The 104,430-nt window shown below is 47.1% G+C and overlaps 5 protein-coding genes and 1 pseudogene across 8 annotated transcripts; 2 read left to right on the top strand and 4 right to left on the bottom strand.

The window, feature by feature from the left end:
- Positions 1–3,335: 3,335 nt before the first annotated feature.
- Positions 3,336–23,966, bottom strand: LOC122692614 (zinc finger protein 264-like). 4 transcript variants are annotated; one of them, XM_043900371.1, is made up of 8 exons: positions 23,578–23,966; positions 22,187–22,564; positions 21,745–21,871; positions 21,118–21,208; positions 16,037–16,176; positions 14,737–14,832; positions 9,747–9,884; positions 3,336–9,081 (listed from the first exon to the last, which is right to left on the bottom strand). In XM_043900371.1, the coding sequence occupies exons 2-8, from the start codon at positions 22,220–22,222 to the stop codon at positions 7,454–7,456; spliced, it is 2,256 nt and encodes a 751-aa protein (XP_043756306.1). In that variant the 5' UTR covers positions 22,223–22,564; positions 23,578–23,966; the 3' UTR covers positions 3,336–7,453. The 4 variants fall into 4 exon arrangements, with proteins under 4 accessions (XP_043756306.1, XP_043756307.1, XP_043756308.1 ...); XM_043900372.1 differs by lacking the exon at positions 22,187–22,564; XM_043900373.1 differs by lacking the exon at positions 23,578–23,966 and having other exon boundaries at positions 22,334–23,556.
- Positions 23,603–41,093, top strand: LOC122692890 (double homeobox protein A-like). The gene is made up of 5 exons (XM_043900705.1): positions 23,603–23,732; positions 36,481–36,638; positions 39,276–39,385; positions 39,967–40,105; positions 40,985–41,093. Exons 1-5 carry the CDS (start codon positions 23,603–23,605, stop codon positions 41,081–41,083), a joined length of 636 nt encoding a protein of 211 aa, XP_043756640.1. The 3' UTR covers positions 41,084–41,093.
- A 13,708-nt stretch (positions 41,094–54,801) lies between these two features.
- On the top strand, positions 54,802–61,441 carry ZIM3 (zinc finger imprinted 3). The gene is made up of 6 exons (XM_043900704.1): positions 54,802–54,822; positions 55,844–55,900; positions 57,870–58,014; positions 58,566–58,667; positions 60,192–60,361; positions 60,422–61,441. The coding sequence occupies exons 1-6, from the start codon at positions 54,802–54,804 to the stop codon at positions 61,439–61,441; spliced, it is 1,515 nt and encodes a 504-aa protein (XP_043756639.1).
- Positions 61,442–66,409: 4,968 nt separating this feature from the next.
- Positions 66,410–71,207, bottom strand: USP29 (ubiquitin specific peptidase 29). Its single transcript, XM_043900702.1, is given in 7 exon segments — positions 66,410–66,421; positions 67,119–67,351; positions 67,354–67,667; positions 69,142–69,211; positions 69,214–69,981; positions 69,984–70,308; positions 70,311–71,207. Coding segments are annotated over 7 exon segments (2,619 nt in total).
- On the bottom strand, positions 67,850–69,137 carry LOC122692626 (annotated as a pseudogene).
- Positions 71,208–83,547: 12,340 nt separating the features above from the next.
- On the bottom strand, positions 83,548–96,492 carry LOC122692887 (classical arabinogalactan protein 9-like). Its single transcript, XM_043900701.1, has 4 exons — positions 96,488–96,492; positions 95,231–95,504; positions 93,379–93,596; positions 83,548–83,680 (listed from the first exon to the last, which is right to left on the bottom strand). The coding sequence occupies exons 1-4, from the start codon at positions 96,490–96,492 to the stop codon at positions 83,548–83,550; spliced, it is 630 nt and encodes a 209-aa protein (XP_043756636.1).
- Positions 96,493–104,430: the final 7,938 nt, after the last annotated feature.

Genomic DNA, 104,430 nt, shown 5'->3' with positions numbered 1-104,430 from the left:
CTTCACATCCCAGAAACTTGGAGAAATGATACACGGAGACGAAGTTGTCATTAATGAGTTTGTGGGCCCCAGGTAGTCTTGCTTCGTCATTGTCTGATGTGTGGGGCTGTGTGGGCATCTGAAACCATCTTGCTAGAATACAAACACCAGAGGAGACTGAGTGTGGTCTTACTACGGAACATCTCGGCCCCTTGGATACCTGCTTTCTGCCTGGTCACCTGGACAGCCCCTGGTTGGCTGTCCTTGCCTGTGGCTCTCCACATCCGTCCAACTCAAAGACCGCACGCAGCTGGGCGCACCAGCGCCCTCACTTCTCGAAGTGGCGGGTCTGCCTTGTTAAATTCTCAGTATTCATCATCTCATTACTACTTTCGGGCATTGTCTTAAAGTGTAGGATCTGCCATCCTGATACGAGGCCTTTGAAGAGTCACTTATGGCTCCAGTTAAGACGAGGGCCTGCCGTGCTCCATGGGGCCACGTCGGGCAACCCCCGAGGACAGTCAGAGGCAAAGAGATGGAGGGGAAGGGTAGACTGCAGATACAGTGATCTTCACTGGGAGAAGTGGGCCTGGTGACACAGGCAGGCCAAGCAGGGTCAGGATTTGCTCGTTTGGTTCATGCCGGCACAGCTCAGGGGGCAAGGGCTGCCCTCAAGTGCCTGGTTATCTGGGAAAGGGTCTTGAAGCATGGGACCCTGATAAAGTCAGTAGTTGAGGGCTCTGGCTCTGGAACGGCTGGTTTGTCTACGGAGGGCACACTCCATGGGGAAAGTCATCCGGAGATTAGCTAGTTCTAGAAGGAGACGTCTCCACAGGGTCAGCGGGATCCCAAATGTTACAATTTCAGAATAACACATGCTTCAACGTAATATCCAAAATAAGGGGGAGGAGGAGAGTGGCCAGGAAGGTTTTAAAGTCTTCCAGCAGGTAAGCCAGAGGTCACAAGCATGACAGGAGGGCCCATGGCCCTGACACTGCGGCTCTGAGGGAGGCCTGGTAGGTTGCCTGTTTATACTTACTTCAGACCGTTAAAAAAGTGAGCTGCATAACACATCTGTGAGCAGAGATGACAAGTCTTCAACCCTCAAGCCTCAAGCACAACACCACTGGGCATCCCAGAGGCTGCCGGGCATCCCAGGACCAAGAAGGAAAGGGGGTCTGTGGGTCAGAGCCTGAGCGCCCGGGGAGCGGAGGTGCTCCCGGAGACCGGGTTCCTGCCGGCCTCCAGCACCGCGTCTTTGGCGAAGTGGTCCCTGCAGGAACCACCTGCTCCCCCTCGCTCCAGGTCAAACTCCCCCACAGATGGTGAAGGTGACCAAGCCTGACACAAGGTGGTCTTTGATTTCAAGTGAGGTGTGCTGGATGATGCAAACATTCCTTATTTCTCTTTGCTAAAGACAGAGGCACAGAGTATCAACAGTGGCAACAGAGAGATGAGCAACTGTTGACTTATGTGCCTCAGAAACCCAGCACTGATCTGGCATTTACATCTTTATAAAGGTAAACAGCTGGTATATTTGCAAGTCAGGCCACTTGAAGCCATTCATCTATAAAGATACATTACATATGTACTAGGTATCTACACATTTATGTACATATATATGGCCTCAAGTGGTGTATACACATACACACATATATAACTATCAGGAAGAGGCAAGGTCCTTATCACCGGACTTCCTCTCTACGTTGTCATCACTAAATTACATCCTGGCTAGTTTGTTCAGTTCTACTTTGGCTTAGTGATACTTAAAATTTTTTTGTTTATAATGATTTCACCTCAAAATTATGACTCTTTTAGGAAACTCTGCTTAACATTACAGAAGTCTGAATTTATTAATCGGCATCTTAGTTCCATTTAAGTTGCTATAAAGACATAACAGATCAGGCCCAATACCATTATTCTCTTGAGCTAGCAGGTTTACTCCGGGCTGTGGTTTGAGACAGATTTTGGAGGATTTCCCACTATTCCCACAAATGAGTGGCTCCATGTGCTCTAGCTTTCTGTGTACCGGTGTGGTTTATGCCAAACATCTGCTGTCCTTCTGCAGGTCTAGAATTTGGCATATATGTTACAGTTCCCAAGAAACCCTGAGTCTCTAGCTAGCTTCCTCAGTAGAAGTTTCACTCGATGGCTGTCCCTCCTTGACAGAGCTTAAATTGAGCACATCCCCTCTCACTCCCCTGAGCCAGGACAGTTGCAGATTGCCCCTGGTCCCTGTGCTTTTTCTCTTGGCTGAGTTTGCTTTGATCGTTTTGGTGGAATAAGCATGGCTGTTGAGTGTTAACAAAACATGAGTTCTGGGAGCCTTCCTAGCAAATTGATGAACTAAGTGTGGTCTTGATCACATGATACAATCATTCATCCCAATTTCCATCTGGCCATAAAAGCTTGTGGAGCTTTCCTTCAAGGTCAGTGTATGTTCTCTGTGGCGGCAATCACACACAGAGCTTTGTGTAAACACTGTGAGGGAGCCCAGCATCATGACAAACATCCCTGCTGCGTGCAGCCATTCACTAAAACACACATCTACTGGGTGTCTACTGGGGGAAAAACCAAAACAGAATGGGGGTGGTTGGACTGTGGTTGTGGTTGGATGTTGGATGCGGGGATGATGAAAAAATGGCTGCAAGGTGTCCATCTGGCCTGGGCAACAAGGCAGACGGCAGTGGGATTCACAGGGAATCCGGGCACTGAAAACCTCAGCCCTTTTCTATCTTCCTGCCACCACAGATCAACTATATCTTCTGCAGTTAAAACGGACTATGCAGCCACTAAAGAGGGAGTTTGGTGTATCTCACTCATCCTGAAGGGATGGTCAACATTAATGTCAAATAAGAAAAGTAATTTGCAGACAAATGATCAAGGTTTGGTCTACTCTGAAGTGGTGCATTCACCCATCCTGTGAAAGACAACACAGGTTAAATGTCAAGGGCACGGATTCTGCAGTCAGCTAACTCCAATCCCAATTCCTACACTTTCTAATCACCAAACCCTGGACAAATTCCTCAACTTGTCTATGCCTTTACTTTCCCATCTGTAAAATGGGGATAACACTACCCACTATATAGTCACTGCAAAGGTTAAAAGAGTTGATACATATAAAACAATGTTTGCTCGCTGTTCTAACGATAGGTTTATCTCCAGGCCATGGTCACATGACACATGCACACAGTATATATGAACAGTGGGTGTAGAAGGATGGCCAGCGAGAAACATTCAACCTGAAGACACAGACTGGGGGAACTCTGTAGATCATTGTGGATAAAATGTCTTGAGAGGGAATTAACTCACTCATGGAACACATCACAAGTGAGAAAACAAAGGCCACACGTGGATCCTGGGAAGTGGAATTATTTAATAGACGGAAAACACAGACCCTATGAAGGAGAAGGGCAGAAAGGCTCAGAAGCCAGCCAAGGACTCTTGAGAAAGAGGGTGGGCAGCACAAAGGTCCAATAATGAGGGGTACAAATGGGAACTCTGTGAGGACTGCGCAAGCCCGGTGACGTGGAGGAGGTCACTCTTTAGTTGCCATGGAGCATGCCACAAGGAGGTGAGGACAGACAGTGGACAGAACGGTCCCACTGGGTGTGTCTCTGAGAGCAAGGAGAAGGGCGGAGCTCAGTGGGCATGTGGGGCAGAAAGTGCCCGGGGTGAGACTAGAGACTGAACACACCTGACAGCTGAGGCAAAAACGGCAACCACATCCAATACGGCGCTCGCTGCACAGATTATGAGGCTAGCAGGGCACCAAGAGGGAGAAGGGGAAGACCACAAGTACAGAGGACGTACAGCACACAGACAGAGATCCTGAACAAGCTGGGGGGTGGAGGGGGGAATGCATTCAGTCACGAGGAGGACGAGTGACCCTGGAGGGGGAGTGGCCGTGCTCCTTTGCGGCTGTAACAAGCCTTAGAGAAACCGGAAATTCTACACACAAAGATAGAGAAGTAACGCGGTGACATACAGGTTTCGCATATGAAACCATGGTGCACAGAAGATGGAACGTAGAAAAACAGACATCTTTTCTTTTGTCCTAAAAGAACTGTGGTTCCCACATCCTATGTCCCACAAAAATATCTTTCAAGAATGAAGGGGAAAAGACATTTTTAAATGAAGAAGAAAAAAACATTCATTAACAGCAGACATACTTTAGAAAGAACAGATATAGGAAACTTGCCAAACAGAAGGGAAATGTTAATAGAAGACTTGGGACTTCAAGAACGTAGAAAGAACAATGAAATGGTAAAATTAGAGATACACAGACTTCACTTCTCATGAACTTTGTTTAAAAAAAAAAAATCTTAAGACAGTTGAGGCAAAAATTACAATATCCAATATGGTGCTCAGTATACAATGAGAAACTATTTAGAACAACTATATTAAGAACAGGGAATGTAAAAGAACCCTAATGAAATCAAGGTTTCTATATGTCAAAGTGCTGAAATACTGATAACAGTCTGGGATTAAGTTATGTATACGTAATACACTATATACAGTAAAAAAAAAAAAAAAATTAAGATATATACTCAAAAGCATTACAGATATATCAAGTGGAATTCCAAAAAATATTAAAGTAACCCACAGGAAGGACGGGAAAGCTAAATAACAAGAGCTAGAAAACAAGAGTAACACTATAAAGGGAATACAACAAAAAAACAGTTAAAATGGTACACTTATGCTCTAATGTATCATTAACTATTTTAAATTTACAAATTAAAAGTGGCAAAATGGATTAAAAAAATATGATCCCAACTACTGCTGTTACAAGAAACTTAAAAAATACAAACTGCAAACACTACAATTTCTTAATTGTACTTCAAGACTTCATCATTCCTCTCTGTGCAATTGACAAGAACTACTACACAGAAAGTCAGCAAGGATATAGAAAATCTGAAAAAACATCCCCAACAAAGAAAATTGTGCAGACATTTATAGAAACTTCAGCCAATGACAGCAGAACACACATTCTTTACAAGAAGTCTTACAGAAAGAACATTCAACAAGACAAACCACACCCAAGGGCAATAAACAAACTTCAACAAATTTAAACAGTCAAACCAAATGTGAAACAAACAAGAAATCAACAACAGAAAATGGTTCAAACAGTAGAAAATGAACTAAAAAACTTCTAAATAATCCACAGGTGACAGAAGAAGTCTCTAAAGCAATCAAGGGGTATTCAGAACTGAATAAACTGTAATAAAAACTTGAACAGTGCTGTGGTAGAACTTTATAATACTTAATGTTTCATAAGAAAATAAAAAGTGTCCAATCAATAATCTCAGCATCCCTCAAAAATTAAAAAGTGCAAAATGCAACCAGAGCAAAGCAGAAGACAGGCTATAATAATGACTGGAACAGAAATCAGTGGAAGTAAAAACAGAAAGGAACAGAAAAAAAAGTCAGTAAAGTGCTGGTTCTTCAAAACAATCAGTAAGGTTGGTAAATGTCTAAGACGACTGACGATGATTAAAAGGAGTTAAAATGGGATAGAAGTACATACCTTGCTGCTGTTAAAAAAAATAATGAGGGAATACTTCCAACAAGTCTAAACTTGAGATGAAATGAAACACTTCTTTGAAGAGGACCAGCTATCCAATTTATCCAATATGAAAAGACACTCGGAATAGTTCCATATTTATCAACTAGTATCCAGAAAATCTCCAGGCCCAAATGGTTCACTGGACTATTATATAACATTACAACAACAATTAAAGACAATTACACACTGTCTTCCTAAAAAACAGAACTTGAGAGGCCACTATCACCTTGACACCAAAATCAGACAATGATAGTAGCTAAAAACAAAGAATGGCAACTATGCACCATCAATCGAGAGATTAGAGGAAAACTTCTTCAAAAAAATACAATCAAATTGAATGCTTTTATATTTTAAAACGTACACTCCATAACCAAGTGGGGTTTATTCCAAGGATGCAAGGCTGGTTCAATATGCAAAACTCAATGTAATACATCATATCAATTGGCTATCAAAGAAAAATCAGATGATCACATCAAGTGATGGGAGGAAAAGCATCCAACAAAACCCAACACTCAAGCCTGACAAAAATCTCACCAGATTAAGAACTGAGGGAAACTTTCTAGACGTGACAGGAAGTCTATGGAAAAAAACAAGCTTGTAACATTGTACTTGATGAGAAAACTGAAAGTGTTCCCCCTAATGTCAGAAACCAGCCAAGGATGTCCTCTCTTCCTACTCCTACTCAACATCATACTGGAAGTCCTAGCAAGCGCATTAAGAAAAGGAAATAAAAAGAACACAGATAGGAAGAAAGAAAAGTATTTGCAGTTGACATTTCTAGGCACAAAATACCAAGGATTCTATCTAAAGAAACGACTAGAAGTAATAACTGAGTTCAGCCAAGGCTACAAGACACCAAAATCCCACCCTCAGAACAATTATCTTTCTATATACTACTAAAGGAAATGAGGAAATGAAAGTTTAAGAATCAGTGTCAACAGAGAATACCCTGGCAGTCCACCGCCCCAGTGGTTAGAACTCTCAGCTGGCCTGGATTGGATCCCTGGTTGGGGAACTAATATCCTACAAGACACAAGGAAAAAAAAAATCAATGCATTTATATATCACTTTTAAGAGTTTACAGGGCCTGAATTATTGAAGATTACAAAATGGTAATGAAATACCAAGAATGCTTAATGACATGTCATATCATGCACTGTGTTCATAGTGTCACTTCTGAACAAACTGCTCTATAGGTTTGAATCAATCTCTATAAATGCTGAAGCAAGATTTTTTTGCATGCTAAGATTTATATGGGAAATCCAAGGAACTAGGAAAGCTAAGTCAATTTAAATAATAATAGAGACGATTCATTTATCCAATTTTAAGATTTATGGCAGAGCTAAAAGTAAGTAAACAACAGACTGAATCAATAAAAAAGTCTGAATGTTTGCTGTTTAAAACCACCAAAAGAAGTTTGTTTTTTAAAAAAACTAAAGACCGAAGGTCTTAACTGGTGCAATAAAATGTGCCTGTATACCATGTGTGTATCTTTATCTACTTAAATACCTGCCCTCAACTATCTAACTCTCCCGACACTGGATAACAGTGAGTGTGTATACAAAGACCCACGAAGAGTCAAGGCCCTTTGCCAGTGAAATAATGTTCCGCTCACCCCAAGTAAACTAAGGAACCCATCTCAAAGTGCCATAAGCTTGACAGAGAAGTCTCAAAGGAACTGTGTTTGCATTTCATTTGCTTATCTAAGTTTCCATCTTCTTTTTACAAAAATTCCTGAGATAACACTACAGTGTAAACTAAGGAGAAAAACACAGCTAGTTTTCCTTAGTGCACAATAAACACTAGTCTCTCCCTTACGGATGAATTCTCAGATGCAAAATAAGGCTCCACGCTGGGTCAATTTCAAAATAGGTCTTTACACAACAATGGATGATCTGACAAGTTTTCTCAAAGCGAAGATACTTGAGGAGTTTCTCTTTGGTATGTACGATCAGATGTCACGGTAGATACTTTCTCTTGCAAAAGATTTTCCTCTGTGGTTACATTCAAAAAGTCTTTCCCCAATAGGAGTTCTCGGAGGGTGACAGAGGTTTGCCCACTTGTGAAGGGTCTTCCCACATTTGTCACACTGACAGACTTTCTCCCAGTATGGATCCTTTGATGCTGAGTGAGGGAGGAACTGCGACTGAAGGCCTTTCCACACTCACTGCACTTATAGGGCTTCTCTCCAGTGTGGATGATGGCATGTCGAATGAGGTTTGTGCTCCAGCAGAAGGACTTCCCGCACTCCATGCATTCATAGGGCTTCTCTCCACTGTGAATCCGCTGGTGTCTGGTGAGGCCAGACCTGCGGTTGAAGGCCTTCCCACACTCCGTGCACTCATACGGCTTCTCTCCAGTGTGGATGCTGAAGTGCCGAATGAGGTCTTTCCTAGTGCTAAAGGCTTTCCCACATTCTTTGCACTCAAAAGGTTTCTCGCCAGTGTGGGCTCTTTTATGCAAGATGAAAGTGGAGCAGTGGGTGAAGGCCCTTCCACACTCAGCGCACACAAAAGGCTTCTCCCCAGTGTGGATCCGCTGGTGCCTCTTGAGGTACGACCTGTGGTTGAAGGCCTTGCCACACTCGAGGCACTCGAAGGGCTTCTCCCCGGTGTGGATGACATAGTGGTGAATGAGGGCCGCGCTCTCACAGAAGGCTTTCCCACATTCGCTGCACTCGTACGGCTTCTCCCCAGTGTGGGTCTGCTGGTGCCACATGAGGTAGGACTTGTGTTTAAAGACCTTGCCACACTCGAAGCACTCATATGGATTCTCACCACTGTGGATGATGTGATGTCGAAGGAATCCTGGCCTGTGTCGGAAGACCTGTCCACATTCTTTGCACACGAAGGATTTTTCCCCAGTGTGTCTCCTCTTATGTAAGACAAAATTGGAGCGGTGAGTGAAGGCCTTTCCACACTCACTGCACTTGTAGGGCTTCTCCCCACTGTGAATCCGCTGGTGCTGGGTCAGGTAGGACTTGCGGTTGAAGGCCTTGCCGCACTCCATGCACTCGTAGGGCCTCTCCCCGGTGTGGATCATGTGGTGCTGCAGGAGGTGTGTGCTCTTAATGAAGGTTTTCCCACACTCAGTACATTCATAGGGCTTCACTCCAGAGTGAATCTTTTCATGCCCTGCAAGAAGGTGTTTCTTGTTAAAAACTTTCCCACATTCATTGCATTTGAAGAGACTTTCCTCTTCCTGAATCATGGGATCTTTACTTGATCCACAGGAGTCACGGTCATGGACAGCACCCCCTACAGGGCCTGGCTCCTCTTCGACCCTTGAACACACACCACCAGCTGTCCCTAAGCTGCCCTGTTCAGGACTTATTTTTTCATGAAGCTTCTCCCTCTGAGGGTTGATCCCTGGTACAAAGTGGTCTTCCTGCATTTCCAGCGGCCCATCCCGATCCTTCTTTTGTCCCAACTGGGAGTCCCCTGGGCCTCCTTGTGTCAGTTCCTGGAGAGAGGCTCCTTCAAACAGCGTTGGTTCACAACTGGTAGGTTCTGCGGTCTTGGGTTTTCCTTTGTCAACTGAAAGAAATACAATAAACAGGGCCTGTTAGTAACCCAACACAGAAGAAATGAAATCAGCATTTCAGTGAGAAAAAAATAAAGATGAAAGGAGTGTTCTGGGTCTGTTATGCTTTGCTACCACTGACTCTCAGGATTGTTCATTTCCTTCTTCCTTGGTCATTAGACTGCTGACTCCTTCAGAGAGAGTTTATGTGAGGAGACAAAGGGTATGGAGTGGACACACCACCACAACTTTACAGACGTGGCTGGACAGAGTAGTAACACCTCTGTGCGCTTTCGGTTTCTATAAGCAAGTACGCCCCAACTGTTGTAAGAACACCAGGAAGAGGGGAATTCCCTGGAGGTCCAGTGGTTAGGACTCGGTGCATTCACTGCCAGGCCTCGGTTAAATCCCTGGTCAGGGACGTACTTTATATTCTATGAGCTATCTGTAGCTCGTAGATGGGATAGCTCATTATGGGAACCTAGATAGACTATGCTAAAGTGATAACATGACGTGTGACCACAGCAGAAAGACCACATGTGTAATCAGAATCTTGGGGTTTTGAACCACGAGTTATCAGCGGGCGCTCTGGAAAGGGAAAGAAGGCTGGATACCGAGTCCCATGTTCAACGACTCAGTCAGTCATGCTTCTGTAACGAAGGTCAATAAATCTACATACCCGGGCCCTGGGGAGGTTCATGGGCTGCCAACGCTCTGTGCACATACTGCCAAACATCAATTCCTGGAGGTCGAGAGTCGCTGAAGACACGGAAGCTTCGTGACTGGAATACCTCCAGCCCTTCTTCTGATCTGTATCCTGTACCAAACATACTCTGTGAGCATAACAGGTTCAAGGGGAGTTTCTCTGAGTCTAGCAAATCAATGAACCCAAGGGTGGACTGGGAAGTCTCTCGACTTTCAGTTGGTTCAGCAGGCCCGGCAGTGCTGGATTCTATGATCCGGGGTTTGGCTAACTGTGTGCAGGAGGAGGCCAGGGGAGCTGCACACCGCAGGAGCCCCGCACCAACTCCAGACACCCAGGCACTGCCATGGAGACAGTGGGAGGGAGGCGACAGCCCACGGAGACAACGTACAAAAGCCCCCTGGCCACGAGGGTGCTGCTGATGAGAACACAGGGGGGCCGACCTGGGTTACTGTGAAAACGCCCAGGACACAGCTCACAAGGCAGGATGGGAGGCAGGACGGAACAGACACACTGGGTCTGTTATGTCTCAACAGTACGGTGAGAAGACTAGCAACATACACACGGTCTAGATAAAGAAAATGTTAATACTTTACTTGAAGACATTAAAGAGGAGCTAAACCAATGAAGAATTTAATGTGGGAGATGGTGAAATTGGAGAGAGACGGTCAAAAGGTGCAAACTTCCCGTTTTAAGATTAAGTAACCGAGGGATGTAATGTACAACTCGATGACTGTAGTTGGCACTGCTGTGTGATATAAAGCATTGTTAAGAGAATATTCCTTAGAGTCCTCATCACAATGAGGAAACTTCTTCCCTTTTATCTTTTCAATGTATTTAATATCTTTTCAATGTATTGTCACCATGCTTATATTCAGAGTACATCATGCGAAACGCCAGGCTGGATGAAGCACAAGCTGGATTCAAGACTGCTGGGAGAAATATCAATAACCTCAGATACGTAGGTGACACCACCCTTATGGCGGAAAGCGAAGAGGAACTGAAGAGTCTTTTGATGAAGGAGAAAGAGGAGACTAAAAAAGCTGACATAAAACTCAACATTCAAAGAACAAAGATCATGGTATCGGGTCCCATCACTGCACAGCAGATAGATGGGGAAATGATGGAAACAGTGACAGACTTTATTTTCTTGGGCTCCAAAATCACTGCAGACGGTGAGTGCAGCCATGCAATTAAAAGACGCTTGCTCCTTGGAAGAAAAGCTATGAACAACCTAGATAACATATTAAGCAGAGACATGACATTACTGACAAAGGCCCGACTACTTAAAGCTATGGTCTCTCCAGCAGTCATGTATGGATGTGAGAGTTGGACTATAAAGAAAGCTGAGCGCCGAAGATCGGATGCTTTTGAACTGTGATGTTGGAGAAGACTCTTGAGAGTCCCTTGGACTTCAAGGAGATCAAACCAGTCAGTCCTAAAGGAAATCAGTCCTGAATATATATTGGAAGGACTGATGCTTGAGCTGAAACTCCAATACGTTGGCCACCTGATATGAAGAACTGACTCATTGGAAAAGACCCTGATGTTGGGAAAGATTGAAGACAGGAGGAGAAGGGGACGACAGAGGATGAGATGGTTGGATGGCATCACCGAATTGATAGATATGAGTCTGAGCAAGCTCTGGGAGTTGGTGGTGGACAGGGAGGCCAGGGGTGCTGCAGTCCATGGGGTCGCAAAGTCGGACTTGACTGAGCGACTGAACTGATCTGATACAGGAAGATGCATGTTAGCTTAACCAACTGGTAATCACTTCATAATATATGTAAATCAAACAAGCATGCTCTATGCCTTAAAACTTATACAGTGATGTACATCAATCGTTTCTCAGTAAAACTGGAAAAAAAATGAATCATATGAAGCTTACAATTCTATCCCAATGAATTTGTATATTCAATACAATTTCCAATAAAATACCAATTGGGTTATTGTGCAACTCAGTAGTTTTACCATGGGATTTGCATGAAAAATCAAAGATGCAAGAATAATGAGAATTAAGAAAAAGATACCTACCTTAGCAGGTAACCTAGGATTCTAGACTGTAAGATACTGTGGTCCTGGTACAGAGAGAAGACAAACAGGCAATGGAAAAAGAACAGAGAGCACAGCAAACACCCACACATGGAGCTCTGGGGAATGGAAGAGAAGGGAGAGCAGCTCACAGTAAAAGCAAAGAATATAAAGTAAATGGAGCTAGAAAAATGCGTGACACGCTGGGAATGAGAACACTGTATTTCTGTCTCACACTATCCTCAAATTCTACGTCACACCAGAAAGAGTTAAATGCCAGGCGCCAAGCTTAGAACATCTTATAACGAGAACATCTTTTTGATATTAGGGACGGAGCAGCACCTATAACTGACAGAAGTATCAGTAATGTAAAAAAAATCCCTAAAAACAAAAGTCAAACAAGTTAATAGAACACCTGGCATTTTCGATGAACTGACATTTCAAAGAAGAAAATACAGCTGTTCTTCAGTATCCACAGGGGAATAACTGGTATCAGACACTTCCTGCTCAATACCCAAATCCAAAGATGCTCAAGTCCTTTACATAAAATGCCCGTTTCTGCACATAACCTACACACATCCTCCCGTGTACTTTACATCATCTCTAGAGTGCCTGTAATATCTAGTACAATGTAAATGCTATGTACATAGTAGCCAGCACAAGGCAACCTCAAGTTTTGCTTTTTCGAGCTTTCAGGGATTTTCTTTTCCCGTAGTGTCTTCAATCTGTGCTTGATGAATCTGCAGTCAGAACCTGCAGATGAGGAGGACAATTGTACAAATGGGCTGATAATTACATGATAAGAAGCTAAAGCTTGTGAACAATTACGGAAATGCAAGGGAAGCTCACCTAAGACACAATTTTGTCAATTTGTCAAGCAAAAATCAATGTGCCTAAGAGCATCAAGGAAAGAACAGGACATAGTGGAATCTAGAGAATTATAGATAGGCAGATCTCTTTGAGAAAACCACCGCAATTGTCACCTAAACTTGAAAGTTTGCACAGGCTATAATCCAACAATTTTACTCCTAGAAATAAGACAGGCCTAATCGTGTGCAAGATGACCAATACATACGGATATTCAAGGTAGCACCGTTTGTGAGAGTGACAAAATGTGAAAAATCAAATGCCCTAGAGAGTGGATGAATATGAAACAGGACTATTTTTTATTTATTTGCTTCAAGTGGAAGAAACTTGAGCACATTTTTATGTTGAGTAGACAAAGGATAAAGTTACTAAGGGGCTTCCCTGGTGGCTCAGAAGGTAAAGCATCTGCCTGCAATGTGGGAGACCTGGGTTTGATCCCTGGACCAGGAAGATCCCCTGGAGAAGGAAATGGCTACCCACTCCAGTATTCTTGCCTGGAAAATCCCATGGACAGAAGAGCCTGGCGGGCTACAGTCCACAGGGTCGAAAAGAGTCGGACACAACTGAGTGACTTCACTTTCAAAGTTACTAAACAAGCAGTGAATAAGAAATATTTCCCTAAAAGGTGTAACCTAGACTCTGGTTCAAGAACTGGCCATGAAGTGTGCCAAGATCTCTTACACCAGGTGAAAGGAAAAGTAGAGCCTGGGAACCTGAGTGCGGAAGGGCTGAGGACCAAGCAAGAATTTACTGTGGAGGCTTGCTGACACCCCAGGGTCACACGCTGATACATCTGCGCTGGGGAGGCAGTCACTGTCGGGATGGCCGGATGCAGGGCAGCTGGAGGTGGGGGCGAGGGTCTGGGGCGGCAACCCGTCTCCAACCTGCATGGACGGCAGGACCATGTGCTTGAGCATGGGAGTGAGCACCGGGATGGGTTCTCTGCCAGGCGTGCTCACCTGAGATCCTCAGGCGGAGGTGTGTGGAGAGCAGGGGGCAGAGGCTGGGAGGCCCCTCTGAGGGGCCGCCGATGGCCACACACAGACGCCCAAAGGCCGGCTGGGCCACTGAGTGACTAGGAGTGGGAAGAGCACGCCTCTGCAGCAGCCCCAGCACCACGCACAACAGCTGCAGCACCCTCAGCCGCCCAGACGTGGACACACAGGACCCAGCAGGAGGGGGCGGGTGACAGGGGGCACGGGAGGGGGGGCTCCTGAGTGTCTGAAAGGACAGGGCGAGGAGGGGAAGCAGAGGAGGGCTGGAGAGGCGCTGGGAGGGGAAGACAGAGCCACACTGTTCACCATGACCAACGGGACACGGCGGTACCAGCAGCTCCCTTCCCCCGAGACGACGACTACGGCGCAGACCCTGTGCTGAGCAGTTTTACGCTTTAAGTGTCCTGTGATCACACACCCCCAGCAGCTCCAGGACAGAGCGACTATCGAGACTGGCGCCTTCAGGAGCAGCCCCCCTCGCCAACCTCCTGCTCCTCTCCTGGGACGGAGGGCTCAGGCACAGCTCCCCGCCCACTGCCCCAGTGCGGCCAAGTGCCCAGTGCCTTCCAGTGGAGGGATCAGAGGGCTGGTGTTTGTGGGGGTCAGAGGGGCGTCACCCCCGGCTTCTCTGCTAGCTGCAGGGGGTCAGGACCACCTGAAGTCACATACTGACGACAGAACGAACCCGGGGCCCCGAACGGCCTTGTGCTGCAGAGCCCCCCGGGACCCACAGGGACGGGGCATGAGTCACAAACAGCGGCTCCACTGCTTGAGCACCGAGAGGAAAGGCCAGAGTCCCCCTGACACTGCAGCCAGGCTGTAACTCAGCCGCACTTACGTGCAGACACAAGGACATCCCGAACTTCACCGGGGTCACGGAGTTGGTGGGCGGCACCCAGGCCTGAAGCCCAGGACACATCTGAGCGCGTACACAGCTGTCCTCGGGAAGGACAGGGGGACCTGGGGTCAAAGGGCTCTGTGGCTTCCAGACCACCAGAGGCCCGAACAAGACGCTTCCCGGGGAACCAGGGCCAGCGGCCTCTGTGGGTCTCTGCCCACAGCGTGGCTCCTACCTGGACAGGTGCTTCCGGAGAGGTCTCTCTTCACCGTCCACAGCTCCTGCCCGTGCTCCAGCTGGTAGATCAGCTCAGGTCTGGGGACAGGACACCCTGGGCATGGAGAAAGGAGGAAGACACGGGGGCTTCTGTGAAAACTGGGAAGACCGCTCAGTCTCGTGTGGGACTTCAGGCTGTGGACCTCAGAATGAAGCTGCTCCCATACACAGAAATCCAGACCTGTGACCTGGAAAGCAAGGTCAGAAGCAGCACTGCTGGAACCCAGACTTCAGACAGCAGTGAGAGTTGTGTAGACAGCTCCTGTTCCCTTTGACCTCCTTCACGCAGAGCTCCAAGAGACTTGTTCAGTTGTAGCCAAGAGACCCAGAGAATACAACCCCCTCCTTCCAGAGGCTGTTTCCTAATTATTCCAAGTGAGTCTCAGTCACGTGAGCATCAAAACCTTCCGGGATGTCTGGTTCATATCCAACTGAAAGCTAATCTCTGCAGACAGGGCCTGGGCAGCAATAGATTAAAACCACCCCAGACGCTGGCCTCAAGAAGGGCCAAAAACTCAGATCTCCACCAACTGGCAGGTGACCCACACCAGGCCCTCTGGAGGAGAGCGCCCCGGTCCAGGATGGCTGACTGAGGGGACTTGCTGGTGCCATGCCCTGCAGTAGCCTGGGTCGCCCATCAGGTCGCCTGCCTGTCAGGAAAGCTGCCCGGGACCCTAGACCAGGAAGAGGCAAAGAAGCAGACAATTGGGTTGCAAGTCACCAACCCGGGAGCCAGTTCCAGCCCTGCGCTTCTGACTGGTGAGTTAATAAAAAACTTCCTCCAGAGTGAAGACTGAGCTGGTCTGCCACATGCAGCCACACACAGATGCAGGGGCAAGACACGTGGGTTCCACAGGAAGTGGGTGGCAGAGGCACCAGGACTTGCAGATGATCCCCTCTGGCAGATCCAGGGTTCATCACTCATCACTAAGCAACTGTTCTGCCCTGTCTGCTCCAATGCCAGCACAGGGCTCAGCCACCAGGAGTCACCCTCCCGACAGCCTCAGGGCCTTTGCACGTGCTGACCCCCCTCCCCGGGTCTCTGCTCAAATGCTGCCCCTGAGGAGACTCTGCTGAGCCTTGGCTGGGCCCAGGTGCTTAACCAGCCCACCATATCACTATCAACCTTTAATCTTAATTATAAGTGAAAATTAACTTGTACAGGGTATAACCATATCACAGGGATTGTGCCAAGCAATTTAAATGCATTACATTATTTTAAATGGCAATAAACTGATCGAATAATTGAAAGAACTCACATATTTGAAACATCGACTCTTCAGTCAAAATAAGCTTTGATGACCTCATTGATATGTCTTTTTCAGATCCCAAGCAAAGTTCTGAAGTCTGAAGCTGTGACTGGCCAAGTCTGCAAGGGCTGTGAGTCCCTAGCTGCCACCTGATCTGAGAAGAGACTAATCTTATTAGTTGGTCTCTTTGTGGTCAACATACCAAGTTTCTAGGTTGGTGACCCAGGGGCAACCAGGTAACTGGTACTGCACCAGGCCCAGGTCCCCTCAAAGATGCAACTGCATCAACTGAGCCGACATCACTGAAGTCTGGGGGCAGGTGGGAGAGGCACTCAACCCAGCTTACTCCAGACTGTCCAGGCCCTGCCGTGGGTCTGGGCGCTCCTGTGGAACAGACGCCCAAAGGTCACACCTCTGCTGTCTAGAGGCACGAGCCCCAGCCCCTCCCTAGAAAGGGAGGCCGCTGCTCACAGACTCACCACTTGGGACTGCTAGGAGCCTACCAGGACAACACCCAAGTAAAAGAAAAATGGTCGGGGATAGAAAGGTGGCCAAAAAAAATTATTTTTGTTTGGAAGGTAAAAAAGGAGTGGGGAGGAAGAGGATGGGATTAATTATTATGCCATGCACCAGGGCCATGCCAGGGAGAGGCTGAGCTTAGAGGCCCAAGCCCCTCCCCAATAGGAGATAGACTAAAACTAAAAACCAGGGCTTTAAAAGAATAGAAGCCCAAAAGAGAAAAAGGGAGGGAATGGTGGCACAGACTTTAAACCTTACATACCAAGCAAATGCCAGGTCTAGCAGACACAATACTGGTTCTAGACTGGTACTGATTCAAACATAGTAACAACAAAAACCAAAGCAAAAGCCCTAGATAACAAGGAGAGAGTAAAACATTTAACAAAATAATATACAATACACAACTAAATTAGAACACAGTTTATAGTTGGACCCAACTGGAAATCTAAAATTTTTATACTAAAATTTACATAGTAAATTATTATATATAAGTAACATAACAAAACATATTTAAAAAGTTTGTATTACTGAAACATAACAAGGCACAGATTGGTTTGTCTGGCCCTACAACACAAGTTTTTGAATTATCTTCAGAATTTGCTAAAATGTACCAACAGACAAAACCTCATGAACTTAATACTGTGGCTCAAATCATAGTTATAACCGGGAATCCCCCTAAACTGAAACACTGCACTCTGCCATCCTAAAAAGTAACTAAATCCTAAAGAGGAAAAAAGGGCATGTCTCACTTTAACTCTATAGCTTTGCCTGAACTTCCTATAGGCCAATATCCACTGTTCTTAAAAGTACCCTGCATTGGGCATTGATGCTCTGACATAATACATAATTAAAATGAATTTCTGGCACTTATAAATTAATTGACTTGATGAAATGGGACCCCACACACCCAAGTGAAAATAATTATTCAGCCCAATGTTAAGTTGAAAAGTAAATTTCAGGGAGCAAACCTTATGTGTAAGACCTAATTCATCAAGGGGTGATGATCCCCACTGTTACTCCATTTGACAGCCCAACTGTGCCTGTTCCTAAACCTGAAAAGACCCAGGGCCCCTCACTGTGGGTTACTGAAACCTTCATTCTGCAGTCCCACCCAGCTTCAGCGTTCTTATCATGGATTGAATTGTGTTCCCCTAAGCTGAATGTGTTACCCCCTAATCCCCAATGTGATCTGACTTGGACTTAGGGCCTTTAAGGAGGTAATGAAGATGAAAAGAGGTCATGGGGTAGGGCCCTGATCTGGTAGGACTGGTACCCTTTGAAGAGGAAGAGAAAGTCCCTCCAAGCCAGAGCAAAGGTCAGCTAAGGACTCCCAAGCAGGCGGTCAGCAAGAGATCCTTATCAGGAACTGAATTGGGACGTCCAACGTCCAGAAACTGTGAAAATAAAGCTGTTTAACCACACAGTAGAGGCAGTCTGAGCTGACGAACAAGATCCACACACCCCAAACCCAACATTATTTTAGAAGCCAGTAATACTTGCCCTGACAGACTGGGCTGAGGTGCTCTGTTTGGTGTCAGTTTTGACAGGCTCACAGCCTTGGTCTGCCTTCACTCTGAAGGGAAACAGGACTCCCCTCCCATCTCCCAGGCTGCCAACACCCATACCCTCGGCAGCTGAGACCTCAGCTGCGCCCCTTCTCTGCAGGAGCGCAGGAGACATTACATCGACCACAGCCTTTCTTTTTTCTTTCTTCTTTTTTTTTGACCACAGCCTTTCTAAGGAGATGCTATCTGACACAGGACAGACAGTAGACCAACATCTGCTAAGCCTCTGGGGCGAGTTTTAGATGGCACTCCCATTTAGTATGACTTTGGTGGCCATGTGCTCGCTGGTAGATTTTACTTCAACTCCCTGATGCAGATACTTATAAATCAGCCCACCCTGAACGGGGCTCCCTCCAACAAAGGCGCTCAAATCTGCTCCCAGTACTGCTGGAAAGCCAGTCCCACTAGAGCCCTGAGACTCCTTCACTAAAAAGGCTTTGCCGACCTCTTCGCACACCTCCTGGAGTTCCTGACGCATGGACCAGGGCCATGAGATGCCCAGACTGTGCCCTCAGCCTGCTGCGGCATGCTGTCCAGGCCACCACGAGCCACACACAAGGCTCTCCTGACAACAAAGGCCCTCTCAGATCTGGAGCCTCTGACCGCCACATCCAGCTGCCCATCATGTTCTGGGTCATGAAAACAGCACAGACCAAGCTCAGCACAGCTACTGGGGACTCAGGACAGGATGGCACAGACCCTAGGCCCTCCGACACATTCTGATGGGAGGAGGTGGTGGCTTCTCCTGTCCTCAGCTCCTTGCCAAATGCCGTGGTGCTGGGGGGGTCACCCTCCCAGGCTACCCGGGGAGCTCCTCGGGACTGAGTGAGTGAACCGCTGTCAGGTCCCTGACTGCTGTCCATCACACGTGATGCTGCTCCGTAGAATGCTGCTGCTTTCTGCCCTGTGGCCAGCATGACCCAGTGAAAAGTGGGACCTAAGGAACACTGTGTGGCCTACTCAGGGGGCCATCTTAGTACCAGAGGCCCTAATCAGCAAACGGCTTCACATTCATTATCAACTGCTGGGCCATCGCTTCAAAACTGCCTCCTTCAGGCTAAAGAACCTCTTGTCCCACAGGTACCACAAGAACAAGTCAAAGTCACACGTCCCTACATTTATAGGGGTGACCACGCAAGCCTTGCCAGGATGCTCCTGAGTCCCTCTCGGATGACAGGCATTACTGACAGTGACCAGGATACACATTTCACCTCACAAACTACACAATGCTGCACTCTGGTGAGAGGCAATCAATTGAGCTCCACAGCCCCAGTAGGCCCCAAACAGCTGGTTTAACTAGAGAAAAACAATTTCCTTCAACAACTCCTTTTCAAATTCTAGTCTGACAAATCCCCAAATAAACCTCTGTCTCGCCCCGTAGCCTTAATTCAAGGTTCCCTGGCCTACTTACACCACACACCAACTGCAGAAACGCCCCACTGCCCTTTGCTACGCTGAAGGGGCACGTGGCTCCCCTCTGTGCACACCAAGACTGGCTCTGCAGCAGCCCACGCACACCGCCCTCCCCGTGGTCATGCACGGAGCCTGCCGTCATCCCACCAGGCTGGAGGCGAGACCGAGGGGGCACACGCCCCGGGGACACGGTGACCAGGGACTGTCCCGGAGCCCGGGCAGCTGCTCATCTGATGTGGGATCCACCTGGCCTGAGCTCCAAAACCAAACAGACAGAGCAAACCTTGAAGAAGAGCCCTATGCCACTCTGAGAACTGCTGTTCTGACACTGGTCTGGGTACCTTCAACGGTTTCTAACTCAGAGGCCCGAACCCTCCCAGTAAGCCACTGTGTCAAACAAACCAGCAAATGCTGAGGTCGGCATCAAGTCGAGTGTGTACCCACTTGCGAAGGTTACCTTGTCCCACACCCCATCAGTGAAGTGGACTTCACCCGGGGACACTAAAACTCTCTCTCTAGTGGACATCTATGAACTGCCTCTCCTAGGACAGAAATCAGATCTGCAGTTTTTGGCTTTCTTTTAGGGATTCTATCATACACGATCGTGTTCCTGAGCTGCTGTCTACAATCCTGGTACATTCCTTGACCTGCCAAATGTGAGACCTGGTAGAGAATGCCACTATCTGTGACATTTTAGAAACAAAGGGAGAGTATGGCTTCCCTCACAAGACACTTGTTTCCTATAATCAACCTTCTAACCCTCTGAAGAGAGTGGCACCCGCTTCCCAAAGGTGCCTCCCCACTACCCACTCCAGCTTTCCACCAGAAGGTGTGGAGAAGAGGGCCACAAGAAAAGCCGAAATGCCCAAGAACACCCACCAGGAAAACAGAACAGCGCCTCAGAGGCCTGAGGCAAATATGTCAAGTATGTGCGGAAACAGCAAGACGCCAGTGAGACTGGAGCAGTGAGCGCGGGGAGAGCCTGGGGAGGCGGGTGGAGGGATCAGGGCTCGATGGTGGGCGTTTTTATTTGTTTAATTTTGTTATGAAATATCTAAATACGTCAAGCGTTTCCTGATTTTAACTTCCTCTCACTAACACAGAACACAATCCCAGGTCTCTAAGAACAGGCCTGTCTCACTGAAGCCCTGGGTTTACAGCCCTCCCTTCCCTCAAACTGAGCGGCCTGAGGAGACCATCCCCGAGCTGCTGTTTCTCCACCGTGGCTCTCCAGCCCATGCGGACTGGGTCATCCTCGGCTGAGCGTGGTGGTCGTGTCCACCCTCTGGTGCTGAGGGGCATCTCCGGACTCATCACCAGACCCCGGGACCTCCCACCCCCATGAGTGACGGGCAGATGGGGCTGCAGACGCTGCCCGATGTCTCCTGGGCACAAAACCGCCACATGCTGAGAAGTGCTCCTCTCCCAGCTTCTCCTTCTCGGACCAGCAGGTGATCCCGGCCGAGACTGAGCGAAAACGAGACACCTGTGAAGGCGCAGGAGGACAGAGAAGCCCCCTGACTGAGACCCTGCGGTTAGACAGGACCCGCTGGCACTGAAGACAAAGGCCTCCTGGGGCCCCGGCTGCCTCACCCTCTTCCTGGAGAACAGCTTGTCACCCACATCCAGTGCACGCGGGTGTAGGGGACGCTTGGGAACCGGCCCCATTCGGTCGGCTCCCTCTCTGGAATGTGAAAACAGGAACCTCAGACAGAGGCCGGTCTGTGCTGGGCCCTGGGCTGAGAGGCTCAGGTGGTCACTTCCACCTCACGGACACCCCCACCCCCACCCAGAGCCCTGCAGCAGAGAAAGAGCAACAATATAAACATACGGAGCAACAAGGCATTTGGGAGCCTTGGAGAGCAGGGACTGGGGTGGTCGGTCACTCCTGTCAAACCTGATGGGGTGCAAAAGCCATTCTGAAAAGACAGAGATGTGAGCAAAGCCAGAGAAAGAAGCCAGGACAGGAGACCCAGAAGCCAGGGTATAATCCTGGTTCTCGTATTTCCGTCCCATGTGGCCCGACTGGAAATGCTGCCTTTGGGTTCTGCAGAACATTCATTTCCTTCCACCACTTTCTAAGAGCCAAAGGGGTCTTTCTTGCCCAAAGTGACACTAAGATAGCAGGCAGAAAGAGATGAATCTCAAACATGAGTGAAGCTGTATGGCGGGTAGGCATGGAGCTAGAGCATGCCTGCATGGCTGAGTGAGAGGTCTTACCCAGAGACATCAGGAGCCCGCAGGTCTCCAGCATCACCTCCCGGTACAGGGTCCTCTGAGCCGGGTCCAGATGGCCCCACTCCTCCTGGGTGAAGGTCACGGCCACGTCATCAAAGGTCACAGACACCTGTCAAGCAGAGGTAGCAGAGCTCATTTCTAAAAGGCTGGTAAAGGTGCAGAGAGATCAAGACCTTAACCATGGAGCACTGCCTGAGGGCTAGATCTAGGCTGGGCTGAAGGGGAGGTGAACAATGTTATGGACATAATACAGTAGTGTATTATGAAGTCTGTAAGAGATGCCTCCTATGCAGGGCCACTGGAAAGTCACACAAGACAATGCAAGTGACGTGTGGGCTGTGAAATGCAGACAGGGCTCTAGGACATCAGAGGAATGATTACACAATGGTAGTAACAGTATCAATAATGGTAACAACAGCAGTACCTGCGCCTCCCTGGTCCTGCTAACTGCCTGACCCATGCTGAGGGCTTCACATCCTGGTTTAAGCGATTACAAGTCCCCAGTTCTTTTGTCAGTCTCCCGTGGTTTGCATCCAAACTCTTGAAACCCGAGACTTGCCAGCTGTCTTACCGTGGAGACATCACTCACTTCATCTCTCTGAGCCTCCGTTTCTGGATCAATACAATAACAGTTCCCACTTCACCAATAACTGTCGTGAGTTTTAGAAAAGTATTCAACATTCCACGGGCTTTGGCATTCTCCTTGATTCTCCCACAGGCTCTGAGTAAATCTCTCATTACCTCCATGCCAGTCAATCACCTGAGGCTAAGGGAGCTCCACCAATCCACCCACTCGTGTGTCCTACAAACCAAAGGCAAGATTTTTAACGCAGGCCAGTGTAATTCAGGGTCTGACAGTGTAACCTGACATTCTTTCACCAAAATGAACACCTAGTGATGACGTTGTGAGGCATTTACAGGAAATGTTTGCCGTTAAATCCATTTCATCATGCCTGAAAATATTTCTGTGAACATGGACAGAGGAGCAGAGCCTTCATCACAGACCTCCCGGGATAAACGCCTGAAGGGGTGGATCTACCTGGGTAATGGCAGGGTCTGGACCAATTCCCTAGCCCCTCCTGGGTCCCGAAACTCCCAGGGAGATTCCACAATGAACCGTTTAGCCTCTTTCTTCCTGGGCCCTGCCAAAACTCACCCAGTACCAGGACTACTTCAGACCGGGGAGCACAAATGGCCAAGGCTAACGCTCGCTTTGGCCATGAGATTGGCCACCATGGCTGACCTGGCTGAAAGTGAGTGTAACATTCGGCAAAGCCCCACAGGATCTCGCCCACTCGAGACACGTCTCAGCCTCTGGGAGGAACCATGGCAACCTCGCGGGCCTTCTGTTAACTTGACTTTGTCGGGGCACTCTTCTCGCCCTCCAACGCCCAAGGCCACCAGGTGGAGTAACACCAGGGGAAAGGGGGTGGGGGGCAGGGTGTATCCTCGCAGTACACGGTGGGGTTAGGGGTTTACCAAATATGACGGGGGCTCCTCAGGTGGTTCAGTGATTAAGTAAAGAAAAAGAAGCCGCCGCCCACGGACAGGGGAGCCTGGCGGGCTACAGTCCATGGGGTCACAAGAGTCGGACACGAATGAGCGACTGAATAACAACCTGGAGGAGGCAGCAGTCATTTCTCTACAACTTCCGGGCACTTGTCAGAGCCCAGCAGCTTTCAAGACCGGGAATACATTAAGTGACAAAGCGGCTCCACAAACCAGAGCAGACGGCCGCGGGGACACATCCGGCGTGCCTGCCGGAACCGCCTCAGTGCTCGAAAATGAGCGGTACCGTCACTGGCGTCCACGCACCTGGGTCCGGTGGGTCGGCACCGCCATGACGGGAGCTGCGGTCCAGGCCGCCCGGGGCGGCCCGCTGCCCCTCGCCTCCGCCCGCCTGGGCTGGGCGACCGCGGCTGACCGCCGCCCTCCGCGAACAAGCCGCCCCAGAGCCGGGCGCCGCCCTCGTGAACGCGGAGACCAGGGGCGCTGCTGAGGCCCGCAAAGGCCGCGGGCCGGCGGGTGACCAGGGCACGCCACCGCCTAGGGACTCACGACCCGTTCAAAGGCACGAAGGGGATCCGCACCCCTTTGCTCGGGCCCCACGAAAGGCCTGGGGAGCCGCGCTGGCCCAGGTCTCCGCCCGTCGAATCCTGCCGAGAGCTAACCCTGTAGGCAAATGGCGTCCGCAGGGAGAAACCGGAAGTCCCGCCCACGCCTCAGGAAACGCCTTACGTCATTGGCCAGCGCCTGCCTCAGGCGCACAGCCTCTGGGTAAGGTAGTCTCCGCTAGATCCGCGAAGGCGAGGAGCAGGGTAACCAGCAGAGTATTCCTCCACACAAAAAGCTGAGGCCGGCCTAGACGTGCTTCTTCATACTGGACTCAAGTCGGGTGGACGAGGGGCCGGGGGCGAGAGGGTCTGTGCAGTGACCCAGGGAAACTGAGGCTAGGAGTGCTGGGACATTAGCCCCCGGTGGGGCCAAATGCAAAGCGTATGGGGCTGTGACCTGGGCTTGCAGCTGGCCGAGTGGTTTTCCTTACCCCGCTGCTCCTTCCTGGATCCTCTCTCTCTCTCTCTTTTTTTGTTACTCAGCGAGGCTTCTGGGCTCTTAGTTTCCCGACCGGAGATGGAACCCGCATCCCTGCGGTGGAAACTCGGGGTCTTAATTGAGGTAGGAGCTAGATGGGCTTCAGGTTAGACGTTTACAACTAGCCTCCTGTTTGCATTTCCAGAGACAAGATGTAGGTGGACTCCAGTCAAGGCATTTAAAATCAGCCCCCTGTTTGCCCTTCAAAATGGAAGTAACAGAAACCATAAATAGCGAGTCTTTGTTTCTTGTACACTGTGTTCAGTTCTGTCCGACTCTGCGACCCCATGGACTGTAGCCCGGCAGGCTTGTGTGTCCATGGGATTTTCCCAAACAAGAATACTGGAGTGGGTTGCAGGACTGAACCCTTGTCTCTGGCGTCTCCGGCACTGCAAGCAGATTCTTTACCACCTGGGAAGCTCTTGTAAATGCCTTGAGATAATAGTCATGGCAAAGACAAAGGGGTAAAACCCTGTTTGGGTAAAGTATCCTCCTTTTTGGGGACAAAGGAGACACTGCACATGAGCAGAAAGTGCAGAAAAGGCTCCTTGGGGTCAAAAGTCAGGGGATAACACCAGGCCATAATGAGTCTCCTTCCAGAAGCCTTCACTTCAAGATCCATCTTGGCTGTGTGTGTGTGTGTGTGTGTGTGTGTGTGTGTGTGTGTGTGCTTGCGCACCCGGGGGAGGGTCCTGAGACAATTTAGCCAGGAGCGGGGTACAAAGTGAGATGATTGGCCAGAGGGAAGACAAAGACCCAGAAAGCTGCCCCCTTGTAAAGGATTTAAACTTCCCAAAGTCATGACTGTTAAGTTTGCCCATGCACCTTTCTGCATGTATTTTTCAATAAACTTTTTACTTTACACTTTACTTTCTGCCTCCTTGCCTGAATTCATTCTTGACTAGGCATGCAAGGACTGGGGACTCAAGCCCTAACTGCTGGCCCCTGTGGTCCAGTGGTTAGGACTCCTGGTCCGGAAAACTAAGACCTTGCTTCCAGCTACTGTTCACTGCCACTTACTAGTGTGTGCGTCCAAAATCATAACCACTGGACCACCAGCGAATTCCCAAGAGCCTCTTCTCGAAACCTAGCAGGACCGTGTGGAGCCTCCTCCACCACCACACCTCTCTGTGTCCCTATTTCTCGTTTGTGGCAACAGCCTTAGTTGACTTGGCCTCCCTGATTTCCAAAGGGTGGGCTCCAACAGTTAATCATTTTAAGAGGCAACAATTTGAACAAAGAAGAGGCAGTCAAACAGAGAAGGAGAAAATAACTTAAGCAATAGGTCAATCTGTAGGACGGGGTCATAAGAGCTTAGCTTTCCTCAAGGAAGACAATTAACAATGTCTGAAACACTTTTTAAGTTGTTTTTTTATAGAAACCAATTTCCCACCAGGTGGAAACTGCTGACCTCAGACACATAGAACACAGACTGCTTGGAATCAGAAGATTGATGGTGAGATTCCAGAACACCACCCTGCTACCTCAGCACCAAACAACCAGAAAATTCTCCATGAGCTGATCACGCATCCTGGGACCCTCTCCCCTAACACTGTCTTTAAAAACCCTTGCCTGGGGACTTCCCTGGTGGTCCAGGGGTTAGGAATCTGCCTGCCAGTGCAGTGGACATGGGGTTGATCCCCTGGTCCGAGAACTAAGATCCCACATGCTGCAGGGCAAGTAAGCCCATGCTCCACAACTATTGAAGCCCTCATGCTTAGAGCCTGTGGTCAGCAACAAGAGAAGCCGCCACAACTCAAGAGTAGCCTGCAGTCTCTGCAACTAGAGAAACCCTGAGCATAGCAATGAAGAGCCTGTGTGCCCTAAGACCCAGTGCAGCCAAATACTAATTAATTAATTATAAGTAAATGTGTTTCTTAAAAATAAAAACCCTCGCCTGAAGTCATCAAGGTGTTCAGGTCTTTTGAGTGTGAGCTCCCCATTCTCCTTGATTTTCACCCTGAGATAAACGCTGTGCTTTCGCCACAACCCAGTGTCAGGTTGGCTTTGCTGTGCATGGAGTGAGTGAACCCGTTTGGCTTGGTAGCATTCTAGGGGAACAGGTTTTTTTTTAAGTAGCTTAAAAATTACCCTGACAAGGAAACCAGAAGTCCCATCTTGATGCACGGCACACACGCCCTACTGCACTTTCCTGAGTCTTCCACCCTGAGTCTCCTTCATGTATAGTTGACCTAGATCAGCTGAAGAATGGGTTTTCCATCCCCTGAAATGGGGAAGCCACATGTTGAAGAGACCTGGAGGGAAAATGAAGACTCCAGGGTTTTTTTGTTTGTTTGTTTTTTGTTTTTGGCTTTCCCTGGGTCTTTGTTGCTGTGCGGGGTTTTTCTCTAGTTCTGGCGAGTGGGGGCTACTCTCTATTTGTAGTATGAGAGCTTCTTGTTGCAGTGGCTTCTCTCATTGTGGAGCACAGGCTCTAGGGCACACGGGCTTCAGTCGCTGCAGCCCGTGGACTCAATAGCTGCAGCTCCCGGGCTCTCGAGTGCAGGCTCAATCGTTGTGGCTCATGGGCTTAGTTGCTTCGCAGCATATGGGATCTTCCCAGATCAGGGATTGAACCCATGTCTCCTGCATTGGCAGGTGGATTCTTTACCACTGAGTAACCAGGGAAGACGAAGACTCCAGTTTTTAACATGATCAATTGGAAACTTTGATGAGACCACAAAGTGTGTGTGTCACTTAGGCATTTCAACCTATGATTGAACATTAAGAGAGAGTTCAAGCCTGCATATATAAATTTCAAAGTTGTTACCTTACACTATCATTTCAAGTCAGGGTTAGATGAGACCGTCAAGGGAATGAGTGAAGACAGAAGAAGAAAATGATCAGAGTGTGAATACTAGACCTAAGCAATTGATGACAGGAAACTAACAAGCTCATGTCAGAGCTTCCAGTGTCCACCAAGAGGTAAATTAAGCAATCTGAGAAGTCACCATTGCTGATTTTCCCCCCATAAATGTGGAGCTGAAAGAATAAAGTGCATTTTTCATGATTTGAGGGTACATACAGATTGAGAAATGGAATTAGTGCATAAAATGCCCCTAAAGGATTTAATTTTTTTTTTTTTTAAGAAGAGAAAAGTGGAAGCAGTGATAGGTTTTATTTTCTTGGGCTCCAAAATCACTGTAGATGGTGACTGCTGCCATGAAATTCAAACACACTTGCTCCTTGGGAGGAAAGCGATGACAAACCCAGACAGTGCATTAAAAAATAGAGACAGTACTTTGCCAACAAAGGTCCATATAGTCACAGCTGTGGTTTTTCCAGTAGTCATGAACAGATGTGAGAGGTGGACTACAAAGAGAGCTAAGCGTGAAATAGTTGATGCTCTTGAATTGTGGTGCTGGAGAAGAGTCTCGAGAGTCTCTTGAACAGCAAGGAGATCAAACCAGTCAATCCAAAACGAAATCAACCTTGAATATTCATTGGAAGGACTGATGCTGAAGCTGCAGCTGCAATACTTTGGCCACCTGATACAGAGAGCTGACTCAGTGGAAAAGATTGTGATGCTGGGAAAGATTGAGGGCAAGAGGAGAAGTGGGTGGCAGAGAATGAAATGGTTAGATAACATCACTGACTCAATGGACATGAGTTTGAACAAACTCTGGGAGATAGTGAAGGACAGGGAGGCGTGGCATGCTGCAGTCCACGGGATTGCAGAGAGTCAAACACAACTTAGCAATTGAACAACACAAGATATTTATTTCAAGGCATTGGGTTATGCAGTTGTGGGGCCTGGCAAGTCCAGAATCCACTGGGTAGAGAACAGATTGGAGACTGCCGTCGGAACTAACGCTGCAGGCTTGAAGCTGAACTTTTTCCTCAGGGAAACTGCACTTTTCCTCTCAAGGCCTTACAGCCAATTAGATAAGGAAGACTCAATCAAAATAAAATCCTTTGCTTAAAAGATTGGATAATCAGTTGACTAACTGATTGCAGATGCTGAGCACATCAACAAAATACCTTCCAGCAACACCTAGATTAGTATTGGATCCAATAACTGAGTAGCATAACCCAGTCCAGTTTACACATAAAACAAGCAATCATATCCCACCCCCTTCTCAATTTGGCACTCACACATATTACCTAAGACCAGACTTAAATCCCCAAAGAAAACAAACTTCTGCCTAACGAGATCAAATCTGGTCTTGATCCATTGTTTGATAGATGATATCACATATGATAGATAGCATCGCTGACTCAATGAACATGAATTTGAGAAAACTCTGGGCGAGAGTGGGGGGCAGGGGAGCCCGGCGTGCTGCAGTCCATGGGGTCACAAAGAGTCAGACACGACTTAGCAACTGGACAACAACAACAACCGCAGCATTGCATATGATGGATTATCTATGATGCATGTAACATGAGCCCTATGAATCTATTGATTTAATGTTAAATTCCCTGATATTGGAAATTTCCCTCTGGCTGTGTGAGATAATGGTTTTTTTTTTCCCTCCCTCAAAAAATGCAAACAAATATTTAAGAAGAAAGAGACAGTAACTGTAATGTTCTGGAATGGTTTAGGCAAATATAAATTGATGGATAATGGGAAGGAAAGAGAGAATGAGAATGCTACAGCAATGTGACAGAATGTTCGTGGATAAATCTATGTTAAGGCTCTAGGGAGCCTTTCTCTGTGCTATTCTTATAAATGGCCTGGACTTCACTGATAGTTCAATGGCTAAGAATCTGCCTGCCAACTTGGGGACATGGGCTCAATCCCTTGTCTGGGAAGATCCCACGTGCTGCGGGTCAACTAAGCCCGTGCACCATGGCTACTGAACCTGTGTGCTCTGGAGCCTGTGCGCCACAATAAGAGAAGCCCATGTACTGCAATGAAGGCTAGCCCTCGCTACCTGCAACAGGAGAAAGCCACACGCAGCAAGGAAGACCCAGTGTGGTCAAAAATAAAATAAAATAATTTTAAAAAATTTCCTGTAATTTTTAAATCATTACACACACAAATATATCTATATCTATATAGATATATGTATGTATATAACCAGTGTGGGCCTCAAAATCCTTGCCTCTTGGTGTTCTAGCCTTTGTACAACCTCTCTCCTCAATTTGGGGCCACATCTGTAACTTGCTTCTAGACATACAGAATACACCAAAGGTGGTGGGATATATGTGATTATGTGTGCAGGGTTAGACCTATCTTTCTGGATTCTCTCTCTCCTTTGCTGGCTTGATGAAGCAAGTGACCATGTTGGCAGGCTCACAAGATAAGAAACCCAGGCAGTTTGTAGAAGCTGAGGGTGACCTTCACCAACAGACAACAAGAAGCTAAAGCCTTCAGTCCTACAACCACAAGAAAATAAATTCTAGCCACAACCCAAATGAGTTTTGAAGTGTCTTGTTTCCCAATCCAGTCTCCGTTGAGACTTTGGTCCTCACTGACAACTTGAGCACAATCTTGTAAGACCTTGAAGCAGACAACTCAGCTAAGCTGTGACCAAACTCCTGATCCACTAAAAGTGTGAATTGTTTTAACTGCATTGTTTTAAGCCACACATGTATGAAAACATTTACACAGAAACAGAAAAGTAATATACAATGGAAGTAATATACAACATAAGAGGATGCTTTCTCTACAAAAAATCTGACTACATTGGCCCCATGGTCTTAAAAGTCCTCATAGTCTTTTACTGCTTTCTGTTTTTTTCCACCTCAGTTTCCTGCTCCATGCGCTGGCTTGATTCACACTTGCCTTAAATCCTATGCCAAGGGGACTTCCAATGCAGGGGAAGCGGGTTCCGTCACTGCTGGGGGATCGAGGAGCCCACATACCGCAAGGCAGCTAAGACCTCACGCCACAGCTAGAGGAGCCTGCAAGGCAACAAAGAGCCCACACAGCCAAAAAAACAGGAAAGAAAGAAAAAAATCAGACATTTCTTAGAACACATGAACCTGAAATTCATTCTAGCCAGTTTCTTTCACATTTAAAAAATATTTAATTTTAAGCATTGACCTTTTAAGTCAATTAAATAGAGCTCTTCTCTAAATTTAATTTTGATAACTTATCTAGAGGTAGAGACTTTTATCAAAGGTATAATGTGTACACAGACATATAAACAGGCAAAAGAGGAGATCTCATGGCTTTGACACTTGGGTGTGAATCAGGTATTACAATGTAAACTCACTAGTTTATAAAGAACAGTTGGAATAAGTTAAATCTGCTTGCTCAGATGACTAAAGCTTTCTTATTTGCGGGAAAGACTTTAAAGATCTGTATCTATCCTTGACAAACCCTAGAAGAGGTTTAAAGAGGCGATGAGGGCTTCGTTGGTGGCTCAGTGGTAAAGAATTCACCTGCCAATGCAGGAGACACGGGTTTGATCCCTGATCTGGGAAGACCCCATATGCTGCGGAGCTACTAAGCCCGTGAGCCACAACTACTGAGCCTGTACTCTGGAGTCCACATGCCTCTCCACAAGCCTGCATGCCCAGAGCCTGTGCCCTTAAGAAGAGAAGCCTGAACCCCACATCTAGAGAGGGGCCCCCACTCATGGCAACTAGAGAAAAGCCCTCCCAGCAGCAAAGACTCAGTGCAGCCAAAAATTAATAAATAAACAGAATTAGTTGTTTGTTTTTTTTTAAATGAGGCAATGAATTAGATTTTGGGTTAGGGAGACTTTCCAGCAAGTCTTCCCAGTCTTTCAATTTAGGGTAACCCAGGTACCTCTTCTTGAAACTAAGTTTCAAGGATAATCTACTCCTCCAGAGAGGATTTTAGCACCACCCAACATGACTTAGGTTCATCAGCCAATAAGGGGAGATCTGAGAACCAGGAAAGAATTCCTGGCTATTGTAAACAGGGCTGCCATGAACTGAGGAGATAAAGGGTATGGAGTGGACACACCACCACAACGTTATAGACGTGGCTGGACAGAGTAATAATACCTCTGTGCGCTTTCGGTTTCTGTAAGCAAGGATGCCCCAACTGTTGTAAGAACACCAGGAAGAGGGGAATTCCCTGGAGGCCCAGTGGTTAGGACTCGGTGCATTCACTGCCAGGCCTCGGTTAAATTCCTGGTCAGGGACGTACTTTATATTCTATGAGAACAGATAGCTCATTATGGGAACCTAGATAGATTATGCTAAAGAGACAACATTACGTCTGATCACAGCGGAAAGACCACACATGTAATTAGAATCTTGGGGTTCTGAATCACGAGTTATCAGCTGGCGCTCTGGAGAGTGGAAGAAGGCTGGACACTGAGTTCCATGTTCAATGGCTCAGTCAGTCATGCTTCTGTAACGAAGGTCAATAAATCTACATACCCAGGCTCTGGTGCATGTATTTTTTGAATTATGGCTTTCTCTGTGTATATGCCCAGGAATGGGTCATAAGGTAACTTAACTTCAGGGTGACTGCAGCCATGAAATTAAAAGACTCTCGCACTTTGGAAGAGAGGCTATGACAAACCTAGACAGGGTCTTCAAAAACAAAGACATCTCTTTGCTGACACAGGTCTGTACAGTCAAAGCTACGGTTTTTCCAGTAGCCATGCATGAATGTGAGAGGTAGACCATAAAGACGGCTGAGTGCCAAAGAATTGATGCTTTCGAACTGTGTTGCCGGAGGAGACTCTTGAGAATCCCTTGGACTGAAAGGAGATCAATGCAGTCAATCCTGAAGGAAATCAACTGAATATTCATTGGAAGTACAGATGATAAAGCTGAAGTTCCAATACCGTGGCCGCTCACTGGAAAAGACCCTGATGCTGGGAAAGATCGAGAGCAGGAGGAGAAGGGGGGCAACAAAGGATGAGAATAGTTGGATGGCATCATTGACTCAATGGATATGAGCGTGAGCAAACTCCGGGAGACAGTGATGGACAGGGAAGCCTGGTGTGCTGTAGTCCATGGGGTCACAAAGAGTCAGACACAACTGAGTGACTGAGCAACAACAACGGGAGCTCTACTTTTAGTTTTTTAAGGAACCTGCAAACTGTTTTCCCCGGTGGCTGTGACAATTTACAGTCCCAGCAACAGCGTAGGAGGGTTCCCCAAGGTGCCACTTAGAGCACTGTTCCTCCTGAGTGGTGTCACCTGACCCTCTGACCCCTCCTGAGTCACACAAACATATATGAGTAATAAAAATTTCTCTGTTTTGCACTACTGTGGATGACAACTATAAAAAATTAAAAGAACGTGTCAGCTTCCCTCAGAACTGACCAGTGACCTTGAGAAGAAATTGCGAAGGAGAGCTCCTTATAGTCACGGCACACGTGCCCTCAGATGCCTAACTCCTGACAGGACCGGATAGGATCCTGCTTTTATTTACAGTTGTTTTATTTTTGGTCACACCCAGTGGCATGTGGGATCTTAGTTCCCTGATCAGGGTTGGAACCCATGCCCTCTGCACTGCAAGGTGAGGTCTTAACCACTGGACCTCCAGGGAAGTCCCTATCTACAATTCTTACATTTTGAAAACGTGGACTTTTTGCAATTAATTTTTATTTTTTAAGTACTGCATTCAAATATCATTTGTCTTGATCAGAGAACTTTCAGCATCCGCCCCTTAAATATTGCTCCCTAGAAATGAGAACCTCCTTCGCCTCACCCTAATCCTGCTGCTTGACTTCCCTTGTGGCTCAGATGGCCAAGCGTCTGCCTACAATGTTGGGAGAGAGACCTGGGCTCCATCCCTGGGTCGGGAAGATCCTCTGGAGAAGGAAATAGCAACCGACTCCAGTACTCTTGCCTGGACAATCCCATGGACAGAGGAGCCTGGTAGGTTACAGTCCATGGGGTCACAAAGAGTCGGACACAGCTTAGCTACTTCACCTCACTTCAATCCTGCTGCTAGTTATTAATTAAATAAGAAAAGGCCACCACTTCAAAAGATAAGTGAAGAATATGAAAAAGCAATTTCAAAAAGAATAATATGTACATAACAAACATTGGGGAGAAAAAAGATGCGTAAGTCCAATGCTACTCAAAAGTGCACTCATTCAGGTGTGGATGTTGGTATAAATCATTCAATCTCGGGGGACTTCCCTGGTGGTCCAGTGGTTAAAACTCCTTGCTTCAAATGCAGGGGGCATGGGTCTGACTCCCGCTTGGGCAACTGAGATCCCACATGCCAAGGGGCACGGCCCCAAAATAAAAATAAGTCAATAAATAATTCATTCAAAGGAAGAAAAGATCCTATCGAGTCCTTGCTGGATTAGATGGGTTTATACTTAAGTAAGTGGGCGGGGCCAAACAGACTGCTCATATAAAAGCCAACCTAGCCAGCGCTGCTTCCGTGCCTTCTGCTGGAACCAGACTTCGGAGCTCTCTTTCAGATGGCTCAAGACAGTCCTTCAGACAGTAAGTTCCTCACGCTTCAGCCCGCTGTGCTCATTTCCTTGGTTAGTGGGGAGGGGGCGGGGAATTGGACTGAAAACAGACGGGCTTGTGAGAAGGTATGGGAGTCCCATTTTTCAAGCGTTTAAATAACTGTGCTAGGGAAGAGAAAATGGATTCCTCATGTAATATGAAAGCATGCTGTTTTCTCTGCATCTGAGCATTGGGAATTTCAAAAAGATGGAGGCACGCAAGAACCAGACAATCCAGGAGGAGGCTGAAAACAACTGAACTATACAAAGTGTTGTTATGAGAAGGGAGATGGGAGGGGAAAACTGATGGGAAGAAGGAAGAGGAACTGTGTGCTGTGCTGTGCCAAGTCACTTGAGTCGTGTCCGACTATTTGCAACCACCTGGGCTGTAGCCCGCCAGGCTTCTCTGTCCATGGGATTCTCCAGGCAAGAGTACTGGAGCGGGTTGCCATTTCCTTCTCCAGGGGGTCTTCCCCACCCAGGGATGGAACCCGCGTCTCTTATTGGCAGCCAGGTTCTTTACCATTAGCGCCACCTAGGAAACCCGAAGAAACGATGGGGGTCATCGAAAAGTCCTGAGACCAGAAAGTTTTTGGAATCGAAGTAGCTTTCGGATTTCTCTCTCTAGACTGAACTTGGTCTCCTGAACTTCAGTTCTGAGCATCTAACTGCCTGCTTGTCTGTAATAGATATCTCAAAAGCAACATGTCCCAAATGGAACTCCTTATGTTCAGACCCAAATTCTTCCTCCTCCTGTTCTCCTTGCTCACCAAATATCCATTGTTGGTGCCCAAAACCTAAGCATTCTTGACCTTGTCTTTCTCTCATAGGGCTTCCCTGGAGGCTCAGATGGTAAGGAATCTGCCTGCAATGCAGGAGACCTGGGTTTGATCCCTGGGTAGGGAAGATCCCCTGGAGGAAGGGATGGCTACCCACTCCAGTGTTCTTGCCCTGGAATTCATAAGCTACACCTAACCAGGCTGAGAATTCTGTTGGCTTTAACAACACACTTAAACATAAACCATCGATGCTGGATTATGGCAAGAATTGACCTCTCTGCTCCCATCCTGGCCCTGATTCAATCTATTCTCAACTCTGTATCCTGTGTGATCTTGTCAAACTGTCTGATCAACTCTTCTCCCTATCGGCCAGCCAAGAGTGTCCCACTCTGCGACCCCATGACTGTAGCCTGACAGCCTCTTCTGTCCATGGGATTTCCCAGGCAAGAATACTGGAGTGGGTTGCCATTCCTTTTTCCATGGGATCTTCCTGACCCAGGGATTGAACCTGGGTCTACCTGGGAAGCCCCACCATACTAGGAGTCAAAGGCACATGGCCTGAAGAGGTCCCATATAATCTGCCCACTTGGAGGTCTAAGACCTCATCTGCTTCTGATTCATTTTCTCTTCTCCAACCCTCCTGCTCTACCTAGCTTATTTCTCCATCATTTTTTCCCCTCATTACTTTGTCTTATGCGTTACTTTGTCTTATGTGTAAAATTCCATTACGGGAATATACCAGGTTTTACTTATCCATTCTCCTAGCAATGGGTGCTCAGTTGCTTCAGCTATTACTACACAACAGCATTCTGAAAAATGTCATGGAGATGCATTTGGGGTTAGAATTGTAAATTATTCTTTGTAATCCATTACAAAGAAATGGATTTGGGGTTAAAACTGCCTACTGTTGTTGTTTAGTCACTCAATTGTGTCCGACTCTTTGCGACCCCATGACTTGTAGTTCACCAGGCTCCTCTGTCTGTGGGATTTTTCAGGCAAGAAATACTGGAGAGGGTTGCCATTTCCCTCTCCACGGGATCTTCTTGACCCTGGGATGAAGCCCTTGTCTCTTGTGTCTCCTGCATTGGCAGGCGGGTTCTTTACCACTAGCGCCACCTGGGAGACCAGTGTGGAGGCTCCTTAAAAAACTAAAATAGAACTACCATATGATCCAGCATGTTCTTTTCTGTGAGGTATCAACCAAAGCAACTCAGAATCTCTTAAGTTTCCTCTTTGTATGAGTCCAGTTCCAAACGAACCTGTAGCATTCACAGTGACTTTTCTTCTCATCTTATTTAGTTTACTAAGCCTAATTCATTCATGTTCCAAAATAAAAGCCCAGTTTTCCAGATTTGGCTATTTTAATGAGCTGTATCATATCTAAAATCATGCAACATGATTTTATTCCCTATTTGAAGACTCTACTGAATGTATGAATTGTGTTCGCTTCATAGTGTTTTAAAAAATATTTGTAGGAGGATTTCCCTGGTGGTCCAGCAGGTGAGAATCAATGCTTCCATTGCAGGGCGTACAGGTTCAAGCGCTGGTTGGGGAACTAGGATCCTGCATGCTATGCAGTGAGGCCAGAAAAAAAAATTGGAAACTGACCCTATTTGTTGAGGGCAATGAAAACCTGAAAGGAGCTCAACAATACCTGTAACAGGTGCTCTTTATGAGTTCAAATGTCCATCATTGTCATGACATCACCCGCATCTTCCTGACTTACATTGTTCTTGATCACATAGGATCGGGACACATCACTTTTTCATGTTTTTTTTTTTTAAACAGAAGACATTGTGTCCCTAGTCATGGCCTTCAGGTCAACTAAGGAAGCTTCAAGAATCACCACCCTTGTGCACTTAAGGGTTCTGGGTTCTGGGTTCTGGTGGATTCAAAATGAAAGGAGGAAATGAGAGACAAGCGCCAAGCTGAAGCGTGAATACATACAACGGTCAATTTAATGCTTCTCTCCTCCGATTTATTGGTCTCTCTTTCCCCAGAGACCGTGGCGACAAAAAAGTGTAGGCGCAGCCGCACCTCGTTCACAGAAGAGCAGTTGAAGATCCTCGTCCAGGCGTTCAGCCAAAACCCTTACCCCGGCTATACTGCCAAACAGAGACTTGCCGTGGAAATCAACACTGAAGAGTCTAGGATCCAGGTACATCCAAAGTTCCAGATCTCCAGGACGAGCAGCAGAAACCTGGGGACTTGGGGTGGGAATGGCGGGGTGGGGACTTACCTGTGGCCCAGTAGCTAAGACTCCGAGCTAGATGTAGCGAGACATAGCTACAGGTGTTTGTGTCGACTTAAGAAACAGTCACAACCTAAAAGTTGAGAGTTAGGTTTTTATTCAGTAGAAATTTTTAGGACTTCAAGCCCGAAAGGCAGCATCTCAAGTAGCCCTGAGAGAACTGCTCCAAGGAGGCGATAGGGGAAGAGGGAGGAACCGGCCTATATGTGTGCTCAGTCAGGTCCAACTGTTTGTGAGAATACTGGAGTGGGCTGCCATTTCCTTCTCCAGGGCATCTTCCCGACCCAGGGATTGAACCCACAACTCTTGTGTCTCCTGCATGGGCTGGTGAATTCATTACCAGTAGCACCACCTAGGAAGCCCCATGTTATAAAGAAGTTGCAACAAAGTCTGAACATCCAAAGGATTTTTGTGATTTAAAAAAAAAAAAACCAGATATCCCAAGTGAAGGAATTTAGTGCTTTTCTATGTATGAGACGGCGCAAGAGTCTGGGCTCACTGAAATCTTCCTTTTCATACGCACCCCAGCTGTGTGACCAGTATCCTGTGTTTTTTCACATCCTGAGCTCCCTTGGGACTCATCCTAAGGATCGGCTGCGATCTGATGGCTGTTAGAGTCCAGGTATTTTCTCCTTTCTGAGTGCCCTGGAGGGCTGGAATCAGCGATGAATGTGACATCCTTGTATACGGATATGGCAGGAGATACTCCATTTGCATAATTTTTTGAGAATGCACACCTCAAAATTCAAGGAGAGTGAAAATCTTTCCCCACACAAATTTTAGTAATCGCAAAAGTTATTAACTGAAATTGGTACAATGTTTCTGGAGGACAATCTGTCAATATGTGTTAAACCTGAATGTTCGTGACAGTTGACAGCATATCATTTTAAGGATTTTGGTTTTTTTTTTTTTTGCCAGGAAGATAACTTAGGATGTTTGCAATAATGTAATTGTGAGAATATTCATAGCATTTTGTGCTGCTTCTTTTTTAATTAAGTTTTTGGCCATGCTGCCTGGCACACGGGATCTTGGTTCCTCAATCAGGGATCAGACCTGGGCCCCCTGCAGTGGAATTGTAGAGTCTTAACCACTGGATCACCAGGGAAGTCTCAGCCTTTTGTGCTTCTAATAGAGAGCTGTTGGGGAGAAACCTCTATTCAACAATAAGGAGGGACTTCCCTGGTGGTCCAGTGGATAGGAATCCAGTGGATAGGGGCCCTGGGTTTGATCTCCGGTCAGGGAACTAGATTCCACATGCCACAACTAAAGATCTCATGTGTCACAACTAAGACCTGGCACAGTCAAGTAAATAAAAAATAAAATATAAAAAAAGAAAGGGGAGTGGGAACCATTCACTGAGCACATATCATGTGCCCGTGTGATAAGGGCATTGAGTGGAGCGCTTTGCTTGACCCTCAAATGAACTCCCAAGAATGTTGCTCATAACCTCCCTTCAAGAATGTGGACACTAAGAGTGAAGGAGCCCCTAGGAGTGGGCAAGAAATGTGCAGATATACCTTCAGGAAAGAGGAATGGTGTGGTGGCTGGAAGATACACCTATTCCAGGGTGTAAAAGCCGAGTAGGTCATCATAGGTGATGTGGTCACAGATACAGGCAAGTGTCTGATGACAGGGTAAGATGCCAGAGGAATGATGGATGATGTGATGGTTAACCTTCTCCTGTCAGTGAATTCTAACAGACCAGGGAATAGCAGACTGGTGTTCTTGTGCTCAGTAGCGTCTGACCCTTTGCAGCCCCCATGGGCTGTAGCCCTCCAGGCTCCTCTCTATGGGATTTCTCAAGCAAGAATACTGGAGTGGGTTGCCATTCCCTTCTCTAGGGGATCTTCCCAACCTAGGGATGGAACCCATGTCTCCTGGATTGGCAGGTAGATTCTTTATCACTGTACCACCTGGGAAGCCTAGGCGTGCAGTCGCAGATTCATGCTTGACAGAGATCTTACAAGCAGAATAATTACAGCATCCATTTATTAACTTAAAAAGATTACTACAGGGGACTTCCCTGGTGGTGCAGAGGTTAAGACATTGCCTTCCAATGAAGAGGTGTAGTTTTAAACCCCTCATCAGGGAGCTAGGATCCCACAGGCCTCATGGCCAAAAAACCAGAAGGTAAACAACGGATGCAATATCATAACAAATTCTATAAAGACTTTAAAAATGGTCTATATAAAAAATCTTTTAAAAAGAGATTATTATAGCAAATTGTGTTGGGACCAGGTCATGAAGATGCTGAATGCCAAGCCTTGATCTAAGGCTTAGTTGAATGTGACCAGGATCAGTGATAATCCTGAGTCTAGGGTTCATAGGAATCACTGCCTACCCCTCTTTTGGAGGCCATGGCATGGCACGCAGGGTTTTAGTTCCCTGACCAGGGGGTGAACTCATGCCACCTGCAGTGGAAGCAGAGTCCTAGCCACGGGACTGCCAGGGAAGTCCCAGAATCATTCCCCTTGGAGAAGAGCAGCAACGGGGCCGAGATGAAATAAACATGTCTAATTCTCTCGTTTTCTTTTCCTCTCTTAGATATGGTTTCAGAATCGAAGAGCAAGGCATGGATTCCTGGAGAGACCCAAGAAGAACTTAGGCTCAAGCAAAGACCACGCCTCCCCCAAAGAGAAGATTCAAGGTAAACAGCCTGCTCCAGTCCTGCTCCCCACCAGAGCCTCCTGGGATGCAAGTGCCTCTTGAGAGTGGCGCCACCTGAAAGAAACCATCTCTTCCTCTCTCCGCCTTATAAGAAGAGAGTGGGAGATGAATGTTTCCTCCTTCAGGGTTTCCTGATCAGGGCATCCCAGGAGCAAAGGGTTCAACATGGCCCCTGGAAATTCCCCACAAGGTCCAGATATTCTGAGTCTTAGCTTTTTTTTGTGCTGGAGTCTAGCAATTCAGCCAAATACTACTGCTTCTCACAAGAGACATGGGTTCATTCCCTGGGTTGGGACAATCCCCTGGAGGAGGAAATGGAAACCCACTCCAGTATTCTTACCTGGGAAATCCCATGGACAGAAGAGCCTGGCGCCCTACAGTCCGTGGGTCACAAAGAGTAGGATGCTACTGAGCACACGCTCTTCTAGAACCTTCCACCTGAATAACCTTCTCAAGGAGTGGCAACAGATTCCAAGTTAGACAGTGAGATGTTTGGGTTCCTCATCCGAATATGTAAGCTGATCCCAAATGTTTCTCTACCTTCACTCCTACCTACTCCAGATGGAAGAGACAGACGGTGTCGTACCAGCTACAGTTCCTCTCAGTTACAAACTCTCAAGAACGCGTTCACAGAAAACCCCTATCCTGGGATTGACTCCAGAGAGCAACTTGCTGAAGAAATTGGGGTTCCAGAGTCAAGAGTCCAGGTAATCGAAAAGGGACTTGATATTGTTATTAAGAAAAACAAACCAATAGCATAATATGTTGTAAATGAAAAAAAGATAAGCAGGACAGATGAAAAATGGGATTTCTGGCTTGACTAGCACTTCCCCAATGGCTCAGGAGGTGAAGAATCTGCCTGCAATGCAGGAGACACTGGAGACTCATGTTCCATCCCGGGTGGGGAGGATCCCCTGGAGGAGAAAATGGCAACCCACTTCAGTATTCTTGCCTGGAGAATCCCATGGACAGAGGAGCCTGGTGGGCTACAGTCCATGGGGGTCCCAAAGGGTTGGATATGACTAAGCATGCATGCACCTATAGGATAACAATGTCTTCCTAGAAGACATTACCCTATTCTGGATCATAGAGTAAAATTGGGCATTTTTGAGAGGAAGGAGAGAAGTAGGAAGAGAATTTCAGGCAGAGGGAAAAGTTGAAATACAGGTATGACTCTTTAGGAAAGACTAATACTTATAATGAGGGAATTGTGAGGACTTTCAGGATATGAAACCTATCAGTAGATCATAAAGGTATTTGTACAAGATTCAGAATTTTGAGGGACATCTCTGGTGGTCCAGTAGTTAGGACTCCATGCTTCCACTGCAGGGACATGGGTTTGATCCCTGGTTGGGGAACTAAAATCCCCATAAGACACAGACACAGCAACAACCAAAAAAAAAATCAGAATTTTGAACTTTGAGATGTGATAGAGTTTCCCAGATGTCATATGGAATGTCAGTGATTTCAGAATTATGCCTAAAAGAAACCATCTCTTCCTCTCCTTTGCCTTACAAGATGAGCAATGGTGAGACTTGCATGACATAAATTTTTTTTCAGTAAATCTCTTTGTTTTACCTACTTAGATTTGGTTCCAAAACCGAAGATCTAGACTCCGTATCCAGAGAAAAAGAGGCCTTGAAGAAGCTTCAGACCAAAGACAAAACCAGGGACAGGATCTCTGACATGGGAGAGTTCAAGGTACTAGCCTGTTGTTCTAATGTGACTCACAATCAGAGTCTCCTGAGTGCCAGCTGTTCCACACGGTGGAGTCAACTCCAGCTTCCTCTGGGGCAGCGGATGATGTTTCCACTCAGGTGTGCCTCCATGGGGTCCGGGGGTGGTCACCGTCCCCAAGGCTCTTCCCGAGTCTGTGGTCCTCCCGAGGAATTCCACTGCCCACTTTTCAAGCTCTGAACTGGAACCCAGAAGCCCTGTTAGTATGTGAGCTTTGTTCACTAATGTTTTCCCTGTTCCTGGCACATGGTAAACAATCAAATTTCATGGAAGGTATGACTGAGTTACTGGCAGAATGAACCCTCAGGTGTGTTCTGCCAGGGGCTGGCTAATGCACAACTTTCCCAAGGGGTAAGGAGGTTCCATATTTGACTGGAAAGTTGGAAAGAGTAGACCTCCATTTTTGTATGTATAAACTGGTTTCTTCAATTTTTCTTTTCCCTTTCTGCTTTAGGTATACAGAATGGCATTCCATAGTGACTGTTTTATCTCTCTGGAGCCAGAACAAAGGGAACACGGAGACAGACTTGGTATATTAGATGTCATCAGCCTGGACTCCACATTAATTATCTTCCTGGGAACATACCCCTCTAAACATACCTTCAGCTTCAGCTTCTGGAGATGGTAAAGAGGACTTCAGGAGGCAGAGACAGATGATACAAAGAACCATGCAGCCCTAGTGACCAAATCCAGATTCAGAGTTCAACAGATCTTGAGGACAATGAAATAATTATAAATGATATCATTTTTTTGGTCATCAGAATACGACTGTAATCTAGTGACTTTCCTGAGTTCTGTGACCCACTGTAGCAAATTAATCAGACCCAAGGAGAAGGGTTCCTGGGAACCTCTGATTTATAGCCCATTGGTCAGAAGTACAGGTAACCACGTGAACTTGAGATTAGCTGGAGGCATTTATAGTCAAAGAATAGATTTAATCAGAGAAATGAGAAAAATGCAGCAACAAAGGAAAACAGTCAAACAAGATGAAATTTTGTGTGGGAAGGTCATGTACACACTGCTATATTTAAAATGGATAACAACAAGGACCTGCTGTAAGCAGAGGAAAGTGCTCGGTGTTATGTGGCAGCCTGGACAGGACTGGGATTTGGAGAAGAATGGATACATGTACATGTGTGGCTAAGTCCCTTCACTGTCCACCTGAAACTACCACTACATTGTTAATTGGCTGTACTCCAATACAAAACAAAAAGTTTAAATTTTGAAAAAAAAAGATGAAATACTTCAGCCATTAAAGTCGAGGATCTTTAGTTCCCTCACAAGGGCTATCTTGGGCTTCCCAGGAGGCACTAGTGGTAAAGAAACTGCCTGTGAATGCAGGAGTCTTAAGAGATGAGGGTTTGATCCCTGGGGAAGGGCATGGAAACCCACTCCAATATTCTTGCCTGGAGAATCCCTTGGACAGAGGAACCTGGCAGGCTACAGTTCATGAGGTCGAAAAAGAGTTCAACATGACTGAAGTGACTTAGCACACAAGGGCTATAGATCATTTTCTGAGCCATATCCTTTAATACTGGAACCCCCATCAGTTGGAAGAAGTTGATTACATCATAACCAGACTATAGGCATGACTTAAGCTGCTCCATCCTACACAATTCTGAGAGTTCATCTCAAGGAAATAGGAACAAATTGACCCTGGAACTGAAGATTAACTGTACTTGAAACAAACAAGATGACACTGGTCAGACCACCCATGAACAATTTCAAGATGACTGTCAGACATGACTGTATTCCTCTGCATGTAGCCACCCCTCTCTACCTGTGTATTCTTGAAATTCCCCTTTAAAGTCTCTTGCCCTCTGATCAGCAATGGGGATTTGGTTCTTTGGAACATGAGTCCAGCTTCTCCCCAGGATTGTCAGCTTTCCCAATAAAGCTATCTTTGCTTTTACCTAACACGTGTCTCTCCGTATTGGATTCTTGAGCAATAAGCAGCTGAACCTGAGTTTGGTAACAGAGTCTTAGGACTGAGGCCCTAACCTGTGAAATACGACACTATGTCCAAGTTGATAGAGTCAGAATTGGGTTGAATCGTAGGATATCCACTAGTGTCCCTAGCACTGGTTGGTTGGAATTGGGTCCAGAACCCAAATGTATGTCCAATATAGTAGCCACACATACATATACAAAAAACAAACCACCAAACAATATAGCAGTCACACACACTAAAAAAAAACCCCAAAACAATATAGTAGCCACAAGTCACAGTGGACCACTGGGTACTAGAAATGATGAGTGTGACAGGAAGTGAATAACAATTTCATTCAACAGTACATGAACGGGGGATTCCCTGGTGATCCAGTGGTTAGTTATATGCTTTCACTGGAAGGAGCACAGGATTTGATCACCGGTCAGGGAACAAGATCCTGCATGCCACGAAGTGTGACCAAAAAAAAAACACATTTGTCTTTCTGATTTAATAAATGTGCACTTCAAACACTGGGACCTGCTTATTTGATGGTGTTGACAGGTTTGAAAGTATAGTTTAAATTTATATCTTAATCACAACAGAACCAAAACTATAAGGATATATTTCAAGAGAATATACATACATGGCCCAAAAGAAAAAACTTTAAAAAAGATTGTGCTAAAGCCCTTAACACGGGGCTTCCCTGCCAGCTCAGGGGTGAAGAAAGCGCCTGCTAATGCAGGAAACACGGGTTCAATCCCCAGTCCAGAAGGATCCCACAGGCCAAGGAGCAACGAAGCCCGTAAGCCACTACTATTGAGACTGCTCTGGAGTCTGGGAGCCGCGTCTGCTGAGCCCGTGTGCTGCAGTCACGGAAGCCAGCACACCCTAGAGCCCACGCTCGGCAACAGGATGAGAAGCCCGCGCACTGCGGCAAAGAGCAGCCCTTGCTTGCCTCAACTAGAGAAAGCCCCCACGCAGCAATGAACACCCAGCATAACCAAAAATTAAAAAAAAAAAAATTAAGCACTTAATATGAATATTAATGACTCCTCAGGTAGGAAAGAAACAAAATATTCATGTACCAGAAGAAAGACTGTCTGATCTGATGTTTGGGAGAAAGTTAATTCTACGTAAGGGGTGGCCAAAGAGGCAGCCCCTTGTAGGAACTTGAGATCTAACAGAAAAGGAAGACATTAAGCCGTCCAAGGATTGACAATCCGCTTTAGTTCCAGAAAAGCATCTGCTGCTGCTTTATTGACTATCCCAAAGCCTTTGACTATGTGGATCACAAAACCTCTGGAAAATTCTTAAAGAGATGGGAATACCAGACCACCTGACCTGCCTCCTCAGAAACCTGTACGCAGGTCAAGAAGCAACAGTTAGAACTGGACATGGAACAACAAACTGGTTCCAAATCAGGAAAGGAGTATGTCAAGGCTGTATATTGTCACCCTGCTTCTTTAACTTATATGCAGAGTACATTATGCGAAATGCTGGACTGGATGAAGCACAAGCTGGAATCAAGATTGCTGGGAGAAATATCAATAACCTCAGATATGCAGATGACACCACCCTTATGGCAGAAAGCAAAGAGGAACAAAAGAGCCTCTTGACGAAAGTAAAAGCGAAGAAAGAAAAAGTTGGCTTAAAGCTCAACATTCAGAAAACTAAGACCATGGCATCTGGTTCCATCATTTCATGGCAAATAGATGGGGAAACAGTGGAAACAGTGACAGACTTTATTTTGGGGGGCTCCAAAATCACTGTAGATGGTGATTGTAGTCATGAAATTAAAAGATGCTTGCTCCTTGGAAGAAAAGTTATGACCAACCAAGACAGTACAGTAAAAAGCAGAGACATTACTTTGCCCACAAGTGTCTGTCTAGTCAAAGCTATGGTTTTTCCAGTAGTCCTGTATGGATGTGAGAGTTGGACTATAAAGAAAGCTGAACACCGAAGAATTGATGCTTTTGAACTGTGGTGTTGGAGAAGACTCTTGAGAGTCCCTTGGACTGCAAGGAGATCCAACCAGTCCATCCTAAAGGAGATCAGTCCTGGGTGTTCATTGGAAGGACTGATGCTGAAGCTGAAACTCCAATACTCTGGCCACCTGATGCGAAGAACTGACTCATTGGAAAAGACCCTGATGCTGGGAAAGATTGAAGACAGGAGGAGAAGGGGACGACAGAGGATGAGATGGTTTGATGGCATCACCGACTCAATAGATATGAGTTTGAGTACACTCTGGGAGTTGGCAATGGACAGGGAGGCCTGGCGTGCTGCGACTGAGCTGAACTGAACTGAACTTGTGCTTAAAAGGGCATCCATCTGGAGAATAAAGAGGGCAAGTAAGAGATGAGAGCCTGTGGAGGAGAAGCTGCCGCTGTGAGTTAGAGCATAACATCAGATAGGGTTAAGATGAAAGTAAAATGTCCCGTCCACCTGGTTTGCCGGTTGTTGTTCAGTCGCTCAGTCGTATCTGACTCCTTGTGACCTCATGGTTTTCTTCGAAACCCCTGAATCTGTCTGAGGAATGGCAACTCTCAAGGTAAAGATATTAATAATAATGAGCACTAACAATTAACTTTGTGCTGGGCATCCTTCTGAGTTCTTTACGTGTATCCCATCATCTAATGCTCACAGCCTCTCCACCCTCATCATGCTGTTACTGATGAGGCAGTAAGTCTGGAGTAAGGAAGTCTTTTGCTGATGGTACAATGGCTGTGACAAGCAGAGCCAGAGCGTGCCTTGTTAACCACTGACTCCCCAGCCTCTCCCAGCGTGGGGAGATTGTCAGAGGACATGGCTTCAGTTCAGAGGAGGGTCAGTGCTGGAGGAGTATCAATTTGAGAGCCATAAGTTTCCACTGATGCTCTCGAACTGTGGTGCTGGAGACTCTTGAAAGTCCCTTGGAATACAAGATCAAGATAGTCCATCCTAAAGGAAATCAACCCTGAATATTCATTGGAAGGACTGATGCTGAAACTGAAGCTGCAATACCTTGGCCACCTGATGCGAAGAGCTGACTCATTGGAAAAGACCCTGATGCTGGGAAAGATTGAGGACAGGAGGAGAAGGGGGCGACAGAGGATGAGCTGGTTGGATGGCATCACTGACTTAATGGACATGAATCTGAGCAAACTTGGGGAAACAGTGAAGGACAGGGAAGCCTGATGTGCTGCTGTCCATGGGGTCCAAAGAATCGGACACGACTTAGCAAGTGAACAACAACAGCAACAAGCTTCCATGTGTTGTAAACTATAGCAGAATATTGTAAGGTATTACAATATTGGAAGGTTCCTGGATCATATTCCTTACATGTTAGGTTATAATTATTTATCAAAAACTTTTTTAATTAAAAAACTTTTTTTTTTGGCTGCACCGAGAGGCATGTGAGATCTCAGTTCCCCCACCAGGGATCGAATCCATTCCCCCTACGTGGAAGCATGGATCCTTAATCACTGAACCACCAGGGAATTCCCCTTCAAATTATATTTATTTAAGAAAGATGCTTTTGTCACTGGATTCCAGTTCTGAGCCTGGGGACAGTACCTACCATTTAAAGCCTCATATTCACTTTTCAAAAAAAAAAAACCTCAGTCACATTGAGGCCTGTGGGCTCTCAGTTTCCCAAACAGGGGTTCTAATGACTGGACATCCAGGGAACTTCCAGGGAATAGACTGGAGGTGGGGAAAGATTCAGGTGAATTTCCATAGAGACAATAAACCAGCTTGTGATGTTCTTATGTGCTGGGGATAAACCCAATTCTATCAACTTTTTGACCATCTACACCACTCTGAAACTCTTGTTGTGACTCTCTGGAGATTAACAGTGATATTGTCAAATAAGACTTCGAGACTCCAGACAGGAATACCCCTATGGGCTCTACCACCATTTATCTTTGAATCTGAGAGGCTGAGACCTGGGACCAGCCACTGGAGCGCCTGCAACTGGACAAAGGCCTCCTCCAGCAAGAGATTCAAAAGATCTAACATTCGTGTGTACTCAACACGGTTATGCAGTAAGATACAAAAAGGCCACAAACCAACTGCTGATTCTGGGATGCCTGGAGCAAAAGCTGGGTGCTTCACACGATCCCAACACATGGCATCACCAGAGGGCGTGCAGACTGCCCGGGCCACCTCTCTGGTGGCCTACGACCTCTGGATCCTCGCCCACCCTCCCCCCCCCCCGCCCCCCCCCGTTTAAGGAACCAGCCCGCTGTCCTCCAGAAGGAGCCAGGGCACCTGTCATTTGTCCTTGCTCCGTTGTGCTGCAGTGAGAGTCCCAGAAAAGGCTTGCCTGAATTTCTCATCTCGCCTCTGATCCGTTTCTGTTCATCAAGGAATCTGAGGCTCTGGGTTGGGAACTAAACAAGCTTTCTTTGGGAAAGGAATTAAATATATGCATGTGTGTGTGTGTATGTATATATATAACCATTATATTCCACCATTATATTCAGCTTATAGGTCATTAAAAATTAAGTTGTCAAAAAATAATAAAACAGTGTTTGTAACAGTGACATGACATGACAAGCATGTGCTCAATCCTCCCTGACTCTTTGCAACCTCATGGACTATAGCCCGCCAGGTTTCTTTGTTCATGGGACTTCCCAGGCAAGAAATACTGGAGTGAGTTGCCGTTTCCTTCTCCAAAAACATCTTAAAAAATTTTTTTTAATTGTATTGAAGTATAGCCAATTAACAGTATTGTGATAGTTTCACGTGAAGAGTGAAGGGACTCAGCCCTACACATACACGTACCCACTCTCCCCCAGACTCCCCTCCCATCCAGGCTGCCACAGAACCCTGAGCAGAGTTCCCTGTGCTACCGTAGGTCCTTGTTCGTTATCCATGTTGAATATAGCAGTGTGTGCATGTCCATCCTAGACACGCTATCTCTAGCTCCTGTCTTTCCTTACCTAACCAGCAAGCATAAGTTCATTCTCTAAGACTGTGAGTCAAAACCATCTTAAGAAACCCTCTCCATTAACACAAACAATAAATCTGAGTGCTAACACTTTTGAAGGATAATAAAGCAACTTTCTCATAGAGATTCTGGCCTTTGCCACTGTTAGGGGGATAAAAAAAGAGTGATGTAAAACATTCCTTTCATTTTTTTCTTCAGTTTTGGTCTTCCCTGATGGTTCAGACGGTAAAGAAGCTGCCTGCAATGCAGGAGACTTGGGTTCGATTCCTGGGTTGGGAAGATTCCCTGGAGAAGGGAATGGCAACCCACTCCAGTATTCTTGCCTGAAGAATTCCACGGACAGAGGACCCTGGCAGCCATAGTCCACGGGTTGCAGAGAGTCAGACACAGTGGAGCCACTATCAATTTTGGCCTCACTACGAGGCTTGTAGGACCTTAGTTTCCCAACCAGGGGTTGAACTAGCCCCCACAGTGAAATCACCGAGTGTGTGGACCACCGGGAATTTCCCCCAAATCCTTTTCATTTTACCACTCTCCCCACTAGGGGCTGACTGGTAGAATCAAAAAGATTTTGATTTTGATGTCATTTTACAAAAAGATATTTTTTATAGAAAGGTTTTAGGTTCACTGCAGAATTGAGAGGAAGGTTACTGAGTTCTCATATGCCCCCTGCCCCCACCCACCCCCCCCCCCCAGCCCACGAACACCCTTCCCCTCTTATCCACATCCCCCAGCAGAGAAGCACATTTGCTGTGAATACAATTGTACTGAAAATCCCTTGTGTTTTGCATTTTCATCCCTCCCCTTTCCAGTCAGGTCATTTAAAAAATGGTTTCCCAGGTGGCGTTAGTGGTAAAGAGCCTGCCTGCCAATATAGGAGACACAGGAGAGGCAGGTTCAATCCAAGAATCGGGAAGATCTCCTGGAGGAGGGCATGGCATTCTTGCCTGGGAAATCCCAATGTTAGAGGAGCCTGACTGGCTGCAGTCCATGGGGCCACAAAGAGTTGGACACGACGGAGCATACAGGTATTTTAAAAAATATCCATCTTCAGATATGTCTGGGAGGAGACCAAGTCTCTAGCAGCCTACCTCATGGAGTCGGCGGTAATCTTTCAGAATTCATTTGAACAATCCATTTTGGAACGTCGCCATGTCTAGGCAGCGGATCATGAAACAAGCATTTAAATTCAAGACCCAGCTGAGGCTAGGCCCTGCCTGGCACAGTGGTCTCCTTGTGGCCGTATCAGGACGGCTGAAGAGCCCTTGATGTCAGAGCACATGGGGCTTCCCAGGCAGCTCAGGGGCGAAGAATCCCCCTGCCCAGTGCCGGAGAGGCAAGCTCGATCTCTAGTCGGGGAAGGTCCCCTGGGGGAGGAAATGACCCACACCCGTATTCTGGCCTGCAGAATCCCACGGACAGAGGAGCCTGGCAGGCCACACTCATGGGATCGCAGAAGATGAGAATGAGCATGCAGGCATTGGCGCACCCCCTTAAGGCAGCGGGACTTCCTCCCCTGTGAGCCCGATTCCATGCCAGTGTAGTCAGCTGATGAAAGCAATTGAAGTAAGCCATTTTCAATTTGCTAGCTGTTTGCAACCAGAAACAAACTTACGAAGATAAAAAAGGCATTATTAACTTTTATTTTTATATCGAACTTTCTGATAGTTTAATCCAAAAATATTCAACCTTTTTTTTTTTTTAACATTGAAAACCAATGTTGGGGAGCTCAAAGAATAAACTAATAAGTAAAATGTTCTTGTTTAATTTATTTCATGGGACTTTCAGTCATGTGGATAAATATTGATGTTTTTCTTTATCTTTTCAATTTAGGATGAAAGATTTCACTTGTATGGGATTTTTAAAATTTCCATTGGAAATACACTGGCCTGTTTTTTAAAAAGAAGTTTTGTTGTTCAGTCACTAAGTCATGTCCGACTCTTTGCGACCCCATGGGCTGCAGCACACCAGCCTCCCCCGTCCTTTACCATCTCCCGGAGCTTGCTCAAACTCAAGTCCATTGAGTGGGGGGATGCCATCCAACGACTTCATCCTCTGTCAGCCCCTTCTGCCTTTCACAACATTTATTTGTGAGGTTTTATGGAAATTGTAGCTGAAGATGTCTGATAGGATTAGAATAGGTGGGGCTTGCTGTTTCTGACCAGATGGTCTTTGTTTCCTGACTAGATTAGGATCTTGAGATGAGAAGGGTGGGGCTGATTACTTTTGTTTGATGGCTCATTTAGCTTTTAAATACACACATCTTTTCATTTCCAGTCCACCCAAGGAGAAGAAAGGACCACAGGCGCTGGGAATCAGCCTGGAGGGTTCACACCCGGCTTCGCTGGAGGTAGGCTGTTCTTTCCCCTTCCTTGAAAGTCAAGCGTTTTACATTTGTACGTTGGAGTTCTGAATTTTCGTGTTAGAAAATGGTGCTCCCAGGACGTCCCCACTACTTGCAATGGCTTTGAATCCTCAGCACCTCGGCCCATGGTTCGGTTCTGACTTCACTGTTTTCTGTACTCAGCTTGCGTGTCTTGTTCTCTAGCGGAGAACCCATCTCTAGCACAAGAACCCATCTTGGCCCCACGGTCTGGGCACCGGCTCATTGCAAAAGTGCAGCTGAACTTCTGTTCCTTTTTTCCCCCAGTTCAGCTCCGTTTTATATGCCAGTGTCATATCTCTACCCATTACCTTCATCTTCTTTAGTCGCTCGGTCGGGTCTCTTTTTGACCCTCTGGACTGTAGCCTGCCAGGCTCCTCTGTCCCTGGGATTCTCTAAGCAAGAACACTGGAATGGGTTTTCATTTCCTTCTCCAGGGGATCCTCCCAACCCAGGGATCGAACCTGTGTCTCCTGCATTGGCAGGCAGATTCTTTACCACTCAGCCACCAGCGAAGCCCCCAAGATTGTTTTTGATAATTTTGTTTTTAAATTTCTCGGGGATAGAGGGTCTTTTGTTTCTTTTTTTTTTTTTTGGTCTGGCTGCGCCATGCACGTCATGTGGGATCTTAGTTCCCTGACCGGACTGAATCCTCAACCCCTGCACTGGGAGTATGGAGTCTTAACCTTTGAACTGCCAGGAAGTCCTTGATGTGGTTTTTTTTTAGATAAATTTGTTTTTGTTTTTTTTTTGGCAAGGGGGCATGTGGGATCTTAGTCCTCCAAAGTCAAAGAAAGTGAAGTCGCGTCTGACTCTTTGCGACCCCATGGACTATAACCCACCAGGCTCCTCCATCCAAGGAATTCTCTAGGCAAGAGTACTGGAGTGGGTTGCCATTTCCTTCTCCAGGGGATCTTCCCAACCCAGGGATCAAACCCAGGTCTCCCACACTGCAGGCAGACACTTTACCATCTGAGCCACCGGGGAAACGGTCCTCCAACCAGAGATCCAACCTGCACTCCTGCAGACGACGCAGAGGCCACCAGGGAATTCCCGGTGATTTAATTTTTTTTAGAGCAGTTTTAGTTTTACGATACAATTGAGAGGAAAGCACAGAAATTTCCCATATGCTTCCTACCTATCCCGTGTATAGGCCCTCCCCCCTCAACATATATTAACCAATCATTATCAACAGTCCATGGTTTTCCTAAGGGTTCACTCTTTTTTTGTTTGTTTGGGTTTTTTCTCCCTTGTTACCTATTTTTAAGGGTTCTCTCTTGGTATTGAACGTTCTTCGGGTTTGAACACACATGTAATAACCCTTAACACCGTATCATTCAGAGGATTTTTCACTGCCCTAAAGACCCTTCATGCTCTCCTGCTCTGCCTGGTTCTCTCTCCCTTTCCCCGGCCCCCTGGCAACTAATCTTTATTTATTTGGCTCAGCCAGGTCTCAGGTTCCGCTGAATCTTTAATCAAGGCACGGGAGAACTCTTAGTTGCAGCATATGGGATCTTAGTTCTCTGACCAGGGATTAAACCCAGGTCCCCAGCATTGGGAGTGCCAATCACTGGGCCACCAGGGAAGTTCCGAAACTAATCTTATTATCGTCCTCATAATTTCCCTTGTTCCAGAATGTCATATAGTCAGAGTCACGCAGTATGTAGCTTTTTCAGACTGGCTTCTTTACTTAGGAATATGCATTTAATTTTCCTCCACATGTCTTTCTATGATGATGGCTTATTTCTTTTTTGCTCTGAATAATATGCCATTGTCTGGATATATCAGTTTATTTACTGAAGGACATCTTGGTTCCTTCCAAGTTTTTCAATTATGAATAAAACTGCTGTAAACATCTGGTCCAAATGACAATGGTGCTGAGGTTGAGAAGTCCTTGTTTATACGAATAGGTAACATCTACTCTCTGTATCCTCAAATTATGAATTTGTCTCCTTTTTTGTTTCTGTTTAAAAAATGAATGAATGAGAATGTAGGGTTTTATTTCTTTATACATTTTGAAATAACATATTCACAGATACTTTAGAACAGTCTTTTAGCAATTTTTTAAATATCTTGTATGACTTTTGCCTACTATGAAAGAATTTTTAAAAACACATACACTAGGGATTTTATACATTTTTCAGTTTCAAAAAGAGGAACACGTCAATGTTTAATTTTGAAACTACAAATTGTATAGAAACTATATTCTTAAAAAATATCCTTTTCCTCTTACTTGTTTCTCTAATCCTTATAACCAAGATACTATTTCTACTAATTGTCCTTCAAGAGAGCGAAGTTACCTAAAAAGGGAGCAATAAGGAAACACAAGCGTTAGAAAAACTGAAAATGATGTCAGAAGGCAATTATTACTTGTGATAAAAAATATCCATTGAGCAGAAGTTGAACAAATGACTCCATAATCTGTGAAAGTAGGGAAATGTTCACTGGTGGCAACTCAGAAAAGATGGATAAATCAGTAACTCGTAAGAAAAAGTGAAGTTACAAAAAAGCCTTTGAACCATACTTTAGAGGTATTAACATTTTTTAAAAATAAATAAGCCAGGGAGGGAGCTCCCTGGTCGTCCAATGGTTAGGCTACTGCACTTTCACTGCCAGGGACCCAGGTTTAATCCCTAGTTGGGAAATTCCCTGTAATGTAATACTTTCTTTTTAAAATGCAGAGAAAAATGAAAGATGAAACTAAGACATCTTCACAAAGAAAGGCAAATACTGTACAATATCAGTTATATGCCGAATCTAAGAAATACAACAAACTAGTGAATGTAATGAAAAAGAAGCAGACGCACAGATACGGAGAATACACTAGTGATTAACTGTGGGGAGAGGGAAGCAAGGAGGGGCAAGGTGAAGAGGGGCGAACTGCTCGGCGTGAAATAAGCTGCAAGGATATGCTTTACAACATGCAGAATATAGCCAGTATTTTGTAATAACTACACATAGAGTATAACCTTTAAAAATCATGACTCGTTATATTGTACACCAGTGTGGCTTCCCAGGCGGCACTGATGCCAATGCAGGAGACATGAGAGACGTGGGTTCGATCCCTGGATGGGGAAGCTCCCCTGGAGAAGGACACAGCAACCCACTCCAGTCTTCTTGCCTGGAGAATCCCATGGAGAGAGGAGCCTGGTAGGCTACAGTCCACGGGGTCACAAAGAGTTGGACACGACTGAGCGACTTCACTTTCTTTCATACTTCAATTAAATGAAAATAAGGGACTTCCCTGGTGGTTCAGTGGTTAGGACTCCACGTTTCCACTGCAGGGGGCACAGGTTGGATCCTGGGTTGGGGAACAAAGATCCCACAAGCCACCTGGGGCAGCAAAAAAAAAAGAAGAAAAAGCAGTTATTTATTATTTTTAAAATTAATATGTTTATTTTATTGAGGCATAGTTGACTTAGAATGTTTCAGGTGCACATCAAGGTGATTCAGTTATATATACACACATATTTTTCATATTATTTTCCATTATAGTTTATTACAAGATATTGACCATCATTCCCTGTGGTATACAGTACACCTTTGTTGCTTGTTGTGTATCTATGTTTTTAAAATTAGAACTCTAGCATTCCATTCATACTGAGTCAAACAAGTGGAGTCAAAATGTCCTAAATATTTTAGCTAGGCAAACATGCCTACGTTTTCTAAAATATATATATTATATTTTACATACTATTTATATATATGTACATGAAAGCCTTTCTACCACGCTTGATAAAAGCTTGAGAAAGAACATCAAATAAAAGAGAGGAAGAAAAAGTAGCTGTTATTGGAAAGAGAAAAGAGCAGATGTCTTCAGAAATTGACACGACCAAGGACAAAGGGCGTCCACTGCTCGCCCCAGGCTTCTCCTGCCTGGGTTCTGCCCCCCTGGGGAAGGGACCCTCTTGCGGGTGACATGGCCTGTTTCCTGCCTTGCTTGCCTGTGAGAGGGAAGCCTGTTTCAGGTTTGGAAGACTCCAGAGCAGTTGGAGGAAATAGGGGGAGCCTGCCTTCTCTGATGAGGCAGAAAATCCAGGAAGACGCCCTCTCAGGACCTTTGCTTGTTCTGTTCTGCATCTGAGGCTGGATTCTGAGAAAGCTGACTGTCCTTCCTACACCCACTTGGCAAGTTTATGCGTGTGCTCCGCCGCTTAGTCGTGTCCTAGTCTTGCGACCCCATGGACTGTAGCCCTCGAGGCTCCTCTGTCCGTGGGATTTCTCCGGCAAGAAGACTGGCGTGGGTTCCCATTTCCTCCTCCAGGGGGTCTTCCCCACCCAGGGATCAAACCCAAGTCTCCTGCATTGGCAGGTGGGTTCTTTACCCCTGACCCATCTGGCAAGTTTATGGGCCATTGCAAATCAGGCTGAACGGACTCAGAGACAACGGTGCCTTTGAAAACTCTGACGGGTAAGAGGCATGAAGGCGGACTCCCGGAGGGTCTGCAGGCGGCTGACCTGACGACTCCCCCTGCACACACTAGAGCCTGCACCCTCGGATCCGTAAGAAACCTTTGATTGCAGCACCCGGGCTTGCCTGATGGCTTAGGGGTCAAGAATCCGTCCGCCAATGCGGGAGACAAGGGTTCGATCCCTGATGCGGGAAGATCCCCCATGCCGAGGAGCAACGAAGCTCCACACCTCCCTCCCTCCAGCTAAGCACCACAACTGCAAAGCCTGTGCCGGAGGGCCGGGGAGCCGCAACCACTGAAGTCCTCGAGCCCTGGAGCCCCGGCTCCGCAAGAAGAGAAGCCTCCACAATGAGCAGCTCGCTCACAACTAGAGAGCAGCCCCTGCTCGCTGCAACTAGAGAAAAAGCAAGGAAGACCCGGCACAGCCAAAAATACATAAATCAATACAATTCATATTTTTTAATTATTAAAAAAAGAAAGAAAGCTTTGATTACTGTACCTGTAAGTTGCTTCCACTCGTTTGATGAGAAAAATAAGCCGATGGTGAGATGTCTTCTCCTTGATCCTTTTTGTGCACTCTCCTAGTTATTTGTGCCAGATTAAGTCTCTTCTGTCCTATCCGACTCTGCGACCCCATGCACGGGAGGCTCCTTTGTTCAGGGGGTTATTCAGGCAAGAATACTGGAGTGGGTTGCCATGCCCTCCTCCAGGGGATCTTCCTGACCCAGGGATCAAAAATGCATCTCCTGCGAGACCTGCATTGCAGGCAGATTCTTTACCGCTGAGTGACCGGGAAAGCCCCCATAGTTATTTACTTGAAGGCAAAGGATTACTAGTAGAATCACAGGATCCAGGAGATGTGTAAACTGTGAGAGGTCAAGGGACTTCTGTGGGTTTATGCCACCCAGTGGGGTCGGCCCCTGCCCGACAGGGACCGCCCGGGGACAAGCGAGGGCTTTGCTGAAGGGTCCAGGCAGTGCTCCTTGTACTGGGGGACTGGGCAGCTCCGGACATTCTGCTTTTTCACGGCTCTCTTCTGTTTTCCCTCAGCTCTTCCTTCCCGAGACTGTCATGGCTCAAAAAGAACAGGAAATGAGCAACATCCAGGTGAGTTTGTTTTTTTAAAGTCCAAATCATCATCTCAAGCAAGCAAACATGTCATCTATATTCCATTCCTCAGAATTAACCTCTGCTAACCTCTTTGGCAGTTTTTCCTTCCCTCCTCCATCCCCTCTTCCTCCCTTCCTTTGATAGGCTCCACAGTCATCTGGGGCCAGCATCCTGGTTTCACATCCAGAATTCCCTCGGGTCTCACCAACTTCCCTTAATCACTGATGACTGTGACATCCTTCGCTTACTGATCTGGGAGACAGTATCTTATTTCTCGCATGTCTAAAGGAGGGGTGCCCTTTCCCCCTAGTAGCTCAGTTGGTAAAGAATCCACCTGCAATGCAGGAGACCCCGGTTCGATTTCTGGGTCGGGAAGATCCGCTAGAGAAGGGGTAGACTACCCACTCCACTATTCTTGGGCTTTCCTGGTGGCTCAGCTGGTAAAGACTCCACCTGTAATACAGCAGACCTGGGTTCGATCCCTGGGTTTGGAAGATGCCATGCAGAAGGGAAAGGCTACCCATTCCAGTATTATGGCCTGGAGAATTCTATGGACTGTATAGCCCATGGGGTCACAAAGAGTCAGACACAACTGAGTGACTTTCACGTTCACTTTTTGCCCTTTTCCCAAACCAAAGAAAGCTGCTAAACTGGGGCGTGTCAAAATCCAATTTCCATGCCATGTGAAAAACAGATTGGAAGGCATCAGTTTAGAAGCAGTGAAAGAGTAAGGGTGTTATTGTTTAGTCATCAAATCATGTCCAATCATTGGGGCCCCATGAACTACAGCACGCCAGGCTTCCCTGTTCTTCACTGTCTCCCGGAATTTGCTCAAACTTATGTCCATTGACTCGGTGATGTCATCCAACTGTCTCATCTCCGTCGTCCCCTTTTCCTCCTAGAGTTAGGATGCCAGTGCCTTGTTCTAAATAAAGGAACGGATTTGAGTTGGTTCTAGTGAGGTGGATGAGCCTAGAGCCTGTTACACAGAGTGAAGTGAGTCAGAAAGAGAAGAACAAATTCTGTATATAAACGCACATACATGGAATCTAGAAAGACGGTACTGATGAATTTTGCAGAGCAGGAATAGAGACATAAAAATAGAGAAGAGACTTGTGGATACAGCCGGGAGAGGAGAGGGTGGGATGAACTGAGAGAGTAGCATTGAAATAATATATACCCATTTTACCATATGGAAAATAGATAGCTGGTGGGAATTTGGTCTGTGCTCTGTGACAACCTAGCGGGTTGGAATGGGGGGAAAGATCATAGGTACTTCTCTGGTGGCCCAGTGGTTAAGACTCTGAGCTTCCACCGCAGAGGGCACAGGTTCGATCTCTTATTGGTGAACTAAGATTCTATATGCCTTGTGGCACAGGCGAAAAAACCGCAAAGAGCTTAACATGTGATAAATCATAATTATCTCAAAAAAAAGATATTGTGGATCAGTGAACAGTGGGGAAAATGGAGACCACTAAATATCTGAGAGAGGTTTAGAAAGTATAATTGATGGAACTGGATTAGGGTTTGTAGAATCGTAACCCTGAGGTTATGGCTCGTTGGTAAGATATTTCAGGTACAGTTAATTTTCTCCCAGACACAGCAGTCAGAGAGAGGCTTCCCACGTGGCTCTGTGTTAAAGAATCCATCTATTAATATAGGAGCCACGGGTTCAATCCCTGGGTTCAGAAGATCCTGTGGAGAAAGAAATGGCAACCCACTCCAGCATTTTCTTTTTTAGTCTGTTTTTTTTTATTGAGGGGATAATTGCTTTGCAGCACTCCAGCATTCTTGCCTGGGAAACCCTATGGACAGAGGAGCCTGGCAGGCTACAGTCCACGGGGTTGTGAAGAGTCGGACACAGCTTAGTGACTGAGCACACGTAACACTCAGCGAATAACATGCACAATTCCATCTTGGCTCCGTGGGAATAAATTCCTGTGGATCTGGGGGTATCTTTCTGCAGGTCAGGAGCGTGTTACAGGGAGGCGTGACCTTTGAGGATGTCACCGTGGCCTTCACACGGGAGGAGTGGCAGCGACTGAGTCCTGAGCAGAGGGACCTGTACAAGGATGTGACCTTGGAGAACTTCAGGAACCTGGTCTCCATGGGTGAGCATGGCTCCTTGGGGAGCGTCACTAAACGCCTGAAGCCTGAACCTTGTGGCACTCGACCCAAGTAGCTTACCAGTTTTGGCTGTTAGATGCTATTTGCTTTGGATATGTCCATGGCAGGACAGAGACTAGGGCATGTGAGGTGCATGTGGGCTAAATTTAAGGAACCCTCCATCTCAGGTTGTGTAAGTACCATGAGGATGAGTGAGGGCCTCTTTCAGTTTTGTGGGTGGGGGCCTCTCCCTCCACCCCAGTTCTGGCCCTGATTTTTGGGAAAACTTCATCTTCCAAAGAAAAAAAAAAAAGGCATTAAAAAATTTCATTTGGATTGACAGCCCCTGGGCACTCCTAGCTGTATCTTCCCCATCATTGCCTCAACCAAAGCTTGAACCACAACACCCACATTCACACATACACATTCGAACACGTAGGAACACCCTCAGACACACGGCACTCACACAAACACACTCATGGAAACACACGCAAACACACACCACGTTCCCACAAACACACACTCACCAACATCAAACTCCATTTTCCCTGAACAGGAGGAGAGGAAGCCGCCAAACCAGAAGTGATCTTGCGGTTGGAAAACGGTGAGGAGCCGTGGACGGTGGAAACGCAAGTGCTGAGGAGCTGTGGTCCAGCAGGTACCTAACCAGGAGAGGCGGGGCTAAGGTCACGTGGGTGGAAGTCATCCTTTTTATTTTGGCCGCACCGCGCCCCTTGTGGGATCTTAGTTCCCTAATCAGGGTTTGAACCCGTTCTCCCTGCACCGATTCCTAACCACAGGATGGCCAGGGAATTCCCCCCACCCCACCCCACCTTTTAGAAAAATCACTAAGTCCTTTAGCCTGAGTGGACCAAAGTCACGTGGAAGCTACTGACTTTTTTTGTTATGAGAGAATCTCCAGGTATTTCTCTCCACACAGCCACGTTCCTTAATTTTCACCTGAATTTTCCTCTACAAGTTAACTGTTTCTCCTCTCTTTGGGCTCTCCTCTGCTCCCTGTGGGTTCAACTGTGAAGCTCCCCGCACTCAAGTGTTTTCTTTGACACAAGGGCCTTCTCTTACAAAGGCATGATCACACGGGTTGACCCTGGGTACTCAGCACTGAATGTAATGCTAATATTCGTCTATAAACGTCATTCAAATTTCATGAATTTTCCCAATAATGTGCTTCACAGCAAAAGAACTGAAAAAGTTGGATCCAAAATTCGGCTGCTTGACTTACATAGGAAAAGAATCTAGATAAGAAATCTATATATACACAGATGGACCTTCCTGGTGGCTCAGTGAAGAATCTGCCTGCAATGCAGGAGACCTGGGTTCGATCCCTGGTGGGGAGGATCCCCGGGAGAAGGGTATGGGAACCCACTTCAGTATTCTTGCTGGAGAATCCCCAGAGAAGCCTGGAGGGCTACGGTCCACGGGGTTGCACAGAGTCAGACATGACTGAGCGGCTAAGCACACACGCATTTATTTAGGAAAAAACTAACCAGAATGCATACATTGCAGGTAACTTTGAGTATAAGTCTGTCATGGAGCTTAAGCTCTGTTTATCTGAAAGTAAAGATACGGTTGTTACACAGCACGTTACCTTCTGTAAGCAGTTGGCAGGCATTCAGTTGTGGTCAGTTGTCATAGTAAGTCCTGTTTTTGATCATTCTTGATCAGTATCACCTGAGGTTACACCTACTCCTTCAGTGTTCCTCTATAAAGTTTCAATTAAGTTAGCTTCCCACAGACTTTACACCTGAAACCAGAATGATCTCTTCAATAGAGAATTTACAACATCTCATTTCAATCATGTGAGTGGGGGGATTCACACAGAGCATTTCTTTGTATTCTTTTTTTTTTTAATTATATGATTTATTTATTTCTGGCTGTGCTGGTTCTTCGTAGCTGCACAGGCATTTCTCTAGTTGCAACCAGCAGGGGCTGCTCCCTAGTCACGGTCCTCGGGCCTCTCGATTCGGTGGCTTCTCTTGTTGGGGAGCTTGGGCTCTAGAGCAGGCGGGTTCCGGTAGCTGGGCACACCCACGGGCTTAGTTGCCCTGTGGCATGTGGAATCTTCCCAGACCAGGAACCAAACACGAGCTCCCTGCATTGGCAGGAGTATTCTTACCCACTGTACCACCAGGGAAGTCCATTTCCTTGTATTCTGTTTTAGAAAAAGACTGGGCCATTGAAGAGCAGAGTGGGAGATTCCAGGACATAGAGCGGAGCCTCAAGACTAAAGTTGCATCCGTCAACCAGGAGACATTGACTGAGCACGAAGACCTTGAACGTGACAAGCCTAAAGAAATCTTCCTGCTGGGCGCAGACAGTGTTCCTTCAAGGGCCAGACTCCGTGAAGGTGACTCATGCGGAAAACATTTGAAACATAGTTTAGACACACAGAAAAGCTATGTAAGAAATAATACGTACAATATATATAAAAGAAGAATTGGCAATGATCCATCTAAGCTGAAAGAAAATCAATTTTTGTGGAATGTCCATCGAAAGTCACTCAGTTCAAAATCATACCTCCAGAGTCCCCTAAGGACACAAGCCGTTAAGGAATCCTTTGGACATAATACACGTAGACGGGCATTCAGCAAGAAGAGGAGGACTGATGAACATCAGAACACTGATACAGGAGAAAAATCCTATGAATGTGACAAATGTGGGAAAGTCTACAAGCAAAAGCCCAACCTTGTCCAACACCAGAAAACTCATACTGAAGGGAAACCCTTTGAGTGTCAAACATGTGGGAAAGGCTTTTCCTGGAAATCCGCCTGCATTAATCATAAGAAAATTCACAATGAAGAGAAAGCCTATGAATGTGATAAATGTGGGAAGTCCTTTAAACAGGGCTCAACCCTCCTTCAACATAAAAAAATTCACACCGGACAAAAGCCCTACAGCTGCAACAACTGTGCAAAAGCATTCATCTACAAGTCAGATCTCATCAAACACCAGAGAACACACACAGGAGAGAAGCCTTATAAATGCAACGTATGTGGAAAGGCTTTTGCCCAGAAATCCAATGCCATTGACCATGAGAAAATCCACTCTAAGGAGAGAGCCTACGCCTGTGAGCTGTGTGGTAATACCTTCATCCAGCAGAAAAATCTTATTCAACACAGAAAAATCCATACTGGAGAAAAATGCTACGAATGTGACAGATGTGGGAAAGCTTTCTTCCAGAAGTCAAATCTTCACAGCCATCAGAGAATTCATAGCGAAGAGACGCCCTACCAATGTCAGGAATGCGGAAAATTCTTTAGCCGGAAGTTAGGCCTCCGCCTGCATACAAAAATCCATACTGGACAGAAACTTCATGAGTGTTCTGAATGTGGAAAAGTCTTCCTTGACACGTCATATCTTATCAAACACCAGAGAAGAATTCACAACAGATACACACCTCCTGCACATTAAAATAGGGCAATGCTCCCCTTAGAGGCTAGCCTAGAATAGTCCTCCAGGAGTTCCCACTGAATGACCAGTAAGAACACTCTGTCGGAGGGCAGCCTGGGGGTGCAGTGTATCCTTTGAGGATTGATTTTGTTTATTTGTTCAGCAAATATTAAGTACCCTTTGTATACCAGGGGTTCTTTTAAACATTGACGATGTAGCAATAAACCAAATTGACAAAAATGCTCATGGAGTTTTGTTCTAGTGAATACAATCTGTGGTATCCATTTTAAAATTTTATTTATTTATTATTATTTGTAATACATCTCTTTATTCTTTTTCAAAAAATATTTTTTAAAAGATGTATCTATTTATTTTGGGCTGTGGTGGGTCTTCACTGCTGCACCTGGGCTTTCTCCAGTTGCGGTAAGCAGGGGCTCCTGATCGCAGCAGCTTCCCTGGTTTTGGCGCACAGGCTCTAGGTGTGAAGGGTCAGCATTGTGGTGCACAGGCTTAGCTGCCCTGAGGCATGTAGGGTCTTCCCAGACCTGGTATCGAACCGGTGTCCCTTGCATTGCAAGGTGGATTCTTAACCACTGGACCATCAGGGAAGCCCTAAAGATTTTTCAGCATGGACTGTTTTTTAAAATCTTTATTGAATTTGTTATAGTATTGTCTGTATTTTATGTTTTGTTTTTTTGGCCAATAGGCATGGGGGAATCTTAGCTCCCTGACTGGGGATCGAACCCACGCACACTGCATTGGAAGGTGAAGTCTTTTTTAAATTTTATTTTTAATTGTACTTATTTCGGCTGCCCTATGGGGCATGTGGGATCTTAGTTTCCCCACCAGGGATCGAACTCATGCCCCCTATATTGGGAGTGTTTTAACCACTGGACTTTCAGGAAGTCCCATGTATTTTTTAAAAATGTAAATACTATCACTAATTGGGGACAATAAACATAAAATGGAACAACATAGTTGCATCACTAAAATGCCCTGGATGAATTGTATTAGTATTTATTTATTTGTGTTAGTATATGCTAGTATTTATTTATTTGGGGCTTTTTATTTGGGAACATGATCTGTTAAGTCAATACATTTAGCAACCCAGGAGAAATATACTGAAAGTACCTGGTAAGTCTTCAAAGTTGGAAAAGAAAGAGGGACAAATAGATGTTTCACACCACAAAAATCTCTGCCCTCCTCCCCACTTCACTTTGTTTTCCAAGAGAAAGGGGAGATAATTCATCTCTCTTGGTGAGCAGGAGGAAAAACCCCAGAATGGTTGACTCCACCCATTGTGAGCACCTAGATTCCTGTCTCAACTACAAACTGGTTCTCCCCGAGGGCGTTTGGCATCTGTCTCTGCAGAGACTGAGTTATGTGCTCGAGAACGGAGGCCAGGGTGGAGAGGGAGACACTTTGTGTCAGAGAAATTGATGGCACCGGTCTTTAAATAGTTATTTTCAGAAACTGATTTCATAATCCCAGTCCTTGCATCTCCTTGTATCTAGAAAATCACTAAATCCCTTCATGGTGACATCAGCTCCTCATGAGCAGCAGAAAATGTTTTGTAAAGTAAGTGCTTGATTGCACTGAACTCCCCCTTCACCAAAATCTCACATGTAGACCTTCCCCCGCTGCCTCTTTGGAGCAGTCTCTCAGAGCTATCTGAGGTGCTGTCTCCTGAGCCATAGTCCTCATTTTGCCTCCAATAAAACTCAACTCATAGCTCTTACCTTGTACATCTTTTTTAGTCGATACCTGGAACCAATCTGTCCATGGGTTGCATGTATTTTTTTTTTAGTATTTCTTTGTGGTTTGGTTGCGGCATGTGGGATCTAGTTCCCTGTCCAGGGGTCGAACCCAGGCCCCCTGCACTGGGAGTGTGGAGTCTGCCTCCGAACCACCAGGGACGTCCGCATGCATTTTTGCTGCTCACTGCCATGCAGTATCTTACTCCAAGTCTCACACGTGTCTGCTTAGCAAGAGCAAGGGAGCCTGGAAAATCACATTTTTAGCTAACCAGGCTTTGCAATGCAGGAAGGTAAGCTGGTGGTGGTGGTTTAGTCGCCTAGTCGTGTCCGACTCTTTGTGACCCCATGGACTATAGCCTGCCAGGCTCCTCTGTCCATGGGATTCTCCAGGCAAGAATACTGGAGTGGGTTGCCATTTCCTTCTCCGAAGGTAAGCTAGAAGAGGATTAAAATGGGTGTTAGTTAGATTCATTCTCTGTCGTGGACAGTCCACCCATGGAGATGGAGGTCTTCAGAAAGCTGAATTCCACACGACAGCAGAAACATCTTCCTGCTTCACATAACACAACCATCCCTCATCTAAATGGGAACGCACTCACCCTCTCTCCCTTGGGGAAGTAAGTCTTCTGAGTCATTCCTTTCCTCCCTAAATGATTTCAGGTTCAGCTACTACCTTGTCTTTATAGCTTATAACCTGGAAACAAACATTTAAACACCGACAGAACACGACAGATGTCACAGTAGGGGGAAGAGATAAGAATAAGGTGAAATTTGGATTAGACAATAAATTGAGTAAGAAAATATTATCAAGGGAAACAGTTATGGACAGTGACTGGAGTGCTCCTGAGGCAGGGGGTGGCCCCAGGCTAGGCATTTACAACTGATCACACCTCCTGGGGCCTTTCATTAGCAGCCCCCTGTTTACATTTCCTGAAGCAAGAGACCAGCCGGCTCCAGGACTACATTCTCCTGTCTCCCTTTCGAGATCTCCACCTCAGTATAAAAACCAGCAGTGGGAACAGGGTAAATTACCAGACATCAGGCATTTTTTTTGGCAACAAGACTTGGAGTAAACCCTGTAAAAACATTAAGAGATCACTCACCTCCCATCCTTGGGGCAAGGGAGACAAAGTTGTTCAGTTGCTAAGTTGTATCTGACTCTCTAACCCCATGGGCTGCAGCATACCAGGCTCCCCGGTCCTTCACTATCTCCCAGAGTTTACCCAAATTAATGTCCATTGAATCGGTGATGCCATCCAACCATCTCATCCTCTGCCACCCCCTTCTCCTTGTGCCTTCAATCTTTCCCAGCATGAGGGTCTTTTCTAACAAGTTGGCTCTTCACATCAGGTGGTCAAAGTATTGGAGCTTCAGCTTCAGCATCAGCCCTTCCAATGATTTTCTTTAGGACTGAATGGTTTGATCTCCTTGTTGTCTAAGGGACTCTCACGAGTCTTCTCCAGCACCACACACGTGCAAAAGCCTTCATGGGGTCGAAAAATCAGAGGATGATGCCAGGCCATAATGAGTATTTGGCCACCTGGGGCAAGAACCAACTCTGGAAAAGACCCTGATGCTGGGAAAGATTGAGGGCAGGAGGAGAAGGGGACGACAGAAGGTGAGATGGTTGGATGGCATCACTAACTTGATGGACGTGGGTTTGAGCAAACTCTGGGAGATGGTCAAGGACGGGGAGGCCTGGCGTGCCGCAGCCCATGAGGTCGCAAAGATTCAGGACTTAGTGGCTGAACACACACAATGTTGAATAATGGGTCTTGCTTCTCCCAGAAGCCTGCACTTTGAGATTCGTTTCAGCTGAGGGGTGCATGTGCGCCCCAGGGGAGGGTCCCAGGGTAGGTCAAGTGTGGGAAAAGAGTCAGATCATTGGCTAAAGGTAAACAAAGACCCGAAGACCTGTCCTATGTAAACGACTTAACTGCCTCTGACTGCACGCCTCCTCTCCAGAACACCACGTCCTGTCTCTGGGTGTGCCTCTCTGCCTTGGTTCTGCCTCAGCTACACAGACCGTCTCTCTGTGCCCTCCCTCCCACGTGTTGCCGAGCTGTGCCTCTAATAATAAAGCTGCCCCCGGCTCTCACCTTAAAGATGATATCTGTCTTTCTGATGCCTGCCTCAATAGACTACTCCCTAATTTCTGTGACACAGGCAGAAGGCCTTCCCTGATCTCTTCCCAAATAAGAATCAATTTAGAACTTTAATCAATAAGTTTCCCAGGTGGTGGTATTTTATGAGATTATTCAGGGTGAAAGGAGTGTTTTAATTTAAACTCCTTTGCTGGTAATTTGTTAGCCAAATGCATTTATGTGCTTGGTACTAATATGCATGATTGCTTATAATATCCTAATCATAAAATAGCATAAAGAACCTGATTATATAAAAGCCCTAATAGATATAGAGCCTTTTTAAGGGGTAAAGGAGTCCTATTAGAAAACATAAGAAAAATTATTCTATAGGTGGTTATTGGGTTGTGATTTGCTTGCTGTGTTTTTGCTTGCTGTATTTTTGCCTTTAATGTGCTAAGGTTATGTTATAGAAACCATTGTTAATATAGTTAAAGATCTAGAGAAATAAGAACTTAGCCCTAGTGTGGTACCAATGAGATGGTTGTTAATTGTCAGCCAGGAGTGCTAGGCAGAGGCTACCTCACCAAAGTTGCAGAGTCAGTGTGGGGTAAACTTCTTAGATAAACGCAACTGACAACTTCTGCAGAAGGATTAATTTTTGTGTTAACAAGGTTATACTTCTACTCTGTACTGTTGCCCTATGAGACTGCTACCTTACAGTTAAGGTCACCATAAAAACGGAAAATAGGTTTACATTCACCTGACCTGCATAAAATGTTAATAGGCCCCCAGGCCAGAAGATAATGTACAAGACCCTCATAAACAAAGAGGTATGCAGAAAACACCCTGGTTTCGTGAAGGACAAGCCGACGTAATGTTAAACTATCTTCCCCTTAGAAATGTACTAATTTAGGGTATAAAAGCTATGGTAAAAAATAAAGCATTGCCAGACTCTGCCAGACTCTCTGCACCCCCGTCTGGTCATTTCTCTCTCTCCCTCTCTCCCTCTCCCTCGCAGACTTGGCCCTATCAAGGCTGGTCTCAAGTGTCTTCTCTCTCTCGCCGATGCTGTTCATCCTGAGGGCACCCCCTGGATCCTGCCGAGGCTGGACCCCGGCAAGGATGGTTCATTTCTAACCAGCCTCCGGCTACTGCTGCCACTGCAGGACCAACATTTTGGAAACGACCCCATTAACACGAAAAGCGATTTTCCAATCTCACAGGCTAGGACAACCCATCTCAGTTTGAGCTTCGGGGTTTGCTGCAGAGTTAGCATGGTTATTTCCCATAAGAAGAGTTTCTGTTTGAACTTTACTCTGAAGCTCCTTGTCTTCTCATCTCTGGGTAGAGCTCAGAATCATCCTTCCACGGAGGAAGAGGGGCTGGGTGAAGCAGGCAAGCAGATTTGTGCAAGAGTCATCTCTTTCTTTCTTATTTTTTTAAAGTTTAACCTTCTTTCTTTTTTAAATTTTTGTTTATTTTTACTTTTTGGTTGCTCTGGGTCTTCGGTGCTGTGAGCAGGCTTTCTCTCGTTGCGGTGAGCAGGGGCTCCTCTCTAGCTGCGGTGCGCGGACATCTCACTGCAGTGGCTTCTCCAGCTGTGGAGCGTGACCACTAGATGTTTGAGCGTCAGCAGGTGCGGCTCACAGGCTCCAGAACATAGGCTCAATAGCTGTGACCCACGGGCTTGGATGCTCTGCAGCACGCGGGATCTTCTGGACCAGGAATCAAACTTGCGTCCCCTGCACTGGCAGGCAGATTCTTATGCACTGAGACACCAGGGAAGTCCAGAGTCATCTTTTTCTTATTCCTCCTGAGGGATCTCCCCCATCTCCACTCTAAGTGAGAGGTCCTTGCCTTTCTCAACAGCGCCTGAAAGATCTCATCGTGCATATAAAAGAAGATATACCCAGTGTGAGGCCTAGCCTCCTGCATCACAGACTCTTGGATTTCTGATACTACTAGGTCGTGGTATGTGAACCAGGCCTGCTTCTGAAAATAGTAAACATCGCTGATGTGCTGGCCTGAATCTGGGGGGCTCCTGAGATGGCTGATGACACGGATGAGCCGCTCGGTGTTTCCTTTCACCCTTGGGCTTCAGTTTCTGTGTCCTCCCTGTCTAAAATTCCAGGGTTCGTGCCAGCACCCAAAGCAGTGAGGGAGTCCCTGTTATCATCTTTCTGACGATCCTGGAAGTCCTTTTCTGTGTATTCCTGGGCACCCAGCTCCCTAACGCCTGGAGGTGATTCCTGTCGGGAGAATTCCTCGACCATTCTTTTCCAGTCTTGCTGCTGCAGTTGTTCAGCCATGCCTTGAGATCTTTCTGGAATCCTGTTTTCATGAGCCTTATAAAACTCTTCAGTGGACTCCATGACACTGCCCACTTCTAGCTCTAAAAATGCGTTGCTTGTCTCAGATTTCTTTTTTTTTTTAAAGACATTTATTCAGCATCATGATCAGACTATTACATTTAGCAATCAATAGCATGGGTGCAAAAAAAAATCTACAGTAAAACCCTTTGTTGGAATGCTTTACACTTTCCACAGAACAGAAACTAAAATAACCTGTTATACGATTAGTCACAAGTGCAGTCCTCGATGTACACATACACATGAGTATTGTCTAAAACATGTCTTCTTTGTAGCAGCTGGGCCCTGCCACCACTGTGCTTGGCTGAGTTCACAAATCTGTTGTAACCTGTAGCTTCCCTGTCGCTTCTCTGTCGCTTCCCTGTCTCTCCTCTCCTGCTAAGCTTTGTTTCCGGGCAGTAATTAAAACCTTCTGCCACTGCCATAGCTACTGCTGCTGCTGGAACCACCATAGCTACCTTGGTTTCGGGGTTTGGCAAAGTATTGGCCTTCACCACCCTAGGGGCCAGAACTTCTCCCATCCAAGTACTAACCAGGCCCGACCCTGCTTCACTTCCGAGATCAGACGAGATCGGGCGCGTTCAGGGTGGTATGGCCGTAGACTGGGGGCCAGAACTTCTGCCTCTGAAGTTTCCTCCTTTCATGGGTCCAGAATTTGAAGACTGATTGCTGTAATTGCCAAAATCACTATAGCTTCCGCCACCTCCACAATTGCTTCCGTCATCACCAAATCCATTCTATCCATCCCCATTGCCACCATATCCGCCACCATCACGGCTGCCACCAAAGCCACCTCGACCGCTGAAGTTTCCTCCGCGACTGAAGTTGTCATTCCCACCAAAACCACCTCCACGACCGCCACCAAAGTTTCCAGAACCACTTCAACCTCTCTGGCTGGGTGAAGCACTAGCCATCTCTTGCTTAGACAGGGCTTTTCTCACTTCACAGTTGTGGCCGTTCACAGTGCGGTATTTCTGAATGACAATCTTGTCTACAGAGTCATGGTCATCAAAGGTTACGAAAGCAAAGCCTCTCTTTTTGCCACTGCCTCAGTCAGTCATGATTTCAATTACTTCAATTTTCCATACTGCTCAAAATAATCTCTCAGGTGATATTCTTCAGTGTCTTCTTTAATGCCACCAACAAAAATCTTTTTCACCGTTAAGTGGGCACCAGGTCTTTGAAAATCTTCTCTTGACATGGCCCTCTTTGGTTCCACAACTCTTCTGTCCACCTTGCATTCACGGCCGCATCCACCTCCTCCACCTTGGCGTATGTGACAAACCCGAGGCCTCTGGAGAGCTTGGTGTTTGGATCCCTCATTACCACACAGTCTGGGAGCATTCCCCATCGCTCAGAATGGCTCCTCAGACTCTCATCGGTTGTTTCAAAGCTCAGTCCTCCGATGAAGAGCTTCCGCAGCTGTTCGGGCTCTTTGGGAGACTCTGATTTAGACATGACGGCAGTGGAGGCGGGGAAGTCTTCAACGATGCTTTCTCAGCGGCGTCCACGGGCAGTCAGATTTCTTAAGGTCCATATCTTCAGGCACCTCTTGGAGCTGAGCCTCTCCAAGACTTGATGTGGGCTGCTGGTCAGTTCACTTGCATCTTCACAGATCATGAGACATGTGTGTTCTTGATCCATCCCTGAGTCAGCTGCTGGCAGCTCCTTTTCTGCCTTTTCTGAAGCTGTTATATTCTGTTTAGGACTGTTTTCCAGGTCTCTCTGCTGCTGTTCTTGGTTTGACCCTTCAACGATCTTCTGGAATGTTAGTGGTTCAGCATTCTTTGCCAAGGAATCGCTGGATTCTGAGATCAACTTCTCTGAAGGTGACGATGGGGCGAGGATCTCAGAAACCATCTCTGGAGAGACTTCTAGCATTTTGGAGTCCCTGGGACTGGCAGTAGGAAAAGGTAACTTTGTGCTGTCACTGCAATGAGAAGATGAGCTTAAAAATTTAGGAATAGCAACCGGTTGGTTATCCTTCACCAGCAACCAAGCATCGTTAAAGCTATAGTGTTTCAGATGGATGATGAGCAGTCTGGGAAGCTTACTGAATTTGTGCATTGCAACAGGTGTCTCGTGGGTGCATTCGTTACAGTTGTACTCGAGGTCTTCTGCCCTAAAGAAAAGATCAAAAGAATTCTGAATAGAGGACGGTTGTAGTTTTGTTTCTTGGGGAGGGTTGATAGAAAGATAACGACTTGGCTCCGTCTTGAGAATGACCTGTCCACAGGCTTTACAGATAATGGAGTGCTGCAATTCAAACTCAGAGTTAGCCACAACGGGACAAACAAACGTCTGGCAGGCAGCGTTATCCGTATGCATCTGCGAAGATGAATTTCCATCCCGGTTTCCCTCTCAGTCTTCAAAGCAATGTTTAATTTTTCCATGTCTTTTTTCAGCTGCTCTAAACAGTACCCTAAAAACTCGTAAGCATCGTTCTGCATGTCGCCAGGGAAGGTCTCTGTAACAGCTGAAATAGCAATTTTAATATAGACAAGTAGCTCTTTCTTGCCCTCCAGGTTACAAATATCTTTTAAAGCAAGTAGCTGGGTCAGGCACCTAATAAAAGCATCAAAGGGAATTTTCTTCCACGATATGCCCCTCATGAGTAAATCGTCAGCAAATGAGGGAATCACAAACAGTGACTGTAAAATTGCATTCATGTAAGGTGTTCGTTCCCCAGGTTGGGGAACCCTTGCCAGAATTGTTCTGGGTGAGTGTCAAGGTCGTCCCATCTTAGGTCGTCATGGCTATATATTTGTTCTGATGGAAACTCCAAACCTGTTTTGCAAGAGAGAGCCTGGATTGAAAGAACAGTCTGAGCTAGATTGGCATTTTCAGTAGAGATGGTCTTGCATGTAGAGCCACATGTTGAATTTCTAAGTTTTTCTTGACCTTCTGAATGCGACGGTTCATCCTTGTTACTTTCTGTATACTCAAAGGAATCTGTCTTCAATTTCTTGTTAGGTTCAGCGTTACTTTTTTTCAGGGACGCTTCATTCATCTCTCGAGCAGGTGATAGCATTTTTTCCCTCTTTGCTCCTTGATTTTCTAAGAGTCCTGTTCTGGCAAGTGTTGCTGACTTGAACAAAGTCATCTTCAGAGGGGAGAGAGTTTCATTTGCTTTTTCTGCATTAAAGGGTCCATCACGGGGCTTGTCACGGACTTGGTGAGATGGAGTTTTGTCCGTTTCCTTCTGTGTGTTCCTCCCACCAAAAACACCCCAATCACGATTGTGTTTCCTGGGTGGCTGGGGTTTGCTTTGACAGACTGCGTCCAGGAAGGCCTTCGACTGTTCAGCATCCCCGTAGGACAATTGGTCAGTGAACAACCAGCTGTTGTTTTGCAGAGCTACATGCAGACAGCTTTGTCTGTCTCCAGGATGTGTAAGACCCACACTTGTAATACTGTTGCTGAGCTGAAGAACCCGGATAAATCCTTCAGAGTTGGAGATGACTGCCAGGCTGATTTCCTTCTCTGCTTCCACTGTTTCCACAAGAGCTTCTCCCTCTTTAGTTAGCCCAGTCTTGCTCCAAATGCGAACAAAGCCATGTATCTTTAGAGGACTCATCCCATCTTTGCAAGGAAAACTTATGTAACCTGAAGAATAAAAGCACACACATACACTTTAATCTAGAATGTATTATCGGTAGTGGAAAACCCTATGTAATAATATTCATTCTGTGTTCTCCTTAGGCTTAGGTAAAAGACACTTTTGGGGGGCTACTTACCTGCTAAAGCTATGGCAGTTCCCTGATGGCTCAGTGGTTAAGAACCTGCCTGAAGTGCAGGAGATGCCGGAGATGTGGGTTCAGTCCCTGGGTGGGGAAGATCCCCTGGAGGACATGGCAACCCACGCCAGTATTCTTGCCTGGGAAATCCCAAGGACAGAGGAGCCACAACGAGTTGGACGTGACTGTGCAAGTTGGCATGGAAGCATGGTAGTTCTCCAGAAGACCTAGATTCAGAATACAAGCTTTTGGATTTTCCTGGCGGTGCAGTGGATAAGAATCTGCCGGCCAGTGCAGGGGACACGGGTTCGATCCCCCATCTTGGAAGATCTCACGTGCTGTGGAGCAACTGAGTCCGTGCTCTAGAAGCCACCACAATGAGAAGCCTGCACACTGCAATGAAGACCCAGCGCAGGCAAAGATAAACAAATAAGAAATTTAAAAAGAAAAAAGAACGCTAAAAAGAAAAGAATATCAGCTCTTTCAGGGGACTGTTAGGAGGGGAGGGTGATGAAGGATGGCTTAAAAGGGGGATAACTAATGTTACCCAGTCATGCTGTGAATTTAGGTAAGTCAAGGGGAATTTCTATATCTGGTTCTGAGTTTCTTTTTCTGTGGCATTCAATTTTATTTATCATATCATGGTCATGCAGAATGAAGTCAACTAACCAGTTAAACCTGAGTTTTATAGCCAGGGAGAAGAGGAGGCTTAGGATCAGGGTCTCTAAACATGTCCTTAGAGTGGTTATTTGCATATCTATACAACTCACCATTTGTAAGGGGCAGTTCTGTACTTTACTGGAACAAAAATCTAGCCTCTTCGTTCAATGACTTCACAGTCCTGTCCCTGACTTTTCTCTTTTACATGCCAACATTTTCTTACCTTAGTGATGTCTTTGTTCTAAGCATTACTGATTATTGGGCAAATCGGTTTACCAGTGTTCTCCCATCTGGGTTTTTATTTATTCTTCATATGAAGTGGAGGAGGACCCTATGGTTCTTGCCTCCCATGTCCTCAGCCTGCCTTTAGGCTGTGGAAAAATTTTAGCCAAAGAATAAGTTTAATCAGAGAAGTGAGAAAATGCAGAAACAAAGGAAAACAGTCAAAGGAGATCAAATAGTAATAGTTTAGTCAATAAGCAGAGTCAAGGACCTTTAATTCCTTCTCAAGGGCTATAGACAATATTCTGAGCCATATCCTGTGAGCTGTCTTGTAGAGACTGGACCCCCACTGAATGGAAGAAGTTAACTACATGATGACCAGACTGTAGCCACAACATCAGTTCAGTTCAGTTCAGTCACTCAGTTGTGTCCGACTCTTTGCGACAAGCTGCCACAATTCTGAGAACTGGCCTCAAAGAAATGGGAACGAACCATGGAACTGAAGATGAACTATACCTAAAGCAATGAAGACAACGCTGGTCAGACCACCAATGACCAGTTTCAAGGTGACTGTCAGAGCTGAGTGTGCTGTTTCTGCATAGTCTGACTGTTTCTGCTGTTTCTCCCTCTGTCTATAAATGCTCTTGGCCCTTGATTGTCAGTGGGGGTGGGGTGGGGGTGGGCAGAGGGAATTCAACCCCTCCGCCAGTTGCCAGCATCCAAAATAAAGCAAACTTTCCTTTCCATCAACCTGGCCTCTTTACTGGCCTTCGAGTTTTGAGCAGCCAGAACCCACTTTCAGTTACAGATACAGTGATATGATATTTAACCAGTTACTACCTGATATTTCACTGTGTCAAGGGCCGGTCAATCCTAAAACAATTATTATTACCCTGCAACTGGGGATAAATCAGCATTCATTGTAATAGGAGGACCGGAGGGCAGAAGGGTTGTTACAAGGAAAAGTGGGACAATTTTATCAGGAAGCATGGCTTCCCTGATAGCTCAGTTGGTGAAGAATCCTTCTGCAATGCCGGAGACCCTGGTTCAATTCCTGGGTCGGGAAGATCTGCTGGAGAAGAGGTAGGCTACCCCTTCCAGTATTCTTGGGGCTTCCCTTGTGGCTCAGCTGGTAAAGAATCCGCCCACAATGCGGGTGACTTGGGTTTGATCCCTGGGTTGGGAAGATGCCCTGGAAGCAGGAAAGTCTGCCTACTCCAGGATTCTGGCCTGGAGAATTCCAGGGACTGTATAGTCCATGGGGTTGCAAAGAGTCAGACATGAGCAATAAATGCCACATTAGGAAGAATTGGTTTGGAGAAGAATAAATTCTGGGTATGCAACTGGCCATGTCAAATATACACAGAGGAGGGGAATGGGCAAGGTGATGAGCTGGTGTACCAGATAATTAGCAAAATTCAGAGAGAGAGAGAGAGAGAGAGACAGAAAGCCATACATCTCAAAACAGAAAGAGAGAAGACTTCCCTGGTGGTTCAGTGCTAAAGAATCCACCTGGCAATACAGGGGCCCCGGTTCGATCCCCGGTCGGGGAAGATTCCACCGTATTGCGGCGCAACGACCAAGCCCGAGCTCTAGGGCCTGCGTGTTGCAACTTCTGAGCCCACGTGCAGAGCCGGGCTCCGCACCAGAGGAGCCCCTGCCCTGCAAGGCAGAGTAGCCCCGCTCGCTGCAGCTAGAGAAGGCCCAGGCAGCGATGGAGACCCAGCGCAGGCCAAATAAATAAATTAAAATGTCTATACGGAGGAAGGGAAAGGAGTAAGATGGTCAACTCTTGTACCAGATAATTATCAAAACTCAGAGAGAGAAATAGAGACAGGAAGAGACATACATCTCAAAACAGAAACAGATTTCAGAAACTTGAAAACTCTCTTAATTTTCCTTCTTTTCCCCACTCATTTGCTCATTTCTTTTCAGGCCGTCGGGAATGGCGACTCCCCTCTGATATTTCAATTTTAGAAAACAAGCATCAGAACTCCAATGAAACCAACATAAAAATTGCCCTTTGCCCATCCATGCTTCATCCTGAAGAAACATGAGTCAGTCTGGAGAGCTGTCCTCGTCACACCTGGGCAATGATTACTTAGGGTTGTGATGAGAAAAAGATAACAGGTTTTAAACTCACCTCCCTTGACAATCCTGTAAGTTAATCCACTCTCAAAAGCATTCCAAGCGCACCCCTCCCTAATCACCCAGATTAGGTTAGTTGAATGAATGTTGAAAGAGCATAAAATATCTTAGTGTTATTATTCAAATAATTTTGGCCTTACAGATGTGAATTCTGTCAGAGAAGGTAATGGATAGCAACTCTGGTTTAAATGCTTATTCTGTTTTTTTTTTTAAATGCTTATTCTGTTTTTTTTTTTTAATGCTTATTCTGACTAGAGATTTTTAAGTTGTATGTGATAAATGTTATTTATAAAAATTAACCTTAAGGGACTTCCCTGGTGATCCAGTGGTGAAGGCTCTGTGCTGCCAATGCAGGGGATGCAAATTCAATCCCTGGTCAGGGACAAAGATCCCAAATGCCCTGACGCTATAAAAATTAAAAAAAAAAATACAATTAAGATGAATAGACATGTATATAAATACATTGCATATAATCCCATCACCTTTACAGTTTTAAAGTATAGTTGTAAATTTTCTATGAACTCTGGCTTTCACCCAACCCGTCTTAGCCAGAAACTTTCATTCCTCCTTTGGGAAAACAGCTGTTGGCTGCTCACCACACAGCACGCACTGTTCCAGGTGCTGGAGATACCTCGGCGACGAGACAGCAAACTCCTCTCCCTCGGCGAAAGTCGCTCAGTCGTTGACTGAGTCGCTTTGTGACCCCATGGACTGTACAGTCCATGAGATTCTCCAGGCCAGAATACTGGAGTGGGTAGCCTTTCTCTTCTCCAGGAGATCTTCCCAACCAGGGATCAAACCCAGGACTCCCGCATTTCGGGAGGATTCTTTATCAGCTGAGCCACAAGGGAAGTCCAAGAATTCTGGAGTGGGTAGACTATCCTTTCTGCAGAGGATCTTCCCAACCCAGGAATCCAACTGGGGAGGTCACATTTTGTGGAAGAGGCACATCATAGCCTAGTAATCAGGAAACTAAGCATTTCACACAATTTCACATTCAGTAAGAAGAGGTGTGGACAAGCTTTCGAAGTGTGCTAGAGAAGATTCTTGAGAGTCCCTTGGACTGCAAGGAGATCAAACCAGTCCATCTTAAAGAAAATCAACTCTGAATAATCATTGGAAGGGCTGATGCCGATGCTGAAGCTCCAGTACTTTGGTCACCTGATTCACTGGAAAAGATCCTGATGCTGGGAAAGACTGAAGGCAAGAAGAGAAGGGGATGACAGAGAACTAGATGGTTGGATGGCATCACCGACTCAATGCACATGAGTTTGAGCAAACTCTGGGAGTTGGTGATGGACAGGGAGGCCTGGAGTGTTGTAGTCCATGGGGTTGCAAAGAGTCATGACTTAGCAACTGAACAACAGAAACTAACACAACGTCATAAAGCAGCTATACACCAATAAAATTAATTGAAAAAAGAGAAAGAATTCTTCTCCTTAGACACCTCCTTTTCTTCTTCCCTTCATCATAATATCTTGCAAATTCATTAGTTCCTTTTCCCTCCTTAACCACTGACTTCAGTCTCATAGCTCCCTGCATCTTCCAAAAAGTCCATTTGAAAGTCATGGTTTTCTTTCTCCTGGCTAAGTTCTTCTTGACTTTATCAAACCCAGGGCTCACTTTTTATAACAGGTATTTTATTTTATATGCCTCCGTGAACCACACTGAGGTGAGACTCCTGGCTGACGCTAGGGAATTCCCTGCTGGTCTGGTGTTAGGACTCAGAACTTTCACTACTGGGGCCCAAGCTCAATCCACAGTTGGGAAGCTAAGATCCCACCAAGGGTCATGGCGCTCAACCCGGGGCTCCCGCTGCCCTGGCGGGGCGGTGAGGGCCAGGGGCTGTGTGTACACGTGTCACTGGTTCACCTCCTTGTACCGCACACACTGATACAACACTGTAAACAACCATCCTCCAATTAGAGACAAATAAAAAAATCAAGAGTCACAGATGTCCGTAAATGCTGGGGACTCAACTGCGGCATTTTCCACTCCTCCTAAATGTTGAAACTCTAGTTGCCAGGTGATTGTCTTTGGAGCTGAGGCTTTGATGGAGGGAATTAAGCGTGAGGGAGATGACAAGGGTGGCGCTCTGATAGGGCTAGTGTTCTAACTAGAGGCTCCTCCCCCACACTTTTCCCTCTCTCTGTTTCTCCTCTCTTGCTATCATCTTGTCTTTATCACAGCTGCGGCAGTTTTCTATTGAAATGGATGTACTTTTTAACATTTGTTTTTAAGGCAACTAGAGATGATCATGCTAGGTAAGTCAGAAGGAGGACAAACACCATGTAAGATAAGATCACTTACATGTGGAATCTGAAATACTACACAGTCAATCCATGGCTGATTCATGTCAATGTATGGCAAAAACCATTACAATATTGTAAAGTAATTAGCCTCCAACTAATCAAAATTAAAAAAAAATAAATAAAATACGACACAAACGAACCTATCTACGAAACGGAATCATGGACATAGAACAACAGGCTTGTGGTTGCCAAGGGGGAAGGGGTTGGGGGAGAAATGAGAGGGAGTTTGGGGTCAGCAGGTGTAAGCTTTTACATCTAGAATGGATTAACAGGATCCTGCTGGAAAGCACAGATTTTGTTCAAAACCCTGTGATAAACCATCATGGAAAGGAACATTTTTAAAAAGAATGTATATATGTGTACATCTCAGTCACTTTGCTATATAGCAGAAATTAACACAACGTTGTAACAAATCAACTATAATTAAAACAAAATGAGAAAATGAATAAAGTGGGCCTATTTCAAGAAAAACTGTTAAGAGCGGGATAATATGGGGAACTGTGATGGTGACGCTGAAGTGTCTCGCTTGTGGGGCTTCTTAATTGAACCCTGCTAGCGACAGACACCTGGAAGGAGAGAGGAACCTTCTTGAAGACAAACCTAAGGGCTTTATTTCCTATCGTCCAGCGCCACCTCGTGGTAAAATAGAGGATAGCGGTCTCGCTGGAGACGCCGCAAAAGGCCTTATTTCTTGTCGTCGATCACCATCTAGTGGTAATATATAGCAACTGCCACAGGAATTCGCGGACAAAATCACACGCATAATGACAAAACAATAAATTAAAATACAGCAAATAATCCAAGGAGGCATCATGTGTGCTCAGAAATATAGTTATTGTCCTCTCACTAACTGCATGAACATTAAAGGCTTCAGTTCACTTCAGTCGCTCAGTCGTGTCCGACTCTCTGTGACCCCATGAATCGCAGCACGCCAGGCCTCCCTGTCCATCACCAACTCCCGGAGTGTACCCAAACTCATGCCCATCGGGTCGGTGATGCCATCAAACCATCTCATCCTCTGTCGTCCCCTTCTCCTCCTGCCCCCAATCCCTCCCAGCATCAGGGTCTTTTCCAATGAGTCAGCTCTTCACATGAAGTGGCCAAAAACTGGAGTTTCAGCTTCAGCATCAGTCCTTCCAGTGAACACCCAGGACTGATCTCCTTTAGGATGGACTGGTTGGGTCTCCTTGCAGTCCAAGGGACTCTCAAGAGTCTTCTCCAACACCACAGTTCAAAAGCATCAATTCTTCTATGCTCAGCTTCCTTCACAGTCCGCCTCTCACATCCATACATGACCACTGGAAAAAACAGCCTTGACCAGACGGACCTTTGTCAACAAAGTAATGTCTCTGCTTTTTAATATGCTGTCTAGGTTGGTCATAACTTTCCTTCCAAGGAGTAAGCATCTTTTAATTTCATGGCTGCAGTCACCATCTGCAGTGATTTTGGAGCCCAGAAAAATAAAGTCTGACACTGTTTCCACTGTTTCCCCATCTATTTTCCATGAGGTGATGGTGTCAGGTGCCACGATCTTAGTTTTCTGAATGTTAAGCTTTAACCCAACTTTCTCACTCTCCTCTTTCACTTTCATCAAGAGGATTTTTAGTTCCTCTTCACTTTCTGCCATAAGAGTGGTGTCATCTGCATATCTGAGGTTATTGATATTTCTCCTGGCAATCTTGATTCCAACTTGTGCTTCTTCCAGCCCAGCATTTCTCATGATGTACTCTGCATATAAGTTAAATAAGCAGGGTGACAATATACAGCCTTGATGCACTCCTTTTCCTATTTGGAACCAGTCTGTTGTTCCATGTCCAGTTCTAACTGTTGCTTCCTGACCTGCATACAGCTTTCTCAAGAGGCAGGTCAGGTGGTCTGGTATTCCCATCTCTTTCAGAATTTTCCACAGTTTATTAAAGGCTTAGCAATATGCAAACATCCCATTCTTTCTTTCCCCCCAAATCGTCCCCCTCTTGACTGACTACATGTTTTCATGATTTAAATACTGCCGTGGGCAATGAAGCTTCCCTGCTGGCTCAGCTGGTGAAGAATCCGCCTGCGATGCCAGAGACCCCGGGTTCGATTCCTGAGTCAGGAAGTTCCCCTGGAGAAAGGCTAGGCCTCCCACCCCAGTATTCCTGGGCTTCCCCGGTGGCTCGGATGGTTAAAAAAAAAATCCGCCTGTAATGTGGGAGACCTGGGTTTGATCCCTGGGTTTGGGAAGATCCTTTGGAGGAATGCATGGCCATCCATTCCAGTTTTCTTGCCTGGAAAATTCCACTGAGAGAGGCGCCCTGGGCTCAGAAAGAGTCGGACAGGACTGAGTGACTCAGCAGAAGAGGAGACAATCAATGAAAGGGACAGAAAAAATTTTTTCTTAAAGAAGAAGAAGAAATTTAGATGGTTTAGAGCAGGAACTTCTCAAGGTAATGCTCCTAGGCCTTCTAAACCAGGATCTCTAATTTGGAGAGCTTGTCCAACACAAGCTCCAATACTTTGGCCACCTGATGGGAAGAGCTGATGCATCGGAAGAGACCCTGATGCTGGGAAAGATTGAGGGCAGAAGGAGAAGGAGGCGACAGAGGGTGAGACGGTTGGATGGCATCACCGACTCAGTGGACATGAATCTGAAGAAACGAGGGAGATAGTGGAGAACAGAGACACCTCGCGTGCTGCCGTCCACGGGGTCGCAAAGGGTTGGACAGGACTTAGCGACTGAACAACAGTAAAACACAAGTAGCCAAATTATCTCCACACCCGTTGATTCACCTTAACACACAACCCACTTGCTATATCTACCGACAACTCAGATGGCCTGGATGGCATTGCTTGGGGGTACTGTGATTTTGGAGCTGATGTTCCCCACTTGGCAAAATCTCAGCTAAAACAACATTCCCTTACATCCTGGTCATCACACTGCTTCAGCATAAATTAAAACAGGCAACAAGCAACAGTGCCTAGTGCTTACATGTAAAATTAATGTTCAGGCTCAGTGAATTATCCACAAGATTGTCACCTGTCATGTTTACACATGAATGTCAACAGAACTTCCAAAGTTGGTGTGTTCTTCATTTTCTCTTCACCCGCATCTTTGTCCCATCACTCTCTCTGTCTCCACAGCTTCTTTTTCTCTTTTCCTTTCTTGGGTCACGCTTTGCAGCTTGTGGGATCTCAGTTCCCTGGCCAGGGATGGGATTCATCCTTGTGCTGGGAGAGCAGAGTCTTGACCTCTGAACCGCTGGAGAATCCCCGCCCCTCCCTTTTGTAGTTCTTCTGAGAACTCTGTTTATATTCATTGTCAAGTCTTCCATTGGAGTATCTAGGGTTCTTTTCTGAAAAAAAATAAAGAGAGAGAGAGAAATCTTTAAGAATAACAAAAATCAGTAGTCACATGAATTGAGAGAAAGATAGTTACTCTGTTGTCTTTGATTCTTTGTGACCCCAGAGACTGTAGCAGCCAGGCTCCTCTGTCCATGGGACTCTCCAGGCAAGAACACTGGAGTGGGTTGTCCTTCCCTTCTCCCGGGGATCTATCCTGACCCAGGGATCGAACCTGGGTGTCCCGCATTGCAGGCAGATTCTCTACCGTCTGAGGCAGCAGGGGAGAGTTGAGAGAGCAGCATGAACATATACGTTACCACGTGAGGGACAGATGCGAGTGGGACGTGGTTACACAGCCCGGGGGCTCAACCCGGGGCTCCCGCTGCCCTGGCGGGGCGGTGAGGGCCAGGGGCTGTGTGTACACGTGTCACTGGTCCACCTCGTTGGACCGCGCACACTGATGCAACACGGTAAACAACCATCCTCCAATTAGGAATAAATAAACAAATCAAGAGTCACAGATGTCCGTAAATGCTGGGGACTCAACTGCGGCATTTTCCACTCCTCCTAAATGTTGAAACTCTAGTTGCCAGGTGATTGTCTTTGGAGCTGAGGCTTTGATGGAGGGAATTAAGCGTGAGGGAGATGACAAGGGTGGCGCTCTGATAGGGCTAGTGTTCTAACTAGAGGCTCCTCCCCCACACTTTTCCCTCTCTCTGTTTCTCCTCTCTTGCCATCATCTTGTCTTTATCACACCTGCTGCAGTATTCTATTGAAATTAATGTACTTTTTAACATTTGTTTTTAAGGCAACTAGAGGTGATCATACCAGATAAGTCAGAAAGAGGACAAACACCATGTAAGATCACTTACATGTGGAATCTAAAATGTGACACAGTCAATCCATGGCTGATTCATGTCAATGTATGGCAAAAACCATTACTATATTGTAAAGTAATTAGCCTCCAACTAATAAAAATACATAAAAAATAAATAAAATATGACACAAACAAACCTATCTACGAAACGGAATCACGGACATAGAACACAGGCTTGTGGTTGCCAAGGGGGAAGGGGTTGGGGGAGAAATGAGAGGGAGTTTGGGGTTAGCAGGTGTAAGCTTTTACATCTAGAATGGATTAACAGGATCCTGCTGAAAGCACAGATTTTGTTCAAAACCCTGTGATAAACCACAATGGAAAGGAACATTTTTAAAAAGAATGTATATGTGTGTATGTCAATCACTTTGCTATATAGCAGAAATTAACACAACGTTGTAACAAATCAACTATAATTAAAACAAAATGAGAAAATGAATAAAGTGGGCCTATTTCAAGAAAAACTGTTAAGAGCGGGATAATATGGGGAACTGTGATGGTGACGCTGAAGTGTCTCGCTTGTGGGGCTTCTTAATTGAACCCTGCTAGCGACAGACACCTGGAAGGAGAGAGGAACCTTCTTGAAGACAAACCTAAGGGCTTTATTTCCTATCGTCCAGCGCCACCTCGTGGTAAAATAGAGGATAGCGGTCTCGCTGGAGACGCCGCAAAAGGCCTTATTTCTTGTCGTCGATCACCACCTAGTGGTAATATATAGCAACTGCCACAGGAATTCGCGGACAAAATCACAGGCATAATGACAAAACAATAAATTAAAATACAGCAAATAATCCAAGGAGGCATCATGTGTGCTCAGAAATATAGTTATTGTCCTCTCACTAACTGCATGAACATTAAAGGCTTCAGTTCACTTCAGTCGCTCAGTCGTGTCCGACTCTCTGTGACCCCATGAATCGCAGCACGCCAGGCCTCCCTGTCCATCACCAACTCCCGGAGTTTACTCAGACTCATGCCCATCGGGTCGGTGATGCCATCCAACCATCTCATCCTCTGTCGTCCCCTTCTCCTCCTGCCCCCAATCCCTCCCAGCATCAGGGTCTTTTCCAATGAGTCAGCTCTTCGCATGAATTGGCCAAAAACTGGAGTTTCAGCTTCAGCATCAGTCCTTCCAATGAACACCCAGGACTGATCTCCTTTAGGATGGACTGGTTGGATCTCCTTGCAGTCCAAGGGACTCTCAAGAGTCTTCTCCAACACCACAGTTCAAAAGCATCAATTCTTCTATGCTCAGCTTTCTTCACAGTCCAACTCTCACATCCATACATGACCACTGGAAAAACCATAGCCTTGATTAGATGGACCTTTGTTGGCAAAGTAATGTCTCTGCTTTTTAATATGCTATCTAGGTTGGTCATAACTTTCCTTCCAAGGAGTAAGCATCTTTTAATTTCATGGCTGCAGTCACCATCTGCAGTGATTTTGGAGCCCCACCCAAATAAAGTCTGACACTGTTTCCACTGTCTCCCCATCTAGTTCCCATGAGGTGATGGGCCCAGATGCCATGATCTTAGTTTTCTGAATGTTGAGCTTTAAGCCAACTTTTCACTCTCCTCTTTCACTTTCATCAAGAGGCTCTTTAGTTCTTCACTCTCTGCCATAAGGGTGGTGTCATCTGCATATCTGAGGTTATTGATATTTCTCCCGGCAATCTTGATTCCAGCTTGTGCTTCTTCCAGCCCAGCGTTTCTCATGATGTGCTCTGCATATAAGTTAAATAAGCAGGGTGACAATATACAGCCTTGATGCACTCTTTTTCCTATTTGGAACCAGTCTGTTGTTCCATGTCCAGTTCTAACTGTTGCTTCCTGACTTGCATACAGGTTTCTCATGAGGCAGGTCAGGTGGTCTGGTATTCCCATCTCTTTCAGAATTTTCCACAGTTTATTAAAGGCTTAGCAATATGCAAACATCCCATTCTTTCTTTCCCCCCAAATCGTCCCCCTCTTGACTGACTACATGTTTTCATGATTTAAATACTGCCGTGGGCAATGAAGCTTCCCTGCTGGCTCAGCTGGTAAAGAATCCGCCTGCGATGCCAGAGACCCCGGGTTCGATTCCTGAGTTAGGAAGTTCCCCTGGAGAAGGGCTAGGCCTCCCACCCCAGTATTCCTGGGCTTCCCCGGTGGCTCGGATGGTTAAAAAAAAAATCCGCCTGTAATGTGGGAGACCTGGGTTTGATCCCTGGGTTTGGGAAGATCCTTTGGAGGAATGCATGGCCATCCATTCCAGTATTCTTGCCTGGAAAATTCCACTGAGAGAGGCGCCCTGGGCTCAGAAAGAGTCGGACAGGACTGAGTGACTCAGCAGAAGCAGGAGACAATCAATGAAAGGGTCAGAAAAAATTTTTTCTTAAAGAAGAAGAAGAAATTTAGACGGTTTAGAGCAGGAACTTCTCAAGGTAATGCTCCTAGGCCTTCTAAACCAGGATCTCTGATTTGGGGGCTCAGCCCTGTGTCTACAGCGGGCTCTGCTGAGAGCCTCAACCGGGGGCGGTTCTGCCTCCTAGCGGACACTTGGGGGATGTCTGGAGACATTTCGGTTTTCACACGGGGCAGGAGATCGGGGGTTGGAGGCCAGGTCGCAGTTCTCCTGAGACTAAGGATTAGTCCCAGATTGGCCTTAGACTCCAAACGCCAGCAGCGCCAGGGCGAGAAGCAGCACCCGGGTACAGAGGTTCCTCCACGCCCCACCCGCCGCCTCAGCCTCCTCTCGGCCAGCATCGCACACCCGGCTGAGAGCCCGCGTGCTGACCCTGATGGGCAAGGAAGCCATTCCACACCCCTGCCTCCTGGTGGAGCATTAACCCGCCCTCGGGGGCCCTGGCTAGCTGCTCGAGCCCCAGCCGCCTGTGCTTTGGGCCGCTCGGGAGGCCTGCCTGCGGGCATTTTCCTTTTCAACCTTCGCTTAACGGCAGGCATGTCTCAGACTTATAATTTAAGAGAACCGAGGTCACATCGCAACCGCAGTTGAGGGAACACAGGTAAATGATGGGGAGGAGGCCAAGACGAAGACAGGAGAAATGTTCACATGTTGAGGGGTGGGGAGCCATTCTGGCTTACGCGTGATTCCATTTACCACCAGCCGGTTCTCAAAACGTTAGCTACGAACCGCTGCCAACTGCAACCTCACGGGCTCAAGGTCTCCCCTCGTAACTAAGCAACCATTTCAGACCCCAACCAATCCTCGCTCCACAAGCACACGTTCTTGCCAGATTCAATGATAATTCTTGACAAACAATTTGTTACCTGTGGTTTTTGCCTTTATGAGGCTCTTCCATTTTGTAATCCAGTGGAAAGAAAACTCTTTTCTATTCCTATCATAGAGTTTTGTTTTGTTTTGTTTTGTTTTGTTTTTGGTCCACAGCATGCAGGCATGTGGAATCTTAGTTCCCCGATCAGGGATTGAACCCGTGTGGCTCTACAGTGGAAGCTTAGAGCCTTAACCACTGGACCAGCAGGAAAAAATTTATATATATATATATATAAAACTATATAAACTATATATAACTATATAAACTATATATATATACATATATATAGTTTACTGATGGTTTCCACTAACAATGGTAACATCTACACCTGTGCACACTCACATCGACCCTTACATTGACTCTGCATTGAGTGTTCATGGAGGGCTTCTTGGAGGAGGTGACATTTAAGCTGCAGCTTGAATGATGAAAGGGAGCCAGTGAATTCCCTGGCAGTTCAGTGGTTAAGACTAGAGCTTCCACAGCAGGGGGCACGGGTTTGATCCCTGGTCTGGAAACGGATCTCACATGCCAGGTGGCGTGGCCAATTAAAAAAAGGGGGGAAAGGGGTGGGGTGGGGGATGGAGAGTCAGGTTTGTGAGAACCTGGGGTAAGAACCTGAGTCATGAAAGAGCGACCCCAGCCCTCGTTAAGGGAGTAAATTCTGATGGGTCTCGTCCTGTCTGGGAGGCGCTGATCTCCTCCTCGCTAATGGTTGGATTGAGGGGTTACCACAACCCAGATCTGGCCAACGGGAAGGGAGTCTGTGTGTGCTGAGACGTCTTTGAGAGTGATCCTTACTCCTGAGATGGCTTCTTTCAGCCTTCGGGTGTTCCTGTGGTGGGGAGGGTTCCCGAAGCCGCAGCTGCCACCGGGCCTCCAGCCCGAGCCCGGGGTCTGAGGTCCGCGGGGCGACCGTGGTTCCCGGAAAGGCCCACGCCTTCCTCTGACCTCTGCTGCCTGCGGGCCTGCTAGAAAGAGCCAGGCGGAGAGCGAGACAGGGACAGACGGGAGACAACTGAACGCGACGGGAAAGAAGCTCGGCTCTCTCTTATTTTCCCCTTAAAACTAGGGGAAGTTGGAAGGAAGGCTGGGGTGCTGGGGGGCTCCGGGAAAAAAAAAACAAACAAACTAGGGGAGTGTGGAGGGAAGCAAATAAATCAGAGGGAAGAGGAGAATAATTTGAAGAAAAGTAAAGGGCAGAGCAGGGCAGGTGACAATGAAGTGCTGTTAAATATTCTGGGCCCCCCTCCCCGCCACACACACACTCACACACACACACTCACACACGCACACACACTCACCCACACACTCTCATACACACACACTCACACGCATATACACACTCACACACACTCAAACACACTCACACACACACTCACATATACACACTCACCCACACACGCAAACACACTCACACACACGCACACACAAACACACACTCTCACACACACCCACTCTCTCACACACACTCACACACAAACACACACACTCACACACTCACATACACCCACACAAACATACACTCACACACACACTAACACATACACACACACTCACACACACGCACACACGCACTCTCACATACACACACCCTCACACTCTCACACATACACACACACACTCACACATACACACACTCTCACACATACACACTCACATACTTTCACACACACACACTCTTGCACACATACACACACTCTTGCACACATACACTCACACACACTCACATACACTCACACACATACTCACACACTCTTACACACATACACACACTCACACACACATTCTCATACATACACATACCCATTGTCACACACACACCCACTCTCACACATACACACACACTGTCACACACACATACACACTTTCTCATACATACATATACCCACTCTCACACACACACACATAAACACACACACACTCTCAGACACATACACACTCTCATACACTCACACACACTCTCACACTCACACACACTTACACCCTGCACATGCACTGAGGCATCTCACCCCATTTCTGTCTCCTATAAAAAATGAACAAGTGTATATATATCACAGTGTACCCGTTTACTTGTGCATATGTGGGACCACCACCAGCAATTCCACTGGAAAAACAAAAGGGCCTTTCCACAGCCCAGCCCAGCCCTCAAGAAAGCAGTGCCTTTGCTTGATTGCATGTACTTACCTGTTTATTTCATAAATATTTATTTATTTTTTTAAATCGATGTCCAGTTGCTTTTATCTGAGTAATTTTATGTGTCTCTGTTGAGAAGGAAAGCTTAAGAGCAACTATCTTAGCAAATGTCAAGCATATCACACAGTATTATTATCTGCAGTTGCCACGCTGTACATTAGAGCTCAGAATTTGTCTTAAAACTGAGAGCTTAAAAAAAAAAAAAAAACACTGAGAGCTGGTACACTTCGACCAGCATCTCCCGTTCCCCAACCCTCACCCCAGCCCCTGGCAGTCACTGTTCTACTCTATGAATTTGATTTTTTTTTTTTTTCAGTTTCCACGTATGTATAAGCGGAATCACACTATATTTGTCTTTTCTGCCTGGCTAATTTCACTTAGCATAATGCCCTGAGATTTAATCCATGTTGTCACAAATCACAGCTTTATTTTTAATTATTTAAATAACTATGCTTTGAGCTACTGGCACTTGCAGCCAATGGTGACTAGAATCTGGAATTTCTTCAGCGTCCGCAAAAGACTGCAAAACCATTTAATTTAATTTTTAACTGTATGGCTTGCAGAATCCTAATTCCCTGAACAAGGATTGAACCCGGGCCCTGGGCAGTGAAAGCACAGAACCCTAACCATTGGACCACCAGGGAATTTCCACTTTATTTTTCATCCTTTTGTAAAAAATTCACGTTTTCATTTTAATAGGGACAAAAGCAGGCGTGACACACGTTCTGGGGGCAGCAGAAGGTCTGAGCCTTTCTCAGCCCTTTCTCTTCCAGCCACGCAGGCCTGGCGTCCCCTCGGCTATGGACGAACGTTTGCTTCCCACAAATTCGTTTGTCGGATCCTCACCACCCGTGTGTTGGTATCAGAAGGCGGGCCCTTCGATGATTGATTAGGTCTCAAGGCGGGAGACTAACATCCCCATAAAAGAGGCCCCAAGAGCTCCCTCTGGTGGACATAGCCGGAAGTGACCCTTCACAGGGCGTCCCTGGTGGTCCAGTGGTTAAGATTCCGCCTTCCAGTGCAGGGGTTACAGGTTCCATCCCGGGGAAGGGAGATAAGTTTCCACGTGTCTCGTGGTGGCCAGGGGGGGAAAAAGAAGAAGAAGAAGAAGAAGAAGAAAAGGTAGCCGTTTGCGAACCAGTAAGGGATTCCCTTATGACTTCCCTGGTGGCTCAGATTGTAAAACAATCTGCCTACAATGAGGAAGACCCTGGTTCGATCCCTGGGAAGATCCCCCTGGAGAAGGGAATGGCAACCCACCCCAGTATTCTTGCCTGGGAAATCCCATGGACGGAGGAGCCTGGTGGGCTACAGTCCACGGGGTCGCAAAGAGAGGGTCTTCAGTTCTCAAGGGCTTCCCTGGTGGCTCAGACGGTAAAAAAAAAAAAAAAAAAAGAAATCCGCCTGCCAGTGCAGGAGACCCGGGTTCATTCCCTGGGTCAGGAAGATCCCCCGGAGGAGGGAAAGGCTACCCGCTCCAGGATTCTTGCCTGGGAAGTCCCATGGACGGAGGAGCCTGGCGGGCTACAGTCCATGGGGTCGCAAAGAGGCCGGCTCGACTGAGCCACTGACACTCAGACTTTTCGCAAGTGGGGTCCTCACCAGGCGCTTCATCTGCTGGTGCCTGGGTCTTGGACTTCCTGCCCAGAACTGTAAGAGAGAAACGTCCCTCACAACCCGCCAGATAGGTGGGGATTCTGTTATAACAGCCCCGAGGGATGAAGACAACCCCTCTACCCTCTTGAGGTCATAGAAATTCCCTCCCACCTGGTGTGAAGATAGAGGCTGTTGCCATGGACACCAAGGTGGGTTGGGGGCCCAGAAGGAGAGCCTGGGGAAAGGACAGCAGGAGCCTCAGAGACTGAGACTTCGCGGGCTTTGCAGACCACGTGGGGCTCAAGTCCCTGCCTATCCACACAGGGGACGCACCCAAGGTGTGAAGGCGAAATGGAGACACTCAAGAAGCGCGGCTTCCTTGCTGCTCCAGTGGTTGAGGATCCGCCTGACAGTGAAGGGGACACGGGTTCGATCCCTGGTCTGGGAAGATCCCACATGCTGCAGAGCAGCTCAGCCCGGGAGCCACAACTCCTGAGCTGCATGCCCTAGGCCCGCTGCTCCCCAACAAGAGCAGCCCCGCTCCCCCCAATGGAGACCCTGCCGAGCCCCAAAGAAAGAAGGAAACTCAGCAAGCGGCTTTGCCTCTCGAAGCCCCAGGTTCCCCTTTCTGAACACAAGCTACAAGTGTTCCATGATCACGAGGTCGCCGTGAGCATAAAGCAAATGCATCTTACAAAGTGCTCAGCTGCAGATCTGATGCCCTTTGTTGCAGAAACCGGTACCCGGGACACCAAGCCCCACACTTGCAGAGGTGGAGAACTCAGGGTTCTCACGCCGGCGGGCCCAGAGGGGTTAACCCTCCGAGCTCTGAGCCCCGAACAAAGGGACAGGCATGATTAAGCAGGTTTGTGGGTTTGCAGGGGCTGGGTGTTTGCAAAGAGCGGGACAAGGGTGAGTGACATAAACTCCGGTTCCTAGTATTGTGAGTCCCCACTTTCTGAGAATGCGTGACCTAGACTTTGCAAGGAGCGAGCTGAGTTACAGAGGCGGAAAGAGCAGGAGGTTATGTGAAAATATTAACTTTTCCTTTTCACCTTTAGCCCGAGTTTCTCAAAGTGGAGCCGGAGACCACATGCCTCGGGGCACTTGGGCAGAGGGGCGCCGTTGTTGAAAATGGAGAATCCTGGGGTCCGTAAAACTAAAAAGGAAGCAAAAGCTCTCCTCTTCATAGTCTCGCTCTTAAATATCACCCTGCTGGACTTCCTCGGGAGTCCAGTGGTTAGGACTCCGTGCTTCCAATGCAGGGGGGCTCAGGTTTGATCCCTGGTCAGGAACTAAGATCCTTCTTGCTGTGTGGTGCAGCAAAAAGTGAAACAAATAGACGAGGGGGGCTTTGAGGAATAAGCAGAAGTTCAATGGATTGGAAAACTTGGGAGAAGGCAGCAAGATTGCTGAGACATGCTCACACTAGAGACTATTCCTGTTGACCCAATGGGCGGGCCAATCGGAGCCGGGAAAAGGTAGACCGTGTCTTGTGGTCACAAGGCTAGGAATTAGCAAAAAGGGCCCTGAGACCCACATCTCTCCACTTCTAGTCAGATTTTCTCCAGTGTTGTCTTTCTCTCTGGCATTAAAAATTGAGCTTCCTTCGTGGCCCCTGGGAAGATAAATAAATGGGGGATTTCCTTGGTGCTCCAGTGGTTAAGACTCCTCTGCCCACACAGGGGACGTGGGTTTGATCCCTGGTCCGGGAAGATCCCCCATGCCACTGGGCAACTAAGTCTGTATACTACAACTACTGAGCCTGCACTTCGCAGCGAGAGCGGCCCACCCCTCGCTGCAGGCAGAGGAAGCCCGCACACAGCTAGGAGGACCCCGCGCGGCCGTGATAAATAAATACGCACAATGCAAAAAATAAATGGACAAATACATAAACTATCACCCTGCTTCCTTTGCTTCACAGCACATGTCCATATCCAAACCGGGTTTTGAAAATTGGTTCATCGGCCAAGGGTCTGTCTTCCAGGGTGAACTCCGCGCAGGGTACAGCCTGTCTGGTTCTCGAGGGCACCCCACCCCCCAAGCCTCCCACCTAGACTGGGTCTTACCGCTTAACTAACCTTGAATGTGTTCTTATCTTTTTTTCCAGTGCCCATAAATAAAGTTTTACTGGAACATGGCCACACTAATTAATTTCCATATTGCCTGCGGCTGCTTTCCTATTACAACAGAGAGCGAACGATCTGCTACAAAGGCTGAAAGATTTACAAGCTGGGGCATTCCCAGGCGGTCCAGTGGTTAGGCCTTGGTGCTTTCACTGCCAAGGGCTCAGGTTGGATCCCTGGTGCAGAAACTAAGATCCCACAGGCTGCGCCATGAGGCCCCAGAACAAAACAAGATCAACAACCTGGCATTTTACGGAAAGTGTTTGCTTATTCGTAGCTCGGACGATGAAGCATCTGCCTGCCGTGCAGGAGACCTGGGTTTGATCCCTGGGTGGGGAAGATCCCCTGGAGAAGGAAATGGCAACCCACTCCAGGATTCTGGCCTGGAGAATCCTGTGGATAGAGGAGCCTGGCAGGTCACAGGCCATGGGGTCGCAGAGTCAGACACCACTGAGCAACAAGACACACGCGAAATAGAGACTGAGGGAGGCAGACATGCTTTCCAGGGGGTAACCTGGGAGGCCTTCCCAGTGGAGGTGATACTGAAGAACTGAAGAATCCTGAGGCATGTGGGAAAATCTGAATACGGTTGAATAGATCAGTGTTAACTGTTAAATCAATGTTAGATGTCCTGAGTGTGAGTCTGACTTCCCTGGAAACCGCATATAAGTGAAGTCACACAGTACTTGTCTTTTGTGACGGGTTTATTCCACTGAACATAATGACCTCGAGGCTCAGACATGTTGAACAGATGCCAAACATCTTCCTTTTTGAGGCGGGCTGGTATCCTGTCACACGGACCCATCACATTTGGTTTGCCCATCTGTTCTGTGGTGGACACTTGGACCACTTCCATGGTTCAGCGTTTGTGACTAACAGTATTATGAACACAGATATACGAATCTTCAGTGTAATATTGGCGAAAGGAGGGAAATGCCGGAGACTCATTCTGAAAGACAGGAACCTAAGGTCACAGGGAAGAGTCCCTGCTCTAGGTGGAGAGGCAGACGGGCTTCAGAGCGGCCGGCAGGGTGTCAGGTGAGAGAAGGCCTCCAGCCAAACCTGGACCAAGAACAGGAGGCGGGAAGGGGGCGGGCGGAGGGGCCCCCCTGGTGGAATCATGAAGGTGTTCCCTGCTGCTTCTGACCTGAGAGACAGGGCCAGGACCCGGGTGCCCCTGCTCCCGCCCGGGTCCACTCACTTGGTTCCAGACCTTCTCCACGGACTGAGGTCAGTTGTCAAAAAAGAGGGCGCTGCTAGAACGCTCCCCACAACTCCCTCCGCTGGGAGAAGACAGACCTGCTCATCTTGAATATTGGGGCTCCTAGTTTTATTTCAGCCCATTTCTTTGGTCCCCAAAGTGGGAAATCAATCCCCAGAGGAAAACACACGCAGGTAGAGGAGGCGGGTGGGCCCGGAGAGGGGATTCCACCTGCTGCCCAGGTGTCTGGGCAGCAGCAGTGGGGCTCAGGCCAAGAGCGCCAAGGCCGGGATCGGAGCCCGGCTCCTCTGCAGAGGGCTGTGTGTCCCGGGCCAGGCGCACAGAGGCCTCTGAGTTTCAACTTCCTCCTGGACGATTTCTTTACAAAAATTCCTGGAAGGACTTCCCTGGTGGTCCACTGGTTAAGAGTTGGCCTGCCAATGCAGGGGACGTGGGTTCGATCCTTGCTCTGGGACGATCCTATGTGCTGAGGGGCAACTAGGCCTATGCCCTAGAGCCGGGGGGCTGCAGCTACTGAAGCCCACACACCCTAGAGCCCGTCCTCTGCTCCAAGAGAAGCCACCCCAGGAGAAGCTCAGGCGCCACAGCTGGAGAGCAGCCCCGATCACAGCAAGCCAGAGAGAAGCCTGCGCAGACACCAAGACCCAGCGCGACCAAAAATAGGTGAATATGTAAACAAAAGCAAAGACTGTAACCGGGGACAGGAAGGGCATGACGTAAGGACGAAGGCATCAACCCCAGAAGGAAATACAACAACAGCAAGAAAAATAGCAGCTCCAGGAGGGACCTCCCTTGTGGTCGAGTGCTCCGGCTCCCAGAGCAGGGGACCCGGGTTCAACCCCTGGTCAGGGAAGTAGATCCCGTGCTGCAACTAAGACCTCCTCCAGCCAGATAAACAAATTAAATAAAAGGTATTTTTTAAAAAATTCGTGGAGCCCTAACTCTTCCAGTCATTGCCTTCAAAGAACTTATGCTCTAATGAAGAGACAGACAGTGAATATGATAAAATGAAATCCATAGGCTGTTAGTGTTGGTTATTAAGGGGTTTTGATGCCCCAAGGCAAAGACCTCCTGGAAGACACCTATGGTGAATACCTTGGTTATGGTTCAAATGAGGGAGAAAGTGCAATAGGAAACTGTAAGATGATATTGAAAATACTTATAATATTGAACAGGTGTTTGATGCAATATGTTGAGAACCCTATTATAGGCTTTGGATTTGAGTTGGGGATTTTGAGGACAGCTTATGGAAGCTGGGTTATGTTCTAGATGAGATGTATCAGGGACTGAGCTTCATTCTGTGACTGAGTTTCTTAGTAAATGGGGAAGGAGGGTCTCGACCAGAGAACAAGGCTACAGTTGTAACTGGTTAAGAAGCTGCATTAGCCAGGAGTGAGGACGGTTTGGTGACTTTCATGACGTGGACGGTGTTCCCGTCTTGTCTGTGTTCAGACACGATTCCCGAGTGGCTGTGTTTTGCTTTCATCCATCACGGTTGCTGAGTGGCCTTTTCTGAAGCTGATGTTCTGTAAGAACACACTTTTTGTTGTTGCTATTTGATTTTGTTTTAAATTTAAGTGTAGTTGAATTAAAATATTGTGTTAGTTTCAGATGTATATGCAGTTCTGTGTATATATTACACACACACACACACACACACACACGCAAGATACTGAATATCGTCCCCTGAGCTATAGGGGTTTCCAGGTGGCTCAGGGGCACAGAGTCAATACAGGAGACACAGCTTCGATCCCTGGGTCGAGAAGACCCCCCGGAGAAGGAAATGGCTACTCTCTCCAGTATTCTTGCCTGGAACACCCCAGGGACAGAGGAGCCGGTGGGCTGCAGCCCATGGGGTCACAGAGAGCCCGACACGACTGACCGGCTGAGCACGCAGACACCCCGTGCCTAGGTGAATCACGCTGATTACTTTCCATATGGCAGACTGTACCTGTTAATGCTCTACCCCTCGTTTATGCCTCCACTCTCCCCCAGGGTGACCATAAGTTGTTTTCTATGTCTGTCTCTGTTTTGGAAAGAAGCCCATTTGTATGTGCGCGCACTGCTGAGGGTTGATGTTTAACGGAACCCGAGCCCCCGGACCGGGGGCCGCCCTCCTGCTCCCGGAGAGGAAGGAGCGCGAGGCAGGGAGGGGGCCGGGGTGCCGGGTGCGGGGGGCGGCCCGGGCGCGGTGTCCTTGAGAGGGCGAGCGCCGCCGTGCAGGCCGGGGGGAGCCGGCCGTGCTGTCTGCCTGGTGGAGGCCGGGGCGGCGGAGGGCGGCCTGCGGGGGTCAGCGCGGCCGCAGCGGGCGTGGGGCTCGGAGGGGAGGCAGGAAGCCTGGACGAACAGACAGGCCAGGGCTCCGCCTGCGGCTTCTACCCCAGCAAGACGGAGCCGGGGGAGGATTTCCAAAAGGAGCCCAGGGCAATTCCCCGGTGGCTCAGTGGTTAGAACCCACCTTTTCACTGCTGACGGCCTGGGTTCCATCCCAGTGGGTGGGCTGTGATCCCACAAGCTGTCTTATGCACACACGTGTACTCGGTCATGTCCAACTCCTTGCGACCCCATGGACTGTAGCCCACCAGGCTTCTCCATCCATGGAATTTTCCAGGCAAGAACACTGAAGTGGGTTGCCATTTCCTCCTCCAGGGGATCTTCCCAACCCAAGGATGGAACCCAGATCTCCTGCAAGCCCCCCACAAGCTATGCAGCAGCCAAAAACAAAGTAAGAAAACAAACAAACAAAAAATTTAAAAAGTAAAGAGGATTTTAGGATAATGACAATTATGTTGGGTGGGGAGTAGACCCGGGGGAGAGCATGGAGTTTGGGAAAACAGATTGGGGGTGGTGTGTTCTTGAAATCATTCAGCCAAGAGCTGTGAGTGTCATGGACCAGGGCAGTGACGACAGGCAAGGTGAACTGTTGTTAAATTTTTAGATATATTTTTGGATGAGTATTGGACCTGATTTTCTGAGGACTGGCTATGGGATGTGAGAGAAGGAACTGAAGATGAATCTGAGCTTCCCAGGTGGCTCAGTGAATGCAGGAGACACAAGAGATGCAGGTTGGATCCCTGGGTGGGGAAGATGCCCCGGAGGAGGACATGGCAACCCCCCCCCAGCGTTCTCGCCTGGACAATCCCATGGACAGAGGAGCCTGGCGGGCTCCAGTCCATCGGGTTGCAAAGAGCTGGCCAGGACTCAGTGACTAAACAATTTAGCAACAAAACAGCAACAACAGTTACCCAGGAGTGAGGACTGTTTGTTCATTTCTGTGACGTGGACGATGTTCATGTCTTGTCTGTGTTCGGACACGATTACCGAGGACTGTGTTTTGTTTCAATCCATTAGGGCTGCGGAGTGGCCTTTTCTGAGGCTGGTGTTCTGAGAGAACACACTGTTTTGTTTTGTTTTAAATTTAAGAGGAGTTGAATTTCAGGTGTTCAGCAAGGTGATTCGGTTATGTATAGATATAAACCGCGCACACACACACACACACACACACACACACACACGCAAGATACTGAATATCGTCCCCTGAGCTATAGGGGTTTCCAGGTGGCTCAGGGGCACAGAGTCAATACAGGAGGCACAGCTTCCATCCCTGGGTCGAGAAGACCCCCCCGGAGAAGGAAATGGCTACTTTCTCCAGTATTCTTGCCTGGAACACCCCAGGGACAGAGGAGCCGGTGGGCTGCAGCCCATGGGGTCACAGAGAGCCCGACACGACTGACCGGCTGAGCACGCAGACACCCCGTGCCTAGGTGAATCACGCTGATTACTTTCCATATGGCAGACTGTACCTGTTAATGCTCTACCCCTCGTTTATGCCTCCACTCTCCCCCAGGGTGACCATAAGTTGTTTTCTATGTCTGTCTCTGTTTTGGAAAGAAGCCCATTTGTATGTGCGCGCACTGCTGAGGGTTGATGTTTAACGGAACCCGAGCCCCCGGACCGGGGGCCGCCCTCCTGCTCCCGGAGAGGAAGGAGCGCGAGGCAGGGAGGGGGCCGGGGTGCCGGGTGCGGGGGGCGGCCCGGGCGCGGTGTCCTTGAGAGGGCGAGCGCCGCCGTGCAGGCCGGGGGGAGCCGGCCGTGCTGTCTGCCTGGTGGAGGCCCGGGCGGCGGAGGGCGGCCTGCGGGGGTCAGCGCGGCCGCAGCGGGCGTGGGGCTCGGAGGGGAGGCAGGAAGCCTGGACGAACAGACAGGCCAGGGCTCCCTCCGCCTGCAGCTTCTACCCCAGCAAGACGGAGCCGGGGGAGGATTTCCAAAAGGAGCCCAGGGCAATTCCCCGGTGGCTCAGTGGTAAAGAATTCACCTGCCAATGCAGGAGATGCGGGTTTGATCCCTGGCTGGGAAGATCCCCACGTGCCGCAGGGACAGCTAAGAGTCTGTGCTCTCCAGCCCGGGAGCTGCAGCTACAGAAGCCCACACACCCCAGAGCCCGTGCTCTGCACCAACTGAAGCCCCCGCAAAAAAAATAAGAAGCCCCTGCAATCAGAAGCCTGCGCACTGCAGCTAGTGGGTCCCCCGTTCATCACAACTAGAGAAAAGCCCATGCTGTGGTGAAGACCCAGCATGCAAAAAAGGAAAGGCATCTAGGGAAAGTGCCCGGTGCCTCAGTGGTTGGGACTCCACACTTCCACTGCTGAGGGCCTGGGTTCAATCCCTGGTCAAGGAACTAAGATCCCCCAGGCTGTGTGGTGGCCTAAGTAAATAAATAAAATTTTTTAAAAATACAGAGAATTTTAGGATAATTACAATCAGGCTGTGTTGAGAGGAGACTCAGGGGGCCAGACTGGAAGTTGGGAAAACAGGTTGGGGGTGGTGTGCTCCTGAAATCATTCAGCCAAGAGCTGTCGGCGTCAGGGACCAGGGCAGTGACGATGGGCAGGGCGAGGAGTTGTTGAATTTTCGGGTGTATTTTTGGACACGTATTGGAGCTGGTTTTCTTTTTGAAAACCTTTGTGTGTGTTTATGTATTTTAGTTTTGGTTTCTCTGGGTCTCCGTTGCTCTGATGGGATTTTCTCTGCTTGCGGGGGGCAGGCTTCTCACCGCGGCGGCTTCTCTGGTTGCAGAGCGTGGGCTCCAGAGCACAGGCTCAGTGGTTGTGGCGCTTGGTTGCTCTGAGGCACGTGGGCTCCTCCCCTGCCTGGGATGGAACCCATGCCTACTGCATCGGCAAGCAGATTCTTATCCACTGTACCACCAGGGAAGCACCAGGACCTGATTCTTCTGATGGACTGGCTATGGGATGTCAGAGAAAGAACTGAAGGTGGACCGGTGGGTCTAGGTCCTGGGCAACTGGGATGTGAGATCCCACTATGGGAATGATGCAGGAGATGCAGGTTGAGTGGGTGGCAGCAGACACCAGCGGCTTCCATTTGCATTTCTTATGCTGAGATGCCTACGAGATGCCCAAGTGGAGATGTCAGAAAGGAAAATGGTGGGGACTTCCCTGGCAGTCTGGTGGTTAAGAGCCCTGCTCCCACTGCAGGGGACACGGGTTCGATTCCTGGGCAGGGAACTTCCGCACTCGGTGCAGTGAGGCCAAGGAAACCTTAGGTTAATACGAAAGGGATGTTGATATTTTCAAGGAGAGGGTGCAAATTAGGCAACATGGAATGTTTCACTGCGTTTGACTACATTAGGGAAATTGATCCCAGAAGTGTTCCACTGTGCATTTTCTTGTGTGCCAGGACACCGTGATTAACATGTCCAAATAAATAAAGCCCTGCAGATGATAAAATTCAGCGCTGTCAGTTCCCAAGATTTGGATGGAAACTGGGTGGAGGGCTGAAAGCCGGGAAAATTTGCTGAAACAGGTGGGTATTGAGACAAAATGAATGATGGTAAACAGATGTCTCCAGGAGACTGTCCACAGCGTTTGGCGTCTTAGAGAAACCTTCCCCACTCTTAATTACACGGGGATGTATATCATTCATGGAGCCCGGCCGGGCCTTTAGCTCAGTGGAAAATTCCGCTGACAATCTGCAAGCTGCCTCTCCTGGCCATGCGCGCGCGGTAAACAGCCTTGCTGCTTTTCCTGCCAGAGCACACGGTATCGGCGCTGTTATTCTCTGCACGTCGTCCCCAGTAATGTCCCTCCGACTCCTGCTGCCCTTTCCCCTGCCCCCAGCCTGCCCGCGCCGCCTACATGTATTTCCCGGGTAGTCATCGCAGCCGCCTCGCGCGCGCGCTCCGGTTCCGGGCCGGCCCTGCGTCAGTGAACGCTGCCGGAGGCGCCGCGTTGCCCGAGCTGACTTCCCAGAAGTCGTGCCTTCCTTGCCCTCTGCTCTCGAAGCCCTGCGCCCAGGGCCGCTGCAGGTCCCACTAGGTCCACTTCCGCTTCTCCCACTGTCTGCGGACGTCTCAGAAACACTGGGCACGGAAAAGGAAAATTAACCAGGAGAAAACGCTGTGTACACGCTTCTCTCCTCGGGGCCGGATGGCCATCAGTGAGGCCCGCCTGTGTATTAGTCTGGGCTCTCTCGAGAGGCGGGACCATCAGGGCAGACTCGTCTATACTGTGCGGTGCTAAGTCGCCGCAGTTGGTCCGACTCTTTGTCCCCTCTTGGACTCTAGCTCGCCAGGCAGCTCTGAGCTTTCACGCCATGGCTTCGGTTCAATCCCTGCCCCGGGGAACTAAGATCCCACAAGCCCTGTGACAGACAAAAAAAAAAAAAAAAAGCTAGACACATGACATTAAATAATGTTTGAATCAAAAGAAGAAACAAACTTCCTCTTCAGTATCTTTAGGCCCATCGCAGAACATAAAGGATAACATCTTAGTTTGGTTCCAATGTCTTTGCTGTTCAGTCGCTCAGTCGTGTCCGACTCTTTGTGACCCCATGGACTGCAGCACGCCAGGCCTCCCTGTCCATCACCAACTCCCGGAGTTTACTTAAACTCTTGTCCATCGAGTGGGTGATGCCATCCAACCATCTCATCCTCTGTCATCCCCTTCTCCTCCTGCCCTCAATCTTGCCCAGCATCAGGGTCTTTTTCAGTGAGTCCACACTTCACATCAGGTGGCTAAAGTATTGGAGCGTCAGCTTCAGCATCAGTCCTTCCAATGAATACTCACTGTTGATTTCTCTTAGAATGGACTGGTTTGATCTCCTTGCAGTCCAAGGGACTCTCAAGAGTCCTCACACACCACCAGAATTTGAAAGTATCAACCCTGAATGTCTTTAGCGAATATTATTCACCAGCATCTCCTTTGAGCAAAAAAACCCACAAACAAACAGACAAAAGCAAGTTTTCGGCTCAAAACCTTGGCTGGCAATTGCATCTAACTAATGTCAAGCAACATCATTTGTGTGTGTTTTCCTTGTATGTTTATTGTCATCTTCCATGATGGCAGAAAATGGTGCTTCCATTCAGGGTCATGATTTAAAATTCCCTTTAAAAGGAGTTTATAGTTCAGGCATAACAGAGAGCAATTTAAAAGGAAAAGAAAAAAGTATTGTGTCCAGTATTATCACAAAGACTCCGATGTGGCAAAGTCCGTCAGTGTGGGACATAAAGGACTGTATTTTTGTTTTTAAAAATGTCTTAACATTAAGTGGTTTCGGCCGCCCTGGGTCTTCGGTGCTGTGTGCGCGTTTCCCTGCAGCGGCTTCCAGGTGCACGGGCTTCAGGAGCTGTGGCACGCAGGCCCTAGGACTCGCGGGCTTCAGTAGTCGCGGCTTGAGGACTTAGTTGTTTCACGGCACGTGGAACCTTCCCAGACCAGGAATTGGCCCCTGCATTAGCAGGTGGATTCTTAACCACCAGGGAAGTCCTAAAGGGCTGTATTTTTGAAAGCTCTCTGCCCACCAGTCTATTTTCCACACTCATATCTGAAGAGGCCTTTCTAGAATGCAAATCCAGCCACATTATTTCTCAGGATAAAACCTAATTTTTCCCCAGGGAACCTTCCTACACTTGTGGGAATGTAAATTGGCACAGCTACTATGGAAACAGTATGGTGGTTCCTCAAAAAACTAAAAATAGAGTTGCCATAGAATCCTATACTCCCACTCCTGGGTATATATCCAGATAAAACTCTAATGCAAAAATATACATGCACCCCTGTGTTCACAGAAGCACTATTTACAATAGCTAAGCAACCTAGATATCCACCAACAGATGAATGGATAAAGAAGATATGTACACACATGATGGAATATTACTCAACCATAAAAAAGAATGAAATGATGCCATATGCAGCATAGATGGACTGAGACATTATCATAGTAAGTGAAATGAGTCAGATAGAGAAAAACAAATATCATTTGATATCACTTAAATGAGAAACCTAAAAAATGATACAAATGAATTTATCTATGAGGCAGAAACAGAGTCACAGACATAGACAGCAGACTGTGGTTGCCAAGGTGAGGGGGGAGACAGGCAGAGGGTGGAGCAGGGCTGAGATTAGCAGATGTAAACTAGGAGGTACAGGATGGATAAGCAAGAAGGGCCTGCTGTGGAGCATAGGGAACTCTAGCCAATATCCTGGGATAAACCACCATGGAAAAGAACATGAAAAAGAATATAAATATAGGAATGGCCACCCACTCCGGTATTCTTGCCTGGAGAATTCCATGGACAAAAGAGCCTGGTGGGCTGCAGTCCATGGGGTTGCAAAGAGTTGGACATGACTGAGCATAAAACAAATGAATATAAGACACACACACACACACACACACACACACACACACACGTTAGTCACTCAGTCTGTCTGTGCGCTCCTCTGTCCATGGCATTTCCCAGGCAAGAATACTAGAGTGGGTAGCCATCCCCTTCTCCATGGGATTTTCCTGACCCAGAAATCAAACCCGGGTCTCCTGCACTGCAGGCAGATTCTTTACTATCTGAGCCACCAGGAAAGCCCCTATATGTATATCTGACTCCCATATGTATACACTTGGCCATACAGCAGAAATTAATACAACATTGTAAATGAACTATACTTCAATAAAATAAAATTAAAAAAAACCCTCTTTACCCAAACATGACTTATCAGAGAGCAAACCAAGCACTCAGATTCTGGTGTCCAAATGCCATTTTCCACTCAAGGGACCCAGCACCGCCTGGAGAAATGGCTGACTCTGAAGCTGGGCAAGAAAAACAGAAGATAAGCCCAAGGTATCTTGTGCCTAAAAGTTACGGGAGGACTGGTTAAAAAAAAAAAAAAAAAAGTCAAAAGGACACAGATGCAAACTTGAAGGGAGTTTCACTATCAAAGCTGGAACAGTTTCAGGAAAACAATAAACTCTGATGGTAACAAATGATATCCCACAAACTAAAGACAGAATTCATAAATCAAGACTGAGTCAATAAACATGGAAGAAAGGAAAGCGCAGAGCTGGTGGGCGGTGAGCCCCACTTCCTGGTTCCCTGATGTCCGTCTTCCTGCTATAAACCCCTGCGGTGGGAGGGGTGGGCGAGCTCCTGGGGCCTCTTTTATGAGGACCCTAAACCCATCATGAAGTTTTTTCTCCCAAGACCTATGCATTTCCAAGAGGCCCAACTCCTGATACGGTCCCACTGAGGATTAGGTCTCTCTTTTTCTTTTTTTCATTGTCACCAAGAACTTTACTGAACTCACCATTTTGTTTCACTACTTTCTGTCATTTTTCATTTGTTGTTTAGTCACTAAGTCATGTCCAACTCTTTTGTAACCCCATGGACTGTAGCCCACCAGGCTCCTCTGTCCATGGGATTTCCCAGGCAAGAGTACTGGGGTGGGTTGCTCTTTCCTTCTCCGGGGGGATTAGGGCTTAATATATGAATTCTGGGGAGACACAAACGTTCAGTCTACAGCATTGAACTAAGACATCAGCTCATCCACCAGTCACCCAGGGATGTGAGAGAGGTAGTCCATGTGTATAGATATTATTTATATTCTTTGCATATTGTCTATTTTGTAATTACTATCTAATGTAATATTGAGTTGGCCAAAAAGTTTGAGTTTTTCCCTAAGATTGTATGGAAAAATCTGAAGGAACTTTTTAGCCAAGTCAATATATTGTATCAAATTATATATATTTATATATATGCTCCTTTCTGCCATTTTAACACAAATTGTAGCAGCCCTTCATACCATTACACACCTTGCTTTCATTTCACTGTATATTTTGCTTTTTCAATTCCTAAAGGACGTCTTTATGATTTTGCCCAGCATCACTGAATTCCATCGAATGCAGTCCTCAGAATTTATGTAGCCAGCCCCTCTCTTGAAGAATATTGAGTTTGCTTCAGGCTATGCTACAATAAGAGCTAGAGTTTGTAAAAATGTAAGTTTTCTATGACCAAGCTGAGGGATGAAGCAGGAATAATTCATATGGTTCGATTTCCCTGGCTGATTAGACTCGCCCACACTCTGGGTATTTCAGGTTATCTACATGCGGGGGTGTTTGTCATCATCTCTGAATTCTTTGTTGTCTGTTCTGTTTAGGATTCTGACATAAATTCTGGCTGAGAATAAACATTTCAAGTTTATTCCCCACCAAAACCTCTACTTGGCTCCAAAATCATTGCAGACGGTGACTGGAGCCTTGAAATTAAAAGACGCTTGCTCCTTGGAAAAAACCTAGACATGAAAAACCTAGACAGCATATTGAAAAGCAGAGACATCACTTTGCTGACAAAGGTCCATATAGTCAAAGCTATGGTTTTCCGAGTAGTCATGTACGGGTGTGAGAACTGGACCACAAGGAAGGCTGAGTGCAGCATAATTGATGCTTTTGAACTGTGGTGTTGGAGAAGACTCTTGAGTGTCCCCTGGACTGCAAGGAGATCAAGCCAGTCCATCCTAAAGGATATCAATTCTGAATATTCACTGGAAGGACTGATGCTGAAGCTGACGCTCCAATACTTTGGCCACCTGATGCGAAGAGCTGACTCACTGGAGAAGACCCTGATGATGGGAAAGATTGAAGGTGGGAGGAGAAGGGGATGACAGAGGATGAGATGGTTGGATGGCATGACCGACTCAATGGACATGAGTTTGAGCAAACTCCTGGAGCTGGCGATGGACAGGGAGGCCTGGCGTGCTGCAGTCCATGGGGTCACAAAGAGTCGGACACGACTGAGCGGCTGAACAACAACAAAACCTCTACACAAACTCTTCTCTCTAAACTGCCATCGTCTTCTTAGGATCAAACTTTAGAGCCACAATGACCATGCTTTTTTTTTAAAACCCATTCTGTGAAAAGGCCCATAATCATTAGAGGAAAACACGGACAGTTTATACAGTTTCACGGGGAAAAAAAAACAAGCAAACATTTGCTCGAGCAGATGTTCAGCCCTTTGTCCCTCACACCATCTGCTTCCCCTCCTGAAGCACCGAGTTTCTGAGTTTCCCCAGCCCTCCAGAGTCCCACGGGGAGGCACCTGTCCCCAGATCCTGAACTCTGATGAACCACGGCCGCCTCTCAAAATCCACAAAAGTCCATTTCTGAATGAGCGGACAAAGCCCACCGCCCCGCCACCCCGCCCTCCCCCGCGGACCCTATAAGCCATGTCGTTTGGCTCATGAGTCGCGGTGGAGCCTTTGGCGTCTTTCAAACCCTTGTCGGCTTCGTGGGGGTACTTGGGTGCTAATGGGTACCAGAAAGCAGGTGCGGAGCATCTTCTGAAAGAAGGCCGAGTGGAACCCTCGTGCTGAGGTTTGTCAGGGGGAGAGAGACACTTGAAGCTTTTGAAGCCCAGTCTGCGTTCGGCATAGTCAGGCCTTGTCTCACAATTATCACATTCAAGTGTGCACAATGTCCCGGGCACTCAATCACCGTGTGTCCGAGGAAGAATGGGACACGGCTGAATGGTCGGCAGAGATAAGACGTCTGTCGCCGGCACCTCCAGCAGCTGCTTAATGGTGGAAGCTGCTATTTCTTTAAGTCAGCAGCAGGTTGCATGGCCCATTTCATCTCTGCCCTTCTGCAAAAACCCCACTCGAGGAGACACTGCTAACGAGCGCTAAAGGTAACGTGGGCGGGGGAGGGATCCAGGACCGAGCCCTCCCCACACCCCCCATCACACCATCCCCAAGTCCAGGCCGACTAGACTATTCCTAGGCCCCTCAAGGGTACTCGACTGACAGGAGCGGTGGAGACGGTTGCCATGGGGACCACCGCTGAAGTGAGAGATGCGCAGGGGTGAGGAGGAGCGGCGGGAGGCCGAGAGACTGGAATTTTCCAGTCCCTCACATCACGTGATGTGCGGGTGCTGAGCCGAGTCTAGACAGAGGGCGGCCTGTCAATAAATATCTGTATTGATTATCTGCGGATGAGTCAATTAACATCTGTACCTATTATTTAAGAATTTGTATGAGACACAGATAAATATCGATGGCGCTAGTGGTAAAGAATCCGCCTGCCAATGCAGGAGCCACAGGAGACAGAGGTTCGATCCCTGGGTGGGAAAGATCCCCTGGAGGAGGAAATGGCAACCCACTCCAGGATTCTTGCCTGAAAAGTCCCATGGACAGAGGGGACTAGAGGGCTACAGTCCCTGGGGTCGCAGACAGTCAGGCACGACTGAACCAGAAAGAGAAAAGGCGTGAGATACAGAAAAATATTGGTATCTGTTATTTGGGGGAACACAGGGTCTTTAGTGCTTGGCTTGGCCTCTCTGAAGCCTCACCTTACTTCGCTCAAAAGGGAATAATCATCACTCCAGGCTACTGGGGGATGCAGTCTGGTTTCCCAGGCCTCACTAGTCAGCTGTACCTTGAGGATCACCCGTGCAGGTGAAAGGCAAACCCAGGGGTACTCTCCAGACTTTCTAAAGCAAAACACCTTGTCGGAGCATTCACCCACCTTCCCACCTGTCCTTCATTTCCTCTTACCCTGATAATTTTCTTCCCATCTGTGTTTTCCAACATGGCAGCTGCAAGCCACTGTGGCTATTTCAGTGCCTGGAACGTATCTAGTCCCCCCGAGACAGGCTATAATTGTGAACTACACATTGGATTAAAAAAAAACCTAGAAACAAAAAAATTAAAACATTTCATCGATCTTTTTTATTTTTTACATCAGTGTTATTGGTTTGAATGGCAATATTTTATATTGGGTTCAGAAAATCTACTGTTAAGATTACTTCCGCCTATGTCTTTATCTTTTTTTTT

This window comes from Cervus elaphus, chromosome 4 (assembly GCF_910594005.1).
Source record: "Cervus elaphus chromosome 4, mCerEla1.1, whole genome shotgun sequence".
Classification (NCBI taxonomy): domain Eukaryota; kingdom Metazoa; phylum Chordata; class Mammalia; order Artiodactyla; family Cervidae; genus Cervus; species Cervus elaphus.
The sequence above is the reverse complement of the archived record's forward strand: the minus strand, read 5'-3'. Positions and strand labels throughout refer to the sequence as shown.

What these genes read in the sequence shown, in the direction of transcription:
- LOC122692614 (XM_043900371.1), bottom strand. Translation starts at nt 22,222, where the DNA reads ATGGGTCAGGCAGTTAGCAGGACCAGGGAGGCGCAG. An exon ending in CGGGCTCCTGATGTCTCTGG is followed by an intron (nt 21,209 to 21,744) that starts GTAAGACCTCTC and finishes TTCACATTCCAG; the next exon opens with AGAGGGAGCCGACCGAATGG. An exon ending in TGAACCTCCCCAGGGCCCGG is followed by an intron (nt 9,082 to 9,746) that starts GTATGTAGATTT and finishes TATTTCTTTCAG; the next exon opens with TTGACAAAGGAAAACCCAAG.
- LOC122692890 (XM_043900705.1), top strand. Translation starts at nt 23,603, where the DNA reads ATGACGGGAGCTGCGGTCCAGGCCGCCCGGGGCGGCCCGCTGCCCCTC. An exon ending in GAGAAGATTCAAGGTAAACA is followed by an intron (nt 39,386 to 39,966) that starts GCCTGCTCCAGT and finishes TCCAGATGGAAG; the next exon opens with AGACAGACGGTGTCGTACCA. An exon ending in TTCCAGAGTCAAGAGTCCAG is followed by an intron (nt 40,106 to 40,984) that starts GTAATCGAAAAG and finishes TTACCTACTTAG; the next exon opens with ATTTGGTTCCAAAACCGAAG.
- ZIM3 (XM_043900704.1), top strand. Translation starts at nt 54,802, where the DNA reads ATGAAGGCGGACTCCCGGAGG. An exon ending in AGGAAATGAGCAACATCCAG is followed by an intron (nt 55,901 to 57,869) that starts GTGAGTTTGTTT and finishes ATCTTTCTGCAG; the next exon opens with GTCAGGAGCGTGTTACAGGG. An exon ending in CAGACAGTGTTCCTTCAAGG is followed by an intron (nt 60,362 to 60,421) that starts GCCAGACTCCGT and finishes TTAGACACACAG; the next exon opens with AAAAGCTATGTAAGAAATAA.
- LOC122692887 (XM_043900701.1), bottom strand. An exon ending in TTAAACATCAACCCTCAGCA is followed by an intron (nt 93,597 to 95,230) that starts GTGCGCGCACAT and finishes TGACCCCCGCAG; the next exon opens with GCCGCCCTCCGCCGCCCCGG. An exon ending in TTAAACATCAACCCTCAGCA is followed by an intron (nt 83,681 to 93,378) that starts GTGCGCGCACAT and finishes CTTGCCCATCAG; the next exon opens with GGTCAGCACGCGGGCTCTCA.